At 37.5% G+C, this 144,179-nt stretch overlaps 3 protein-coding genes and 1 pseudogene across 4 annotated transcripts in view; all 4 read right to left on the reverse strand.

The window, feature by feature from the left end:
* Nucleotides 1–1,092: 1,092 nt before the first annotated feature.
* Nucleotides 1,093–2,017, reverse strand: LOC121491275 (ferritin light chain-like). The gene has a single exon (XM_041756036.1). The coding sequence runs from the start codon at nt 1,807–1,809 to the stop codon at nt 1,282–1,284; it is 528 nt and encodes a 175-aa protein (XP_041611970.1). The 5' UTR covers nt 1,810–2,017; the 3' UTR covers nt 1,093–1,281.
* A 14,152-nt stretch (nt 2,018–16,169) lies between these two features.
* On the reverse strand, nt 16,170–16,660 carry LOC121490834 (annotated as a pseudogene).
* A 7,071-nt stretch (nt 16,661–23,731) lies between these two features.
* On the reverse strand, nt 23,732–86,605 carry LOC121490833 (charged multivesicular body protein 3). Of its 2 annotated transcripts, XM_041754912.1 has the most exons (6): nt 86,423–86,605; nt 65,506–65,566; nt 42,356–42,535; nt 28,060–28,181; nt 25,394–25,508; nt 23,732–24,264 (listed from the first exon to the last, which is right to left on the reverse strand). In XM_041754912.1, the coding sequence occupies exons 1-6, from the start codon at nt 86,465–86,467 to the stop codon at nt 24,122–24,124; spliced, it is 666 nt and encodes a 221-aa protein (XP_041610846.1). In that variant the 5' UTR covers nt 86,468–86,605; the 3' UTR covers nt 23,732–24,121. The 2 variants fall into 2 exon arrangements, with proteins under 2 accessions (XP_041610846.1, XP_041610847.1); XM_041754913.1 differs by lacking the exon at nt 65,506–65,566.
* Nucleotides 86,606–130,238: 43,633 nt separating this feature from the next.
* The window catches only part of RNF103 (ring finger protein 103), a 17,827-nt gene continuing 3,886 nt past the window's right edge, over nt 130,239–144,179 (reverse strand). Inside the window, exons 3-4 of the mRNA XM_041754911.1 lie at nt 135,828–135,943; nt 130,239–132,254 (exon numbers count right to left, since the gene is read on the reverse strand). Coding sequence (XP_041610845.1) covers nt 130,679–132,254; nt 135,828–135,943 — 1,692 coding nt within the window. The 3' untranslated portion in view covers nt 130,239–130,678. The remainder of the gene's footprint in view (nt 132,255–135,827; nt 135,944–144,179) is intronic.

Consider the following 144,179-nt stretch of genomic DNA (forward strand, 5'->3'; position numbering starts at 1 on the left):
TTAAAAAGATTCATGGAAACTAATGAAAATGAAAATACAACTGTTCAAAATCTTTGGGATAAGCAAAAGCAGTTGTAAGAGGGAAAAACATTGCAATACAAGCCTCCCTCAAAAAGTTGGAATAAACTCAAATACACAAGCTAACCTTGCACCTAAAGGAATTGGAGAAAGAACAAGTAAAACCTACACCAAGCAAAAGAGAGATAATAAAGATTTGAGCAGAACTCAATGAAATAGAGACCAGAAGAACTGTTTGTAGAACAGATCAACAAAACCAAGAGTTGGTTCTTTGAAAGAATTAATAAGAGAGATAAACCCCTAGCCAGCCTTATTAAAGAGAAAAGACTCAAATTAATAAAATCACGAATGAAGGAGGAGAGATACCAATACCAAGGAAATACAAATGATTTTAAAAACTTATTATGAGCAGCTATATGCCAAAAAATTAGGCAATCTAGAAGAAATGGGTGAATTATGGAAACCACAAATTACCAATTTGGACAGGAAGAAATAGAAAACCTGAACAGACCAATAACCAGCGAGGAAATTGAAGCAGTCATCAAAAACCTCCCAAGACACAAAAGTCCAGGGCCAGATGGCTTCCCAAGGGGAATTCTACCAAACGTTTAAAGAAGAAAGCATACCTATTCTACTAAAGCTGTTCCAAGGGATAGAAAGGGACAGAATACTTCCAAACTCATTTTATAAGGCCAGCATCACCTTGATTCCAAAACCATACAAAGACTCCACCAAAAAGGAGAATTATAAATCAATATCCCTGATGAACATGGATGCAAAAATTCTCAACAAGATACTAGCCAATAGGAACCAACAGTACATTAAGAAGATTATTCACCATGATCAAGTGGGATTTATCCCCGGGATGCAAGGCTGGTTCAACACTCATAAAACAATCAACGTGATAGATCATATCAACAAGAGAAAAAACAAGAACCATATGATCCTCTCTATAGATGCAGAGAAAGCATTTGACAAAAATACAGCATCCATTCCTGATAAAAATTCTTCAGACTGTAGGGATAGAGGGAACATTCCTCAATATCTTAAAAGCCAATTATGAAAAGCCTACAGCGAATATCATTCTCTTTTTTTTTTTCTGCAAAAAGCTTTATTGTCTCCATTTGGTCCACGTTTTGGGAAAGGGCTCCAGAATGGTTAAAAAGCTGCCTAGTGGCTGCATGGGAAAAGGTTCAGGCACAAGCCCTGGCACCGGGGGGTTGCCAGAGGAGCCCCTCAAAGGCTGCTGGTCTCCAGAGGATCCTAGTCGTGCTTGAGAGTGAGCCTTTCGAAAAGATACTCGCCCAGCCCAGCCTGGGGGGTGGCCAGCCTGCGGAGGTTAGTCAGGTGGTCGCCCATCTTCTTGATGAGTTTGACCTCCTCATCTAGGAAGTGGTTCTCCAGGAAGTCACAGAGATGAGGATCCTCGCGAGCAGAACCCAGGGCATGCAGATCCAGAAGGGCCTGGTTCAGGCTCTTCTCCAGAAGCAGGGCGGCTTCCATGGCGTCCAGGGTCTTCCCCCACTCATCTTGGGACGGTTTCTGCACGTCCTGGAAGAGGGCGCGGCCGCCGCGCTGGTTTTGCATCTTCAAGAAACGCTCGGCGCCCTCGCGCTTCTCCTCAGCCAACTCGCGGAAGAAGTGGTCCACACCCTCCAGAGCCACATCGTCACGGTCGAAATAGAAGCCCAGAGAGAGGTAGGTGTAGGAGGCCCGCAGGTGCATGTTGACCAGGCGGTTGACGGCAGCCTCCACCTCGGTAGAATAATTCTGACGAATCTGGGAGCTCATGGTTGATCCTGGACAAGGAGTTAAATTCAAACTTGGGTGTTCGCTGCCGGTGGCAGAAGATGGCCAGGAAGATGGCTCCGAAGGTTGCGACTGGAAAAAAGGTTGGAGGGTGGCCGTTGGCTGGTAGAAGGGGCGTCCCTGGGTCTGTTCCGTCCAAACACTGTTGAAGCAAGAGACAGATCCGCAGGACCGCCGAAAGCACCGCCAAGTATCATTCTCAATAGGAAAAAACTGAGAGCCTTTTCCCTAAGGTCAGGAACACAGCAGGGATGTCCACTCTCACCACTGCTATTCAACATAGTACTAGAAGTCCTAGCCTCAGCAATCAGGCAACAAAAAGAAATAAAAGGCATTCAAAATGGCAAAGAAGTCAAACTCTCCGTCTTTGCAGATAACATGATACTGTACATAGAAAACACACAAAAAATAAAAATAAAAGAAAAAAAATAAAAGAAAACCCAAAAAACTCCACCCCCAAGATTGCTAGAACTCATACAGCAATTCGGCAATGTGGCAAGGTACAAAATCAATGCCCAGAAATCAGTGGGATTTCTATACACTAACAATAAGATTGAAGAAAGAGAAATTACAGAGTCAATCCCATTTACAATTGCACCCAAAAGCATAATATACCTAGGAATAAACTTAACCAAAGAGGTCAAGGATCCATACCCTAAAAACTACAGAACACTTCTGAAAGAAATTGAGGAAGACATAAAGAGATGGAAAAACATTCCATGCTCATGGATTGGAAGAATAAACATTGTGAAAATGTCTATGGTACCCAGGGCAATTTACACATTCAATGCAATCCCTATCAGAATACCATGGGCTTTCTTCACAGAGTTGAAACAAATAATCTTAAGATTTGTGTGGAATCAGAAAAGACCCCGAATAGCCAGAGGAATATTGAAAAGGAAAACCAATTCCAGGGGCATCACAATGCTGGATTTCAAGCTGTATTACAAAGCTGTGATCATCAAGACAGTATGGTACTGGCACAAAAATAGACACATAGATCAATGGAACAGAATAGAGAACCCAGAAATGGGCCCTCGCAGGAAAGAATATCCACTGGAAAAAGGAAAGTCTATGCATTCCCAGTGCTATGAATAGGTCTGTAATACTGTATGTCATGAAAATTTTATAGTGATTCTTTCATTAATGCATAGGCTAGGGTATGTGAAGCATTTGTATCAATTACACTAGGCTACCATAAAGCAATCATACTGACAAGCTACTGCTTATCAATGCATGAATTGTTATATATGAATTTCTTTTTCACATTATCTTTTCATTTTTTTATGTCTAAAGTTAGTGATATGTACATTTACAGTGTTTTCTATCATATATTGATGTAAGTATTGACAAATGATTCACCTATAAACAGTGACATAAACTTACAGTATTGATACAATATAGTACTGTAAGTGTATTTTCTCTTGATTTTTAAAAATATTTTCTCTGGCTTACTTTATTCTAAGAATATAGTATATAATACATATACAAAATATGTGTTAATTATTTAGGACTTCTAGTCAACAGTAAACTGTTAAGTTATGGAGAGTCAAAAGGTATATGCAGATTTTTGACTGCTTGGGAAGTAAGCACCCTTAACTTCTGTGTTGTACAGGATCAACTGTACTAGTAATATTTCTTTCTTGAATATTTAGTAGAAGCACTTCATTGGTGAAAATATGGGCTAGGAAGACTTAACTATGGATTAAATTTAACAGATTTAGGACCATTCAGGTTTCATATATTTTTACTGTTTTTTATTTTAGCTATTGGCTCATCATATATGGCTTTTATTGTTTTGAGGTACATTCCCCTTATACACACTTGGTTAAGAGTTTTTTGTCATAAATAGATGTTGAATTTTATCACATGCTTTTTCTGTATCTATTGACGTGATCATCTGATTTTTAACCTTCATTTTTAAAATATGTATCATGTTGATTTGCAGAGGTCGAACCATCCTTGTACCCTAAGGATAAATTCTATTGGATCATGGTATGATCATTTTAATGTTGCTGAATTCGGTTTGCTAATATTTTATTGAGATTTTTACATCTGTGTTCATCAGGAATATTGGCCTGTGATTTTCTGTGGGGTCCTGTGTGTTTTTGATATCAGTATAAAGATGGCCTTGTAAAATGAGTTTGGAAGTGTTCCTTCCTCTTCTGTTTTTTGGGGAAGAATTTAGAAAGAATAGTTATTAATTCTTCTTTGAATATTTGGTAGAATTCACCAGGCTTGGTCCTGGACTCTTTTTTTGTTGGGAGGTTTTTGATTACTAATTCTATGTCCTTATTAGTATTCAGGTTGTTTGGATTTCTTTATATCTATTTCTCCATGATTCAGTCTTGGTAGGTCGTGTGTTTCTAGGAACTTATCCATTTCTTCTAGGTTGTACAATTTGTTGGTGAATAGTTATAGTAGTTTCTTATGATCCTTTGTTGTAACATTTTCTCTTTAGGATTTTTATTTATTTGAGTCTTTTATTTGGTGAGTCTAGCTAAAGGTTTATCAATTTTGTCTTTTGAGAGAACCAGCTCTTAGTTTCATTGATTTTGTTCTATCATCTTTTTAGTCTCCATTTCATTGATTTCCACTCATTTTTGTTATTTCCTTTCTCCTGCTAACTTTGGGCTTTATTTGTCCCCTTTTCTAGTTCCTTAAGGTGATATAGGTTGTTTGAGATTTTTCTTGTTTCTTGATGTAGGCATTTTGGCCATGAACTTCTCTTTAGAACTGCTTTTGCTGCCTCCCATAAGTTCTAGTATGTTTTATTTCCATTTTCATTTGTCTCAGGATTTTTTGGGGATTTCTCTTTTGATTTATTCTTTGACCCACTGTTCATAGCATGTTGTTTAATCTCCACATATTTGTGTATTTTCTAGGTTTTTTTTCTTGCAATCAATTTCTAGTTTAATACCATTAACACTTGAAAAGAAGCTTATGATTTCAGTCATCTTAGATTTATTAAGCCTTATCTTATGGCCTGACATGATTTATTCTGGCAGATGTTTCATGTGCAATGAGAAGAATGTGTATTCTGTTGCTTTTGAGTAGAAAGTTTCTGGTATATATCTGCTACATTTTTCTGATCTAATATGTTGTTGAACCACCAGTGTGTTCCTTATTGATTTTTTCATCTGGATGATCTATCTATTGATGTATATTTCTAATTGGTGTAAGTTGGGTATTAAGGTCCCCTTCTACTATTTGTATTGCTGTTTGTTTCTCCCTTGAGATTTGTTAATATTTGCTTTATACATTTGGGTGCTCCTGTGTTGAGTGCATAAATACTTATGAATGTTTATCCTCTTGTTGGATTGACTCCTTTATCGATATGTAATGCCCTTTTTTGTCTTTACTAAATGTATGTTAATTTAATTTATGTTAATTATATGATTATTAATATATCTATGTGTGTGCTACATATAGATAAATTTAAAGGATAATATGACTATGTGGGGTTTATCCTAAGAGTGCAAGACTAGTTTAATGTGCATTAGCAGTGCATTAGCAGAAGCAAGAAAAACTATTGTCAGTAGATCAGAAAAGCTTTTGACAAAATTCAGCCTTTTTTGATAAAAAATCTCAGCAAACTAGAAATGATAAAGGGCATTTATTAAAACCTACAGCTAAAATGATACATAATGATAAAATATTTTATACTTTCTCCCAAGGGCAGGAATAAATCAGTTATGTTCTTATTCTAGCCATTTATACTCAATGTTATACTAGAGATCCTAACCAGTTGAATGAGGGAGAAGAAGATTTGTCTTTATTGTCTTTATATTCACAGATGGCATGACTGTATACACAAAAAAATCCAAAAGAAACTATAAACTACAATTAACTAATTTAGTAAGGTCACAATAACAATATATAAAAATCAGTTATATTTCTAAATATTAGCAATAAAGTTTAAAATGAAATTTTAAAATGACATAATAGCAGAAAAAGAAAAGTAAAACTCCTCAGAAGAAATTTAATGAGAGATATACAAGAATTTTACATTGAAAACTATAAGTATGACAAAAATTAGAGACTAAAAAAAAAATAGAGACTTACAGAGAAGGAAAAGCATACCATATGCCCCTGGGCTGAAAGACTCGATATTGTTCAGATGCCAGTTTCCCCCAATATTGTTAGAAGATAGCTCTTTCTGGTTCCCTCATGTTTCTGTATACATTGTGAGTGAGGCACTGACTTCCCTTTCTTTTAGACTATTTTCTCAAAGCTGTTTGATAGTTAACAGCCTTATAAGAGATACTGTATTCCTCTGGGGGAAAACTACCCATTATAAAATATTCGGATTCCCTAAGCTCAGAATCCCTTTCCTATAATGAACCTCTGTATATGGAGGTATCATCTGGCCCTCTTACATCACTGTAGGAACTGGAATTTGCACTACCAACAAAAATTGTGAAATTGAGTCTCAAATCCTTTACTAGCATCCATGAAAATGTGGCGGGCTAACTTGTTTGTACACAGGGTAAGATGCTTGTAGAATGCAGCTGAATAATTACACAGAAGGGAAATATAAAGTTTTAAAAGCATTTATTAGAAAACAAAAAGAACAATAAAAAACATTTAACTCAATAAACTAGAAAAATAAGGTACTCTCATAGTACACAAAAGGAAGAGATTAATAAAAACAGAAGTTAAGAAATCAAAATGATTGACAAAATTGAAGCTGAATATGAAAAACACTAGTAAAATAGACAAACTTTGGCAAGACTGATGAAAAAGTACAAGTGGACAATATTAAGAACGAAAATGAAAATATAACTACAAATATGGCAGAGATTTAAAAATCTTATGTGAATCATTGATTTGTTAATTTAAAACAAATGAAATAGTATTCTAGAAAATATATCAAAATTGATTCTGAAAATCTAGATAAATAGTATTAAAATAACTGAATTGATAATTAAAAATTTTGCCCAAAAGGCAGCAGGCATAGTTTTACAAAAGTGAGTTTGTACCAAGCTTAGAAAACAAATAATCCTTATTTTATGCAGGATAGAAGACAGAGAAGACTGCTTAGTGGATTTTATAAGGCTAGGGCACTTGATACCAAAATCTGACAGTAGTAAAAGAAAAGGAAATTACAGGCCAATATGACAATTATGGCAATTACATTGCCAAAAATCACTTACATTTGCCACAAATTATTGGCAAATTCAAATCTAGCATGTATAAAAAATGGTGTGTTACTACCAAAAAGAAGATTAAGGAATAAAGGTCTATTTTAATATCAAAATATTTAGATATTAATTCATATTTAACAGACGAAAGCAAAAATCCATGTGATCATGTCAAATATACAAAAAATAATTTAGCAAAGTTCAACATAGATTTATGTTTAATTGTAAAATTGAGTGGTATTCACAAATCTCTGTAACTAGCACCATTATCTATTTCCAAAATATTTCATCACCCGAAACAGAAACTCTGTACCCATTAAGCAATAACCCTTTTCTCCCCTACCTCCAGCCCTTGGTGGCCTTTAATCAATTTCTATCTGTGAATTGGTATATTTTAAATATAACTTATGAGTGAAATCATATAATATCTATGTTTTGTGTAGCTTCTTTTACTTCAGCATAATGCTTTTAAGATGAATCCACATTGTAACATGTTTCCAAACTTCATACTTTTGTATGGCTGAATAATATTCCATTGCATAACACATTTTCTTAATCTATTCACTTGATGGATACTAGAGTGTTTCCACCTTTTGGCTATTGTGAATAATGTTACTATGAACACTATGTACAAGTATCAGAGTCCCTATGATTATATTATATTATCCTTTGGAGAATATAATCTGAGAGTGGAATTTGAACCAAATGATAAGTATATATTTAACTTTTTGAGGCACTACCAAACTGTTTTCCACAGTGGCAGTACCATTTTACATTCCCACCAGCAATGCATGATGGTTCTAATTTATCCATGTCATCACCAACATGAGCTATTTTCCATTTTCTCCAAGTATAGCCATCTTCATAGGTGTAGTGTCCTCTCATGTTTAATTTGCTTCTTCCTAATGATGTTCAGTATCTTTTTGTGTGCATATTAGCCACTTGAATATCTTTGGAGAAATATCTACTTAAGTACTTTGCCCATTTTTTAACTTGGTTGTCTTGTTGTGGTTGAGTTATGAGTACTTTATGTATTCTGGATATTAAACCATTAACAGTTAAGGCATACAATTTGCACATATTTTCTCTCATTCTGTGGGTTGTCTTTTCACTCTCTTGCTAGTGTCTTTTGATGCAAAAAAGTTCTTAAATTTTCAATTTAAATGGTGAGTTACCTATTTTTTATTTTTTTGGCTGTGCTTTTGGTGTTATAGTTAGGAAAATATTGCCAAATTCAAGGTCATAAGATTTGCTCTTATGTTTTCTTCTAGGAGTTTTATAGTTTAACTCTTAAATTTAGGTTTGATCTATTTGGAGTAAAGTAGGGTTCAAAGTGCATTCTTTTGAATATGGATATTTCAGTTTTCTAGCACCATTTGATGAAGCGATTATTCTTTCCCCATTGAATGGTCTTGACACCCCCATTCAGAAAACAGGTGACCACAGATAAGAGGGTTTACTACTAAGCTTCCAGTCTATTCTATAATTCTATCCTTTTGCCAGTGGTGCACTGTTTTGATTCTTATTACTTTGTAGTAAGTATTAAAATCAAGAACCGTAAGTCCTCTAACTTTGTTGTTCTTTGTTTAGATTTTTAATTTTTTTTTTATTCAGGGTCCCTTTAAATTCCACATGGATGTTGACTTGGGTCTTTCCATCACTAAAAAGTAAAACCCATCTAGGTTTTGAAAGAGATTACACTGAAACTACATATACTGGTTTGAGTAGTATTGGCTTAACAATGTTAAGTGTTGTGATCATGAACATAAGATGTCTTTCAATTTACTGTTGTAGTCTTCTTTTTTTTTTAAGATTTTATTTGTTCACAAGAGACACAGAGAGAGAGGCAGAGACACAGGCAGAGGGAGAAGCAGGCTCCATGCAGGGAGCCCAACATGGGACTCGACCCCAAGTCTCCAGGATCACACCCTAGGCCAAAGGCAGTGCTAAACCACTGAGCCACCTGAACTGCCCTTACTGGTGTCTTCTTTTCCCTCAGCTTTATTGAAATCTACTTGAAATACTGTGTAAGATGTGCGAGTTGTTGATCTGATACATTTACATATTCCTAAGTGAGTACGTAGTGGTGTCTTTAATTTCTTTCAGCTCTGTTTTCTAGTTTTCAGTGTACAAGTCTTGTGCTTCCTTGGTTAAATTTATTCCTACATATTTTATTCTGTTTGTTGTTATTGAAAGTGGAATGGTTTTTGCAATTTTCTTTTTGGATCATTCCTTGCTGATGTATAGAAATGCAACTGATTTTTCTTTCAAACAATTTTTACATTTTGTATCCTACAACTTTGCTGAATTTATCAGCTCCTACAGTTGTGTGCCTGTGTGTAGAATATATATTTATTTTTAAAGATGTTATTTATTTATTTGACAATGAGAGCACAAGCAGGGGGAGTATCAGGCAGAGGGAGAAACAAACTCCTCGCAGAGCGGGGAGCCCAATGCGGGACTTAATCCCAGAACCCTGAGATCATGACCTGAGCCAAAGGCAGATTCTTAACCAACTGAACCACTCAGGTGCCCCTATGTGTAGAGTATTTAGAGTTTTCTACATATAAGATCATATGAGCAAAGATAATTTTACATCTTCCTTTTCAATCTGGATACCTTTGCTTTCTTTTCCTTACTTATTTGCTCTTGCTAGAACTTCAGGTTTCAAGTTGAATAAAAGTACTTCAAAGCAAGCACCTTTGTCTTCTGATTTTTAAAAATATTTTACTTTTTTTAAAATTTTTATTTATTTATGATAGTCACACTGAGAGAGAGAGAGAGAGAGAGAGGCAGAGACACAGGCAGAGGGAGAAGCAGGCTCCATGCACCGGGAGCCCGATGTGGGATTCGATCCCAGGTCTCCAGGATCACGCCCTGGGCCAAAGGCAGGCACTAAACCGCTGCGCCACCCAGGGATCCCTGTCTTCTGATTTTTTTTTCGCTTCCCTGCTCATGCTTTATATTAAAATAAATCCAAACAGCACTCCCTTTGCTCTTTTCCTTGCATTTTAAGATTTTAAAAATTATTTTATTTATTTATTAGAGAGAGATGGCAGGAGCAAGGGCAGAGGGAGAGGGAGAAGCAGACTGTCCTATTGAGCAGGGAGCCCAACATGGGGCTTAATTCCAGGACCCTGGGATCATAATCTGGGCTGAAGCCAGATGCTTAACCGACTGACCCACCTGGATGCCCCTTCCCTGCATTTTTAAACACGCTTTCTTACCTATTTCAGACAATTAGGAAGACTAGTTCCCTGAAGGATTAACTGTGGACTCCATCTTGCACTTAACTTTGTAATATCACAGTTTGATTTTTTTTCTCCCAGACTTGAGTTTCCCATCTTATCATCTTGATTTTCAGTGTTGGGTTAAACAACAATTTCTTTTTCTTTCTCTAGAACCTGAGACTGGGAAATTCTTTTAGTTTTTTCTCTAAAGGAAAAACTAAATTTGGCCACTTATTAAGTGTGCCATGTATGGAAGATGCCAAAGAAGTAACCTAGTTCAGATATTAAGATACTAGTTTAGATACTTAAGTGGGCTGAGTAAAATCATTAATAAGGGTTTTTAAAGTCCCTCATCACTTGTTTTATTTGCTTATGTTTGCTTTTGTTCCTTTTACTTTTGATGTCTGATTTAAAAAAAACCTCACCAAGACCTATGCCAAGTGGCTTACCACCTATGTTCTCTTTTAAACATGTTATGGCTTTATGGTTTCTGGTCTTACGTTCAAATCTTTAACCCATGTTGAGTTAATTTCTGTATGGTGTAATATAACAGTCCAGTTTGATTCGTTTTCTTATTGTCCAGTTTTCATGACAGCATTATTAAAGAAATTGTCCTTTCCCCATTGTATATTCTTGGCTTTTTTTGTGATCTTAAGAGGAAAGCTCTCTCTGGTTTTTTACTGTTGGGTATGATGTTAGCTGTATATTTTTCACACGTGCTCTTATCATGTTGAAGAAATTCCCTCCTACTCCTAGTTTATTTAAGTTCTCTGTTCTGAAAATGTGTTGGATTTTATACTATTGTCAAATGTCTTTTCTGTATCAATTGAGATGACCAGGTGGTTGTCTTCCTTCATTCTATTAGTATGGTGTACTATTTTAATTGATTTTCTTATGTTGAACCACCCTTGCATTCCTGGACTAAATTTCATATGGTCATGGTACATAATCTTTATAATATTACACTGGATTTAGTTTTCCTAGTATTTTGTAGAGGATTTTTACAACTATATCCATAAAGGATATTTGTAGTCTTCTTGTAGTATCTTTGTCTGGCTTTAGTATTGGGGTACTGCTGCCCTTAAAGAATGAGTTAAATAGTATTCCCTTCTATTCCATTTTTTTTGGGAGAGTTTGATGATTTGTGCCCATTCCTTTTTAAATATTTGGAAGAAATCACCAACGAAGCCATCTGATCCTACAGTGTTCTTTGTTGGGAGTTTGTTGTTGTTTGTATGTTTGTTTTTTGATTCTTGATTGTTGCCTTACTTGTTATTGGTCTATTAGATTTTCAGTTCCTCAGTTTTGGTACTTTGTGTCTTTCTGGGAATTTTCCCATTTACCTAGGTTTCCAACTAGTTAGCATGTAGCTGTTCGTATTATTTTCTTATAGTCTTTTTGTGTAAATTTGATAGTAATGCACTCTCTGATTTTAGTAATTTAAGTCTTTCTTACTCTCCTATTTCTCTTCCCTCTTATAGTCTAAAATTAATCTAAAGATTAATTTTGTTGATCTTTTTATAAAACCATCTTTTGGTTTTGTTGATTTTTCTCATTTTTCTGTTTCCAATTTTATTTCTACTGTAACCTTTTTATTTTCTTCTTTCTGCTAACTTTGGGTTTAGTTTGTTTTTCTTTTCCTAGTTCCTTAAGGTGATGGTTAGGTTACTGATTTGAGGTATTTTCTTTTTGTAACGTACACATTTACAGCTTAAACTCCCCTCTCACCACTATTTCTGCAGCAACTTCTATGTCTTGGCATGCTGTCTTTACATTTTCATTCATCTCAAGCTATTTTCTAATTTCCATTGTGAGTTTTTCCTTGACCCTTTAATTAATTTAAATTTTACTTATTTTAGAAATAGAATGTGAGCAGGGGAGGGCAGAGGGCGAGAGAGAGAAATTCAAGCTGAGCATGTGGAGTCCAATGCAAGGTTCAATCTTATGACCCTGAGATCATGACATAATCCATAACCAAGAGTCAGACACTCAACCAACTACCCCATCCAGGTACCCTTTTCCTTGACCATTTAATGTGTTAATTTCCCCATATTTGTGTTTTTCCAATTTTCCCCTTACTGATTTCCAGTTTCATTTCTTTGTGTTTTAAAAAAAAGATATTTAGTATGGTTTCATTCTTTTTTTACATTTCTTGAGACTTTGTAGCCTTACATGGTTTATCCTGGAGAATATTCCATTGAGAACAATATATATTTTTATGATTGTTGGGTATAGTATTCTGTATGTCTATTAGGTCTAACTGATATTTAGTGTTCACGTCCTCTACTTATTGACTGTATGCTTGACTGTTGTCATCATTACTGAAAGCTCTATTGTAGAATTATTTCTTCAATTCTGGCAAGCTTTGCTTCATATATCTCAGGGATCTACTGTTAGGTGCGTATATATAATCTATTTCAGTCTGATGATAATATAGGTACCCAATAGTGTGTAACAAATGAATACTATTCATATGGATTATCTTTTTCCCAATTTTTTTTTTACATTTGTACCGTTTAAGCCACTGAGGTTTTTTCCTTTTATTCCACTATAGTTAACATATAGTGTTATATTCATTTCAGGTGTACAATATAGTGACCCAACAATTCCATCCATCACCCAGTGCTCATCATGACAACTGTACTTCTCAATCTCCATCACCTATTTCACTCATCCCTCCACCCACCTCCCCTCTGTTAACCATTAATTCTCTATAGTCAAGAGTCTATTTCTTGGTTTGTCCCTTTTTATCCTTTGCTCATTATTTTATGTTTCTTAAGTTCCACTATGGTATTTGTCTTCCTCTTACTTATTTTACTTAGCATTATACCCTCTAGCTCCATCCATGTCATTGCAAATGGCAAGATTTTATTCTTTTTTATGACTGAATAACATTCTTGTGTGTGTGTATTACATCTTCTTTATCCATCCATCTTATTATAGATAGACACTTGGACTGCTTCCATAATTTTATATTGTAAATAATGCTGCTACAACCACAGGGGTGCATGTATCTTTTTGAATTAGTGTTTTTGCATTTTTTGGATAAATACCCAGTGGTGCAATTACTGGATCATAAGGCAGTCCTACTTTTTGAGGAACTTTCATACTGTTTTCTAGAGTGGCTACACCAGTTTGCATTTCCACCAACAGTACAAAGAGGGTTTCTTTTCCTCCACATCCTCATAACACTTGTTTCTTGTGTTTTTTATTTTAGCCATTCTGACAAGTATGTGTGATAACTCATTTTAGTTTTGATTTGCATTTGATTGAGCATCTTTTCATGCATCTGTTGGCCATCTGGATCTCTTCTTTGGAGAAATGTCTGTTCATGTCTTCCCATTTGTAATTGGACTTTTTTTTTTTTCCATCTTGAGTTATATAGCTCTTTATATGCTTTGGATACTAACCCTTTATTGGATATGTCATTTGCAAATATTTTCTCCCGTTCAGTATGTTGTCTTTTAGTTTTGTTGATTGTTTCCTTCATAAGGCAGAAGCTTTATGTTTATGTGCAGAAGCTTTTTATTTTTATGTAATCCCTATAGTTTAATTTTTGCTTTTATTTCCTCTGCCTCAGGAGATATATCTAGAAAAATGTTGCTATGTCCAATGTCAGAGAAATTACTGTCTGTACTCTCTTCTAGGATTTTTATGGTTTCACACTTAGTTCTTTAATCTATTTTTGTGCATGGTGAAAGAAAGTGGCCCAGTTTCATTGTTTTGCATGTAGCTGTCTGGTTTCCCCAACACCATTTGTTGAAGAGACTTTTTCCCTTTGGATATTCTTTTCTGCTTTGTCAAAGATTGACCATATAATTGTGGGTATATTTCTGGGCTTTCTCTGCAGCTCCATTGATCTACGTGTCTTTTTCTTTGTGCCAGTACCATACTGTTTTGATTACTGTAGCTTTGTAATATAACTTGATGTCTGGAATTGTAATACCTCCAGTTTTGCTTTGCTTTTTCAAAATTGCTTTGGCTATTCAGGGTCTTTTGTTGTTCCATATAAATTTTAGGATTTTGGGGGGCACCTGGGTGGCTCAGCGGTTGAGTGTCTGCCTCTGGTTCAGGGCATAACCCTAGAGTTCTGTAATCAAGTCCCACATCAGGATCCTCACAGTGAGCTTGCTTCTCCCTCTGCCTCTATCTTTGCCTCTCTCTCTGTGTCTCTCATGAATAAATAAAATCTTAAAAAAAAGTTTCTTTTTAGGATTTTTTGTTCTAGTTCTACTTCTGTGAAAAATGTTGGCATTTTGATAGAAATTGCTTTAAATCTGTAGATTGCTTTTGGTAGTGTAGATATTTTAACAGTATTTGTTCTTCCAACCCATGAGCATGGAATATCTTTCCATTTCTTTGTGTCTTCTTTCATCAGTTTTGTAGTTTTCAGAGTACAAGTCTTTTATCTCTTTGGTTAGGTTAACTCTTAAGTATCTTATTATTTTTGGTGCAATTGTAAATGGGCTTGTTTTCTTAATTTCTATTTCAGCTGCTTCCTTGATAGTGTATAGAAGTGCAACAGATTTTGTATGTTTATTGTATCCTGTAACCTTACTGAATTCATTTATCAGTTCTAGGGTTCTTTTGTGGAATTTTTAGGGTTTTCAATATAGAGTATCGTCATCTGCAAATAGCGTAAGTTTTACTTCTTCCTTACCAATTTGGATGCTTTTTATTTCTTTTTGTTGTCTGATTGCTGTGGCTAGGACTTCCAGCACTATGTTGAGTAAAAGTTGTGAGTGGACATCCTTAGGGTGAAAGCTGTTTTTTCCCACTGAGTATGATGTTCAGTGTGGGTTTTTCATATATGGTCTTTATTATGTAGAGGTATGCTCCCTCTAAATCTTCTTTGTTGAGGGCTTTTTATCAAGAATGGGTGTTGTACTCTTGACAAATATATTTTCCTGTATCTTTCAAGATGATCATATGGCTTTTATCCTTTCTCTTAATGATGTGATGTATCACATTGATTTGCAAATATTGAACCATCCTTGCGTCCCAGGAATAAATACCACTTGATCATATTGAATTTTTCTTTAATGTATCATTGCATTTGATTTGGTCATATTGAGAATTTTTGCATCCATGTTCATCAGGGATATTGCCCTTTAGTTCTCCTTTTTCTGTGGTGTCTTTAGCTGTTTTTGGTATCAGGGTGCTGCTCACCTCAGAATAAATTTGGAAATTTTCCTTCCTCTATTTTCTGGAATAGTTTGAGCAGAATAGGTATTAATTCTTCTTTAAATGTTTGGTAGAATTCACCTGTGAAGCTGTCTGGTGCTGGCCTTTTGTTTGTTGGGAATTTTGATTACTGATTCAATTTCATTGCTGGTAATTGATTTGTTCAAATTTTCTTTCTTTGGGAGGTTCTATGTTTGTGGGAGTTTATCCATTTCTTCAAGGTTGTCTAATTTGTTGGCAAATAGTTTTTCTTAAAATTCTCTTACAAGGGATCCCTGGGTGGCTCAGCAGTTTAGTGCCTGCCTTCGGCCCAGGGCATGAGCCTGGAGTCCTGGGATTCAGTCCCACTTCAGGCTCCCTGCATGGAGCCTGCTTTTCCCACTGCCTGTGTCTCTGCCTCTCTCTCTCTCTCTCTCTCTCTCTCTCTCTGTGTCTCATTAATAAATGATAAAATAAAATCTTTAAAAAATTCTTACAATTGTTTGTATTTCTGTAGTGTTATTTCTCCTCATTGGTGATTTTGCTCATTTGAGTTTCTCTCTCAGTGAGTCTGGCTAGAGGTTTATCATTTTGTTGATCTTTTCGAAGAACTAATTCCTGGTTTTATTGATCTATTGTTGGTTTTTTTTGTTTGCTTTAGTTTCTCTATCATTTATTTCTGCTCTAATCTTTGTTATTTCCTTTATTCTGCTGGTTTTGGGTGTAGTTTATTCTTTTTCCAGCTCCTTTAGGTGTAAAGTTAGGTTTTTTTTTTTTTTTGAAGGTTTCAAATATACTTTTCTTAAATCATGCCATATTTTAGTGGGTGCACAGTGCTTTCACTTGGCATCAATTATGAGTTGCTTTTGAAACATTCATTATTACACTAGCTGGGATTACTGATTCCTCCATTCCTTTGGGGTGACTCTGCCAACAGGGGACAGGTTCCATTCTACTCCAATTTGTGTTGCTGTATATGCCCATACAGCAATACAGAAAGTGGTTCCACTAGCTAATACAGCATTACCATATTTGTCATGGAAATCAGGTGCCTGTTTCTGGTGATTGCCTTGCCATTGTTTGTGGAATGCTTTGAACTCGGAGATGACTTAGAGCATTTCTGGCCACGGGAAACATCTGATCTGAAGCTGAAGGCATGGCCACGGGAAACATCTGATCTGAAGCTGAAGGCAGAATGGTGCAACTGCAGTTACTGCTGTGCTACAACTTTGTGCTAAGTACACTTGCCAAGAGCCCTGAAAAACCAAGTTGGGTTGTTTGAGCTTTTTCCTACTTCTTGAGGTAGGCCTCTATTGCTATAAACTTCCCTCTTAGAACCAATTTTGTGGGGCACCTGGGTGACTCGTTGAGCTCCTGCCTTTGTTCAGGTTGTGATCCTGGGGTCCTGTGATTGAGTCCCACATCAGTCTTCCCACAGGGAGCCTGCTTCTCCCTCTGCCTGTATCTCTGCCTCTCTCTGTCTCTCATGAACAAATAAAATCTTTAAAAAACAATTTTGCTGCATCCCAAAGGTTTTGGACCATTGTTTTAATTTTTGTTTCCATGTACTTTTTGATTTCTCCTTTGATTTCTTGATTGACCCATTCATTGTTTAGTAGTATGTTATTTAACCTCTATGTATTTGTAGTCTTCCCAGATTTTTTTGTGGTTGATTTCTAATTTCATAGCATTGTGGTCAGAAAAGATGCATGGTATGACTTTGAACTTTTTCAATTTGTTGACATTTGTTTTGTGGCCTAATACATGATCTGTTCTGGAAAATGTTCTGTGTGTACTTGAAAAGAATGTGCATTCTGCTTTTTTAGGGTAGAATGTTCAGAATATATGTGTTATATCCATCTGATTCAATGTGTCATTCAAAGTCACTGTTTCATGTTGTTTGAATGATCAATCCATCGGTGAAAGTGGGGTGTTCAGGTCCCTACTATTACTGTATTGCTATTGACTAGTCCCTTTATGTTTGTTATTAACTGTTTTATGTATTTGGGTGCTCCCACATTGGGTGCATATAGATTTACAATTATATCTTGTTGGATTGTTCTTTTTATTACATAGTGTCCTTTGTAATAGGCCTTGTTTTGACATGTTTTGTTAGAACACACTCTAAAATTAGTATAAAAGGTCTCACTCCCATTGTGCAAGCTATTATTTCTGTATTGCCTCTTGTCAGGCTGTTCATCTCTTCAAGGGCTGGGAGCCAACTGTCATTCACTTTCTCAGCTTGCCTAGGGCTGAGTTGGCTGACTTTTAAGGTTCCAGGTTCCAAGTCACACTGCTTGTACCAACTCACGGAATTCAGCCCCTCTGGTTTTCAAAGGCAGACGTTATGGGGCTCCCTAGTGCTTTCTCCGGTCTGTGACTGCATCTCGAACCACCATTTTCTATCCTTTCTAATCTTTCTGATGTAGCTTCTTCTGTCTTTAGTTGTCGAGTTAGTTCTGCTAGTCTTCAACTCACACTCTAGTTTATTGACGTAAATATGAGTGATAATATAGTTAGTTGTAAATGTGGGCCAAGTTGGCTTAGTGTCCTCCTATTCCAACATCCTTCTGGCACCCCCTCCATTTTTTACTTTCAACCTTTTGGGTCTTTGTATCTAAAATGAGTAAGTATATAGATGATTTTTAAAAATCTGTTCTCCCAATCTCTGCCTTTCAGTTGGAGTTTATTTATATTCAGTTACTCATAAAGGACTTACTTCTGTTTAGCTGTTTTCTGTATATGTAGGTCCAATTCTTTTTTTTCATATCTGAAACTTTGTACTGTACCATTTTTATTCTCTGTGTATTAGGTATATTCTTTGTAGTTACTTTTGTGACTATAGTTAACATAACAATTTATTTTGAATAATACCAATTAAATTTCAATAGTATCCCAAAACTCCACTCTGTATAACACTGTCCCTCTTTATATTGTTATTGTCACAGCTTACATCTCTATACATTATGTACTCATTAACATGGATTTATAATTATTTTGTATGTATTTGCCTTTAACTCATATGAAAAGGAAAAGTTACAAACCAAAATTATAATGCTTTTATTTTTCAATGAAGTTACCTTTACTGGTGATCTTTATTCATATGGCTTAAAGTTACTGTCTGTTATCTTTTCATTTAAACCTGAAAGCCTTCTGTTATCAGGGAATATCTTTTTTTTTTTAAGAATTCATTTATTCATGTGAGAGAGAGAGAGAGAGAGAAAGAGAGAGAGAGAGAGGTAGAGACACAGGCAGAGGGAGAAGCAAGCTCCACACAGGGAGCCCAATGTGGGACTCAATCCCAGGACCCTGGGATCACACCCCGGGACGAAGGCAGCGCTAAACCGCTGAGCCACCAGGGCTGCCCAGGAGTATCTTAATATCCTTCATTCTGGAAGGATAGTTTTGCTGGATATAGAATTCTTCATTGGCAGTTTTTCTTTTTCCCCTTTTAGAACCTTAAATAGGTCATCAAAGTGCCTCTTTCACAGTTTCTGATGAGAAAGTTGTTAATCTTATTGAGGCTCCCCTTATACGTGAGGAGTTGGTTCTTTTCTGCTTTCATTACTCATTGTCTCTACTGTTAAACAACTTGACTATATGTCTCAGTGTGGATTCCTTTATTTTATGGCTTGGAATTTGAGATTCTTGGATGTGTAGATCCATATATTTCAGATATGGAAGATTTTTTTAGCCATTATTCATTTATTTATTTAATTTAAAAGATTTTATTTATTCATGAGAGACACACACACACACAGAGAGAGAGAGAGAGAGTCAGAGATGCAGGCAGAGGGAAAAGCAGGCTCCATGCAGGGAGCCCGATGTGGGACTCAATCCCAGGTCTCCAGGATCACACCCTGGGCCGAAGGTGGCACTAAACCACTGAGCCACCAGGGCTGCCCTGCCATTATTCCTTTAAATATATTTTTTAAAGTTTTTATTTATTTATTCATGAAAGACATACAGAGAGAGGCAGAGACACAGGAAGAGGAAGAAGCAGGCTCCATGCAGGGAGCCCAATGTGGGACTCGATCCTGGGACTTCAGGATCATGACCTGAGCTGAAGGCTGACGCTCAAGCACTGAGCCACCCAGGCGTCCCCTGTTCTCTCTTTTATGCATATTTTGGTGACCTTGGTGGTCTTACAAGTCCTTTAGGCTGTTCACCTTTTTGTTCTTCAAACTGGATTTCAACTGTTCTATCTTCAAGTTCACCAATTCTTTTTGTGTACTCAAATCTGTTGAATCCCTCTTGTGTATTTTTGTACTTGTTATTGTACTCTTCAGGTCTAGAATTTTTTTTAATTTCTTTTTTATTTTTTTTAAAGTTTTTAAAAAAAATTTATTTATGATAGTCACACAGAGAGAGAGAGAGAGAGGCAGAGACATAGGCAGAGGGAGAAGCAGGCTCCATGCACCGGGAGCCCGACGTGGGATTCGATCCCGGGTCTCCAGAATCGCACCCTGGGCCAAAGGCAGGCGCTAAACTGCTGCGCCACCCAGGGATCCCAGGTCTAGAATTTCTATGTGGTTTCCTTTTTAATAATTTCTTCTAATTGATATTTTTGTTTTATTCATCATCTTACTCATTTATCTCCGAAGTGTATTTAAGGCAATTGGTTTAAAGTTTTCTTTTCTAGGAAGTGCAGTGTTTGGGGGGATGGTTTCTATTAATTTTTTTTTTTTGAAGGGACCATACTTTCCACTTTGTATGCTTTGATTTTTGTTGTTGAAAACTGGACATCTGAGTATTCCAGAATAATTCTGGAAATCATCATCTTTCCCTTCCCCAGGGTGTGCACTTCTTAATTGTTGAAGGTTTTGCTATGTTCAGCCAGTATTTTGACAGAGATCTCTTTGAATGCCAGAACCTTAAAAAAACAAACCAACAAAGACACCTGTTCCAGTCTTTCTGGATTGGCCCTGTGCTGGGACATTCTTATGACTTAGCTAGACTACTGACAATTCTGTCTCAGCCTTCAGCTCCTGTTTGTACCAAGCATATAGATCAGCTAGTGGTGAAAGTCTGGGGTCTTCTCAGATCTTTTCTGATATTTCTGGTACTTGGCATGCATGTGGCTACATGCATATCTACATATTTTTGAATGCCCTACTATCCCAAAGAAACCTTCTCCTTGGCTTTTCCTTCCAGTTTTAAGTAAGCTATTGTATGTCTCAAACTGTAATTTGTTGCCCCAGGTGGTTTCACTTTTTTTTTTTTTAAGATTGTATTTATTTATTCATGAGAGACATAGAGAGAAAGGCAGAGACAGGCAGAGGGAGAAGCAGGCTCCATGTAGGAAGCCCGATGCACAACTTGATCCCGGGACTCCAGGATCACGCCCTGAGCCAAAGGCAAATGCTTAACCACTGAGCCACCCAGGATTCCCTAAAGTGTTTCCTTAATCTGTTTTCAAGCAATGCCTGCTGCTTTTCCAACCTAAGTTATATGATAGATAAACCAGAGATGAGCACGTTGTATTAGGTCTTCAGGGTGGCCCACAGGTAAAGGGCAGACAGAAAAACAGGTTATTTGTGACTAAGTCTGCTCTGTTCCCCTGGATCTAGGGACCAGAGTCAGACACTGCAAGAGTGAGCTATCGTCAAGACTGCTGCCAAGTTGAGAGAGGGATTGGGCAAGGGCCAGTGAAAAAGCCACAAGGCTCTCTTACTGTTTTTAGGTTTCTTTTTTCTTAATAGTGTTCATGTGGCTGAGGTAAATTCTTCCTTTCCAGTTCTGACAAAGTTGGTTCTGACAGTTTCTGGTACTTTTTATAATGTTTCCCTGGAGTTATGGGTGTATGGAGCTGCCTACTCCACTATTTTGCTTATGTCACTCTATATTTTTTTAAAACTATAATTAAATGTAGAAGAGAAATTTGTTAGTTTAAAAAAAGGTATTTCTCTACTGTGGTTTAGATTTGCATTTCTGAAAAGGTTTCAGTGGCTAAGGAAATGTTTCTGGCATCTCAAAAGAAAACTTGGTCGAATAAATTTGGGGAAAAGTATATGAAAGGCTCTGAAACGTAAAGCAACCTGCTTTATGTTTATTTGAACCAAAAATTTCCCATTTATTTCACTTAGGAGCCTTTCCTACTGACAATATAAATTAGCATTTAAAGATCATCTGTGTCACTAGAGTAGGACAAGAAAAGTGGTCCTAGTTCTTCCGCTAGGGGTTAGATGTCAGGAGGAGGTGCAGGGACAGGCACTGCTAATACTATTTAGGAGTATTTATGAGTCATAACCTCTTCTCTCCAGGGGTTCTGAGACAGACGAGGAAATACATGACAAGGAGGCCTAAGGACATATTAGCTATACAGGTGGTTAAGTGCTCAGGAAGGCATGACAGACAACAGGGGAAGAGTGGGGACGGACAGGGAACGAGAGGTTACAACCTGTTTAGAGGGAAATGCTGGGTGATCATCACAAGTTGGATGATTTTTCGAGTAGGCTGTATTTCCAAACAAAGCAAAGCAAAACAAAACAAATGGATTGTTTTGGATGGATGGTGTGGGATGCTATTCTGAGTACACTTTACTTTTGTTTTTTGTTTTAGGACACTAACTAGATTCGGTCTGTATTGAGGTGGAGAGAGTGGTAGCTGGTGCAGCTAGTACTGCACCTAAGATGAGAGGCTAAGGATAGAGGAGAACTTTTACTGCAGGTATTTACACCATTATTTCCCTTCCCAGATTGTGGACCTTCCAGGGCCAGGACAGTATCTAACTTTCCCTGTTTCCAATGATGCCCAAAAGACTACTAAGGGAAAATGGACTATATGACATGATGATAAGTCAACAATACTCTTTCCTTAACCTGAAAACAGGAATGGAGCAACAGGACCACCACTTCAAACAATGAAAACAATCCAACCCTACATTTAGATAATTTTATTTGAATGGCTGAAAGAGTGGCTGTAAATATTCCATCTGTCCATCCACAGCCTATCCTGATCAAAATCATAGCAAGTTCGTTTATGGATATTGACAAATATTGACAAATGAATTCTAAAGTTTATATGGAGAGGCTAAAGACCCAGAATAGCCAACACAATACTGAAGAACAAAGTTGAAGGACTGATGCTAACTGACTTCAAGACTTATTATAAAGGTACAACAATTAAGACAGTGTGGTATTGGTGAAAGAAGAGGCAAACACATCAATGGAACGGAAATGAGAGCCTGAAACAGAGTCAAATAAATATAGTCAATCTTTTAAAAAGGAATAAAGATAATACAATGCAGCAAAGATAGTCTTTCCAGCAAATCATGCTAGAACTGGAGGTCCACGTGCAAAAAAAAATCTAGACATAGACCTAACACACTTCACAAGAATTAAACCAAAAAACAGATTAAAACCTAAATGTAAAACATAAAATTCCTAGAAGATAACAGAGAAATTTCTAGGTGACCATGGGTATAACCATGACTTAAGATCTAACAAAGATATGATCATGAAAGAAATTTTGGGGAAGCTGAACTTCATTAAAATAGAAAACTGCTCTGTGAAATGTGAAGGAATGAGAAGACAAGCCACAACTGTGAGAAAATATCCATAAAAGACACATCTGAGAAAGGACTGTTAGCAAAGCATGCAAAGAACTCTTCAAACTTAACAATAAGAAAATGAACAACCCAATTAAGAATAGGCAAAAGACCTAAACAAACACCTCACCAAAAAAGATATACATATGACAAAAACACATGAAAAATGTTCAGCATCATAAATCACTAGGGAATTGCAAATGAAAACAACACTGAGATACTACTCCATACATGTTAGGATGGTCAAAATTCAAAACACTGATAACTACTCATGAGGATGAGAGGGTCAGAAATTCCCAGTCATGGTTCCTGGGAATGCGATATGGTACAGCCACTTTGGAAGACAGTTTGGTAGTTTCTTAGAAAAGCAGACATAAGTCTTACCAGTAATCCAGGAACCGTGTTCCCTGGTATTTACCCAAATGAGCTGAACAATAATAAGAGTGGCAGCAGAGAAAAGCAATTAGAGAATGAGAGAGTCCTAATCTCCCAGGTGTCTGTCCTGGGTCCAGTTTGCATTGGGAAGGACGGGAAGGAAAAGTACATAAACACACCTGTCAGGGTATAATACAGCCATCCAGCCAACAGGACAGTTCTTGAGGATCCTTTTGATTAAACAGATGACAGAAAGCAGAGGTGTGGCTCCCCTCCCACACCTGTGAAGGCTGGGGAACAGTATCCTGGGAACAGATTCTTCTTGTGCTGAGCTTCCACATCCTGTATGACTCTATAGCACCTTCTCTCCTTCCAAGGTCAACATATAATTTGAGACTGCAAAAACCTTGAAAATTAAATGCACATGACAATCTACAATGAGACCAAGTGTTAAAGCAGAAATTTATTAAAATCCATTTTATATAGTGTTTTAGGGACAAAAAAATGTAGTCCTCAACATTCAGGTAATCAACTCTATCCTCAGAAGTGCCTTGGGAGAAAACAGATTCTTGCGCCCTTTCCTCCAAAAGATACTTCTGTTTATATTCCTGAAAATGATGCATTTATAACCCCACCTCTCAAGGACAATCCTGTTGAGATCCCAAAACCTCTGCAAAGAGTGAAGAGATACTAGCAGAGAACCTTCTCAGAATGCAGTGCCTCACTGAGAGGTGTAGTGCAAGAGATACATAAAATGGTGGTTGCTTCAGAGGAGTGTGTTTACTCTGGGTAGGCCGGCTGTGAAAGAGCCCGACAGCCCAGCAAGGCAGCTCCTAGCTGCGAAGTGTAGCCAGACGGGACTGCATGGCCTCCAGAGCCTCTTCCTCCTCCTCATCTTCCGATGCAGCCATCGCTCCTGAGGGTTCAGGCTCTGGAAGGGCGTCGGTCACTTTACTAGGTGCTTTGCCTAAGGCCCCTGAAAAGAAACAGCAAATAAATTAACCAAGTATTGTTTTTAAAAAGTGGTCCCTCAATCTCTCTGCCTTTCATACCTGGAAGAGTCCAACAAGAACAGAAAAGGGGTAATAAAACAAGCTGTGTGAGATTTTGCTATGATAAATATGCAAACACCAACTTGTCATGATACCAAGATTACAATAACTGAAGATTCTGATTTTAAGAATTTTGGTTCTGATACTCTTGGTCTAAATTCCTAAGCCCTATTAAAGATTTAATTTTTAAGATTTATGAAGATGTTAAATGTTTCTCAGTAAAACTAAATTGTTTCTAAACATTCACAAAATGTTTTCCTGGAGTAACTAGTCTTTCTCCCAACAGTTTTAAAACAAATAATTAAATAATTTTAAAACAAACAGATAAAAATTAAACGTCATAAATTTTTTTAGTAAACATAAAATCCAAAATCCAGAAGTAAAAATAAAGTTTAAAACCTCATTAACCACTGTTCAGAGATTACTATTTTTGTTTATTCCCTTTCCAGACTTTTTCTATAGACCTATTTTTTGCACAAGAGTATGTATTGCAGTAACGAGGCTTTTCTCACACACTATATTGTGAAAATCTTTCCATGTCAATGAATGTATTTCCATATTACCATAGCTATAAAGTATTCCATTAAAGCAGATACAACACAATTCAACTAATACTCTATTATTAGGCATTTAGCTTGTTTCAAATATTTCAGTATGATAAATAATGCTACTAAAGACATCCTTCAATTAAATTTTTCATCACATCCTTAAATACTAGAATAAATTCCCATAAATCAACCTGTTAGGTCCAGGGCCTTTGTCAGCTACTGCCAAATTGCTTTCAAGAAAGTCTATACCACTCTAAGCTCCCAACAGCACTGCTGGGAGAGCAGTGTTTCTCCTTACATTCTGAAGACTCTAGCAATTTTTAAAAATCTTGGTGTTTTAAAAAAGATGGTTATGGATATTGTGCTTACTTTTTAAGAACTATCTTGTATAATCTAAAAAATGTAGAAGAAAGAGGGTCCTAAAGAAAAAGCTACTAGCTAACTTAGTGAATGCAAGAATGACCACAGAAGGAGGGTAGAAAGAAGAAGAATCTCAGGGCCATACCTGCTGTGATTTCAAAGAGAATTTTGTCAATTTCCATTTCTGCTGCTTCTTCCATTTCTTCCTGATCATCCATGCTCTCAAAAGTGTCCTCCAACATTTCTTCTATGATGCCAGCCTAAACACAGAACAAATCACATCACTTCCCTCAGTTGGTAAATCTGTTCCCCACAGACTCCTCTGCGGGTCCAGTTCCACCCAAGCTCTAGAGTCTCCAGGTCCAGACCACCCTTCTGAGGGCTAACACTCAAGACAGATGGCCTCAAGAAACGCTGACGCTGTCCGTCCTCTCTGAAGAAAGGCAAAGGCCATAGGGAAACTGTTCTCCACATTCAGCACTAGGGCTGGAGGGGCACCTTTGTCAGCAGAGCCCCTGCTGACACTGTAAAGAGGGCACTTGGGGAACAATCTGCTGAAAATCAAGTGTGCTCTGAGCTGTCTTAGGAAGCATGTGCCCTAATGCTGCAAACAGAGTCTATGATTACAGGGCCTGAAACAGGATGAAAATGGAGTGGAGTCTTTGTGGACACTATGATAACAGGTACCAAGGGCAGAGTGGGGTTCCATGGAACCCTAAAAAGGCCTGAAGAGTACTTCAGCATGTCCAGGTTTCAGCTGCTGGTATAGGGCCAGTCCAGGGATTCTGGCAAGGCTCAATCAATTCACCAAAGACTGATCCTCCATTCCTGAGAGAATCACTAAAACAGCGTTTCTGCATGTAACGCCCTGACTCTACTGGAAGCCTGAAGCCAGCCACAGGCCTCCTTTGTCCCCAAGGGAGCATGGTGCCACCATGGAGCACAAATAAACTGTTTTCAAACATTGTCCAACACAAGCCAGACCCAAGGTCTTCCTTGTCAGGCAGTGTCCTCAGCTCCCAAGTAAGACCCCATGGATTGTTGTTTGGTTTTGAAGCAAAAGGTCCTAATAGCACCCTCCAATGACAGAAAGAGGCCCCTGGTATCCCTGAGTAGAACAGATGGGAAAGGACTGAGAGTCAAAAGGACAGTATGGATTCAGGCTTCTGAGAAGCTGCCAAAAAAGAAAAATCCTAATTGCTGTGCCACTTCATTTGCAAGAACTGAGCCCTTTGCTCTGTATCTTGATCCAGTGATTTAAGGAACAGGTCACTTGTGACAGCTCCAGCTCTGGTTCCCCCACACTTAGCAGCCACTACTCTCACTAACCATGCTGATGGTATCAAAGGTAAAGCAAGTCCACTCTCCTGCCTGCCTTTGCTGCCACACCACTCAAATGACTCTTAATGACACAAATCAGACTAATAACCATATTCTATATATTCTCAGATCCTTTCCTCCCAACCAAAATGAAAAATAAATTCAATTCACACAGGTGGAACCCTCTGACCCCAATGAATGGCAGTCATCTTAATGTTGGAGACTATTGTGGAAGAGGTTCAGTATGTGCTCAGTAAGTGGTTAAAAAGAGCCTACTGGAATCCTGACTCTAATAGCCTTCTATATCCTGGAGATGGGTTCACTCATTCATTTATGCACTTAATTTCATCAGCAACCATTCAACCAATGCCCACTCTGTGCCACACAACAGGTCAGGGCCTGCGAACAAATGGAGTATGACTAACGTCATGCCCTCAAGGAGCAGGGCCCTTACCAGAGGCTTCATTTTGTACTTGGGGATGCATCCTAGAATATATTCAGTAATTATTTATCATCTATTATATACAGGCCTTCCTCCAAATCTGTGTTACTTTCCGCATTCAGAAAGCATTGTGGAGAAGACCCCAGATTCTAAAAGGGGCTTCCCCCTCAGATCCTGGTGGCTACATAAGTTAGAATGAGCAGGCCTGAAGTCATTCCAAGAATTACCTTTTTATCTAGTTCTAGATGGACAGTCATCACAACTTGGGAAAAAAGACCCATGCACCACTTTTAAAGGACGCATACTTCTGACCCCATTGCCTCCTTCCTGCTACTGCCCAAGACTTCTGGTACCAAACACCTGTGTTGTAGGTTTTCTATGCTGTGGTTCCATCAATTTTTTCTGGTTCCTCCCTCCTGTGCCCAAGAGCCCCACATAGAACTCAAGTTCATAAATGAAACTCCCTAGGAAGAAGGAAGACAATTCCTATACACAAGCTAATACATAAGAATCTGAGGTGTACAATATTGGCTCTCAGATCACAAGTCTAAAGTATGAAACACGCCTGCATAAGGAACTTACATTCACAACTTCTGACGCAGCTCAGGCAGTAAGGTATGTGCTCCAACCCCAGATCTGTCACTTACTACCAAGGTCACTTAGGTAAATCACCTGGCAACTTGAACAATTTCCTCCTGTATAAAATGGGGTAAAAAAGAGCTCCCTCACAGAGTCCTGGGAGGACTCTATAGGACAAAACGTGTGGTATACCACTGGCTGGCAGGGGGCTCAGTAACAATGTTCTCCTGAGCCTTGCCCCTGGCTGAAGGCCACCATTAGAAGTCCTTTCTAGGCCCCAATCGTGGGACACTGGCAATCTGACCCAGCCTCTTGCCATGGTCAGCTTAGATGGTTTCAACCAGTGTTAAGAGCTGCTCCTCTGTCTTCAAAATCATTTCTGGCAACAGTGGTCAGTCTGCTCCTGCCCAGCCCTAGCCCTAGCCCTCTGCCATGTGCTAGGAATGAATGCAGGGTTGGCCACAGGTCACCTTCATCATCTCTTTGGAAAGTTCTCTCATGGTGGCCTGGATTTCTGGGATCTTCACAAGACTCTGCATGGCCTTCATCACTTCTGTGCTCTTCTGCAGGGAACCAGCCACTCGCAAAACCGCTGAGAGGGAAAAGTAACAGGATGGTTTAATAGAATGTGACGCAGGACTGGTATAAAGAGTAACAGTCATAAGCTATTCTAATAAAAGAGAACAGTAGTAGGTGGACTACCAAAGCTATTTATGAATCTGTAGACTACATTACTGTGCTAGTTGACCAAGAGACTGACTTTTCCAAATTATATATGACTTTAGCTACAACAGGTACATGTTCCTAGAGCACACACACACACCAGCTGGCTGACTTAGCAGCCTGAAGGTATGCATGTTATCTTTAGGGAGATGTCCACTAGGAATGACTGTGTCACACAAGACAAGTCACATGGCAGGAACAGCTCTAGACCTTGCCAGGCCATGCTGGAAAATATGCTTCAGGCTACCCAACTGGTACTCCCCATACAATAGCCTATGGATGGTGGCTATTCTGTGAGAGACTTGCCACTCCTCCTCAGGAAAATGAGAGAAGTCAGGAGAAGATACATAGTAAGTCTATGTGTCACTGTTCCTGGTGGTAACAGTTCCTTGCTAAGAAAAAATTTCTGCATTCTGATTATATACATATTATGTATTTTATCTAAGAAATCATGATAATAGCAAATGATCATCCCTCTGCTTTGCACCCCAGCCACACACACATCTTTAACATGTCAAAATAAAGATTTGGCACACTTCCAAATCTGTTTTGGAATTTCATGAGATTTAAAGTTCTGAGCTGCTCAACAAAACTGGTACTGAGCCCTTCTCTAGTACTGCAGTGCCTGGCTAAGCCAGGAGTCACTATGAATTTACCCCTGTCTGAACCCAGACTCTAGGCAGCTTCCACATCTAAGGAAAAACAAGAAGCAAGGAAGTAAGAATGACTAGGGAAATGCCTGTCTAACATATACACAGTTTTGTGATTTTTCCAAACGAGTAAGAAAGTGCTAGTTGCAGAGAATACTTCATTTCCCTTAAAATTGAAATGGGAAAGTAAAATATTGATCTAATCATTGAGATCAAATTTTTTGATTTAATATTAGATCAAAATATTGATCTAACTGATCAAAATATTTATGTTATTATAATTATAGCAGAAATATCAAGAATCTGTATGGTTGAAATAAATTATATTTGCCATTATGACACAAAAATGTTTTAAAATATTAAGGTTATTATTGATTATTGTAAAAGGTAAGTGATGGGAAGAAGGGCAAAAATAAAGCTAATTCCATACAGCTCTTTTTGAACTGTAGCATTTGATGTCTACACAGTATGTTTTATCCTAATTTACATCTTCAGTCTATACCAGAGTGTGCCTGAATGTGACATGTGTTCAATAAACTTTTTTGAGCTGAATTAGTAAAAACAAAAAGATGGGAGATGGAAAAAATGGTGTGACAAGTGTTAAATACTAAAACATCTGTACTTTGAAGAAGCCATAAACTTCTGATTGTTAAGAAAGGGAAGAGACACTATAGCAGAGAAAAGAGGAAGCAAAAATAAACTTAGAAATGAAACTAATTAAAAAAAATTCAATTTGATAACCAATCAGGACAAGGGTAAGTAGATTTTTAAAAGGCCAAAAATGAATGTATGTGCTACAGTGAAAACTCAAAATAAGGAAGATACACATACAGAGAAAAATAAAAGAGTAGATTTAGATTAAGATATACTTTCTATGTTCCATGAGAAAAGCATGTGAAGCAGATAAAAATTATTTTATAATAAAAATAGTCACCCCTCAAGAGAATGAGAAGACAAGTCATAAGCTGAAAGAAAATATTTGCACAAGACATATCTGAGAAAGGACTGTTCTCCAAAGTGTGCAAAGAACTCTTAATATCAACAGTCAGAAAATGAACAATCCAATTAAAAATGGGCAGAAGACCTAAACAGATACCTCACCAAAAAGATATACAGATGCCCCCCCACCCAAAAAATAAACCCCCACCAAAACCCATATGAAAAGATAATCAACATGTCATTTGGGAACTGCAAGTTAAAACAAGGAGATACATACTACTACACATGTATTAAAATTGTCAAAAATCCAGCACTGACAACACTCAATGCTGCCAAGGATGTGGAACAATAGGAACTCTACTTCACTGCTGGTGGGAAAGCAAAATGTAGACACTTTGGAAGACAACATGGCAGGTTTTTTTTTTTGTTTTTTTTTTAACAAAACTAGACGTATTATATTCTTACTATATTATCCAGGATTGTATTCATTGGTGTTTACTCAAATGAGCTGAAACATATGTCTACACAAAACCTATGGATTAGCAGCTTTCTTCATAATTGCCAAAATTTGGAAGCAACCAAAAGGTTGCTTGCAAGCGAACAATAATGGATAAAGTGTGATACATACAGACAATGAATATTCAGCACTAAAAAGAAATGAGCTCTCAAGCCATTAAAAAATTAAAAAAACTTACTTACCTGCATATTACTAAATGAAAGAAGCCAATCTAAACAGCTTACACACTGTATGATTCCAACCACATGACATTCTGGAGGAGGCAAAGCTATGGAGACCGTAAAAAGATGGGTGGTTGCCAGGGGTTAGGGAGCAGGAAGGGCTGAACAGGCAGAGCACAGAGGATTAGCAGCTACATATATTTCACAATAAAAAAAGAACCTCTGGGGTACCTGAGTGGCTCAGTCAGTCAAGCAGGGGGTGCCTGCTTAAGATTCTCCCTCTCCTCTCTGCCCCCACACCCCGCTCACATGTGCATACACACGCTTTCTCTCAAAAAAAAAATCTCCAAAAAGTTAATACAGAAAACATTAATAAGTTAGCATTTTAGCAACTAGCTGACATTTGAAATTAGAAAGCTCAAAGTCGCACAGAAGGAATCATGAAAATAAGCAGCATTTCCTAGTTGTAGCTCTTTCTACTGGCCCCTCCTCAGCCCAATACCAGGCCTTCCTGCTGCTCTTCCAGCGTCCCAGGCTGTGGGGCCAGCTGTGGGGCCTCTGCACATGATCCTCCCTCAATATGCAGTGCACAGCCCCACTAACAGCTCTCTGGAGTGGGGACCTCATGGATAGATTTCTCTTTTGTTTTGTTTTTTTTTTTTAAATGATATACTACATGAATTTGTATGTCATCCTTTCACAGGGATTAATGAATCTTTTCATTAAGGTTACCATTCTGGTAATACATGCTTGCCCAAGAGAGGACAAGATTTCTTTTTTATTTGAACTGGACTCACGATTTTACTCCCAGTGCCTAGCATGGTGCCTGACAAGGGGACACTCAAATATTTGTTGAAGAAAGCAACAAATGAACTCAGAAGACAAGGAAAACTATCACAACATTAAAATTTGACTTTAAAAAATGTTAAACATATTCATGTCTTTTTTTTTTAATGATTTTATTATTTTATTCATGAGAGAGACAGGCAGAGATATAGGCGGAGGGAGAAGCAGGCTCCATGCAGGGAGCCTTATGTGGGACTTGATCCCAGATCCCAGGATCACGCCCTGGGCCAAAGGCAGATGCTCAACCACTGAGCCCCCCAGGCATCCCCATATTCATGTCTTAATAGAAAACAATACTGAGGTGGTTAAAAAGACTCAAGTGCTTCTACATATAATGACATATTTAGATCAGAAATGTGTTTTTTCTTTTTTGTACTGACCATAAAAATTCCATAGTACTTCTTTATAGAAATAAATCCATTTCATATGGCAAAAGGAATGGGAGAGACATTCATAGACAGAAACTAGTTCTCCCCAAATTTTCATTTAGATATAGAATGACTATATATTGGTGACAATAACAGATCAAATGATCTCAGAAAAGAAACTAAAACCCAGAAATAAACATTAAAAACAACAACAAAAAAAGCATTTAAAACCCAGGAAGAAACATAAAAAATTGAAGAATTTAAAAGATTAGTCTTTTAGCATTTCATTGTAGAAATTTCCAACATACACAAAAATAGAAAAGTGTCATTTCACCAAATAGGAGATACACCTGGCAAGTAAGCACATGAAAAAATGTTCCTACTCATCAGCCACTAGGGGAATGCAAGTTAAAACCACAATCAGGTCCACACATACATCAGAATGGCCAAAAAAATAAAAAATAAATAAAAAAATAGTGACACTATCAAATGTGGAGGATGCAGAAAAACTGGACCACTCATACACTGGCATGTGGGAATTTAAAATGTACTGTTACTCTGGACAACAGTTTGACAGTTCCTTATATACAACCATAAAAACCAGCAATTGTTCTACTGGGCATCTATCTCAGAGAAGAGATGTACATTTTTGAAAGAACCTGTACACTTTTATAGCAGCTTTATTCAAAATAGCCAATAACTGTAAACAACCCACAAGTCCTCCAACAGGTCAAAGATTACACTGTGGTATATCCATACCATGGAATACTACTCAGCAATAAAAAAGAAATGACCTACTGATACATGCAAACCTTGGGTTAATTTCCAGAGAATTATACCGAGTAGAAAAAAGTCAATCCCCTAGGTTATATACTGTCTGATTCCATCCATATAATATCCCTGAAATGACAAAATTATAAAATGGAGAACAGCTTAGTGGTTGCCAGAGATAGGCAGGGAGGGAAATGCCAGAGATTAGGCAGGTAAATGTGGTTATAAAAGGACAACATGAGGGATCCTTGTAGAGATGGAAACTGGAAACATTCTTCAGCTTGACTATACCAATGCCAAAATCCTAGTTGGATATTCTATTATAATTTTGTAAGACATTAACATTCTGGGAAAATTGGCAAAGGGTACACAGAATCCCCATGTATTACTTCTCAAAACTGCATGCATATAAATCTACAATTATCTCAAAATAAAAACCTCAATTATAAACTCTGAGAATATAGGTAGGGACACGTGGGTGGCTCAGTAGGTTAAGCATCTGCCTTTGGCTCAGCATCCTGGGATCGAGCCCTGAGTTGGGCTCCCTGTACAGTGGGGAGTCTGCTTCTCCTTTTCCCTCTGCCCCTGTCTCCGTGCTTACTCACTCTCTCTCAAAAAAATAAAATCTTAAAAAAAAAAGAATATATAAAAATAAAGCAATAATATATTCCCATGCTTGCCTGTCAAAAAAGATATTATACACATAAAAATACAAGTTCTGCTATGAATATTACAATAACCAAAGACAGAAACAAAAGTAGCTAAATACAGCCCTCACTTCATAATCAGATGCAAAAACTAACATAGATATTCTGAAAAGAATTTGACACCAATAATGAAAGCACCAAAAGCATAAAACTCTACCTATCATAGGCTCTCATGGCAATTACAGTTAAATTTAAAAAACAGAAAAGTAAATTAAGGTTAAGTATCAAAAATGACAGCAACACCAAAATGCTGCAGCTCCTTGATATTGAGGGCCCAGGGGAACAAGACACTCACAAACTGGACTGACTTATTTTTAAAAGCCAATTCAAACATGGCAATCACAAAAAGAATGAATGCAATTTTGAGAAAATACAGAATCTTACAATATTTCACAATAATGACAAGTGTAAGCTCCAAGAGGTGATAAAAGACTCAAGCTTCAAAAGTATCTTTTTTTTTTTTAATTTAAAGATTTTATTTTTTCATGAGAGACAGAGAGAGAGAGAGAGAGAGAGAGAGAGAGAGAGAGAGAGGCAGAGACACAGGCAGAGGGAGAAGCAGGCTCCATGCAGGGAGCCTGATGTGGGACTCGATCCCAGGACTCCAGGATCACGCCCTGGGCCAAAGGCAAGTGCTAAACCACTGAGCCACTCAGGGATCCCCCAAAAGTAACTTTAAAGAGATAGCTATTTCTTCTTCACGTAGTTCAGAAAAAGAGTTAAATGATTTACAAGAGACATCCAACACATGGTAAGAAATAAAGAACATAAAGATAAAAATTAAAAGGAAAAGACGACAATAAACATTCTATAATATGGGGAACTCAACCAAAGGCCATAAAAGAGAATTAGTCATTAAAAATTATTGGAACCATGCACATTTGGGAAACTTGCAAAATTTAAAAGCATTTATTTACAATTCATATGCCACCACTTGAAAAAAAAATTGAAGCAGTTTATTACAAAGACGTAGTATTAACTGGTATGATAAAATAAACAGAAAAGCAGGGCACATGGGTGGCTCAGGTCATAATGCCGGGGTCCTAGGATTGAGCCCTGTGTCAGGCTCCCTGCTCAGTGGGGAGTCTCTTTCTCCCTCTCCTCCCCGACTGTGTTCTCTCTTGCCTTCTCTGTTATCTCTCTCTCTCAAGTAAATAAAATTTTTAAAAGAAAAAACAGAAAAACTAAAAAGGGGGAGTTGATTTTACAGATGTAGGACTAAGTTTCTCAACAATGACATGCTGAATGATTTGGGCTGGATAATTCTGCTATAGGTAGCTGTTTGATGCATTCGAAGTATTAGCAGCATCCCTGGCTTCTACCCACTACATGCCAGTAGCATTGTCCCCGCACCCCAGATGTGACAATCAAAAATGTCTCCAGACACTGCCAAATGTCCCCTGAAGGGCAAGACTGGCCTTTGATGGGGATCACTGACCTAGGCTGGTAGAGCCACTGCAACGGAGAATAAATTTAGCTTTAGCATCTCAAAAGCTGAGAAACAAAGGCTAACAGTGTTTTGAGACTCTGTCAGGACACACTCTGGTAGAAGCATATTATTTCACTGGCAAAGATTTTTTTCCAGCACTAGGTTTTAACAGAAATTTCATTTCCCAATTTTTACTGACCATAGAGTTACAGAAATAGTCTTCATCTAGCTATATCTTATCTATTAAAAAAGCAAGGAAAGGAATACTATGCAAATACAGCTCAGCAAAGGCATTTTTGTGGGAAGCAAAGCTAAGAGGGGTGAAAATGTGGCTTTCTGATGGATCCAGCTTTGCTACAAACAGGACCTTAAAATTCTAGGACAGCTATCTCATGTCATTCACTTAATGTCAATTGTATATTTTTGTACACTTACAGCTGAGTAAAACAGGTATTCATATCAACAATAATCAAAATTAAAGATTTTATTTGTTTGAGAGAAAACTAGAGTGAGAGAGAGAGAACAAACAGGGGCAAACGAGAAGCAGGGTACCCAATGAGCAGGGAGCTTGATGTGGGGCTCGATCCCAGGACCCCGGGGGTCAGAACCTGAGCTGAAGGCAGACGCTTCACTGACTGAGCCCCCCAGGCACCCCAACAATAACTAAAATTAAAAGGAAACAGACAATAAAATTGTTAGGGAGGTATGTTTTTCACCCTTTAAAAAATGTCTATTAATACTGTATTTTGTTTGTACAAAGGAAAAATATTTCATTTGAAAAAGACAATTTGCTCTACAGATTTTTGTGAAAGTTTTGAAGAAAAACATTTAAAACCACTGAATAAACACATGGACAATAAATAACAGATATTTATTTATTTTAGAAGACTATTATAGTTCAGCTAATCTTATGGAACCTGAATTTTAATCTTGTATATGCTAGATCATGTTAAACATTAAATGCCAAGTAAAGGGAAAAGTCTGTTTCTATGTGTTTAATTATGGCCTTGGACTTAAGACCTGGGTAACAAATGTATATGTATACATATATATTATTGTATTATTTATTATATATAATATATATCATTATGTTTATGTATAGAAGAACAGTATGTTATTATATATGTCACTTATATATAAAACAACACTATTAGACTAAACAAAGCAAACTGCCCAATATTCCAGATGGCACTGTAACAGTAATTACTGGTGGATAAGAGGGCTGAGGCCAAAACAAGGGAATTGGTGAACACTTTTTATTTTATGTATTTATGAAGTATTTTTTTTTGCAGTACGCCTGCATAACTTTTAAATTAAATATTTCTGATTCAACATCAGTTTAAATTTCACAAATATTATGTTTCACTTCAAAGATCCATACTTTGCAAACTTACTTTCAAGTTCTCCAATTAAAGCAAGGAAACAAACAAAACAAAGAAAGAACCTATAGAAGGAAATCAGAACAGGTCCCTAAGAGGGAATGCCCTAGCCAGACCCTCTCTTTTCATCGCCTTTTTTGCTCCTCTAGACACTCTGCCCTAACTACCCACAGGTTTAGAGCTCCCATCCAGTTTCTGCCTCCAGGACTCCACGATGGCTCAGCATCCAAGCATGGCCCATCTTTATTTTTACTGTGACAAAATATGCGCAACCATAAAATTTACCGTTTTAACCATTTTTAAGTGTCACATTCACAATGTGCAATCCTCACCATCTCCAGAACTTTTTTCATCTTCCCAAACTGAAATTCTGTCTCCATTAAACTGTCAACGTCCCATTTTCCCTCCTTCCAACCCTTGGCAACCACCATTGTATGTTCTGTCTCAATGGACATGACTTCTAGGTATCTCATGCAAGTGGCATCATATGTTATCTGTCTTTTGTGACAGGCCTATTACACTTAGCATAATGCCTTCAGGGTTCATCCAAATTGTAACCAAGTGTCAGCATTTTCTTCCTTTTTAACTTCAGGATGAATAATATTCCATTGTGTGTAAACACTACATTCTGTTTATCCATTCATCCTTCCATGGACACCTGGGTTACCTTTACCTTTTGTCTACTGTCAATAATGTGACAATGAATGTGGATGTACAAATACCTGTTTAGGACCCTGCTTTCAATTCTTTTGGGTACATACCCAGAGTTGGAATTTCTGGATCATACAGCAATTCTATGTCCTGCCCCACCTTCGAACCTCTCTCTTAATTTACTCCCCCAATTAAAACATACTCCTCATCTGTCTTATTCTGCATGGAGGTACTGTCAGAGAGCCATCACTTGGAAAGCATCTAATCATGGCAATATATTAATAGCTGACAAGGCTTAATGTATTACCTCTCCCAGAGACATCTGCATTTTAACCAAAGAACATCTTAAGGAAAATGACTTCATCAAATGTTAGCTTTTCAAAGCTGGAGCAGGCTGAGGGTGGAAGGGGGGCGGACATTGAGGGCAAGACCCTAATCTCTCAGGAACTCTCAGTACAGTAATTCTAATTTTCTCTTTTCTCATTTCAAAATGTAGACTCCTCCCTCCTGCTCTGTCCTTGATGCCACCCTCTGTTACCTTCTCCACTGTATTTATTATCTGCCAACAGGAATATCCTACTATAAACCCTCTCAACAACGCTTCCTGGGGGTTCCTCCCACCAGGCATTGTGCTTAGGTGCCAGGGAAGCAGGATGATCCTAGTGGAGTCAGAGATAGACCCAAATGGAATCTCCATTTTCTTTTTAGTCCTCTTCCTTCACCTGGGTTTCCAGTGTCTTTTAATGGCCCTGCATTCTTCCTATGCTCAAGGGCTTAGAGCATTTCCAGCTTATTTAATACCTTCACCATGTCCATTTACTCTGCATCCAGAATAGGTCTTGCTAGTGTCCTCTCCTCCAGCCCATCCCATTAGACTAAGCTACTCAGGTCCTGCCTGCAGTGACCACTCGGGTCCCCTGCCCACCATCCTGTGGTGCCATGCCCTCACTGCACTGCAGTCTGTGCTTGCAGTGGGCCGCGGCACTCTACTACCTACAAAATGTATTAAAACAGTCAGTTTAACTTAAAAAACCGACTCCAAATTACCTTTGGAGCATTACCCCTCATGCCTTCCCCTCCTTAATGTGCTCTTGTCAAATGGAATCAAGTGCTGTTTGCTGAACAACAGCCTGAAATACTTCACCAGTGACTTTGTACACCCTAACCAATCAACTGAGAGGACTCTGATTCTCCCCAAAGACTTTTCCTCTGAACTCCCCTTCCAGTCTATCTGCTCCATCACTACTGCCTATCTCGATCTCAGTTTGTCTCTGAAAACCCTTGCTCTCCTGACAGCTATAAAAACTCTTCTTCCCCTTCCTGCTCAGCCTCTCCAGCCATCCCTCCCCCTTGCACCCCAACCTCCTAGAACTTCCTTCAGTGTTTTAAGTGCCCAGTTCTTTTTGGCCCAGGGGCTTTCTGGCAGTCTGGTTGGAACTCCCCCACACTCCTCACCACCCACATCCTCCTTCAGGTATCATTAGTCCCTGGAAGGAGCCACCCCTGACTGCAGTTCCCTCTTACAGTCTCCTAGTGCCTATTTCTGTTTGCAGGACATCCACTTACTAAACTTATTATTAGGTATTTTTATTTTTATTCAATTTTTGTGATTATTTGTGTTTTCTACCCCATACCCTAGAGGACAATGACTACGCCTGTAATGATGACTATTTTATCCCCTGTATCCAGTAATATATTACCTGGCACATTACAGGGGCTTAAAAATGGATTTATTAAATGCATTATCATTTAGCTCTTTGTAGCTTAATCTATCCGCCTTTCCCTACTGGGGAAGGTCCTTATACAGCCTGCAATTGATCAGCCTCCCCACCCTATTTTCCCTCTCCCTTTCTTCCTTGAAAAAAGAGGAGAGATTTGGAAGAAGGGGGTGGTGGGAAGCAGCTCTGAGAAACAGTTCAAGGAACACTAGAATACTTCAGAGAGAAGACTATCAATATGAGGAGTAAACTGTGTTCATGAACAGGATGATTTAAGAAAAAAAAAAAAAAAGATCGGTGAACTCTTTTCTGTAAATTAAAATTAAGACAGCCAAAATAAAGAATTCAAGAGAAGAAATAGAAAATAAAGTTGAGGAAATTTCTCAGAAAGGAAAACGTAGTGTCACAATTTGATGACAGTGATCACAGCCAGAACCTACATATAAAGCACTCACCACGTGCCAGGCGTGAATAAGCCTCACACCTACCTGATGAGGAAGGTGCTGTTATGATTTTCAAAATGAAGAACAGGAAAAGTAAGAAAATTAAAGGATCAGTCTGGGAAATCTAAGAACCAAAATCTTCTGCTTCCAGAAAGAAACAGAAAATACAATGGAAATGAAATGATCCTATGAACACATGCAAGAACTAAGAGAGCAGGGAACAGAAGGGACAGGACCCCTGTCTTTTAGGAATCTGTGTGGAAATATTTACAGATGAACCTGTGTGTGAGGTCTTGGGTTCCCAGGGGGAGATGCAGGGAGGAGGTGGGGACAGTTGAGGTACTACCAGCTAGGATTTCTGTGCACAGGAATTCTAACATGTCCACTAAGTGCAGATGCCACCTGTACACTAGGTGACAAGGTCAGGCTTGCAGATAAGAACGTGGAAAGCAATTATTTGGAGGAACAAGGTTACATGAGGTTACCCGGGGGACAGAAAACAGAAAACAGCAGAGGATCTAGAATGGATCTGTGGAACACTTTGACATTTAAAGACCAAACAGGAGATATTTTACTTTTCAGTTGTGATAAAACCACAAATAATATATATTTATATAATATATAATATATATTTGAAACAAACAAAATATATTTTATTGTATAAAGGAAAATAAGCTTCTGACTTCTGTGCAGTACATATTAGGAGCTTTCATTCTGTTTGCTACCAAAAGAACATGTTACAGGAGAAGAGATTTTTTACACAGATGATCACCTGTGAGCTATAAGCGTTTGAAAAGGTTTTCAGGAGTCAGTTACATAGAAAGGAAAGGTGAACAGAAGACCATGATCAAGTACACTAGTTACCAAAGAAATGTTATTTATTATTAACAAGGAAACATTTCTCAAAAATTACAAAGTCTGACAAGGGCTGGTGAAAAGGTATGGAAAAAAGAACTCTCATCCACTGCTGGTGGGAATGTAAATTAGTAAAGCCTCTTTGGAAAGCAATTTTGCAACTGTACCAAAATTTAAACCCAGTTATTTTTAACCCAACAATCCCACTTCTGAGTATATAATTGTCCTAAAGAAACCTTAATGCATGTGTCAAAGTGAAAAGACATTTGCAGCAGCACAGTGAGTAATAGCAAAAAATTAAAAATAGCCTAAATGTCCATTAATGGGAGAAGAAAAAAATAAAATGTGATATATCCATCTGATGGAACACTATCTAGTAGTTAAAAAATATATCATCAGTATACTTCAAAAACACAATGATAAATGGAAAAAAGCAATGCAGAATGGTATATATAGTATAATACCATTTCTACAAATTTTAAGATTCATGAAAGTGGCTACCTGTGGGGAGGTTGAGAGAGAAGGGACTGGAACTGGGAAGGCATATTAAAGGAGCTTCAACTTCAGGTAAGATGAGATTATTTCTTCCTGGTACTCTATGGTACTCTGGCTTGTTCAAAGGCATGTATCTAAGTTATATGCCCAGTATTTTTTTTAAAAGATTTTATTTATTTATTCATGAGAGACACAGAGCGAGAGCGAGAGTGAGAGAGAGAGGCAGAGACACAGGCATAGGGAGAAGCAGGCTCCATGCAGGGAGCCTGATGTGGGACTCGATTCCAGGTCTCCAGGATCACAACCTAGGTCAAAGGTGGTGCTAAACCGCTGAGCCACCTGGGCTGCCCCTATATGCCCAGTATTTAAAGAGAGAGAGAGAGAGAGAGAGAAAGAGAGAGAGAGAGAGAGAGAGAGAGAGAGAGAATAATTACTTAGGGCTAAAATAACAGTTTTTAAAAGTTAAGAAGATGTGGTACCATTGGTCATTTAAAAAAAATTCTTCCCAATCCATTATTATCTTCAGTATCTGGAGAAAGAATCTGATACTAATATATTCATTATTAGGCATTTTTTAAAAAGATTTTATTTATTTATTTATAGAGACACAGAGAGAGAATGAGAGGCAGAGACACAGGCAGAGGGAGAAGCAGGTTCCATCCATGCAGGGAGCCCACGTGGGACTCGATCCAGGGTCTCCAGGATCACGCCCCGGGCTGCAGGCGGCGCAAACCGCTGAGCCACCGGGGATGCTCTATTAGGCATTTTTTTTTTTTTTTTTTGATGGTCACGTCCAAGGTTTTAATTGCGCTTCTGCTCTACAACATTGCTTGGGAGAACACAGAAGTCAGTAATGACAATGAATTGTTAAGGCAAGGCGCTATTAGGAAAAAATATAGTAACAAGAAAGGACTAGAAAAGGTAATGTAGTTTGGTTTTTTTTTTACATGAAACTGGATTAGAAGGAAAAAGGAATAAAGGATCTAGATCATCCAAATGCCACAGGAAAGAAAAATGCTTTTGGTTTTCCTCAAACATGGCAGATCAGAACTGCTTTCCTTCCAATTTCACAGGCACCGTTTCATGTTACTGATCTGCCAGTTGCCCATGTCCTGCTGGAGATATGTTCATTGCATAAAAATATATGCAAAAAGTAAAATGAACCATATCTAAATGTTACCACTGAACACAAAGGAATACCTTCAGAGCCAAATACAACCAAATAATGAAGTACTCATTTGGCACCAGCCTCTAAATTGAAACATACAAGTCTCCTAAGCTTTTGTGTGTGATGTATCATCAATGTCATATCTGACAGAGCACTGAAAATATTCTTTAGTGAAAAATTTTACTGTAATTTCTGAGTCAGTACTCAAGTCTAAATATCTGATAGTCACTTGCTGCCATTTTCAAGGAATGATACTTCTGAGGTAGGACTTCTTAATTTAACAGAAATTAAGTAAAAAAACAGAAACCACCTGGATGTCTCAAGCTATCACTGGCCTGGAGACAGATGCATGTGAAAAGTCACAACAGTATGATACTGGACAATAAAAGAAAACTAAATTATGTTTATTTTAAATATTGTAACATGTTTTTAGAAATTAAACAGATAGTTCACATGTGTGCTGAATACCCACTACACAGTCTTCCTAAGATGTAAGGAAGCATTAGGTAGAGAGCCAGGGATAAGGCAGGAAAGGAGATGGGGGAAAGCCAAAAACACACTTGGACTATTTTAACATTCTGCCTAGGGTGGTTCTGCACCTGGACAGAGGAAATGCTCTTCTTCCTCCTCCAACACACTTCACACATCTATGACTCAACTCTCAGGTCACTTTACAACACTGTTCACACGAGGGAAAATATTTTAAGTAAAGCAGATTGATATGCATATTTTGCCATTATTATAACAACACTGAGAAAAGAAAATGAATCATACAATGATAGTAATAATTATATTTTGCATTTGTGTAACACTCCAATGATAACAATATAAAGAATAAAAACCATAGCTGAGACTGTTTTTTCTATTCAAGGAAACCAGCTAGTACTGCTAACAACAGCAAGAGCATCAGCATTAAGAAGGAGGCTGTAAGTTAACTGCATCTTACCCAGCTGGTTCTTCATCCCCATGAGCACAGAGTTCATGTGAGCTTTGGAAGCATAGAGCTTGCTCACAGCCTTCCTTGACCTGATCATCTCCTTGGCTAGGACCACACAGACGTCCTTCTGACCCTTCTTGGCAGCATCTTTCACTGACCGTTTTACTTTTTCTTCTTCTCTTTGGATATCTAAATTTAGAACATAACACAAAACACCAAAAAATTAAAGGTAAACCAGAAGATGTATTGGCACTCAAATCTGTTCTGATGGTGATCTAAATATGTCTATTAAAATCAAAACAATGGGCAGCTGGCTGGCTCAGTCAGTGGAGCATGGGATCCTGTATCTCGGGGTTGTGAGTTAAAGCCTTATGTTGAGTGTAGAGATTACTTAAAAATAAAATATTAAAAAAAATTAAAATAACAGGAAAACAGAGAGGGAGGATGATATAAACAAAATCAAAACAACTACTGCAATGGGTTTCCATTATTTCCAAAAACAGTATTAAAGTAACTTAAAAGGGGCACCTGGGTGGCTCAATGAGTTAAGCATCTGCCTTCAGCTCAGGTCATGATCCTGGTTCTGGGCCCCCAAACAAGCCCCTTGCTCAGTGGGAGTCTGCTTCTTCCTCTCTCACTGCCCCTCCCCCTGCTCTTGCTCTCTCTCCCAAATAAATAAAATCTTAAAAAAAAATAACGTAAGAGTAAAAAGGTAAGTAAATCCTACTATAATATTAGGCAAAATTTCAAAACTGTTGAATTCCTAAGAATTATTCTGCCGTCAGCCTCCTGATCAACATTCACCTGTGGGCCTCCTTCACCCACCTCTCTCCTGGGCTTCTATTTCAACTGCTAGGATATGACTCGGCAGGGCGTGGGCCACTTCCTCCACAAGTGGGCGCCAAGTGTCTCTTGAAGATGCAGAACCAGTGCCCTCTTCCAGGAGGTGCAGAAGCTGCCCCAAGAGGAGTAGGGCAAAGCCCTGGACCCCACAGGAAACACCACGCTCCTGCAGAAAAAACTGAACCAGGCCCTTTGGTGTCTGCAAGCCTGGAGTTCTGAACAGGCAGACCTCTACTTCCTGGAGAACCACTTGTTAGATGAGGGGGTGAAACCCATCACCTGAATCATCTCCACAGGCTGGCCAGCCACCAGGCTGGGTGATGATCTCTTCAAGGGCTCACCTCTCAAGTAAAACTAAGAGCCTGCAGAGCCCGGTGGCCTTTGAGGGGCCCCTGTAACCCCCTCTGGTGTCTGGGCTTCTCTCTGAACCTCTTCCTGCAGCTACCAGGCAGCTTTTTAACCACTCTGGAGACCTTGCCTTGCCCAAGCCCTGGACCAAATGGAAACATTTTTCGTGGCAAAAACAAGAAATCTGAAACTCAAATCCATTAAACAAGAACTCCCCATTCCCTCCTCCCACCAGCCCCTGGTAACCATCATTCTACTTTTTCTGCCTTTATGAATGACTATTCTAGGTACCTTATATAAATAGAATAATAGAGTATTTGTTTTTTTGTGACTAGCTTATTTCACTTAGCATCCTTAAGATTCATCCATATTGTTGCATGTATCAGAATTACCTTTGTTTTTATAAATCTTTTTTTCAAATTTTAAAAAATTTTTTTTATTTATTCATAGAGACACACACACACACACACACAGAGAGGCAGAGACACAGGCAGAGGGAGAAGCAGGCTCCATGCAGGGAACCGACGTGGGACTCGATCCCAGGTCTCCAGGATCACACCCCGGGCTGCAGGTGCGCTAAACCGCTGCGCCACTGGGGCTGCCCTATCTTTCTTTTTAAAGCTGAATACTACTCCATTGCATCTATATACCAAATTTTGTTTATCCATTCATCCATCCACAGGCATTTGGGTTGCTTTTAACTCTGAGCTATCGTGACTAATGATGCTATGAACATAAGTGTACAAACATCTCTTGGAGGCCCTTTCAAATCTTTTGTGTACATACCTATATACATATTACCACAGACCGGGGGGCTTAAACCACATCAATTTATTTCTCACAGTTCTGGAGGCTTGAAGGTCTAAGATCAAGGTGCCAACAAACAACATGGTTCCTCCTGAGAGCCTATTTCCTGGTTTGTAGATAGATATTTCTTGCTGTATCCTCACATGGTCAAGAGATACAAACATTCCGTCCACAATATTCCGCCTCTGCCCAAATTTATGTCTTTCTCACTTGCAAAATGTATTCATTCCATCCCAACCACCTCAAAAGTGGTAACTTGTTTTAGCATCAACTTTAAATGTCTAAAATCCAAAGTCACATCTAAATATCACCTAAACCTTACACCTGAAACTAATATAACACTGTGTATCAACTATACTAAAAAAATTAAATAATTGATCAATAAACAGATATCTAAATCAGATATGGGTGAGACTCAAGGTATGATTGATCCTGAGGCAAAATTCCTCTCCAGCTAAGAACATGTGACAGGCATAGGATAGACATTTCTCAGTCCAAAAGGGAGAAATAGGAAAGAAGGAAGGAGTGACAGTCCCAAGCAATTCCAAAACATAGCAAGGGAAATTCCATGAGATCTTAAAAGATTTAAGAATAATCCTCTTTGACTCAATGCTCTGACTTCCAGACCCACTGAGGTGGCAACACCATCCCCATGTGTTGGTGGGGCACCACCATGCTGTGGTTTTCTGTGGAGCGCCCCTTACCCCAATCTGAAGCTCTATCAGCCTGGGGGATGGGTATCACACCCCCAGGGCTTTGCCCACAGTCCTTTATGGCTTTGGCTGGAGGCAGTTTCGATTACTAGAACCAAGATGCTAGCCCTGATGATCTCTGAGTCAGCTTTTTTTTTTTTTAAAGATTCTATTTATTTATTCATGAGAGACACAGAGAGAGACAGCCAGAGACACAGGCAGAGGGAGAAGCAGGCTCCATGAAGGGACCCTGATGTGGGACTCGATCCCAGGTCTCCAGGATCACGTCCTGAGCTGAAGACAGACGCTCAATCGCTGAGCCACTCAGGCGTCGCATCTGAGTCAGCTCTTGGAACATTTTTTCCTTTCCGTAAAAAATAGTGGAGGTTTGAAGGCTAATAGTTTGCTTTATAATTCTGTCCTACAGAATCTAAATCTGAAAGCCTTCCTTCGTTCTGACCTATATCCATCTCCTTCAGTTCAAATTGGCAGTGATCTTGCTGGGGTCACTGAAGAAGTCCGTGGTTAACACACATTTTAATCTCCTTACCAAATGGCTGATCAGCCATACCCGTGGTGTGTGCTTCCAGACAGGCTTTCTCATTTTCTCCAATATGTACGGACTGAGACTGAGACTATGCCAAATATTTAAGTTATGGTTCCTTTTTGTTTAACAATTTCTTCTTTGGAATAATAAATGAATTCAGTAACGTTGGGGGTACAACACACAGAAATTGGTTGCATTTTTATACATTAATAACAAAGTAGCAGAAAGAGAAATTAAGAAAACAATTCTATTTATAATTGCACCAAAAAGAATAAATACCTAGAAATAATCTTAACCAAGGAGGTGAAAGACCTGTACTCTGAAAACTATAAAACAAAGAAGATGCTACAAACAAATGAAAAGACATTCCATGCCTACAACCTGGAAGAATTAATATTGTTAAAATGTCTATACTATGCAAAGCAATCTACAAATTCATTGCAATCCTTAACAAAGGACCCACAGCATTCTTCACAGAAACTAAAACAAATAATACCAAAATTTCTATGCAACCACAAAAGATCTTGAATAGCCAAAGCAACTTTGAGAAAGAACAGAGCTGTAAGTATCAGAATCCCAGATTTCAAAACACTATGGTACTGGCACATACAAAAAAAGACATGTAGATCAACAGAACAGAATATAGAGCCCAGAAATAATCCCGTACTTACATAATCAATCTATGACAAAGGAAGCAAGAATATACAATGGGGAAAAGACACTAGTTTCAGTAAATGGTGCTGGAAAGTTGGACACCTACTTGCAAAAAAAATTAGACTACACCACTTTCTTACACTATAAACAAAATAAACTCAAAATGGATTAAAGACTTAAATGTGAGACCTGAAATCATACAACTCCTAGAAGAAAACACAGGCAGTAATTTCTTTGACACTGACCTTAGTAATGTCCTATCTAGAAAACTAGATAGGGCTCCTCATGCAAGGGAAACAAAAGCAAAAATATATTATTAGGACTACACCAAAATGAAAGCTTTTGCAAAGTGAAGGAAACCAACAAAAGGGCAACTTACTGAATGAGAGAAGATATCTGCAAATAAGATATCAAAATAGGGGTTAAATTCCAAAATATATAAAGAACTCACATAACTCAACACCAAAAAAAAAAAAAAAAAACTCAAGCAAACACAAACAAAAAACCACCCCAAACATCCTGATTAAAAAATGGGCAGAGGCACAGCAAATATCATTCTCAATGGGGAAGCACTGGGAGCCTTTCCCCTAAGATCAGGAACAAGACAGGGATGTCCACTCTCACCACTGCTGTTCAACATAGTTCTGGAAGTCCTCGCCTCAGCAATCAGACAACAAAAAGACATTAAAGGCATTCAAATTGGCAAAGAAGAAGTCAAACTCTCCCTCTTCACCGATGACATGATACTCTACATAGAAAACCCAAAAGCCTCCACCCCAAGATTGCTAGAACTCATACAGCAATTTGGTAGCGTGGCAGGATACAAAATCAATGCCCAGAAATCAATGGCATTTCTATACACTAACAATCAGACTGAAGAAAGAGAAATTAAGGAGTCAATCCCATTTACAATTGCACCCAAAAGCATAAGATACCTAGGAATAAACCTAACCAAAGAGGTAAAAGATCTATACCCTAAAAACTATAGAACACTTCTGAAAGAAATTGAGGAAGACCCAAAGAGATGGAAAAATATTCCATGCTCTTGGATTGGCAGAATTAATATTGTGAACATGTCAATGTTACCCAGGGCAATTTACACGTTTAATGCAATCCCTATCAAAATACCATGGACTTTCTTCAGAGAGTTAGAACAAATTATTTTAAGATTTGTGTGGAATCAGAAAAGACCCCGAATAGCCAGGGGAATTTTATTTTATTTTATTTTATTTTTTTAAATTTTTTATTATTATTATTTATTTATGATAGTCATACAGAGAGAGAGAGAGAGAGAGGCAGAGACACAGGCAGAGGAGAAGCAGGCTCCATGCACCGGGAGCCCGACGTGGGACTCGATCCCGGGTCTCCAGGATCGCGCCCTGGGCCAAAGGCAGGCGCCAAACCGCTGCGCCACCCAGGGATCCCGCCAGGGGAATTTTAAAAAAGAAAACCATAGCTGGGGGCATCACAATGCCAGATTTCAGGTTGTACTACAAAGCTGTGGTCATCAAGACAGTGTGGTACTGGCACAAAAACAGACACATAGATCAATGGAACAGAATAGAGAACCCGGAAGTGGACCCTGAAATGTATGGTCATCTAATATTCGATAAAGGAGGAAAGACTATCCATTGGAAGAAAGACAGTCTCTTCAATAAATGGTGCTGGGAAAATTGGACATCCACATGCAGAAGAATGAAACTGGACCACTCTCTTTCACCATACACAAAGATAAACTCAAAATGGATGAGAGATCTAAATGTGAGACAAGAGTCCATCAAAATCATAGAAGAGAATACAGGCAACACCCTCTTTGAACTCGGCCACAGTAACTTTTTGCAAGATACATACACGAAGGCAAAAGAAACAAAAGCAAAAATGAACTATTGGGACTTCATCAAGATAAGAAGCTTTTGCACAAAAAGGATACAGTCAACAAAACTAAAAGACAACCTACAGAATGGGAGAAGATATTTGCAAATGACATATCAGATAAAGGGCTAGTTTCCAAAATCTATAAAGAACTTATTAAACTCAACACCAAAGAAACAAAAAATCCAATCATGAAATGGGCAAAAGACATGAAGAGAAATCTCACAGAGGAAGACATGGACATGGCCAACATGCACATGAGAGAATGCTCTGCATCACTTGCCATCAGGGAAATACAAATCAAAACCACAATGAGATACCACCTCACACCAGTGAGAATGGGGAAAATTAACAAGGCAGGAAACAACAAATGTTGGAGAGGATGCGGAGAAAAGGGAAGCCTCTTACACTGTTGGTGGGAATGTGAACTGGTGCAGCCACTCTGGAAAACTGTGTGGAGGTTCCTCAAAGAGTTAAAAATAGACCTGCCCTACAACCCAGCAATTGCACTGTTGGGGATTTACCCCAAAGATTCAGATGCAATGAAACGTCGGGACACCTGCACCCCGATGTTTCTATCAGCAATAGCCACAATAGCCAAACTGTGGAAGGAGCCTCGGTGTCCATCGAAAGATGAATGGATAAAGAAGATGTGGTTTATGTATACAATGGAATATTACTCAGCAATTAGAAACGACAAATACCCACCATTTGCTTCAACGTGGATGGAACTGGAGGGTATTATGCTGAGTGAAATAAGTCAATCGGAGAAGGACAAACAGTGTATGTTCTCATTCATTTGGGGAATATGAATAATAGTGAAAGGGAATATAAAGGAAGGTAAAAGAAATGTTGGGAAATATCAGGAAGGGAGACAGAACATAAAGACTCCTAACTCGGGGAAATGAACTAGGGGTGGTGGAAGGGGAGGAGGGCGGGTGTTGGAGGGGAATGGGTGATGGGCACTGAGGTGGACACTTGACGGGATGAGCACTGGGTGTTTTTCTGTATGTTGGTAAATTGAACACCAATAAAAATTAATTTAAAAAAATGGGCAGAGGATCTGAAGAAATATTTCTCCAAAGACATAGCCAACAGACACATGAAAAGATGCTCAACATTACTAATCATCAGGGAAATGTAAATTAAAGCCACAATGAAATATCACTTTTCATGTGTTAGAATGGCTAGAATCAAAAAGATAAACAACACTTGTTGGCGAGGATGTGGAGAAAAGGGAATCCTCATGCACTGCTGGCAGGAATGTAAATTGGTGCAGCCCTTGTGAAAAATAGGATGGTGGTCCCTCAACTTAAAAACAGAAATACCATATGATCCAGTAATTCCACTACTGGATATTTACCTTAAGAATACAAAAAGACTAATTCAAGAAGATATATGCACCCCTGTATTGCAGCATTCTTTACAATAGCCAAGATTTGGAAGTAACCCAAGTGTCCACTGATAACATGAATGGATAAAGTTGGGGTATATACATACAATGGAATACTACTCAGCCATAAAAAGGAATGAAATCTTTTCATTTGTGACATGGATGAACCTAAAAGTTATTATGTTAAGTGAATTAAGTCAGACAGAAAAAGACAAATACTGTATTATTTCACTTATATATGGAATCTTAAAAATAAAACAAATGAACAAACAAAAAGCAGAAACAGATCCATATAGAACAAACTTATGATTGTCAAAGGGGTGGGGGAGTGGGAGGAGGGCCAAAAATTGGTGAAGGGGAATGGTATTAAATTTTTTTTACATTTTTATTTATTTATGATAGTCACAGAGAGAGAGAGAGAGAGAGAGAGAGAGAGGCAGAGACACAGGCAGAGGGAGAAGCAGGCTCCATGCACCAGGAGCCCGACGTGGGATTCGATCCCGGGTCTCCAGGATCACGCCCTGGGCCAAAGGCAGGCGCCAAACCGCTGTGCCACCCAGGGATCCCTTTTTTTTTTTATTTTTTATTTTTTTAATTTGGGGAATGGTATTAGATACAGGGTTCCAGTTATGGAATGAACGAACTTCCAGTTATGAAATGAATAAATCACTGGGGTAAAAGGGTACAGTGTAGGTTATTTTAATACTGTTTTATGGTAACAGATGGTAGTTACACTTGAGATGAAAATAGCATAATGTTAAGAGAAGTTGAAGCACTGAGTTGTATACTTGAAACCAATGTAACATTGTGTGTCAACTACAATAAAATAAAGGAAGAAAAGCAGCTCATTCTTCCTTTCTTCTCCTTCCATTTTACTATAAGCAGGAAGAACCAAGCCACCCATCTAATACTTTGTTTAGAAATCTCTTTAGCTAAATACACAATTTCATTGCTCGCAAATTCTCACTTCTACAAACACTAGACCCCAAACATAGTTCAGGCAAATTCTTTGCCATTTTATACACAAAGGTCTTTTCTCCATTGTCCAATAACATTTTCCCCATTTCTGTCTGAGACTTCATAAAAATGGCCTTTAACATCCTTATCTTTACCCAATATTATGTACATGGTTATTTAAGTGTTCTCTAACAAGGTGAAGGCTTTCTCTCCAGCTTCTTTCCCCTCTAAGCCCTCACCAGAATTGCCTTAATTAAAGGTCCATTCCTGGGATCCCTGGGTGGCGCAGCGGTTTGGCGCCTGCCTTTGGCCCAGGGCGCGATCCTGGAGACCTGGGATCGAATCCCATGTCAGGCATCCGGTGCATGGAGCCTGCTTCTCCCTCTGCCTGTGTCTCTGCCTCTCTCTCTCTGTGTGACTATCGTAGATAAATAAAAAATTTAAAAAAAAAAAAGGTCCATTCCTGGCAAAGTAAGCTTTTCTCAGCACGCAACTCAATACTTTCTAGCCTCTATTTATTACCCGGTTCTAAAGCTGCTTCCACATTTTTAGATGTTAGAGTAGCACCCCACTTCATGGTAAGAATATCTGTATTAGGTCAGGCTGCTATAACAGAAACACCATAGATTAGGTGAATAAACAATAGAATTTATTTCAAAATAAATTTTGGAGACTAAGAAGTCCAAGATGAAGGTGCTGGCCAATTCAGTTCCTGATAAGAGCCCTCTTTCTAGTTTGCAGATGGACCCCTTCTTGCTGTATGCTCACATGATGGATGGAGATTATCTTTCTTGTATTTCTTCTGATAAGGGCACTAATCCCATCCATAAGGGCTCCACCTTCATGGTCTAATTATTCCCAAATCCCCACCTCCTCCATACTATCACACTGGGGATTAGGACTTCAACATACGAATTTTGGGAGCAAAACAAACATGCAGTCCATAGTAATGATCAAAAGTAGAACTGTGGAATCACATGGTAATTCTATTTTTAACTTATTGAGGAACAGCCATACTATTTTCCATAGCTGTGTCATTTTACATTCCCACTGTGTCCACTGGTTTCAGTTTTTCTACATCCTTCCAACACTTACTATTTTCTGTTTTGTTTTGATTGATAGTAGCCATCCTAATGGGTCTGAGGTGTCATCTCATTGTGGTTTTGATGTGCATTTCCCTAGTGATTAGTAATTCTGAACATTTTTCATGTGTTTATTCACCCCTTGTATATTTTCTTTGGAGAAATATTCTAAAGACTTAAAGGTCTATTCAAGTCCTTTGTCCAATTTTGAATAGCATTTTTTTTAGTTGAGTTCTAAGATATCTATCAATCTATCTCCTGGATATTAATTCCTTATCAGATATGATTTGCAAATATTTTCTTCCATTTGGCAGGTTACCCTTTTACTCTATTTACTCTTTTCTATGTCTTTTGATTCATAAAACTTTTTAATTTTCATGAAATCTAATTTGTTATATATATATTTTTAATTTGTTATATTTTTGATGTTGCCTGTGGCTTTGAGGTTGTATCAAAGAAATCACTGCCAAGTCCAATGTCATGATGCTTTTTCCCTATGCTTTCTTCTAAGAGTTTTATAGTTTTAGGTTTTACATTTAGGTCTTTGACCCATTTTGAGTTAATTTTTTAATATGGTCTTAGGTAAGGGTCCAACCCCATTCTTTTGCATGTGGACATCCAGTTCTCCCAGCACCATCTGCTGAAAGGACTGTCTTTTCCCCATCAAATGGTCTTGGCACCCTTGTCAAAAATCATTTGGCCATATATGTAAGGATTTATTTCTAGGCTATTTCATTGGTCTTTATGACTGTCTGCATGTAGGAAGTACCCTGGTTTTATTTCTACAGCTTTGTAGTAAGTTTTGAAATGAGAGGGTTTGAGTCCTCCAACTTTGTTCTTTTTCAAAATTGTTTTAGCTCTTCCCTGAGATTCTATATGAATTTTAAAATGGAATTTTCTACTTCTGAAAAAAAAGTCATTGGGATTTCTATAGGGATTGCACTGAATCTGCAGATCAGATTGATACCTTAACAATATTAAATATTCTAATCCATGGACACAGAATGTCTTTCCATTTATTTATATCTTTTTTTCAGTAATAATGTTTTTATAGTTTTCACTGTACAAGTCTTTCACCTCTTTGGTTAAGTTAGTTCCTAAGGATTTCATCTTTTTTGTTGCTACCGTAAATAGAACTGTTTTCTTAATTTCCTTTTTAGACTGTTCAGTTAGCGTATAGAAACACAACTGATTTTTGTGTGTTTTATATCCTGCTAATTTGCTGAATGTATTTATTAGTTCTAACAAAACTGTGTTAGAACGAATAGGTTTGTTCGGTATCTTTAGGGTTTATACACATAAGATCATATTATCTACAAACAGATCATTTTACTTCTTCCTTTCTAATTTGTAAGTAAATTTTTTATAAAGATTTTATTTATTTATTCATGAGAGATAGAAAGATAGAGGCAGAGACATAGGTAAAGAGAGAAGCAGGATCCTCGAGGGGAACCCTAATGTGGGCCTCAATCCTGGGACTCTGGGACCATGCCCTGAGCTGAAGGCAGACACTCAACCACTGAGCCACCTAGGCATCCCTTCCTTTCTAATTTGGATGCCTTTTATTTCTTTTACTTAAGTGCTCTAGTTAGAGCTTCCAGTACTCTGTTGGGGAGAAGCAGCCAAAGGCAGAGATCCTTGTAACTGTACCTGACCATAAAGAAAAAGCTTTCTGTCTTTCACCACTGAGTGTGATGTCTGCTGTGGCTTTTTCATATATGACTTTTATTGCACTGAGGCAATATCCTTCTATTCCTAGTTAGCTGACTGTTAACACAAAAGGGTGTTAAATTCTGTCAAATGCTTTTCTGAATCAATTGAGATGATCATGTGTTTTTTTTCCTTAATTGTGTAGATATGATATATCACACTGGTTGATTTACATATATTGAACTATCCCTGCATTCCAGAAATCCCACTTGGTCATGGTGAATAATTCTTTTGAATTATATATATTTTTTAATGATTTCTGCATCAGTGTTCATAAGGGCTATTAGTCTGTACATAGTTCTCTATTCCTATAGTATCATCTAATATTGCCACCAACATAATAATGGCCTTATAAAACAACTAAGGAAGTGTTTTCTTCTCAATTTTTTAGAAAAGTTTGAGAAGATATGGGATTAGTTCTTTAAATATTTGGTAGGCAATAGCCAAACTGTGGAAGGAGCCTCGGTGTCCATCAAAAGAAGAATGGATAAAGAAGATGTGGTTTATGTATACAATGGAATATTACTCAAGCCATTAGAAATGACAAATTACTCAAGCCATTAGAAATGACAAAAAAAAAACACCATTTGCTTCAACGTGGGTGGAACTGGAGGGTATTATGCTGAGTGAAACCAGTCAATCGGAGAAGGACAAACATTGTATGTTCTCATTCATTTGGGGAATATAAATAATAGTGAAAGGGAATATAAGGGAAGGGAGAAGAAATGTGTGGGAAATATCAGAAAGGGAGACAGAACATAAAGACTCCTAACTCTGGGAAACAAACTAGGGGTGGTGGAAGGGGAGGTGGTGAATGGGTGACGGGGTGGGGGTGAATGGGTGACGGGCACTGAGGGGGGCACTTGATGAGCACTGGGTGTTATTCTGTATGTTGGTAAATTGAACACCAATAAAAAATAAATTTATTATAAAAAATAAATATTTGGTAGAAATCACCAGTGAATATATCAGGTCAAGGACTTTTCTTTGTCAGGAGATTTTTTTTTTTTACTACTGATTCAATCAAGTCTGTTCAGATTTGCTCTTTATGTTTTCAGTCTTGGTAGGTTTTGGAATTCTAGTAACTTGTCCATTTCAAAATGTGTTATCCAACTCACTGATGTGCAACTGTTTACAGTACCCTTATGATACATATTTTTAAATTTCTGTAGAATCTTAGTAATGCTCCTACTTTCATTTCCGATTTTAGGGACTTGAGTCCTCTCTCTCTCTTTTTCCTCCCTCCTTTCCAGTGTTCTCTCTTCTACTGATTTCTAATCAACCCTTGTAGTCAGAGAAGATTTTATATCTATATATATTTTTAATATGTAAACTATATATTGATTGAGACTTGATTTTTAGGCTAACGTGCTCCATTTTGAAGAATGAGCACTTGAGAAATGTGTATTCTGTTGTTGGGTATTCTGTAGAGGTCTATTAGATCTAGTTGACTTATTGTGTTGTTCAAGTACTCTTATTTCTTTATCTGCTGCCTGGCTGTTTTATTCACTTTTTAAGAGTATTTATTTATTTACAGAGAGAGCATGCATGTGAGGAGGGTGGGGGAGGGGGGTGGAGAGGGAAAGAGAGAATCTCAAGCAGACTCCACTCTGAGCCTAAAGCCCAACTTGAGGGCTCGATCTCATGACCCTGAGATCATAACCTGAGCCAAAATCAAGAGCTGGAGGCTTAAATGACTGAGCCATTTAGGTGCCCCTGGCTGTTATATTCACTCTTGCAAGTAGGTTAGTAAAGCCTCCAACTATTATTGTAGAATTATTTCCCTCTTTAATTTTGTCAATTTTTGTTTCACATATTTTGACAGTCTGTTTTTAGGTTCATAGATGTGTATAATTAATTGTTATATCCTCTTATTCTACTGAAACTCTTAGTAATATAGAATGTCTTTTTGAATCTTGTAATCTTGATTTAAAGTTTGTATTATAAGTATAGCAACCTCCACTCTCTTTTGGTTACCATTTCCATGGGATATCTTTTTCTGTCCTTTCACTCTCAATCTATTTCTACTTTTGGATCTAAAGCAAGCACCCTGTAGATAGCATAGAGTAGGATTATTTTTAAAATTCCATTTTGCCAAGCTCTTTCAAATGAAGAAGTAATCCATCTACATTTAGTTACTGATAAGGAGGTGCCTACTTCTGCCATTTTGCCATATTTTTCTGTAGGCCTTACAGCTTTACGTTTCCTGAATTAATGTCTTTTGTGTTTACTTTTTTTTCATAGTGAAACTTTTCAAATCCCATTTCATTAGCTTTTTTTGCATGATGTATAGCTATTTTCTTCGTGGCTACCATGGGAATTATAGTTATTATCCTAAAATTATAACACTAATTCAAAATTACATGAGCTTAACTTCAATAGAACATAAAAACTTTATTTCTAAATGGCTCTGTTCCCACCTCCATTCAGTTAATGATGTCACAAAAGTACATCTTTCTGTGAGTTCAAAAACATGGCCTAATATATTTTTTAAATGCCCAAGTCTCCTAAATCATGTAAAAAACAAAAAATGGAGGTATAAATTGAAGTTAAAAAAAATGCTAGGCTTTAGAATTGTCCATGTAGTTACTCTTAAGAGAGATTTATTTTTTCATATGGCTTCACATTACTATGATACATTAATTTCAATTAGAAGGACACCTGTAGCACTTCTTGCCAGTCTGGTCTAGTGGTAACAAACTCCCTCAGCTTTTATTTATCTAGGAATGCCTCGATTTCTCCCTTGTTTTGCTGGATATAGGATTCTCAGTTGATAGTTCTTCTTTTTGCATTTGAATATATCAACTTCAGCCTTCTGGCCCTCAACACTTCTGGTGAAGAAATTTCCTAAAAATCTTACTGAAGATCCTTTTCTATGGTAAGCCCTTTCTCACTGCTTTAAACATTAACTATCTAAAGTCTGATTATGATGCGCTTTGGCATGGGTCCTTTTGAGTATATACAATTTGGACTATGTGGAACTTCTTGGATGATTATATTCATGTCTTTCATAAAATCTGAGATGTTTCTGCCACTAGTTCTTTAAATCATCTCCCTGCTCCTTTCTCTGTTTTCCTCCTGGAACACCCACAGTGTGTATCCTAGTTTACCTTCATGGTGTCCTACACATGGTGTCCTCAATTTACTTCAATTTTTTTCCCTTCTTCTCAGCCTTCATAACTCCAATTGTACTATTTTCAAGTTTATGGATTCTCCTGCCTGCTCAAATCTGCTTTCAAGTTAACTCTGAATAAATTTTTCACTTCAGTTATTGTACTTTTCAGCAGCAGAATTTTTTGGTTTATTTTCATGTTTTCTATCTCTTTATTGATATTTCTACTTTATTCATGTGTCATTTTCTTGACTTACTTCCACATCTTACTTTGGCTCTTTGTGCATCTTTAAAACAGTTGTTTTAAAGTATCTGTTGAGTTAATAATCATCTGGTCTTTCTCAGGTACATTTTCTGTTCATTTGTTTTCTTTGGATGGGCCATATTTTCCTGTTTGTACATCATGTGATTTTGTTGTTGTTGCTGAAAATAAGTCATTTGAATCTTACACTTCTGGAAGTCAGATCCTCCCACTTCACCGGGGTTTGCTGTTTTTTTAATTTTTGTTGCTGTAGGGTATCTCTGTGATGGGGATCAACCTGCACTGTAAACTTGAAGTCTTCTCAGGTCTTTGCAGAGCTGCATCTCACCCTGGATGTGCACAGTGACTTTTTCTATTCTGCCATGTATGTGGTTACTTTTGAAGGTCTTAGCTCTTTTTTTTTTTTTTTTTAATGTCTTAGCTCTTGATAGTAAGAATATAAGATGGTACAGTGTTGTGGAAAACACTACGGTGTTTCCTCAAAAATTAAATATAGAATTACCATTTGACCCAGCAATTCTACTATAGGGTATAGGGTACAAAAAAACAAAAACAAAAATGAGAACAGGGATTCAAACAGATACTTACACACTCATGGCTATAACAGCATTATTCACAATAACCCAAAGGTAAAAACAACCCAAATATCCATTTAAGATGAATAAACAAAATGAGGCATGCATACAATGAAATACTGTTCAATCTTAAAACGGAAGTTAACTCTGATTCATGCTATATAACATGGATAAATGTTGAAAACATTATGATAAGTAAAATAAGCCAGGCACAAAGAGACAGATATTCTTTGATTCCACTTATACGAAGTACTTAGAATAGTCAATTATACACAGAGACAAAAAATAGAATAGTGGTTACCAGGGGATTTAGTGTCAGTTGTGGGGGGACAGAAAGTTATGATTTAATGGTACAGAGTTTCAGTATGGAAAAAGAAAAGTTTGGAGATGGAAAGTGGTAATGGTTGCACAGCAATGTGAATGTACTTAATGTCATTGAACTGTATATTTAAAACAGGTTCATTTTATGTTCTGTATACTTTACTATAAGAAGAAATCAATAAAACAGCAACAGGAAAAGTATAAGTCATTCATAAGTGTTTGTGTGTAAATACAAATACAGATCGACATATCTGAAAGGATGATTACCAAAATATCTTTGAGTGGTAGAATTTCAGGGTGATTTTAATTTTCTTATTTATACTTTTCTGTATCAATATGTATATTACTACTTCCCTATACACATGGGCGAGGAATGTAGAAACTAAACTATTTTCATTTGAGGAGAGGGGCAATATAAATTATCTAAATTCATTCTAATATTGCCTATCATGAGTGCTCTAAATGTGTTACACATAATTGAAAGCTAAAAATGTGGATTACTGCGAGTCCTCCATAAGAAGATGAGAACTACCTGTAGTTATACTTTGCTTTATTGAGGTTACTATTTTCTCTTTAAGCTTTTTAAGTATAGCATACACACAGAAAAGTATACATAACTGTAGAGCTAAATGAATTTTCACAAAGTAATAAACACATCCACTTAACCAAATCAAGAAACAAAGTATTACAAATGTCCTTTTATGTCTGCCTTAATTCACCATGCCCTCAAGGGTAACCAATATCCTGACTTCAAGATCATGAGTTAATTTTGCAGGTTGTAGCTTTTTACACTGATATTTCTTTAAAGAAAAAATCTATTCACCTTGACTGCTAATATAAAATCAAATGAAGATAACAAGTGTTTCTATGATAAATCTTCATATGCAAGTAATATTTAAAGCAATCACATTACTTCAAAGTCAGATTTTGTCTAAAGTACTCCCTCCCCCCTTTTTTAGTATCACCATGCCGTAAGGTATGGTAGTAAGCCATACTTTATGCCAGGTACTGTCCTAAACACTTTACATACATTAGCAGATTTAAATGTCACAATAAATCTATGAGATTCAAAGAATTTTAGTAGGGATAGATGACTGACAGCAAACACAGGGTTTAAACCTGGTAGTGTTGACTCCAAAACCCATGATCTTTTTCTGATGTTAGGGTACGTTAACTAATAAACTGCTACAAATGAGAAATAATAGGAAATAACAAGAAAGAGACAGGGTTTGAAAATCATTTAATAAGATAAATAAGCTATGTGCAATTGCAGGGTCGTAGGGCAGACATATTTTTAACTCTTTGAGGTACCTCCACACAGTTTTCCAGAGTGGCTGCACCAGTTCACATTTCCACCAACAGTGTAAGAGGCTTCCCTTTTCTCCAACATTTGTGGTTTCCTGCCTTGTTAATTTTCCCCATTCTCACTGGTGTGAGGTGGTATCTCACTGTGGTTTTGATTTGTATTTCCCTGATGGCAAGTGATGCAGAGCATTTTCTCATGTGCGTGTTGGCCATGTCTATGTCTTCCTCTGTGAAATTTCTGTTCATGTCTTTTGCCCATTTCATGATTGGATTTACCCCAAAGATACAGATACAATGAAACGCCGGGACACCTGCACCCCGATGTTTATAGCATCAATGTCCATGATAGCCAAATTGTGGAAGGAGCCTCGGTGTCTATCGAAAGATGAATGGATAACAAAGATGTGGTTTATGTATACAATGGAACATTACTCAGCCATTAGAAATGACAAATACCCACCACTGGCTTCGATGTGGATGGAACTGGAGGGTATTATGCTGAGTGAAATACCTCCATTGGAGAAGGACAAACATTATAAGGTCTCATTCATTTGGGGAATATAAAAAATAGTGAAAGGGAATAAAGGGGAAAGGAGAAAAAATAAGTGGAAATATCAGAAAGGGAGACAGAACATGAAAGACTCCTAACTCTGGGAAACGAACTAGGGGTGGTGGGCAGGGGGTGGGGGTGACTGGGTGGCAGGCACTGAGGTGGGCACTTGACGGGATGAGCACTGGGTGTTATTCTGTATGTTGACAAACTGAACACCAATAAAAAATAAATTTATTAAAAAAAAGATAAATAAGCTATGGATATAAGAAGGTATAAAATGAGCAAAAAATAAAGCAAAATAAAATAAAATGGGCAAAGCACAAAACAGGTATAAACAAGGCTTGTGAGACAGAAACTGCATTTACAAGGTTTCTAAAGATGACACTGGAATTATTTGTTCTGCTATATAGTTTACTTCTACTTATCATAAGCCTCACATTATTTTTTAAAAGATTTTATTTATTCATGAGAGAGACAGAGATGGAGGCGGGGGGATGCGGGGGGCAGAAACACAGGCAGAGGGAGAAGCAGGCTCCATGCAGGTAGCCCGACGTGGGACTCGATCCTGGGTCTCCAGAATCACACCCTGGGCCCCTGGGCTGAAGGCAGCGCTAAACCGCTGAGCCACCTGGGCTGCCCAAACCTCACATTATTATTTTTACTTAAAACAGTAAATGTTTAAAGGAAACTTTAAAAAGAAAAAATATTATACTTATGTACATACTTAGTATTTCCAGCATGCTTTCATGCCTCTGGGTAGGTCCCAGTTTGTATCTGGTATAATTTATCTTCAGCTTACAACTTCCTTTAACATTTCTGATACTATAGATATCCTGGCAAATTCTCTTTGCTTTTGTTTAAAAATCTTTATTTTACTTTCACTTTTGAACACCATTTTCATTGGATATAGAATTCTAGGATAATGTTGAGTTATTTTCTTTCTATCATCATATTAAAAATGTTTTGGTTTACACTGCTTCTGAAAAAAATTTTTAATCATCCTTATCATTTGTATTTAACATGTCATTTCTCAGACTGCTTTCTCTTCATTGTTAACTTTCAGTAATTTGAATATGATATACCTTGGTATGGTTTCTTTTTTTTTAATAATAAATTTATTTTTTATTGGTGTTCAATTTACCAACATACAGAATAACACCCAGTGCTCATACTGTCAAGTGCCCCCATCAGTGCCCGTCACCCATTCACCCTCACCCCCCCAACCCCCCTCCCCTTCCATCACCCCTAGTTCGTTTCCCAGAGTTAGGAGTCTTTATGTTCTGTCTCCCTTTCTGATATTTCCCAAACATTTCTTCTCCCTTCCCTTCTATTCCCTTTCACTGTTATTTATATTCCCCAAATGAATGAGAACATACAATGTTTGTCCTTCTCCGATTGACTTACTTCACTCAGCATAATACCTTCCAGTTCCATCCACGTTGAAGCAAATGGTGGGTATCTGTTGTTTCTAATGGCTGAGTAATATTCCATTGTATACATAAACCACATCTTCTTTATCCATTCATCGTTCGATGGACACCGAGGCTCCTTCCACAGTTTGGCTATTGTGGACATTGCTGCTAGAAACATTGGGGTGCAGGTGTCCCGGCGTTTCATTGCATCTGAATCTTTGAGGTAAATCCCCAACAGTGCAATTGCTGGGTTGTAGGGCAGGTCTATTTTTAACTCTTTGAGGAACCTCCACACAGTTTTCCAGAGTGGCTGCACCAGTTCACATTCCCACCAACAGTGTAAGAGGCTTCCCTTTTCTCCGCATCCTCTCCAACATTTGTGGTTTCCTGCCTTGTTAATTTTCCCCATTCTCACTGGTGTGAGGTGGTATCTCATTGTGGTTTTGATTTGTATTTCCCTGATGGCAAGTGATGCAGAGCATTTTCTCATGTGCGTGTTGGCCATGTCTATGTCTTCCTCTGTGAGATTTCTCTTCATGTCTTTTGCCCATTTCATGATTGGATTGTTTGTTTCTTTGGTGTTGAGTTTAAGAAGTTCTTTGCAGATCTTGGAAACTAGCCCTTTATCTGATACGTCATTGCAAGTATCTTCTCCCATTCTGTGGGTTGTCTTTTAGTTTTGTTGACTGTATCCTTTTTGTGCAAAAGCTTCTTATCTTGATGAAGTCCCAATAGTTCATTTTTGCTTTTGTTTCTTTTGCCTTCGTGGATGTATCTTGCAAGAAGTTACTGTGGCTGAGGTCAAAAAGGGTGTTGCCTGTGTTCTCCTCTAGGATTTTGATGGAATCTTGTCTCTCACATTTAGATCTTTCATCCATTTTGAATTTATCTTTGTGTATGGTGAAAGAGAGTGGTCTAGTTTCATTCTTCTGCATGTGGATGTCCAATTTTCCCAGCACCATTTATTGAAGAGACTGTCTTTCTTCCAATGGATAGTCTTTCCTCCTTTATCGAATATTAGTTGACCATAAGGTTCAGGGTCCACTTCTGGGTTCTCTATTCTGTTCCATTGACCTATGTGTCTGTTTTTGTGCCAGTACCACACTCTCTTGATGACCACAGCTTTGTAGTACAACCTGAAATCTGGCATTGTGATGCCCCCAGCTATGGTTTTCTTTTTTAAAATTCCCCTGGCTATTCGGGGTCTTTTCTGATTCCACACAAATCTTAAAATAATTTGTTCTAACTCTCTGAAGAAAGTCCATGGTATTTTGATAGGGATTGCATTAAACGTGTAAATTGCCCTGGGTAACATTGACATGTTCACAATATTAATTCTGCCAATCCATGAGCATGAAATATTTTTCCATCTCTTTGGGTCTTCCTCAATTTCTTTCAGAAGTGTTCTATAGTTTTTAGGGTATAGATCCTTTACCTCTTTGGTTAGGTTTATTCCTAGGTATCTTATGCTTTTGGGTGCAATTGTAAATGGCACTGACTCCTTAATTTCTCTTTCTTCAGTCTGATTGTTAGTGTATAGAAATGCCATTGATTTCTGGGCATTGATTTTGTATCCTGCCACGCTACCAAATTGCTGTATGAGTTCTAGCAATCTTGGGGTGGAGGCTTTTGGGTTTTCTATGTAGAGTATCATGTCATCGGTGAAGAGGGAGAGTTTGACTTCTTCTTTGCCAATTTGAATGCCTTTAATGTCTTTTTGTTGTCTGATTGCTGAGGCGAGGACTTCCAGTACTATGTTGAATAGCAGTGGTGAGAGTGGACATCCCTGTCTTGTTCCTGATCTTAGGGGAAAGGCTCCCAGTGCTTCCCCATTGAGAATGATATTTGCTGTGGGATTTTCATAGATGGCTTTTAAGATGTCGAGGAATGTTCCCTCTATCCCTACACTCTGAAGAGTTTTGATCAGGAATGGATGCTGTATTTTGTCAAATGCTTTCTCTGCATCTAATGAGAGGATCATATGGTTCTTGGTTTTTCTCTTGCTGATATGATGAATCACATTGATTGTTTTCACGAGTGTTGAACCAGCCTTGTGTCCCGGGGATAAATCCTACTTGGTCATGGTGAATAATTTTCTTAATGTACTATTGGATCCTATTGGCTAGTATCTTGTTGAGAATTTTTGCATCCATGTTAATCAGGGATATTGGTCTATAATTCTCCTTTTTGGTGGGGTCTTTGTCTTGTTTTGGTATGGTTTCATTTGTTTTATTCTCTTTGAAGCTCACTGAAGTCTATGGGTTTACAGTTTTCATCAACTATTATTTCATGTGATGTTTTCCAGACTTCTGTCCTTCTGAGACTCAAATGACACATGAGAACGCCTTATATGCTTCCACAGGTCACTGATGCTGTGTTCATATCCATTTTTTTATTTTTCTTCTGTATTATAGTTTAGATAGTTTGTACTACTCAATTACACTGATATTTTTATACTGTCTTATCTATGTGTTAAACTCATTCAGTGAAGTGTTCATTCTGTTTTATTTCTAAATTCAAGAAGTTTCACTTTATTCTCTTCTACATCTTCTATTTATCTCATTACATTCATGTTTTCCTTTAAATTATTCAATATATTTATAACAGTTATTTAAATCCTATATGCTTATTCAAACATTTCTTTTTTCTAGGTCTATTTATGTCACCTAATTTTTCTCCTCATTCTGAGTCATACTTTCTTGCTTCTTTCTAGTCATTTTTCATTGAATGTTGGACACTCTGAATGTTTCATTTCTGAGTATCTGAATTTTCTGGTCTTCCTTTAAAGAATGTTCAGTTTTAGTTTAACAGGCAGTCAAGCTGTCTGCAGATCAGCTTTCAAGAACTGTTTTTTAGGCTTTGCTGGCAAGGGCTTATGGTAGCTTTTAATCTAGGCCTACCTAGACTTAATATTAAAGGCATGATCTTTCTGGGTTCTCTACTGAATGTCCAAGATATTCAACAATGTCTCTTTCCTGTGTCTGATCAGAACTCTACCATCTCTTATTTCTATGTTAGCTTCAAGAACTATTTAGCTCATAGTGCCCTGTTATTTGTTCTGTCTCCAGCAATTGTTCTTTGCCTAACTTCTTGAAATCTAAGTTTGCACAGCTTAGTATTCAGCTAAACACAGTGTACCACTGTGTAGACATTTAGAGCTCTTTCTCTGGGTACTGCGCTTCTCTCTGATATTATGCTCCACAAATTCCAGTGACTACAGCCTCCCTGAACCCTCATCTCTGTCTCTTCAACCCCAAGACCACCATGCTCTGCTTAGAATCTCCTTCCATGCGCTATGATTCAGAAAGTTTTTCCAGGCTGAAAATTCAGGACCATATTAAGACTCTGTTTCCTTCCTAGTGATCAAAATCCTTCGCTATCAGTTGTCCAAGGTTTGAAAATCAGTGTCTCACAGATTTTGTCCATTTTTTTCTTTACTTATGATGGGAATGCAAGTGCAAGTTCAAAAACATTACTCCATCATGGCTGGGAACAGAATGCCCTCTCCAATTTCTTTCCTAAGGGAGTGATACTGAAATATCCTTATGGTATTAACATTTCTCTAATGAGAATGTTAAAAACCATAAAAGTATTAAACATTACTATCTCTGTGCAAGTCACCTTAATTTTAAGTTGTACTTTATAATACTTTATTTAGAAATATATTTTCCTGAATTTATAGTCATGCTAAGATAAATAGAATACTGAAAATGGAAATGCATTCCTTATTTACGTACAATTTATTTACTCTGAATTCCATAAAACATTTGTTTATAAGTAGGAATTTTTTTTTAAACAATGGCTTACAACACATCTGATTCTTTTACAATTCTGGTAGTCAGAAGTCTAAAATCAAAATGTTGAAAGGGCTGTTTACTGGAGTCTTCAAGGAATAATCAATTTTCTTGCCTTCTCTAGCTTCTAGGGAACTGCATTCCTTGGTTCATGGCCTCTTCTATCTTCAGAGGTCAAAGGACATTTCCCTAACATCTGGTTCCATGTCACATCTCCTTTTCTCTCACTTTTTCTCAACATATTATTTCCTTCTTATAAAGACCATGGTGATTACATTGAGCCCACCCAGACAACCTAAGATAATCTCCCCACCTGAAGATCTCTAATTTTTTAAAAAGATTTTATTTATTTATTCATGAAAGACACAGAGAGAGAGGCAGAGACATAGGCAGGGGGAGAAGTAGGCTCCCTATAGGAGGAGCCCAATGAGGGACTTGATCCCAAGACCTGGAGATCACGCTTAGAGCCGAAGGCAGACACTCAACCACGGAGCCACTCAGGTGTCCCAGAAGATCCCTAATTTAATCACACTTGCAAAGTCCCCTTTGCCACATAAGGTAACATATTCACCGATTCTCAAGATTAGAATGTGGACATATTTGGAAGGCCATTATTCTGCCCATCATAGTATGTGAGCATCTGCTATTTCCAACACTAACCTGATCTCCAGGAAATTAGAGATAAAAGAACACAGCCCTTCCCCCCCCTGGCCTAGCTGAATCTCAGGTCAGAGGAAAGGTTTAGTTCTTATAAAACATGTTTTTCTTACAATGATTAAAAAGCAAAATAATTAGGACAACTAAAATAACTAATATGAGAATAAACTATGTCTTACAATAGGTAGATGTAGTTTATTTTTATGAGCTAACACAAAATTACCAAGAGGGTAAGGAATAGGAGACATAAAATTATAATTTACCTCTTATTTGCCTGTCAACAACTCTCATTTCCTTTCTTATCTTCAATGACCATTCATTGACCTGGGAAAAATTTTAGAAAACAATTATAAGAAAAGCAACACTTCTAATTCACCAAATTTTAAAGAATTCTGTATTAATTCTAAATCATTTATTCTAGACAAAAAATAAATAAATAAATCCATTTTGAAACAAAAGTTTTAGGGCCAAATTCTATTTTTTTTTCATCTTTTTATTCACAGTACATAGAAGTCCCAATATCTTTAAAGATTCTTATCTGAAGGCAGGCCAGTAAGGACTACTTTATACAAGACCTCAGAGAGAGAGTTTAGGACCCTGCAGGTACATAAACATTTTCTAAGAGGTGCACGAGCATAGATAGTTATGTTTAAAAGTTGCAAATCTTTTGAAACCTATTTCAAAACCTGTTTTGCCTGTGTCAACAGTTCACCTTTTCCTTCCCCCTTTAAACAATAACGCTTTTTCATTTTACAAAAGACAGAAATTCCTCTGACCTATGTCTACTACTATGACATATTTCCCTCAGAGGCAAAAACTTCTAAAGCACTAAACACAGGGCCAAATGGAAATACTAATGTAGGTGTTGAGAAGGTGCTGATCAAATTTATATGCAACTAAAGTATCCTCTAATTCTTCAGTTTCAAAAGAAACTAAAAGAAAAGCTGATTATGTCATTAAAACTAAATTTACATTAAATCACTATATGCTTTGCCATATGACACAGAATTTCTCTCTTATCTGTGCCCACAGCCATGCAGTCTACAGGCTCTCTGCAGTTGGTACAGGTCTTTGGAAGCAGGAAGATGGTCACAGCTGCGGCACACTACAAATGGGGCAACAGCCTCATTAGGTGAATGGGTGATCCCTGGGGAAGATCCAACCATGCACACTGCAATACAAGCTACTGAAACCTGTTCTGCTTCTGGGAAAGGAGCTGGCATGGACTCCTGTGTCTGTATGAAGGGGGGTGGTCACAAGACATAGATTCACATTCAGTCCACCTCTAAGCCATGGCAGCCAGAGGTGGTTAGGCTTCCAAAAAGATTAAAGACATCTTTACTTGGTATCACTAGACACAGCTGGTACCTGACCCCCATCACTGCAAATAAAAAGTCTGCTTGTGATCACTACCAGAAATCCAACCAATAAGCCCATCATGAGGATCAAGGTTTACCTTTATAATTAACAATGGTTGTGGGATTTAAAATTAAAAATAATAAATAAAACTGAAATAGAATTAATACTGAACCTTGTAGCATTCATCCATGGGCAAATGAACTAAATGGCATTAAAAAAATCTATACAATTAAAAGAAAGTATACTTCTAATAAATTTCACTTTTTAATGATTTCCTTAAATCATTAACAAAATCTATTAAAAAATTTGTTTTGTAACAGCTGTAGTAATTCCAACCGGAAGAAATATTATAATACTTAAAATCATATTGATATCTAAAATTTTATCTTAAAAATTTTTGATATTAGGTTTATATACTTTTTTACGGTGAAGTTCAAATAACATAAAAACAGCCATTTCAAAATATACAATTCAGTGACATGAAGTGCCTTCACCATTTGTGCAATCATCAACTCTCTCTAGTCTCAAAATCTTATTAACATATCAGAAGAACACATTATATTCTAAATAATCTCTCCCTATGTTCCCCCTTTCCCATTCCCTGGCAACCATTAATTTACTTTATCTCTTTTGATCTGCTTATTTTTACTATTTCATATAAAAGGGATCATACAAAATGTGGTCCTTGTGTCTGGATTCTTTCACTTAGTAAGGTGTTTTGGGGATTCATCCATGTTATAGCATGTATCAATACTTCAGTCCTTTTCATTGCTGAATAATATTCGTTGTATGTATACACCACAACTTGTTCATTCATACATCCACTGACGGACTTCTGGGTTGTTTCCATATTTTAGTTACTGTGAATACTGCTGCTATGAACATTTGTATGCAAGTATTTATCTGAATTCTTATTTTTGATTCTTTAGAATATATATCCAGGAGTAGAACTGCTGGGTCATATGGCAATTCTATGTTTATCTTTTTGAAGAACTCCAAAACTATTTCACAAAGAAGTTTCCCCATTTTACATTCCCTCCAGCAATGTTCAAGGGTTATTTCTCCACATTCTTGTCAATACTTGTTATCCTCCAATTTTTTTTTATTATAGCCAATCTGCTGGACCAACTGAAGCAGTATCTCATATTTGATTTGCATTTCCTTAAATATCAATGAAGTTAAATATCTTTTCATGTACTTGTTGGTCACTGGAACATACTCTTTGGAGACATGTCTATCCATTTTTAAGTTAAGTTGTCTTTTGTTGCTGGCTGTGTGATTTCTTTATATATTCTGATACATCATTTACAAATATATTGTCCCAGTCTATAGGTCATCTTTTCACTTCCTTGATAATGTCCTTTGATGCACAAAAGCTTCAATTTTGATGATTTTCAACTTACCTACTGTTTTGGTAACTGTGCTTCTGGTGTCATTGCTAAGAATTCATGGCCAGATAGGTGGTCAAAGATTTATCCCTATGTTTTTATCTAAAAGTTTCATGGTTTAGTAAGAGTTTTATTTCAAGTTAACTTCTGTATATGGAATGATGTAGGGGTCCAACTTCATTCCTCTACAAGTGAATATCCATTTGTCCCAACACTATTTGTTGAAAAGACTATCCTTCCACCATTAAAGCATCTTACTAGCACCCTTACAGAAAATCAACTGGCCATATATGTATGGTTTACTTCCGAACACAATTCTATTCCATTGGTCTATATATCTATCCTTATGCCAATACCACGCTGTTAACATTATCACCACTTCATAGTAATTTTTGAAATCAGGAACTGTGAGTCCTCCAAATTTATTTTTCTTTTTCAGGATTCTTTTGGCTATAGCCTGTTATATTCCATATGAAGTTGAGGGCCAACTTCTCCTTTTGGAATTCTGAGAAGCATTGTACTGAATCTGCAGATTGCTTTGGGTGATACTAGCATAGTATTACGTTTCACAAACCATGAATTCGAAATTTCTTCCAGCAATACTTTGTAGTCTTCAGTGTACAAAATGATTTGCTTCCTTGATTAAATTCAGTCCTCAGTATTTTGTTCTTCTAGACACCTTTGTAAATGATTTTTTTCTTTATTTCCTTTTTAGATTTTTCATTGCAGGTGTAAAAACCACAACTATTTTATTCTTGTCTTAAAATTTGTCAATTTGCTGAATTCACTTAGAAGTATTTTGTACATGAGGATTCTTTGGAGTTTTCTATATATGGAATCATGCCATCTGTAAAGATTTGGTTTTACTTCTTCCTTTTCAGTGTGGATATCGTTTCTTTTTCTTGCCCAAGTGCTCTGCCTAGAACTTCTAGTACAATGTTGAATAGTGGGATCCCTGGGTGGCGCAGCGGTTTGGCGCCTGCCTTTGGCCCAGGGCGCGATCCTGGAGACCCGGGATCGAATCCCACGTCGGGCTCCCGGTGCATGGAGCCTGCTTCTCCCTCTGCCTGTGTCTCTGCCTCTCTCTCTCTCTCTCTCTCTCTCTCTGTGACTATCATAAAAAAAATAAAAAAAATAAAAAATTTAAAAAAAAAAAAAAAACAATGTTGAATAGTAGTGGCAAATGCAGGTATCTTTGCCTTGTTCCTGATCTCAGGAAAAAAAGCTTTCAGTCTCTCAATTTACTATAAAATTTGCTAGTCTTTCATAAATGCCCTTTATCATGTTAAGAAAGTTCCCTTTTATTCCTAGTTTGCTGAGTGTTTTTATCACAAAAGTATGTATGTATTTTGTTCCAAATTTAATAGAATGATAGTTAAATTACTTCAAGCATTATTTTTTTTTAATTTATTAATGATAGTCACACACACACACACACACACACACACACACACACAGAGAGAGAGAGAGGCAGAGACACAGGCAGAGGGAGAAGCAGGCTCCATGCACCGGGAGCCCGACGTGGGATTCGATCCCGGGTCTCCATGATCGCGCCCTGGGCCAAAGGCAGGCGCTAAACCGCTGCGCCACCCAGGGATCCCTACTTCAAGCATTAAAGTACTACATTAGGAGAAATCCATATGGTGAAAATAGAATGGAAGTAAATGGTCTTTCTCCTTTCAAAAAGGAAGGGAGTAATGAAAAATGTCTGACTATGAAAAAGTATGTGTGCTTGTATGTTTTAAGTGAATATTGATGGGTATCAAACTATGATACTTTTAAAAGTGATGTAATAATTTTACAACAATATGCCAAAAATTACATCCTGTGCAACTCAAAATTATGATAAAAAACTAAGTGTTGATTTATAACTCTTCAAAAGGGTACACAAGTAGTCAAAATTATTTTTGGAGATATATGAAGAAATTTGAAGACACTTTTATAATATAACCAGAACTTTCAGAACCAGCAGGAAAGGAAACCCAAAACTCATACATACATTCAAATGTTTACTGAGCGTCTGCTCAATGTGCTAGTGATACAGCAGGAAACAAGGACTCCACCTTATGAATACACATTCTAATGAGGAAACACAGACAATTAGCAAACAAGTAAATACTGTCACAAAATAAGTGCTAGGGAGAAAAGGAAGTAAGGAAACTAGGATAGAGCAGTGGGAAGGGGGAGGTTTACTATTTCTTACAGGGTGATGGAAGAAAACTCAAGGTGACTTTTGAGCAAAGACTTCAAAAAATTTGCAAGGGAACCATGTGGCTATTCACTATGGTGGTGGCAGAGGAGAGGGACCTGTAACATTTTACTCAGCGTAAAAACAACCACTAAGGGACCTAGGCAAAAGACTCCAAGAGAGGAGTACAAAAATAAATTTGGTTAAATAATTTTTGTTTGAAGCAGTAACACTGATGGGTAAAGCTATCTGATTCAGGTTTATAGAAAAAAAATATTGGGGTGCCTGGGTGACTCCATCAGTTAAGCATCCAACTCTGGATTTCAGTTCAGGTCATGATCTCAGGGTTTTGATATTGAGCCCTGTGTCCGGCTCCACAATGAGCATGGAGCTTGCTTAATACTCTTTCTCTCTCCCTCTGCCACCTCCCCCTTTCTTAAAAAAAGGGGGGGGGGAATATTTATCATCTATTATGTTAAAGCAATGAGTTTTATAAGGCAGCAAGTTACTCCTAACCCTATTTATTATAAAGCTAAACATAAATTTTAGATTTTTATTCTCATGGGTCAAAATACTGATTAGCTCCTATAATTTCTGCTCTCAACTATTAATCCCTGAGGATCCAATCAACTGGAAGCAATGCACCCATGAGGAGTACAAACCTATAGCAGTTACTAGAACTCCAGGAACCACATATAAGATAATTTGAATTGTGAAATTTCAAACCTTAAAATGAAGCAGAATGAACCAGTGCAGTGATTTTCAAACTTGTTTTTAGTAACAGAATCTTTCTAATAAAACTAATATGGAACTCCACAAATACAAGAAGTATTATGCCAATACACACCATGTAGGATCAGACTGGAAATTTTTACTACTATAAAGTAAATAAGTGAGAATAGTTTATCTGTCTTGGTGAAAGATAAAACTTGAAATTAGTTGTTAGTGTCACACCAATCTTAGCAACTAATTTACTTCCGTATTTTTGTTTACATATCCAGTATTGAGAAAACTGTAGTTCAAAATGATAAGAAGCAGCTATTTAACAGTTTGTCTTTCAACTTAAGGTAATCCACTGCTGAAGTAAATCCAGAAGCTCAAAATAAAGTAATCAAAAACTGGTTGTTTCAGGGCGCCAAAGTGGCACAGCTGATTAAGCATCCAACTCTTAGTTTCAGCAGGTCAGGTTGTGATCTCAGGGTCGTGAGACTGAGCCCTACATTTCTCTCTCCTTCTCCTTCTGCCCCTCTCCACCATGTGCATGCACACTCTCTTTCACTCTAAAATAAATAAATAAATCTAAAAAAAAATCCCTGGTTATTTCAGTTTCTCATTACACTGCTTAACTGTTCATATTACTTAAGAAGTACTCAGTCTAATACATTAGATGGCAATGGTGAAATGGCTTTTGTAAAAATGCACTGTTGCACTGTTTGTAGTAGCAAAAGAATAGAAATTACCTAACATATCAATAGAACACTAAACATAGAGAATATCCATAAACTGACATTTTGTTCTAATTAGGAAAAAAAAAAAAGCAACAAAATGAGGACTACCTAAGGAATTAATTCTCAAAATATAAATGAAAATAGGAATGTAAAGGGCATTTACAATATGACATATATGTTAAAGAGAGAGAGGGGGAGAGGAGAAAGAAAAGGAAGAAGGAATGGGAAAGGGAAGGCAAAGCAAAGAGAGAGGTGGAGAAAGGAAAAGACAGAGATATTTATATGTTCATATATTATAGAATATGAATGGGAGAATCCATAAGAAATTAGGCTGATTTCAAGAATGGAAACTAAGTAATTCACAAACAAGAGTGAAAGGAGATTTAGTTTTTACTCAACATAAAGATGCATTTTGCTGCCCTTTGAATTTTATAATATGTGCAAGTATAACTCATTTCAAAATTAAAAAAAAAAATTAAGACAGAGGGACACCTGGGTGGCTCAGCAGTTGAGCATCTGCCTTTGGCTCAGGGCATGATCCTGGAGTTCTGGAATTGAGTCCCCTGGAATTGAGAGGGAGTCCCCTTCTCCCTCTGCCTGTGGCTGTGTCTCTCTCTCTGTGTTTCTCATGAATAAATAAATCTTTAAAAAAATTAATACATAAAATAATAAATAAGAAAAAGTATCGGGTCCTGGATTGGAAGAATACTGTTAAAGGGATCCCTGGGTGGCACAGCGGTTTAGCGCCTGCCTTTGGCCCAGGGCGCGATCCTGGAGACCCGGGATTGAATCCCACGTCGTGCTCCCGGTGCATGGAGCCTGCTTCTCCCTCTGCCTATGTCTTTGCCTCTCTCTCTCTCTCTCTCTCTCTGTGTGAGACTATCATTAAAAAAAAAAAAAAAATACTGTTAAAATATCCATACTACCCAAAGCAATCTACAAATTCAATGCAATCCCTATCAAAATACCAACATCGTTTTTCACAGAAGAACAACTAATATTAAGATCTGTATGTAACCACAAAAGACCCTGAATAGCCAAAACAAACTTGAGAAAGAAGAAAGCTCAAGGTAACATAATCCCAGATTTCAAGATATACCACAAAGCTATAGTAACAAAACAATATGGCACTGGTAGAAAAATAGACACATAAATCAGTGGAACAGAAGTGAGAGGCCAAAAATGAACCCATGCATATATGGTCAGTTAATCTATGACAAAGGAGGCAAGAATATACAGTGGAGAAAAGACAATCTCTTCAATAAATGGTGCTGGGAAAACTAGACAGCTACATGCCAAAGAATGAAACTGAACTACTTCTTCACACCAACCACAAAAATAAATCTCAAATAGATTAAAGACCTAAATGTGAGACCTGAAACCATAAAACTCCTAAAAGAAAATTTTAGGCACTAATCTCTTGAACATCATTTACAGCAATATTTTTCTTGTGCAAGAGAAACAAAAGCAAAAATTAATTAGGATGATATTGAACTAGAAAACTATTGTACAATGAAGGAAACTATCAATAAGATGCAAAGGCACCCAAATGAATGGGAGAAAATATTTGCAAGTGATATATCCAATAAGAGTTAATATTCAAAATATATAATGAACTCACATAACACCAGAAAAACAAATAATCTGATTAACAAATGGGCAGAAGACTTAAATAGACATTTTTCTAAAGAAGACATACAGATGGCCAAAAGATGCTCAACATGACTAATCATGAAGGAAACACAAATCAAAACCACAATGAGGTATCACTTCACACTAATCTGAAAGGCTAACGTCACAAAGATAAGAAACACGTGTTGGTGAGGATGTGGAGTAAAGGAAGTCTTCAGGCATTCTGGTAGGAATGTAAACTGGTGCAACTGCTATGGAAAACAGTATGGAGGCTCCTCAAAAAATTAAAAACAGAACTAACATACAACCCAGTAATTCTACATCTGGATATTTACACAAAGAAAATGAAAACCCTAATTCAGAGATTTATACATCCCATGTTTTATTCAGCATTCTTTACAATAGCAAAGATAAGGAAGCAACCCAAGTGTCCATCCATAAACAAACGAATAAAGATGACATATGTATATACACAATGGAATATTACTTAGCTGTAAAGAGGAATGAAATCCTGTCATTTGTGACAACATAGATGGACCTAGACAGTATTCTGCTAAATGAAATAACTCAAAGAAAAACAAACATCACATCATTTCATTTATATATTGAACGTAAAAAACAACAGTGAAGAAAGAAACAGACTCATAAATATGGAGTACTGGTAGTTGCCAAAAGGAATAGGAGTAGGGGGATGGGCAAAATGGGTGGCATAAACTTCCAGTTATAAAATAATTAAGTTATGGGAATGAAAAGTTCAACATAAAGAATTCAGTCAATAATACTGTAAGACATTTATCACAGATATTCATAATGTATATGATCATTGGATCTCTATCTTGTATATCTAAAACTAATTTAATATTGTATATCAACTACATTTCAATTAAAAATTTAAAATGTGGGGCACCTGGGTGGCTCAGTTACTTACGTATCTGCTTTCAGCTCAGGTCATGATCCCAGAGTCCTGGGATCGAGCCCCATGTCAGGCTCCTGGCTCAGTGAGGAGTCTGCCTCTCCTTCTCCCTCTGCCCTTCCCCCACTGTTTGTGCTGGCTGGCTCTCTCTCAAATAAATACAATCTTTACAAAAATTTATAAATATTCTACTTTATGAATTTTTGAAAACCCAGTTTATAAGTGCTTTAAATTATCTTTGTTTGGAAAAAATACTTTTAAATTCTATCTCATAATATTAGGAACACTCATTGAATCTCTTTTTTTGTAAATTGTTTTGGATACCACACTCCTTTCTCTGTTATGCAATCACCCAAAACTTTAAAAGTTAAACCCAAATTTTTGTTTCATAAGTGACATTTAACCAGTTTCTTCTAACATAAAAAGTTTTTGAAAAAACTAGAATGTATGACAAATGATAACTGAAGACTAAACATCAATCTGTCTTCATTACAGGGAAAAATAGCAATTGATAAATAACCTACATTTATTTTCAAACCAGAGCAAAATAGTCACAAGTTTTTTACTTAGTGAAAAATAGATTTTCATCTCTCAAAAAGACATCAGTGTCATAAGTCATACATTTAACTGTAAGGACCAATATACAGCACATATAGGGTAGCAACAGGAAAACAACACCAAGAAAGAAAATTGTGCAAATGGCTGCAAAATGGAGAAGGATATACACTTGTTGAGAAAATAAAAATTTAAACAAAAATACTTTAATATAAAATACTTTAAATAATAGGGCTAGGGGTGCTCTGGATGGCTCAGTTAAGTGTCCAACTCTTAATTCTGGATAAGGTCATGATCTCAGACATGGAGCCTGCCTAAGAGTCTCTCTCTCCCTGTGTCCTTCTCCCCTTGCTAGTATGCATTCTCTATTTTAAAAAAAAAAAAAAAAAAGATTTTTTAGAAAATAAATGAGTCTAATTTAATGGGAAATTTTCAAGAATTCGAGAATTCCATCTCTGTCTAGATAGAGAAAGCTGGGAAGACTCTCAATAAGACAAAGCTGGATGAACTACAAAATAACTTTTCCTGAACCTGTCAAAAATAGGTTACAAAGCAACAAAGTAGCATGAAATGAAAAAAAAGACTCACTTCCAAGCTAAATTAGCCCTGCATGAGGTGGCAGACACCTTAGAACCAATTAAGGAAAATTCAGTTAAAATATTTAATAAATTGATGAAGTCCAAGCATGGGTTAGTTGACAGCACAGAACCTCAGGAGCCACAGGCACAATGGTAGTTCACATCCACTTTCAGTCTTTTTTTTTTTTAATTTTTATTTATTTATGATAGTCACAGAGAGAGAGAGAGAGGCAGAGACACAGGCAGAGGGAGAAGCAGGCTCCATACACCGGGAGCCTGATGTGGGACTCGATCCCGGGTCTCCAGGATCGCGCCCTGGGCCAAAGGCAAGCGCCAAACCACTGCGCCACCCAGGGATCCCCTCCACTTTCAGTCTTAATTGAAAGTGGGAGAAAAATTTTGAAACACATACAAAGAATGTCTTCACTGGCTCATCAAACACAGCTGAGGAAAGAATCAACACACCTGAAGTCAGTAAAAGTTACCCAAACTAAAAAATAAAGGATAAAATAAAACAAAATATGCAAGAGCTATAAGTGATAACAAGTGGTCTAACATTTGTGTAGCTGGTATTCCAGCAGGAGCTGAGAGAAAAAACATAAGTGCTTAAAGAAAGAAAGAATGGCTGAAAAATTTCCAAAAATAATGAAAAATATCAAACCACAGATCTAAGAAGCTTAAGAGAATTCAATATCAAAAACAAAAAAATAGAATGTAACGTGACACCACACACCTAAACACATATTCAAAATATTGAAAATCAGGGGTGCCTGAGTGGCTCAGTTAGTTAAGTCTCCAACTCTTTCTGCTCAGGTCATGATCTCAGCGTTGTGAGACTAAGCCCCACATCAAGCTTTGCGCACTCAGCCAGGAGTCTGCTTGAGATTCTCTTTCTCCCTCTGCCTTTGCCCCACCACACTTGCCCCTGCCCACGCATGTATGCTCTCTCCCACTCTTTAAAATAAGTCTTTAAGGGGATCCCTGGGTGGCTCAGCGGTCTAGCGCCTGCCTTCGGCCCAGGGCATGATTCTGGAGTCCCAGGATCAAATCTCGCACCAGGCTCCCTGCACGGAGCCTGCTTCTCCCTCTGCTTGTGTCTCTGCTTCTCTGTGTGTGTGTGTCTCTCATGAATTAATAAATAAGATCTTTAAAAAAATAAATAAATTTTAAAAATAAAATAAAATAAGTCTTTAAAAAAATAAAATTGGGACGCCTGGGTGGCTCAGCAGGTGAGCGTCTGCCTTCCGTTCAGGGTGTGATCCCGCGATCCTGGGATTGAGTCCTGCACCAGGATCCCCGAGGGACACAAGAAACAATATTTTTAAAAATATTTAAATAATAATAATAATAAATAAAATAAAATAAAATAAAATAAAATAAAATAAAATAAAATAAAATGCTGAGAATCAGAGTCCAGGGACACAAGCCACTAAAACACAGACTTAATAAGATTACAAAATGCTTCCAGTACCCCACATCTTCCCACTACACCAACAGAGTTCCAGGATAATAATGAATTAGAGCTAAAAGAGAAGCAAAGTCAATTTTATCCTTTTTAGATAAAGGAGTTTTTATGGATGTCCAAGATAACAAAGGAGATAAAAACAAAGGACACTAGAATATCTTTAAGCCTATGGCACCTATAGCTACAGCAAACATTAACAAAGCCAAACTCCTAGACTGATTAACATAAAATCTCATACTGAAGACCAATTTACCTCAGTTCCTATTACCTCATATATTATGTCCAGTTTTTAACATAAAATTACACAGCATTCTAAAAAGCAAGAAAAAGCACAGTCTGAAGAAACAAAGCAAGCATGAGGATTAGATGTGACACAGAGACTAACAGTTTGTGGCTATGAAAAAAAAAAGTAGGTATTATTCAAGAAAAGATGGATAATGAAGGCAAATACAGGGATGGAAACACAAAGAATCAAAAGGAAATGCTAGAAAGATAAAACATAACATCATAACAGAAATGAAGAATACCTTTGATAGGTTCATCAGTAGATAGGACATAGCCAAGGAATGAATCAATGAATTTGAACCATGATAGAAACTTCCTAAATTGAAATTTAAAAAGAAAAAAATGAAAATGAAGAGAAAAGAATGTCTAAGAACTGTGGGACGATTTCAAAAGATGTAATACATAATTGGAATACATGAAGGAGATAAAAGAGGAAATGAAACAGGAAAAAATACCTGAAATATTGATGGTTGAGAACTTTCCAAAATTAGTGACAGACACCAAACAAAGATCCAGGGGGCAAAGACAGAAACTAGAATAGCAGTCCAAACAATGACAACTAGTGATATCATATTCAAACCGTACAACACCAAAGCAGAGAGAAAATCCTGGAGGAAGACAGAAAAAAACAAACAAACAAACAAATACTTTACCTATAGGAGAACAGGATTAGAATTACAAGACTTCTTGTTAAAGACCACCCAAGCACAAAGAGAATGGAGATATTTAAAGTATTGAGGGGATCCCTGGGTGGCTCAGCTGTTTGGTGCCTGCCTTTGGCCCAGGGTGTGATCCTGGAGTCCTGGGATCGAGTCCCACATCAGGCTCCTTGCATGAAGCCTGCTTCTCCCTCTGCCTGTGTCCCTGCCTCTCTCTCTCTCTCTGTCTTTCATGAATAACTGAATAAAATCTTAAAAAAAATTGAAGTATTGAAAAAAATCACCAACCTAGAATTTTAAAGATACGTAATTGATATGCAAAAAATGAGATAAAATGAATCATGTAAAATGCTTAATTAAAACCATACAAGGATGGGATCCCTGGGTGGCGCAGCGGTTTGGCGCCTGCCTTTGGCCCAGGGCGCGATCCTGGAGACCCGGGATCGAATCCCACATCAGGCTCCCGGCGCATGGAGCCTGCTTCTCCCTCCGCCTGTGTCTCTGCCTCTCTCTTTCTCTCTGTATGACTATCATAAATAAAGATTAAAAAAAAAAAAAAAAGGCTTTAAAAAAAAAAAAATAAAATAAAACCATACAAGGCAAAAAAAAAAATTTTTAAGATGGGAGAAAGTAACAAGTAAATATAGTAGAAACCAGTTCCAACACTGTAGATGTTGATGCAGCTATATCAATTGTCATTTTAAATGTAAATTGTCTAAATAAAACAACTAAAAGACAGTGTGCCAGAGCTGAGTGGGAGAAGATTAAAAGCAAGATCCAACTATATGTTGCCTACCAAAAACCCATTTCAATACAAAGACTAAGATTAAAGGTTAAGGCATGTAGAGATATACCATGAAAACACTAATCAAAAACAAGCTGTGAAAAAAACAAAAAACAAACAAAAACAAACAAACAAACAAAAAACAAGTTGTGGGTACCTAGGAGGCTCAGTCAGTTAAGCGTCTGCCTTCAGCTCAGGTCATAACCTCAGGATCCTGAGAGTGATGCCCACTTCAGGCTCCTTGTTCAGCAGGGAGTTTGCTTCTCCCACTTCCCCCACCTGTCATTCCCTCTCTCTTTCTGTCTCAGATAAACAGAATCTTTAAAAAATTAAAACAAGCAGTACTCCTACCTCCAATATATTAAAAATTAATATGAGTCAAAGACCTAGGTATGGGAGCTAAATCTATAAATTCTTAGAAAGTATCAGATTTAGCAATGGATAATTAAAAATGTCCCAAGAGCATGAACAAAAACAGAAAAATACATTAACTGAACTTCATCAAAATTAAAAACAACTGGGATGTCTGAGTGTCTCAGCTGGTTAAGCCTCCACTCTAGGTTTCAGCTCAGGTCATGATGTCAGGGTCCTGAGATTTAACCCTGTGTTGGGCTCTGTGCTCAGTAGGGAGTCTGCATCTCTGCCTTTCCCTCTGCCTCTCCCCTCACTCATGCTCTCTCAAGTCTTCAAAAAACAAAATAAATAAAAAACAAATGTGTAAAAGATATTATCAAGAAAGTACAACTATAACTTATTAAATAGGAGAAAATATTTGCAAATCATGTATTAGTAAGAGCTTACTATACATAACTCCTACAACTCTATAACAAACAGCTCAATTAAAAATTGTGCAAAGGACATAGACATTTCTCCAAAGAAGATACACAAACATCTAACACGCACATGAAAAGATATTCCACTTCACTGGTCATTAAAGAAATGCATATCAAAACCATGAGTTACCACTTCACACCCAGGGGATAGGCTATCCAAAAAAACAAAACAAAACAAAACAAAAAAAACCCCAAAACCTTGTTGGCAAGTATGTAGAGAAACAGGAACTCTTGCATGTTGCTGGTGAGAATGTAAAATGGTGAAGCCATTGTAAAAATAAAAAAAAATTAAAAAAAGTTTTGGAGTTTCTCAAAAAGGTAAATAAAGAATTACCATATGACCCAACAATTCTACCCTTAGGTATATAATACCCTCCAAAATTGAAAATAGGTACTCAAACACTTAAGAAAGAAATGGTAACAGTTCTCAAAATAAAATCTTCAAGAAAACATGAGGGATTAGTTCTTAATTCTAAGAGACCAGCATTATTCTAACACCAAACCGAGATGAAGACATTACAAGAGAGGAAAACTACAAAGTAGTATCTCTCATGAACACAGAGGCAAAAACCCTCTACAAAATGCTAGCAAACCAAATGGAAAAATATATTAAAATAATTATAAACCATGACTGAGTGGGATTTAATGCAAAGCTGGTTTAAGATTCAACTGACCACTGTAATCCACCATATCAGTAAGCTAAATAAGAAAAATCATATGAATTGGCACAGAAAATTTGACAAGACCCAAAACCAACTCACAATAAAAACTCTAAGCAAATCTGAATAAAGGGAAACTCCTTCAATTTAATAACTTAAAAAAATCTGCAACTCCCGGGGCACCAAGGTGGTGCAACTGATTGAGCGTCCAACTCTTGATTTCAGCTAAGGTCATGATCTCAGGGTCATGAGATCAAGCCCTGAGTTGGGCTGCACCCTCAGTGTAGAATCTGCTTGAGATTCTCCTTCCCTCTGCCCCTTCTGCTAATGCTCATGCTCGCGCTCTCTCTCTAATAAGTCTTAAAAAAAAAACAAAAAAACTCTGCAATCCCAACTACTCCTAACATCATAATTAATGGTAGGAAATTAAAAGCTTTCACCTTAAAGGTTGGAACAAAGCAAGAATATCTCTCTTTATCCTGTTAATATATAAAAATGGACTGTTTTCCAATATACCAGTAATAACTGGAACCTGAAATTAGGTGGGGGGGGGGAACCTTTACAATACCACCAAACAAACCAAAAAACACGTAAGTATAAATCAAACAAATATGCATAGGCTCTACTGAAAAACTGTAAAACATTGATGAAAGAAACCAAAGACATAAATAAATGGACAGTCCATAGTCACAGTCCATTTTCATGGATTGGAAGACTCAACAGTAACACATCAATTCTTCTCAACTTCTGTGATTCCAGGTCTCAGGATGGGGATATACTAATCACACTGCTATAGACAGAATGTTTATGCCCCCTCCTCCAAATTCCTATATTAAAACCTAATCCCCCAGTGTGATAGTATTTGAATGTGGGGCCTTAGGAAGTGATTGGGACATGGGTACAGAGCTCTCCTGAATGAGTTTAGTGACTTTACAAAAGAGACCCAAGAAAGCTTGATTCATCCTTCTGCCATGTGAGAACACAGTGAAAAGACAACCATCTATAATTAGGAATTAGGTCCTCACCAGACACTGAATCTGTGGTTAACCTTGATCTTACACTTCTTATCCTCCAGGACTGTGAGAAATGAATTTCTATTGCGTTACAGCTACCTAGTCTAGTATTTTGTTACAGCAGCCAGAGCAAGCTAAAACAGGTATATAGAGAAAGCTAAGTTCCCTTCTGACTCTTGACCCTCAGCCACCTACCTAGCACCTCTCTCTAAAGGCAATCTCTATAAACTAGGATTTTGTGTATCCTTCAAGATTTCAACCATACATAAAACTAGAAATTCATCAAAAGGAACAAATAAAACTGAACTTAGGTCAAAATGTACCTTTTGTGATCACTGTCAGATGGTTATACAAAAGAGAAAGGCTATACTTTAAATGTGTAACTGTTCCCTCATCATCTCCACTTTTGTATTTGATAAGCACATTACTCTTACTAAGGGAGTTCAACATTATGCTGACTCAGTGAATAATAAAGAGAAACATGACCCTTGCTCTCAAGAAGCTTACAATTTTGCTGAGGGGACAAGGTAGAGAAATATATTCTCCCAGGATAACCTTTTCTTTAATGTCTTCCCTCATCTCCTGAATTCTGTCCAAAAATTGAACTCTGTGTTTCCTTCCCCTCCACCATCAGTATCCCATCAAGCCTGCTCTTTTCCTGAATTCTCTCATTTTCAATTCATGGTACCAAACCGAGGAGAATGATGGGGTTGACTAAAGGTAAGATTAAACAGAAACCTAAGAATCAGCTTTGCACTCTTATTCCACACCCAGTAGATCAGCAAATTCTGGCCATATCTCCTAAATATTTCTAAAATTCATCCAACCCTTTCTATACCTGTATTTCCATTATTAGTTAAGACCAGGGATCCCTGGGTGGCACAGCAGTTTAGCGCCTGCCTTTGGCCCAGGGTGTGATCCTGGAGACCCGGGATCGAATCCCACATCAGGCTCCCGGTGCGTGGAGCCTGCTTCTCCCTCTGCCTGTGTCTCTGCCCCTCTCTCTCTCTCTCTCTCTCTCTCTCTCTCTGTGACTATCATAAAAAAAAAAAAAAAAAAAAAAAAGACCAGCATCATCTCTCACTGGGCCACCAACTGGCCTCCATACCTAATTCTCTTCCTTACAATTCTTGCTCCAAACCACTATTCTGAATGCTCCCATCCTTAGTAGGCCTGGCACACAGGCCTTTGTTAATCTACCCTGTATCTACCCTCTGCAATTTTATATCTGACACTGCCATCACATACCCCTGTATCCCACCTAGATTTCATAATATTTCATCCTCTAACCACACTTTAGTTTTTTCTGGTACCTCCAATCTATGCTCCATGCATTTTACTTTGCACATGCATTTTACTTTGCTTGGGATATCCCCTCTTCTCTAATTCTACAACAAATCACCCAGCTGACTAATGCCTCTTGCAACAAGATCTAAATAGCCTCCTTGACCAGGTCTTCTTCCCCACTCTGAACAGTTAATCATTCCCTCCACTGTGACATCAAAGACCTTGTATATACTTATATCACTGCCCTTATTTACTCTAAAATATAGGTATTTATTCACATGCTAATCGCCCCCAGTAAACTAAGTATTCTTTGATGTTGTCATCCAGTGTCTTATTTTTGAAAACCTGGTGTCCAACCCAATACACACTACAATATCTCAAATGTTTATTGTATGAACCAAGTAAATGAAGTTTTTTATCTCCACCTCCGCGTCTCATTTTCTTTTTTCTGATAGAAACGCACAAACATAAGGCATCATTTAATCTGAGTCATATGATTTAGGAATTGTGATGCCATGATTGTACTACTCCGAAGGCTAAATCAGTGAAATCCCTAAGTAAAGACAGCACAATTTTCAATTTTCCAGCGGTACCTCAAGTCCAACAGAAGAATCTCTTTCCAGCACAATCTCATGTTCTCTTCATTCCCATCACAACACAGTCACAGCTTTCTAAGTAAATTACAAGACTCCTTCATTCTTAATAGGCCAATCTACTCTTCACTTGGGCACTTTAAGGTAGAACAAGTTTCAGCACTAAAATGTCTCCATCAATGGATCAGAGATGCCTGGGGGCAAGGACATTAGTCTGTAAAGCTCTTAAATAACTATGTTTCCCTGAAGAATCCCTTGAAACACTGTTTATCTTAGGGCCTTTTGGCTTTAGGAATATTTGACTTTATTCTGACCATTATTCAATTTACCATATTCATTCATATTCAACATTATTTAGCACCTACTCTGTACTTCATACTCTTACTATGTGTGGGAACACCACGCAAAATGTATCTTACTTGCCTGACTTGTGACCATGGCTCAAATGTGGCACAGCTGCACCGGGCCCTTGCTCATCCTGTGCTTGGGACCACGACACACATGCCCTCTTCTTCCAGCCCCAACGTGGAAGGCATACTATAAATTTACCCTAACTCAAGAGTTGCCCAGCTGAGATTATAGCATTTTGTCAATTGTCTCCTTCCTTCTCTCTTCTCCTCTGCCAATGTTATCTTTTGTTTTAACTTCCTTTACTTAGCTTAACTTCTTTTATAAAGCTAAACATTTTCTTCCTTCTTTCTCTTAAAAAAATGCCAAACTAAAAGACTAAAATGTCTGATATTATGTGTCTTATTCATACATGTCTCCTAATACTTTTTTTTCCTCTATAGAGCTGCTGACACACAGATAAAGTATTTCTCATTCCTGCCTTATTGGCACTTTTCGGAACTACAAACTCAATACCAAATCATTGTGGAAGGTGATAAAACACTTTCTTTGGTCATAAATCACGTTGTAAAGAGAACTTGGTAGAAGTTAAACCTAAGGCAAACAGAAACACTGTCTGACAAATTAGAACAAGATACAATCAAAACTCAAAGGTTAGCCTGAAGTACTATGAGGAGGAACTCGAAGAAAATCGTGGGCAGGATATCTCCAGCACCAATTAAACTCAATAATCTAAGGGGCGTCTGGGTCGCTCAGTGGTCGAGTGTCTGCCTTTGGCTCAGGGTGTGACCCCAGGGTCCAGGAACCAAGTCCCACATCAGGCTCCTTAAGAGGAATCTGCCTCTCCCTCTGCCTGTCTCTCTCCCTCTCTGTGTCTCTCATGAATAAATAAATCGAATCTTAAAAAAAAAAAAAAGTGAATAATCCAATACTAAAGATCCCACTAAAGAGTCAAGAACCAAATTACAGGAAGATGAATGGAAAACATGACAGTAAAGGGCTAAATCATTTCTGAATACCTCGGTCTGGGAGTAATAACTCCAACCTCTGAGCTCCTATAACTGTTTATCATAGTACCCAATCCAGACTTGTTCTTGCAATGCTTATCTTACTTGCTAGATGATACACTCCTTGGCTGTTTATTTCATCTTTATGATATCCCACTGGTAGGCATATATTTTTAAAAGATGTATTTATTTCAGAGAGAGAGAGCGCGCGCCCAAGCATCAGGGTGGGGGAGTAGGAGAGGGAGAGAAATCCAAGCAGAGAGAAACCCAAGGCGACTCTGAGTTAAGTGCAGAGTCCTGTACAAGGCTCAATTTCATTACCCATGAAATCACCACCTGAGCCGAAACCAAGTCCCAACTGGATGTGTCAACCCAGGTGCCCCCTGCCAGGCATATTTTAAAGATCAATCTCATGCACTAACCCTAAAGTTTTCTGGTATTGATTCACTTTCCTAGGTAGGCCACCCTACTGGAAGAGTATTCTGACATCATGTTCTTAGCAATTATATTTATCATTTAAAAGTTACACAAGTAACACATACATGAGAGACCAGTTTAAGTAGGAATAAGCCTGTTTTCCCAGAATCATCTCTTATTTCATAAATGGCAAAGCTAAGGTCAAACACTGAAAGAAAATAATCTCTAGGGCAGCCCCAGTGGCCCAGTGGTTTAGTGCCTGCCTTTGGCCCAGGGCGTGATCCTGGAGACCTGGGACGGAGTCCCACGTCCGGCTTCCAGCGTGGAACCTGCTTCTCCCTCTGCCTGTGTCTCTGCCTTTCTCTCTCTCTCTCTCAATCTCTGTCGTGAATAAATAAAATCTTAAAAAAAAAAAAAAGAATCTCTAACATCAAAAATACACTTCTACAATAACAAGCATCTTTGAACACATATACACCACAGCATCTATATAATGCTCTACAGCTTACAAAGTAACCACACACTCTTACCTCATTTAAGCTCCACAATTTTTATTTTACCAGAGAGCAAAACTGAGTAAGTTGCCTACAGAAACTTTTATAGACCATGTACTGTCCTAGGATCTATGATTAACAAATATGACCAACATCAACACACAAAGTATGTGTCAGCAACCTCATGATGTAGGACATTGGCTTTTTAAAAAAAACCAAAAAAACATGCCTGCAAAAACTGAACAGGGGAGATCATTTATTAAATGAAGAATTTCAGGGCTGTCTTTCTTTTCTTTATGGATAAATTTGTACTGCGTGTTGTAAAGCTGTGCTTCTCAAACGTTAATGTTCACACACCTCACTGAAGATCTTGTTAGAATTCAAATTATGATTAGAAAGGTCTTGGGTAGGGCCTCAGATTTCTAACAAGCTCCCAGGTGATGCTGAGGAGGCTGGTCTGCACTGGGGTGTCCAGGTTGTAGAATACATAAATTAACCCTAATTAGCACCACTAGCCAAAACTTCACAGTCTGTCATCTTCCATGACACCGAAGTGAAACTATTATCATTCCTATTTGACAAGACGTGAACTTTCCCTAGATCACGATGTTGGGGCTATGGGGAACCAGGATTCAAACTCAGAAAGACTGACTCTGCAGGGCACGCTTAACCGCTACACACTGTCCCGTGATCTCAGGTAACAGGCCGATTCAAGATTCGAAACCAGGTCCAGAGTTCTCCTCGGTTCCACTCCCACGAGTCGGGTCCGTACTACAATTAATGTCTGCAGTCGGCATCCTGTCGCAGGACAGGCTAAGAGGAAACAGAGCCTCCCACTCCACTCCACACAGCGCAACCGAGGGGAGCGGCGGCGGCGGTCGCGGGGCTCCCGGGGACCACTCTCCGGGCAGCGGCAGGTCCCCGCGAAGGTCCGGAGACTGGCGTTAGGGGCGGGGCGTCAGCCAGGGAAAGGTTCCGGGCGGGACGTACCAAGGCGCGCGGGGGACGGCTTCCCGGGGGCCAGGACCGCCGGGCTACCTCCGCGCCCACTGCCGGGGCTGAGAAACGCTTTATCTGGCCTTCGGCCCCCTTACGGAGTTCTGACGTAGCAGGGCTCTCTTCAGCCACAGCCGCCTCCTTAGAGATTCCGCCTGCGGCCCCTCGGCCGAGTGGAAGGCCCCGGAAACGGGAGCCGGCTGGGAGAGCGCGGCCAGTTGCTTACGAACTCCTCCACACCCCACACGAACCCCCCGACTCTTTCGCCGTCGCCCTTACCAGCTCTTTGGGCGGCTTCTCCTGGGTTTTCCCAAACAGCCCCATGGCGAACTGAACTCGTCTGGCCCCCGCCGGCTTTCCGTTCCCTGCTCCCAGGCAGGTCACGGGCAGCCGCCAGGGCGGGGCAGGGGAAAGCTGAGGAGCCCCGACTCCCGGGGAAGGGAGCGGCCGCAGTGAAGACGGTGCGCATGCGTCCGGCGCCTGCGCAGAAGCGGGGTTGGGCGGGGCTTGGTCGGAAAGGTGGTGGCCGTAGCGCATCTTTTTGCGGGGGATTTTATAGAGCGTTACGAGGAATTGGGCGTGTTTTAGTGAGGCGTGGAAGCGATTCCTTTGGAAGATACGAATTTATCAGCTACACGTGGTGATTAGAGCTGCCCCTGATACTTCTCCTAAACCTGTACGTTGCACAGAAATCGGTATCTCCACCTAGACCACGTCCATTCGCACCACTTCCCCCAACGGCGTGTTTCCCGCAGGCGCGTCACAAGCAGCGAGCCAGAAATGCCCCTTTCTTCCTCCCACCAGACCTACTCCTTCCCTCTGTTGTCGCCACCGTCACCTAATCATTCTAACCTGGGCATCATCTTCTCCTTTCCTCTTACCACGTTCAACCACAGCAACTTTTCAACGCATTTGAACTCCAGCCCGCTTTGCGCCCCAGGTGTCACGGTGTTCAGGCCGTCATCATTTTCAACGTGGATGATTCCCACCTGGCATGTGTGTGTGTGTGTGTGTGTGTGTGGTCCTATGCGCCACATGGATCATGACCTTGATCAAATTCCCAAAGGTGTCCGTGATTATAAAGGACCAGAGGCATTTTAGCCGGGCAGTGACCCATAGTAGGTATTTGATAAATATTGTTGACTAATTGGAAGTTCAGTGTCCAATTATATGAAACATTGCTGCCTTATAGTATAGTTTGAACCTACGCAGCGAGCTGATGGCTGCTGTCATTTCATTACGGCAAAAGAGACCAGTCATTTAGTGTCACAACCCCATACTCCCATCTCTTGTGGGGATGTAAAATGGTACAATGACTTTGAAAAAGTTTTGGAAATTTCTTAAAATGCGAAACATAACTTAACTTAATGCCATTCCACTGCCAGCTAGTCATCCAAGAGGGGGAAAAGCGTATGTCTTTACAAAGACTCCTACATGGATGTTCATAGCACCTTTATTTGTAATAGCCGAGAACTGGAAATAATCCAGATGTCCATCAAAAGATGAATGGATAAATCAATTGTGATAGATCCATGCAAAGGCATACTACTCAGAAAAAAAAAAAAAAGACAAGCTATTGGTATATGGAACAACATGGATGAATCTCAAAATAATTATTCTGAAAGAAGCCAGGAAAAAAGAAAAGTACATACTCTGTATGATTGGATTTATATAGCATTCTAAAAAATGTGAGCTAGTCTATAGTGACAGTAGCTCAGTGGTTGCTAGGGCACGTTGGGCTAGTTTAGGAAGAGGCAGGAAGGAGGGGTTACAGAGACACATGAGGAAGGTTTTGGGGGTGATGGATAGTCTCTTGGTTTTGGTGGTTACACAGATGTGTACAAAGTCAAAACAAATGGATACTTTAAATTTGTGCAGTTTATGTGAATTATACTTCAATAGAGTTCTTTTAAAAATAGCAGTACAGGTTCATTGTAATAAGTAAAATCCCATTCTTACTTCCTCAGGGGAAAGGGTCTCAAAGGACCTTATAATTAAATTATTATAATTATAGTTCGTGTGAATTGCTTGAGATCTTCACCTTTGGAGAGAATATGCTTTTATATATTTTTACTTAGTTGGGATCATATTATACATACTGTTTTGGCAATCTCCTTTTTAAAGAATTTTACATAGATCTTCATTGATGTTAATATTTATAGCTAAGGGATTCTGTGGCAGGAATGCACGAAATTTTTTAAATCATTTCGCTGTTGAGGTCAAATGGTTTCCAATTTTTCCCTATTATATAATGAATATAGATGCAGTTTAAGTTTTTAAAATACTGCCAAATTTCTCTATATAGGTTTAACAGATTTGAACTACCAACAGTGTATGAGGGCATTCTATTCCCTAAATCCTAACAATGAATACTATCAATATTTTGCAATTTTACCAATTTGAGGGTGTAAAATATTTTTCTTAACATTCATTTCTATGATTATGTCTAGATGAGCATCTTTTTGTATATTTCTTGAAGTACTTATGTGAATTATTACTTAAATTTCTTAGGTAAATTACCTCTTTGAATCCTTTACCTGTTTTCCACTGAATTGCTTTCCTTCTTTCCTTTCCTCCTTTTTTTAAATGTGAAGGAACTCTTTGAAAATGAGAAATCTGTGGAAATGTTTTTTAAAAGTTTTCTTCACCATATCCCTCATCTTCTTTTTCTTTCTTTTTGAATGGTATTAAACAATCCATAAAATTAAGTGAATTACTACAAATGTGCAAAATTCTGATGATAAGAACATAGTGATTAGTGAATCCTCCCTCTAGGTGATATATAAATGAGCCTTGGAGGGTGAGCCAGCAGAGATAGGAGTATCCAGTACAAAAGTACAAAAGAAACAGCATGTGTCTAATAACTTTCCCAGTTTCTAGGTGTGCTTTTGGGCCACAGGCACTTCAGTTCCTAAAGCTGCACTTCTTTTAAAATTGGTTATCAAGGGGAGAGAGGCCAAAGAGAGTGTGGATTGGGCATGTGACATCTAACTGAAATACAGAGCCCATGAGTATTGACAGAGACCTCCCTATAAGCACATCAATGCAGTTTTCCTCAGTGACTGAAAGGGCAGTGTTCATTTTCCACATATTTTCCAGGCTCCATCCTCAGAGCAACATATACTCTATTTATGTCCTGATATTGTTTTGCCACTAGACAAAACTGTGACTGTGGCTATAGCTTGTCCTTCATACATGGACCTCAGGAAACATGCACCAGATCCTCCACCTGCTAAGACTCACATCTGAGGGGGTGGGAAGAACTAAGTGAGCAGGCATTCTAGCTCTTAGCTCCTGCCAAACACAGCAAGTGTTTAACAGGATCACACTCCCTTACCATATGTTCACAAAGACGTTTATTCACACACAATTTCAAAGGTTTATTTGCATTCTCCTGATCCCTGAAAAATATTATAAATAGATGCATACCCTTCACTTGAAAGGTACTGCAATGCCTGATGCTTTAAATATTTCCCTGAATTTGAAATGAAAAATAGAAGGTCTATTTTTCCTTCATTCTCCAGTTTGTCCTTGCTCATTTCTGTAATATTTCCCATATTAGGGATCATTGTAGCTCACAACTGCTCCCCATTCACCAGGTAGACTGTTAGATGAAATTCTTTGAGCAAGAAAATCACAACCCAATTCCTAACAGAAATTTTGGCCTAATAAAACTAAGATACACTTTGTTGTATACAACAGATGGACTCTGAAAATGTTAGATATAAACAGACCTTTGGAAAACTGAATTCCCTCTCATGCCTTACATAATAATTTGGGGATGGATTTATCTGAATTTCTGACTAATCAGATCTCAGAGGCTCCTAGCCACAGCTTATGACTTGCAAGTAGGCAGAGAAAGACCTGGAGTCATCTGCCCATTTCCAGGCATTCCACCACCAACCTTATGATTACCTGTACTGGTTTCCAAGGGCTGTTATAACAAAGTACAACAAACCAGGTGATTTAAAACAACTGATATTTATTCTCCCACTGTTCTGAAGATTGGAAATCCAAAATCAAGATGTCTGCAGAGCTATGCTTCCTCTGAGACTGTAGGTAGAATCTTTCCTTTTCCTAGGTTCTGCTGAGGGCAAACAATCATTGGCATCCCTTGGCTTGCAGCTGCCTTACTCCAATCTCTGATTCAGTAATTACATAGTGTTTGTATTAGTCAGCTTGTGCTGCCACAACAAAATATCATAAATTGGATTGCTTAAACAACAGAAGTTTATTTTCTCACAGTTCTGGAGGCTGGAAGTCCAAGATAAGGGCCAGCAGAGTCAGGTCCTAGAAAGAGTTCTTCCCTGGTTTGAAGTTCTTGCTGCATCTTCACATAGTAAATAGAGCAAGTTCTGGTGTCTCTTTCTCTTACCAGGGTACTGATCCCATCATGAGGTTCCCACCCTCATAATCTCATCTAAACCTAATTATCTCCCAAAGGTTCCATCTACAAATACTAACACGTTGGGGGTCCATATGTATTTTGGGGGTGGTACAATCAGTAAATAGCAATGTTCCCTAGTGTCTCTCTTCCTCTTTTATAAGCACACCAGTCACATTAAGGGCCACCTTAATCCACCATGACCTTGTCCTAACTAATTATGTAAAAAATGATCCTATTTCTGAATAAGGTCACATTCTGAGGTACTGGGGGTTAGGACTTCAACATATCTTTTTAAAGGGTATCACTTAACCTACAACAATTCTCATTTATACACGGGTCCTCCACTTTAGAGACTAAAAGTAATAGAGGGTGGAAGGATACTGATTAGCTGAAGCCTTTCAAAATAAACAGACTTCTATCCTCCACGAGTGGCCCCTAAGTAGGGGCAGTTTCCACTCGAAAGAGATAAGTAGATTTGAGGTCTGACTCTAGCTTGAAGGATGTACTTTCCTTGGGAAATCACAGTAATCACTAGAGCCACCACATACTGCCCTCTAAAGCACCATTTCCACCATTCCAACTCTCATGGGATATTCACATGCCTTTTCTTATTTCTGCACAGCATAGCAGAGACAAAGCCTGAACTTTGACAAACCCAGCTGGAACATTTAAGCAATACTTTACTAAAGTTGCCAAAAATAGTAGATCATAATTGGAAGAATAGCATATGACTCACACATTCAACGTGATGTTAGACTGAATATTCTGAAAAATTCACTACAAACACATAGAGTCTTGGTAAAACATAACCAGAGCTATTTTATGTTCATGGTTGATCTAAAACAAAATAAGAGAAATTAGTAATATCTACCAATAATAGAAACTTAGAGACTTGTTTGTGTTTTTAAAAAATTATATATAATTTATAGGTGGTACAGTGCACAGGTTTTAAGTGTATGATCTGATGAGTTTTTACATATATTTATACCTGTAAAACCACTATGTAGATCAACATTTAAAACATTTCTGAATCTTAGAAGGCTCTATCATGCCTATTTCCAGTCAATACCAACCAAAGATAATCATTATTCTGACTTGTATCTCCATAGATCAGTTTTATCTCTTCTTTAATAACACATAAGTGATATCAAACAGTATGCTGGTTTTAATGATTGGGCAGAGGAAGAGGAGGCAAGGTTTTTAAAGTCTAGGAAAATGGTGAAGCAAAATTGAGACCCCTCTGAAGAAAAGAGCCTTGAAGACTTCACCCTCAGTGAAAGAACAGCCTAGGGAGAAAAATCTATCTGCTAACAAAGAGAGTTAAGAAGGAAAGGTTTGTTTCAGGCCACATATCTAGTGAAAAAATAAAATTAGAAGGCTTCTTTAAGAAACCGTAATTATAAGGCTGCCTTCCTGTGGGTTTAAATTTGTACTCCTTCCTTTGTGTTGCAAATCCCAAACCTAGATATTAAATTAAACTGTTCCTAATTTAAATTGTTGAGAACTTCATGGGGACCTGAGGTGTGTGTGTTTGCGGGGGGTGGGGGGTGAAGGGGGTGGGAACCAAGCTGTTAACTTGTAATTGTATACTCTGCTAAAATATCATTCCAAAATGAGAGCAAATAAAGACGTCTTCAGGAATAAAAATGACTAAAAATAGATTTAAAATCCACAAACCGACAGATCAACACTAAACAAAATTATAAAGAATGTGCTTTACAAATAATAGTGATGATCTTAAAAGAAGACCTTAGATACAAGAAGAAATGATAAACAATAATTTAGTGACTACATGGTCAATCTGAAGAGAGTTGACTGAATAAATGATAAAAGTATTGAATTTGGGGAGATTAAAAGGGTAAAACTAAGACATTCCACAACAGTAATATGAAAAAATGGGTAGGAAGCCATTGAAATTAAAATGATCACAGGAATCACACATCTTCCCTGTTTCTCCACAGCAGTGGGGTACTGAAAACAAGATATGCTCTAATATTCTTTGAGAAGAAGTAAAGATATCAAATAATTTTAGATATTGAGTACATTTGTTAGAATTTTAAGGATATCACTAAAATAAAAGCAGTACTTCCAAAATAGTAGAGGGAAAATGGAATTAAGAATATTAATCTAGGGGCACCTGGGTGGCTCAGTTGGTTAAGCTCTGAGTTTGGCTCAGGTCATGATTTCTGGGGTCCTGGGATGGTCCTGTGTTGGGCTCCCTGTTCACCAGAAAGTCTGCTTCTTTCTGATGCTCTGCCCTTCCCCCTACTTGTGCTCTCTCTGTCTCGGGTAAACTAAAATCTTTTTAAATAAATACAGTAGAAAAAGAGACAGAAAGGCCAGGGAAAGTAGGAGGCACAAAAAACAATGATAGTAATAAAGATACATCAGTATTCATAATGAAATGTACTAAACTCACTAGTGAAAAGAGATTCCAGAGTAGGTTCTTTTATATTTAGTTTTAAGCTACTTAAAAGGAACATAACTACAACATAAGACACAAAAAAATTGGAAGAAAGATCTGGACAAACATAGGTACCAGGAAATTATTAACCAAAACAAAGCTGTTATAGCTATGTTATTCCCAGACAAAATAGATTTTATGGCAAAATAACTTTTTATGGTAAAGAAGTCTATAACGTTCAAATTTCAATCTACCAGGAGACTAATCATATAGTCTAAAAAGAAAAAAAGAAACAAGAGCTGACAATTTCAAAGAGAAATACATAAATCCATCATCATAGGGGGGAAATTTGAATTTTTCTTTCAATAATTGATAGGTCAAGAAGACAAATATTTAATAAAGACAGAGAAGACATGAAAACAAGACATGAAGTTAAGACATGAAAATATTTAATCTAATTGTCATATTTTTGTATACAACAGAATAAGTTATTGTATATCAAAGTTTTGCCAAAATTGACTATGTACTAAAATACAAGTGAAGAAAGTATTTTGATACATCCATTATATTACCACATTTCAATTGGGTTAAAAAGCAATGACAAAAAAAGAAAAATTATTTTTGAAATGTGAAAACATTTTTCCAAGTAGCTCATAAATCAAATAATCAAATAATCTTAATGGAAATTGGGGAGCCTAGACTCCCACTACACTCGATAGTCACAAGGCAACCCTCCCCCTCCCCACGGGGGTGGTGTTAAAGGAGATCTAGTAGACTCAGTGATACTAACACCACCCCTATTATAGTGTCAGTGGAGAGCTAGAACCCTCATCTCTATCTAGCATTAAAGAGGAACTCCTCTCAGGGTCCTAGGTGGCTCAGATGGAAGAGCATGTAACTCCTGATATCAGGGTTGTGAGTTCAAGCCCCATGTGGGGTGTAGAAATTACTTAAATAAATAAAAATTTAAAAAAGAAAAATGAACTTCTAAAAAAAAAGAAAGAGCAACTCCTCTCACATCTCAGTGAAGGCTAAGTAGGGAACTTGCGCTTCTACCTTCACCTGTAAGTAATGAGGTGGTACCTCCACTTTTCCTACCAAAGCACTGTCAGAAAAAAAACCCAGCAGAAATAAGTTTAAATAAGATGCACAATCTTAGAACAGAACATGAAATGTCCAGGTTCCAAATGAAAATCTCTCATCATACCAAGAACCAGGAAGATCTCAAACTAAATGAAAAAATATATTCAATATATGCTTTACTAAGTTGAACAGTGTCTCCCAAAATTCATGTCCCCTGGAATGTTACTTTATTTGAAAATAGGGTCTTTAAACAAATTAAGTTGAGATCATATGGGCTTAAGGTGGGTCTTAAATCCAATAAAACTGGAGTCCTTATAAGAAGAGGGAAATTTGGACACAGACACATAGTAGAGAAAACCATGTGAAGACAGAAATAGAGATTGGAATGAAGGGGAAATGAAGGCATTTTCAGTTGAAGGAAAATGAGGAGAATGTGTCACCAGAAAACTACCTTAAAAGACAAGATAGTATTTTTTAAAAAGATTTTATTTATTTCAGAGAGAGAGAGTACAAGTGAGCACATGAGGGAGGTGGAGGTGGGGACGGTAGAGGGGCAGAGGGAGAGGGAGAAGCTGACTCCCCATCAAGCAGGGAGCCTGAGGCAGGGCTGGACATAGGGCTGGACATGAGGCTGGATCCCAGGACCCTGGGATCATGACCTGAGCTGACGGCAGACGCTTAATGGACTGAGCCACCCAGGTGTCCCAAGAAAAGATATTTTCTAAACAGAAAGGAAACAATAAAAGAAGGAATCCAGGAACACAAGGGAGCAAAAAAGAATAGACTAGGCAAAAATATGGATTAAATAAAATGTGCTTTTGCTCTCCTTTCGAATTTTCTAAACTGTGTTCAATGATTGAAGCAAAGATTATAACATTGCCTAATGCGATTCTAAATATAGATAGAGGAAATACATAAGATAATTATATTATAAATGGGGGAAGGAAAAGAGACCTAAAGAGAGATAAGGTTTCTATGCTTCATTGAACTGGTGAAAAGATGATACTGGTAGGCTGTGATAAGTTATTTATGTATAATGTAATACCTAGAGCAACTACTAAAAAGCTATACAAAAGAAGTACACTAAAAAATACCATAGAGATATTGGCTATTAGGGAAATTAAAATCAAAACCACAATGAGATCACTTCACACACACCCAGATGGCAACAATAAAAAAGATAAAAGTAAGTGTTACTGAGGATACAAAGAACTGGAACTCTCATATACTAATAGTGGGGAATGTATAATGTGCAGTAACGTTTGGAAAGCATGTTTGGCAGTTCCTCAAGGAACTAAATATGATTCAGGAATTCCCCTGTAGGTACATACATCAATCGAAAATATATGTCCACAGAAGAACTTGAACATAGATACTCATAGGCAGGGCATATTCATAGAAGTCATAAGTAGTCAAAAAGTTGACTGAACTTCTAAAAAAAAGAAAGAGCAACTCCTCTCACATCTCAGTGAAGGCTAAGTAGGGAACTTGCGCTTCTACCTTCACCTGTAAGTAATGAGGTGGTACCTCCACTTTTCCTACCAAAGCACTGTCAGAAAAAAAACCCAGCAGAAATAAGTTTAAATAAGATGCACAATCTTAGAACAGAACATGAAATGTCCAGGTTCCAAATGAAAATCTCTCATCATACCAAGAACCAGGAAGATCTCAAACTAAATGAAAAAATATATTCAATATATGCTTTACTAAGTTGAACAGTGTCTCCCAAAATTCATGTCCCCTGGAATGTTACTTTATTTGAAAATAGGGTCTTTAAACAAATTAAGTTGAGATCATATGGGCTTAAGGTGGGTCTTAAATCCAATAAAACTGGAGTCCTTATAAGAAGAGGGAAATTTGGACACAGACACATAGTAGAGAAAACCATGTGAAGACAGAAATAGAGATTGGAATGAAGGGGAAATGAAGGCATTTTCAGTTGAAGGAAAATGAGGAGAATGTGTCACCAGAAAACTACCTTAAAAGACAAGATAGTATTTTTTAAAAAGATTTTATTTATTTCAGAGAGAGAGAGTACAAGTGAGCACATGAGGGAGGTGGAGGTGGGGACGGTAGAGGGGCAGAGGGAGAGGGAGAAGCTGACTCCCCATCAAGCAGGGAGCCTGAGGCAGGGCTGGACATAGGGCTGGACATGAGGCTGGATCCCAGGACCCTGGGATCATGACCTGAGCTGACGGCAGACGCTTAATGGACTGAGCCACCCAGGTGTCCCAAGAAAAGATATTTTCTAAACAGAAAGGAAACAATAAAAGAAGGAATCCAGGAACACAAGGGAGCAAAAAAGAATAGACTAGGCAAAAATATGGATTAAATAAAATGTGCTTTTGCTCTCCTTTCGAATTTTCTAAACTGTGTTCAATGATTGAAGCAAAGATTATAACATTGCCTAATGCGATTCTAAATATAGATAGAGGAAATACATAAGATAATTATATTATAAATGGGGGAAGGAAAAGAGACCTAAAGAGAGATAAGGTTTCTATGCTTCATTGAACTGGTGAAAAGATGATACTGGTAGGCTGTGATAAGTTATTTATGTATAATGTAATACCTAGAGCAACTACTAAAAAGCTATACAAAGAAGTACACTAAAAAATACCATAGAGATATTGGCTATTAGGGAAATTAAAATCAAAACCACAATGAGATCACTTCACACACACCCAGATGGCAACAATAAAAAAGATAAAAAGTAAGTGTTACTGAGGATACAAAGAACTGGAACTCTCATATACTAATAGTGGGAATGTAAAATGATGCAGTAACTTTGGAAAGCAGTTTGGCAGTTCCTCAAGGAACTAAATATGATTCAGGAATTCCCCTGTAGGTACATACATCAAAACGAAAATATATGTCCACAGAAGAACTTGTACATAGATACTCATAGCAGCATTATTCATAATAGTCAAAAAGTAGAATTAACCCAAATGTCTATTGACTGATAAATGAATACATAAAATATATTATCCATGTAATCAAATACCATTTGGTCATAAAAAGAAATGAAATATTGATTCATGCTACAATGTGGATGAAAAATTGAAAACACTATGCCAAGCCAAAGAAACCAAATCCAAAGAACACATAATTTTGTATAAAACAGGCAAATCCATAGTGAGAGAACATAAATTAATAGTTTCCGGGCGGGAGATTGGAAAAATGCAGAATGGAATGTCATTGCTAATAAGTATGGGCTTTCTTTTGGAGGTGATGAAAATGTTCTGGAACTATATAGTGGTGATGGTTGCACAACTTTGTGAATGTACTAAAAGTCAATGAATTGTGAATATGGAGGTGAAAAGTACAGCATAAGAAATATAGCCAATAATATTGTAATAATGTTGTATGGAGACAAATGATAACTACACTTATTGTGATGAGCATTAAGTACTGCATAGAATTGTCAAATCACTATGTGATATCCCTAAAACTAATATAATGTTGTATGTCAACTGCACTTCAATTATTAAATATTTTTAAATGAATGAATCATATGGTATGTGAATTATATCTAAATAAAGAAGTTTTTGGGCAGCCCAAATGGCTCAGTGGTTTAGCGCCGCCTTTAGCCCAGGGTGCGATCCTGGAGATCTGGGATTGAGTGCCACGTTGGGCTCCCTGCATGGAGCCTGCTTCTCTCTCTGTCTGTGTCTCTGCCTCTCTCTCTCTGTGTCTCTCATGAATAAATAGGTAAAATCTTTAAAAATAAATAAATTTTAAAAAAAGTTTTTAAAAACTACAGATATATCAAAATGGCATTCTAAAAATATTCAAGTAATTCATAGGAAGAGAGGAAAAGAAACAGAGAATAAACAGAAAATAAAATATAAACAGACTTAGTCTGAACATATCAATAATTATATTAAATGTAAACAGCCCAAATACAATTAAAAGGGATTGATAGAAAGGATTAAAAATATAATACAACTATACATTATGTACAATAAGCTTACTTCAAATATAATGATATAGGCAGGATGAAAGTAAAAGAATAGGAAAAGTGATATCATGTAAACATTAATCAAAGGAAAGCAGGAGTGACTTAATTATCAGATTATTTATACATAAGAGCAAAGAAATTCACCAGAAAAAATATGTACACTATACCATGATACAATGTCAATCCACCAAGAAGACATGGCAATCTTAAATGTGTATATATCAACAGCAGAAGGGAAAATAATGAGAAATAAAAATTGATAGAACTGAAATAAAGAAACAGACAAATACATAGTTACAGTTTGAGATTTCAATACCACTCTCTCAATAACTGATAGAACAGGGGCACCCAGGTGGCTCAGTGGTTGAGGGTCTGCCTTAGGCTCAGGTCATGACTTGGGGTCCTGGGATCAAGTCCTGCAATAAAAGAAATCTGCTTCTCCCTCTGCCTATGTCTCTGCCTCTCTTTCTGTCTCTCATGAATAAATAAATAAATAAAATAACTGATAGAACAACTAAGAAAATCAACAAAGATATAGAAGAATATCATCAATCAACAGGAGAGAATCTAAATGACATTTATAGAACGCTCAACAAATACTCACTCTTTTCAAGTGCCTACAAAACATATATCAAGGGAGACCAGGGATCCCTGGGTGGCTCAGCAGTTTAATGCCTGCCTTTGGCCCAGGGCGTGATCCTGAAGTCCTGGAATCGAGTCCCATATCAGGCTCCCTGCATAGAGCCTGTTTCTCCCTCTGCCTGTGTCTCTGCCTCTCTCTCTTTCTCTCCCTATGTGTCTCTCATGAATAAATAAATAAAATATTTTTTTTAAAAAGGGAGACCATAAAAAAAAAAAAAAAAAAAAAAAGGGAGACCATATTATGGGCCATAAAATAAACCTCAAGAAATTTAAAATAAGTTAAATCATACCAAGCATATTCTCTAACCACAGTGGAATCAAACTAGAAATCAATAACAGAAAAATCCTCCAAACACTTTGAAACTAAACAGCAACTTATAAATAATTAATAGATCAAAGAGAAAGTTTCAAGAGAAATAAAGAATGCATTGAACTTAATGAAAATGAAAATGCAACATATCAATGTAGGACACAGCTAAATTAATATCAGAAAGAAAATTTATTGCATTAAATGTACCATTAGAAAAGTAGGAAAGTTCTATTATATTTTTTCTCAGTTGCTTTTTTATTTTTTAAACTTAATCCAGAGATTTTAAAAAATCATTAAAGGAACATACAGTTTTTAAAATATTCAACACAATTCTTAAATAGAAAGCTTTTCCATAACATTGGGTAAAAGAGATTTTCAAGTACTACTCTTTTTTATAATGCATGGTATTAATATATTATACAGCCCGATAAGGTATTTACTTTAACAGCCAACAATATATAACATATATGTACACTTGCTTTGTCTTTTATGCTATTTTTATTCATTTAAAGGCAGGAATAATATGTTCTGAAAAGAAAAATCCTCAGTAGCATCTACCACACTAAAAAAGATTAGAGGATTCTTAACAAATGAGTGTGAGTTTTTGCCAAAGTCATGTGGTAATAATAATAATAATAAACCAGAATCAATACTTAAAAATGAATAGTCTCCCTTGTAAAAATGTATATATTTTTTGTCTTATTTTATTTTTTCCTCTCTTCCCCTATGGTCCTCTGTTTTGTTTCTTAAATTCCACATATGAGTGAGATCATATGATAACTGTCTTTCCCTGATTGACTTATTTCGATTAGCATAATACCCTCTAGTTCCATCCATGTTGTTCCAAATGATAAGATTTCACTTTTCTGATGGCTGAGTAGTATTCAATTGCGCATATATATATGTATACACACACACATATATCTAAATCTATCTATCTATCTATCTATCTATCTATCTATCTATCTATCATCTATCTGTATCACATCTTTATCCGTTCATCTGTCAACAGACATCTGGGCTTTCCATAGTTTGGCTATTGCAGACATGGCTGCTATAAACATTGGAGTGCAGGTGCCCCTCGGATCAAAACATTTACTTCTTTGGGGGAAATACCTAGTAGTACAATTGCTGGGTTGTAGGGCAGCTCTATTTTTAACTTTTTGAGGAACCTCCATACTGTTTTCCAGAGTGGCTTCACCAGCTTGCATTCCCACCTACAGTGTAAAAGAGTTCCCTTTTCTCCGCATCCTTGCCAACAACTGTCATTTCCTGACTTGTTAATTTTAGCCATTCTGACTGGTGTGAGGTGGTATCTCATTGTGGTTTTGATTTGTATTTTCCTGATGCTGACTAATTTTCAGCATCTACCACAGGAGAAAAATGTTCCTGATGTTGAGCATTTTAAAAAAAGATTTTGTTTATTCATGAGAGACAGGCAGAAACATAGAAGGAGAGGTAGGCTCCCTTCAGGAAGCCTGATGCAGGACTCAATCCCAAGACCCTGGGATCACGACCAGAGGCAAAGGCAGACGCTCAACCACTGAGCCACCCAGGTGCCCCTGATACTGAGCATTCTTTCATGTGTCTGTTGACCATTTGTGTGTCTTCTTTAGAGAAATGTCTGTTCATGTCTGCTGCCCATTTCCTGATTGGATTATTTGTTCTTTGGGTTTTGAGGTTGATAAGTTCTTTATAGGTTTTGAGTTTGATAAGTTCTTTACAAATTTTGGATACTAGCCTTTTTATTCTGTTAAGACATTTGCACATATCTTCTCCCATTCTGTTGATATTCTTTTGGTTTTGTTGACTGTTTCCTTTGCTGTGCAAAAGCTTTTTATCTTGATGATAAATAGCTCATTTTTGCCCTTGTTTCTCTCACCTTTGAAGCCATGTCTAGCCAGGACATGGCTTCTTGCTGCAGCTCAGGTGATAGAGGTTGCTGCCTGTATTCTCCTCTAGGATTTTGATGGATTCCTGTCTCACATTTAGGTCTTTTGTCCATTTTGAGTCTATTTTTGTAGGTGTAATAAAATGGTCCAGCTTCATTCTTCTGCATGTGCCTGTCCAATTTTCCCAACATCATTTGTTGAAGAGACTTTTTTCCATTGCATTGTTGAAGATCCATTCTGGGTTCTCTATTCTGTTCCATTGATCTATGTGTCTGTTTTGTGCCAGTACCATACGGACTTGATGATTATAGCTTTGTAATAGAGCTTGAGGTCCAGTTTTGGTTTTCTTTTTCAACAGTCCTTTGGCTAGTCAGGATCTTTCCTGTTCCATACAAATTTTAGGATTATTTTTTTAAGCTCTGTGAAAAAAGCTGATGGTATTTTGATACAGATTGCATTGAATGTATAGATTGCTCCAGGTAGCATAGATTTAACACTATTTTTCTTCCAATCCATGAACATGGAACCTTTTTTTTTCCATTTCTCTGTGTCTTCCTCAATTTCCTTCATGAGTGTTCTATAGTTTTCTGAGTACAGATCCTTTACCTCTTTGACTAGGCTTATTCCTAACTATCTTACAGTTTTTGGTGCAGTTGTAAATGGGATGAACTCCTTAATTTCTTTCTTCTGTCTCATTGTTAGTATATAGAAATGCAATTGTTTTCTGTGCATTGATTTTATATCCTGCCATTTTGCTGAATTCCTGTATGAATTCTGGTAATTTTGGGGTGGAGTCTCAGAGTATTATCTTGTCTGTAAAAAGTGAGAGTTTGACTTCTTTACTGATTTGGATGCCTTTTATTTCTTTTTTTTAACTTATTGCTGAGGCTAGGACTTCCAGTGCTATGTTGAATGACAGTGGGTATCCCTGCCATGTTCCTGATTTTAGGGGAAAAGCTCTCAGTTTTTCCCCATTGAGAATGATACTCGCTGTGGGCTTTTCGTATATGGCTTTTATTATATTCAGGTATGTTCCCTCTATCCTTACACTGTGAAGAGTTTTAATCAAGAAAGGATGCTATACTTTGTCAAATGATTTTTCTACATCTGCTGAGAGGATCATATGGTTCCTGTCCTTTATTATATTAATGTAGTATGTCACACTGATTGATTTGTGAATGTTGAACCACCTTTGCAGCCCAGGAATAAATCCCATTTGGTCCTGGTGAATAATCCTTTTAATGTACTGTTGGATCCTATTGGCTAGTATCTTGGTGAGAACTTTTGCATCCATGTTCATCGGGGATTTGAGTCTGTAATTCTCCTTTTTGGCAGGGTCTTTGTCTGGGTTGGGGATCAAGGTAATTCTGGCCTCATAGAAAGAGTTTGAAAGTTTTCCTTCCATTTCTATTTTTTGAAACAATTTCAGAAGAATAGGTATTAATTCTTCTTTAAATGCTTGGTAGAATTCCCTGGGAAGCCATTCAACCCTGGATTCTTGTTTATTGGGGAGATTTTTGATTACTGTTTCAGTTTCCTCCTGGTTATAGGTCTGTTCAGATTTTCTGTTTCTTCCTGTTTGAGATTCGGTAGTTTATATGTCTCTAGGAATGCATCCATTTCTTCTGGACTGCCTGATTTGTTGACGTATAGTTGTTCATAACATGTTCTTATAATTGTTTATATTTTCTTGGTGTTGGTTGTGATCTCTCTTCTTTCATTCATGATTTTACTAATTTGGGATCCTTTCTCCCTTCCTTTTGATAAGGCTGGCTAGGGGTTTATCGATCTTGTTCTTTCAAAGACCAGATCTTACTTTTGTTGATCTGTTCTACTGTTCTTTTGGTTTCTATTTCATTGATTTCTGCTCTCATCTTTATGAATTATCTTCTCCTGCTGGGTTTAAGCTTAATTGGCGGTTCTATCTCCAGCTCCTTTACATGTAAGTTTAGGTTGTGTATTTGAGACCTTTCTTGTTTCTCAAGAAAGGTTTGCATTACTATATACTTCCCTCTTAGGACCGCCTTTGCTGCATCCCAAGGATTTTGAACAGTTCTGTTTTCATTTACATTTGTTTCCATGAATTTTTTTTCATTTTTTAAAATAAATTAATTTTTTATTGGTGTTTAATTTACCAACATACAGAATAACACCCAGTGCTCATCCCATCAAGTGCCCCCCTCAGTGCCCGTCACCCATTCACCCCCACTCTCCTCCCCTTCCACCACCCCTAGTTCGTTTCCCAGAGTTAGGAGTCTTTTTCTTCTCCCTTCCCTTATATTCCCTTTCACTGTTATTTATATTCCCCAAATGAATGAGAACATACACTTTGTCCTTCTCCGATTGACTTACTTCACTCAGCATAATACCCTCCAGTTCCATCCACGTTGAAGCAAATGGTGGGTATTTGTCGTTTCTAATGGCTGAGTAATATTCCATTGTATACATAAACCACATCTTCTTTATCCATTCATCTTTCAATGGACACCGAGGCTCCTTCCACAGTTTGGCTATTGTGGACATTGCTGCTAGAAACATCGGGGTGCAGGTGTCCCAGCGTTTCATTGCATCTGAATCTTTGAGGTAAATCCCCAACAGTGCAATTGCTGGGTCGTAGGGCAGGTCTATTTTTAACTCTTTGAGGAACCTCCACACAGTTTTCCAGAGTGGCTGCACCAGTTCACATTCCCACCAACAGTGTAAGAGGGTTCCCCTTTCTCCACATCCTCTCCAACATTTGTGGTTTCCTGCCTTGTTAATTTTGCTCATTCTCACTGGTGTGAGGTGGTATCTCATTGTGGTTTTGATTTGTATTTCCCTGATAGCAAGTGATGCAGAGCATTTTCTCATGTGCATGTTGGCCATGTCTATGTCTTCCTCTGTGAGATTTCTCTTCATGTCTTTTGCCCATTTCATGATTGGATTGTTTGTTTCTTTGGTGTTGAGTTTAATAAGTTCTTTATAGATCTTGGATACTAGGCCTTTATCTGATACGTCATTTGCAAATATCTTCTCCCATTCTGTAGGTTGTCTTTTAGTTTTGTTGACTGTATCCTTTGCTGTGCAAAAGCTTCTTATCTTGATGAAGTCCCAATAGTTCATTTTTGCTTTTGTTTCTTTTGCCTTCATGGATGTATCTTGCAAGAAGTTACTGTGGCCAAGTTCAAAAAGGGTGTTGCCTGTGTTCTCCTCTAGGATTTTGATGGAATCTTGTCTCACATTTAGATCTTTCATCTATTTTGAATTTATCTTTGTGTATGGTGCAAGAGAGTGGTCTAGTTTCATTCTTCTGCATGTGGATGTCCAATTTTCCCAGCACCATTTATAAATTTTAAAAATTCTCCTTTAATTTCCTGGTTGACCCATTCGTTCTTTAACAGGATGCTCTTTAGGCCTCCATGTATTTGAGTTCTTCCCAAATTTCCTCTTGTGATTGAGTTCCAGTTTCAAAGCATTGTGGTCTGAAAATATGCAGGTAATGATCCCAATCTTTTGGTACTGGTTGAGCCCTGATTTGTGACCCAGCATGTTATCTATTCTGAAGAATGTTCCATGTGCTCTTTAGAAAAATGTGTGTTCTGTTGCTTTAGGATGGAATGCTCTGAATATATCTGTGAAGTCTATCTGGTTCAGTATGTCATTCAAAGCCCTTGTTTCCTTAGATGATTTGCCCATTGCAAATGAGTTGGATGTTAAAGTCTCCTACTATTATCGCATTATTACCAATGTGTTTAATTTTATTATTAATTGGTTTATATAATTGGCTGCTCCCATGTTAGGGCATAAATATTTACAATTGTTATATCTTGTTGGATAGATCCTTTAATTATGATATAGTGGACTTCTTCATCTTTTATTACAGTCTGGTTTAAAATCTAATTTGTCTGGTATAAGGACTGCCACTTCAGCTTCCTTTTGGTGTCCATTTGCATGATACATGGTTTTCCACCCCCTCACTTCAAATATGGAGATGTCTTTGAGTCTAAAATGGCTCTCTTAAAGACATCAATAGATCTTGCTATTTTTAAAAATATTTTATTTATTTATTCATGAGAGACACACAGAGAGAGGCAGAGACATAGGCAGAGGAAGGAGCAGGCTCCCTGTGGGGAACCTGATGAAGGACTTGATCCCAGGACCTTGGGATCATGGCCTGAGCCAAAGGCAGATGCTCAACCACTGAGCCACCCAGGCATCCCAGGTCTTGCTTTTCTATCCAATCTGATACCCAGTGTCTTTTGATTGGGTCATTTAGCCCATTTAAGAGTAATTACTGAAAGATATGAATTTACTGCCATTGTATTATCTGTAAAGTCACTGTTTCTATATATTGTGCCTGTTCCATCTGGTCTTACTTTTGGACTCTCTTTGCTTAAAGGATCTCTTTTAATATTTCTAGCAGAGCTGGTTTAGTGATCACAAATTCTTTTAGTTTCTGTTTGTTCTGGATGATGTTTTATCTCTCTTTCTATTTTGAATGACATCCTAAATGGATAAAGTATTCTTGACTGCATATTTTTCTCATTTAGCACCCTGAATAGATGATGCCAGTCTTTCCTGACCCTCCAGGTCTCTGTGGACGAGTCTGCTGCCAGTGTAATGTTTCTACGCTTGTAGGTTATGGGCCTCTTTTCCTGAGCTGCTCTCAGGATTTTCTCTCTATCTCTGAGATTTGCAAGTTTCACTATTATATGTTGAGGTGTTGATCTATTTTTAATTATTTTATTATTTTGAGGGGGTTCTCTGTGCCTCCTGGACTTGAATGCCTGTTTCCTTCTTCAGACTATGGAAGTTATCCACAATAATTTGCTCCAATATACCTTCTGTTCCCCTTTTTCCTCCTCTTCTGATCCCGATATTCTTCTAATATTGTTTTGCCTTATGGTATCACTGATCTCTCAAATTCTCCCCTCATAATCCAGTAGTTATTTATCTCTCTTTTTCTCAGCTTCTTTATTCTCCATCATTTTGTCTTCTATATTACTAATTCTCTCTTCTGCCTCATTTATTCTGGCAGTTAGAGCCTCCATTTTTATTGCGTCTTATTAATAGCCTTTTTTTATTTTGACTTGATTAGATTTTAGTTCTTTTATTTCTCCAGAATGAATTCTCTTGTGTCTTCTATGCTTTTTTCAAGCCCAGCTAGTATCTTTAAAGTCGTTATTCTGTATTCTAGTTCTGACATCTTGCTTATGTCTTTACTGATTAGGTCCCTGGCAGTCAGTACTGCCTCTTGTTCTCTTTTTTGAGGTGAGTTTTTCCATCTTGTCATTTTATCCAGAGGAGAATAGATGAATGAGAAAACAAAATACTACAATGGCAACAATGACCCCAGAGAAATATACACTAAACAAATCAGAAAAGACAGAAGGAAAATTTTAGATCAGTAATCTAAGTGTTGGCCGTGAGAACATAAAAAAAGAGAGCAAAGTAAACCTAAGGCAGAAGAAAGGATAAAATAAATATAAAAGTAGAAATCAACGAAACTTAAAATAGAAAAGCAATAGAGAAAATTAATGGAACAAAGAGCCGTTTCTTTAAAAATACAAACAAAATGGACAGACCTCTAGAAGAAAAGACATAAGAATAAAAGAGAATACGAAAGACCAATATCAAGAATGAAGCAAAATATCACTACAGACCTTGCAGACACAAAAGAGCTAATAAGAGATGAAATGAACCAATTTCCTAAAAGACAAAAGCTACCACACTCACTCTATGAAATGGGAATGTGATATTATTGATAATAATATGATAGGTAGTATGATAGATAATATTCAATTAGGGGGAATTGACTCATAATTTAAAACCAATTAGCATTGATTTTGTATCCTACCACACTGCCCAGAAGTCAGTGGCATTTCTATACACTAACAATGAGACTGAAGAAAGAGAAATTAAGGAGTCAATCCCATTTACAATTGCACCCAAAAGCATAAGATACCTAGGAATAAATCTAACCAAAGAGGTAAAGGATCTATACCCTAAAAACTACAGAACACTTCTGAATGAAATTGAGGAAGACACAAAAAGATGGAAAAATATTCCATGCTCATGGAATGGAAGAATTAATATTGTGAAAATGTCAATGCTACCCAGGGCAATTTACACATTTAATGCAATCCCTATCAAAATACCATGGACTTTCTTCAGAGAGTTGGAACAAATACATCTTAGGATTTGTGTGGAATTAGAAAAGACTCGGAATAGCCAGGGGAACATTAAAAAAGAAAACCATAGCTGGGGGCATCACAATGCCAGATTTCAGGTTGTACTACACAGCTGTGGTCATCAAGACAGTGTGGTACTGGCACAAAAACAGACACATAGATCAATGGAACAGAATAGAGAATCCAGAAGTGGACCCTCAACTTCATGGTCAACTAATATTCAACAAAGGAGGAAAGACTATCCACTGGAAAAAAGACAGTCTCTTCAATAAATGGTGCTGGGAAAATTGGACATCCACATGCAGAAGAATGAAACTGGACCATTCTCTTACACCATACACAAAGATAAACTCAAAATGGATGAAAGATCTAAATGTGAGACAAGATTCCATCAAAATCCTAGAAGACAACACAGGCAACACCCTTTTTGAACTTGGCCACAGCAACTTCTTGCAAGATACATCCATGAAGGCAAGAGAAACAAAAGCAAAAATGAATTACTGGGATTTCATCAAGATAAGAATCTTTTGCGCAGCAAAAGAAACCGTCAACAAAACTAAAAGACAACCCACAGAATGGGAGAAGATATTTGCAAATGACCTATCAGATAAAGGCCTAGTATCCAAGATCTATAAAGAACTTATTAAACTCAACACCAAAGAAACAATCCAATTATGAAATGGGCAAAAGACATGAAGAGAAATCTCACAGAGGAAGACATAGACATGGCCAACAAGCACAACGAGAAAATGCTCCCATCACTGACCATCAGGGAAATACAAATCAAAACCACAATGAGATACCACCTCACACCAGTGAGAATGGGGAAAATTAACAAGGCAGGAAACAACAAATGTTGGAGAGGATGAGGAGAAAGGGGAACCCTCTTGCACTGTTGGTGGGAATGTGAACTGGTGCAGCCACTCTGGAAAACTGTGTGGAGGTTCCTCAGAGTTAAAAATAGATTTCACCTAGGACCAAGCAATTGCACTGCCGGAGATTTTACCCCAAAGATGCAGTGAAATGCCGGGACACCTGCACCCCGATGTTTCTAGCAGCAATGTCCACAATAGCCAAACTGTGGAAGGAGCCTCGGTGTCCATCGAAAGATGAATGGATAAAGAAGCTGTGGTTTATGTATACAATGGAATATTACTCAGCCATTAGAAATGACAAATACAGGATCCTTGGGTGGCGCAGCGGTTTAGCGCCTGCCTTTGGCCCAGGGCGCGATCCTGGAGACCCGGGATTGAATCCCACGTCGGGCCCCGGTGCATGGAGCCTGCTTCTCCCTCTGTCTGTGTCTCTGCCTCTCTCTCTCTCTGTGACTATCATAAATGAATAAAAAAAAAAATTAAAAAAGAAAGAAATGACCAATACCCACCATTTGCTTCGATGTGGATGGAACTGGAGGGTATTATGCTGAGTGAAGTAAGTCAATCGGAAAAGGACAAACATTATATGGTCTCATTCATTTGGGAAATATAAAAAATAGTGAAAGGGAATAAAGGGGAAAGGAGAGAAAATGAGTGGGAAATATCAGAAAGGGAGACAGAACATGAGAGACTCCTAACTCTGGGAAACGAACAAGGGGTGGTGGAAGGGGAGGTGGGTGGGGGTGGGGTGACTGGGTGACAGGCACTGAGGGGGGCACTTGATGGGATGAGCACTGGGTGTTATGCTGTATATTGGCAAATTGAACTCCAAATTAAAAAAATTACCAAATACAAAAGTACTATGTAAAAAGATTTTACATGTAAATCTATCAAAAATCTTTCTACACAGATTTTTCCCAGAAAAGAAATCTCCAAGCTCATATAATTATTTTTTTAAGCTCAGATAATTAAACTGGAGAATTCTATCAAATGTTTAAAGAATAATTAATGCAGACATTGATGTATATATATATAACGAACAAACTGATGGTTGCCAAGGGGCAGCAAAATGAATGAAGGAGAGTGGGAGGTTCAGGCTTCCAGTTATAGAATGAATAATTCATGAGCATGAAAGATACAGTATATGAAATACAGTCAGTGGTATTGTAATAGTGATGTAAGGCAACAGATGGTGGCTACACTGGTGGTGAGCATAAAATAGTGAATAGAGTTGTGGGATCACTGTGTTGTATGTCTGAAACTAATGTAACATTGTGTGTCATCTATACTTCAATTTAAAAAAGGAAACAGGGATCCCTGGGTGGCTCAGCGGTTTTGGCACCTGCCTTCCGCCCAGGGCATGATCCTGGAGTCCCGGGATGGAGTCCCACGTTGGGTTCCTTGCATGGAGTCTGCTTCTCTCTCTGCCTGTGTGTCTGCCTCTGTCTCTCTCTGTGTGTGTCTCTCATGAATGAATGAATAAAATCTTTAAAAAATTTTTAAAAAGAAACAAAAAAAGAGAGAAAGAAAGAACAATTAACCCCAACTATACAAAATCTCTCCTGGAAAATAGAAGAGGAGCAAATATCCAATTCATTTATGCAGATAGTATTACCCTAATACCAAAAATAGACCAAAGAAAAAACAGTATAAAATAAGAAAATTACAGACCAATATGCCTCATGAATATAGGCATAAAAATTCCTAACAAAATATAGTAAAGAGAATTCAGTAATATATAAAAAGAATTGGGAGGAGGGGCAAGATGGCGGAAGAGTAGGGTCCCCAAGTCACCTGTCCCCAACAAATTACCTAGATAACCTTCAAATCATCCTGAAAATCTACGAAATCGGCCTGAGATTTAGAGAGAGACCAGCTGGAATGCTACAGTGAGAAGAGTTCGCGCTTCTATCAGGTAGGAAGACGGGGAAAAAGAAATAAAGAAACAAAAGGCCTCCAAGGGGGAGGGGCCCCGCGAGGAGTCGGGCTGAGGCCGGGGCGAGTGTCCCCAGGACAGGAGAGCCCCGTCCCGGAGGAGCAGGAGCTGCACCGACCTTCCCCGCGGAAAGGGGCTCGCAGGGAGGTGGAGCAGGACCCAGGAGGGCAGGGATGCCCTCGGGCTCCCTGGGACACTAACAGGCACCTGCGCCCCGGGAGAGTGCGCCGAGCTCCCTAAGGGCTGCAGCGCGCGGCGGGACTCGCAGGGGCTCGGGCGGCGGCTCCGCGGAGGGGGCTGCGGGGCGGGAGCGCGAATCCAACAGCGCAGGCCCCGGGGCACAGGGCGCCGGGACACAGCCCAGGATCCGGCCTACCCCGGGACAGGCAGAGGCCGGGAGGGCCCAGGACAGCGAGGACGCTCCTGCCCCGAGCTGAGCAGATCAGCGGCCCCGCCCCGGAGCCTCCAGGCCCTGCAGACGGAGAGCCCCGAAGCTACTGCGGGAGCTGAATCCAGGGTCCCAGAGCTGCCCCCGCCACTGTGGCTTCCTCCTGGGGCCTCATGGGGTAAACACCCCCCACTGAGCCCTGCACCAGGCAGGGGCAGAGCAGCTCCCCCAAGTGCTAACACCTGAGAATCAGCACAGCAGGCCCCTCCCCCAGAAGACCAGCTGGAAGGACAAGTTCCAGGGGGAAGTCAAGGGACTTAAAGTATACAGAATCAGAAGATACTCCCCCGTGTTTTTGTTTTTTTTTGTTTTGTTTTGTGTTTTTTTCTTTCTTTTTGATTTCTAATTGCCTCCCCCACCCCCCTTTTTTTCACCTTTCTTTTTCTTTCTCTTTTTCTTCTCTTTTTTTCCTTTTTTTCTTCTTTCTCTTTTTTCTTTTTCTCTTTTCTTTCCTTCTCTCTCTCTCTTTTTCTCCTTTTCCCAATACAACTTGTTTTTGGCCACTCTGCACTGAGCAAAATGACTAGAAGGAAAACCTCACCTCAAAAGAAAGAATCAGAAACAGCCCACTCTCCCACAGAGTTACAAAATATGGATTACAATTCAATGTCAGAAAGCCAATTCAGAAGCACTATATGCAGCTACTGGCGGCTCTAGAAAAAAGCATAAGGGACTCAAGGGACTTCATGACTGCAGAATTTAGATCCAATCAGGCAGAAATTAAAAATCAATTAAATGAGATGCAATCCAAGCTAGAAGTCCTAACGACGCGGCTTAATGAGGTGGAAGAACGAGTGAGTGACATAGAAGACAAGTTGAGGGCAAAGAGGGAAACTGAAGAAAAAAGAGACAATTAAGAGACCATGAAGACAGATTAAGGGAAATAAACGACAGACTGAGGAAGAAAAACCTACGTTTAATTGGGGTTCCCGAGGGCGCCGAAAGGGACAGAGGGCCAGAATATGTATTTGAACAAATCCTAGCTGAAAACTTTCCGAATCTGGGAAGGGAAACAGGCATTCAGATCCAGGAAATAGAGAGATCCCCCCCTAAAATCAATAAAAACCGTTCAACACCTCGACATTTAATAGTGAAGCTTGCAAATTCCAAAGATAAGGAGAAGATCCTTAAAGCAGCAAGAGAAAAAAAGTCCCTGACTTTTATGGGGAGGAATATTAGGGTAACAGCAGACCTCTCCACAGAGACCTGGCAGGCCAGAAAGGACTGGCAGGATATATTCAGGGTCCTAAATGAAAAGAACATGCAACCAAGAATACTTTATCCAGCAAGGCTCTCATTCAAAATGGAAGGAGAGATAAAGAGCTTCCAAGACAGGCAGGAACTGAAAGAATATGTGACCTCCAAACCAGCTCTGCAAGAAATTTTAAGGGGGACTCTTAAAATTCCCCTTTAAGAAGAAGTGCAGTGGAACAATCCACAAAAACAAGGACTGAATAGATATGATGACACTAAACTCATATCTGTCAATAGTAACTCTGAACGTGAACGGGCTTAATGACCCCATCAAAAGGCGCAGGGTTTCAGACTGGATAAAAAAGCAGGACCCATCTATTTGCTGTCTACAAGAGACTCATTTTAGACAGAAGGACACCTACAACCTGAAAATAAAAGGTTGGAGAACCATTTACCATTCAAATGGCCCTCAAAAGAAAGCAGGGGTAGCCATCCTCATATCAGATAAATTAAAATTTACCCCGAAGACTATAGTGAGAGATGAAGAGGGACACTATATAATACTCAAAGGATCTATCCAACAAGAGGACTTAACAATCCTCAATATATATGCCCCGAATGTGGGAGCTGCCAAATATTTAAACCAATTAATAACACCAAACTGAAGAAATACTTAGATAACAATACACTTATACTTGGTGACTTCAATCTAGCTCTTTCTACCCTGGATAGGTCTTCTAAACACAACATCTCCAAAGAAACGAGAGCTTTAAATGATACACTGGACCAGATGGATTTCACAGATATCTACAGAACTTTACATCCAAACTCAACTGAATACACATTCTTCTCAAGTGCACATGGAACTTTCTCCAGAATAGACCACATACTGGGTCACAAATTGGGTCTGAACCGATACCAAAAGATCGGGATAGTCCCCTGTATATTCTCAGGCCATAATGCCTTGAAATTAGAACTTAATCACAACAAGAAGTTTGGAAGGACCACAAACACGTGGAGGTTAAGGACCATCCTGCTAAAAGATGAAAAGGTCAACCAGGATATTAAGGAATAATTAAAAAGATTCATGGAAACTAATGAAGATACAACCGTTCAAAATCTTTGGGATGCAGCAAAAGCAGTCCTGAGGGGGAAATTCATAGCAATACAAGAATCCATTCAAAAACTGGAAAGAACTCAAATACAAAAGCTTACCTTACACATAAAGGAGCTAGAGAAAAAGCAGCAAATGGACCCCACGCCCAGCAGAAGAAGAGAGTTAATTAAAATTCGAGCAGAACTAAATGAAATCGAGACCAAAAGAACTGTGGAACAGATCAACAGAACCAGGAGTTGGTTCTTTTTTTTTTTTTTTTGGTTCTTTGAAAGAATTAATAAGATAGATAAACCATTAGCCAACCTTATTAAAAAGAAGAGAGAGAAGACTCAAATTAATAAAATCATGAATGAGAAAGGAGAGATCACTACCAACACCAAGGAAATACAAACGATTTTAAAAACATATTATGAACAGCTCTACGCCAATAAATTAGGCAATCTAGAAGAAATGGATGCATTCCTGGAAAGCCACAAACTACCAAAACTGGAGCAGGAAGAAATAGAAAACCTGAACAGGCCAATAACCAGGGAGGAAATTGAAGCAGTCATCAAAAACCTCCCAAGACACAAGAGTCCAGGGCCAGATGGCTTCCCAGGGGAATTCTATCAAACGTTTAAAGAAGAAATCATACCTATTCTACTAAAGCTGTTTGGAAAGATAGAAAGAGATGGAGTACTTCCAAATTCGTTCTGTGAGGCCAGCATCACCTTAATTCCAAAACCAGACAAAGACCCCACCAAAAAGGAGAATTACAGACCAATATCCCTGATGGACATGGATGCAAAAATTCTCAACAAGATACTAGCCAATAGGATCCAACAACACATTAAGAAAATTATTCACCATGACCAAGTAGGATTTATCCCCGGGACACAAGGCTGGTTCAACACTCGTAAAACAATCAATGTGATTCATCATATCAGCAAGAGAAAAACCAAGAACCATATGATCCTCTCATTAGATGCAGAGAAAGCATTTGACAAAATACAGCATTCATTCCTGATCAAAACACTTCAGGGTGTTGGGATAGAGGGAACATTCCTCGACATCTTAAAAGCCATCTACAAAAATCCCACAGCAAATATCATTCTCAATGGGGAAGCACTGGGAGCCTTTCCCCTAAGATCAGGAACAAGACAGGGATGTCCACTCTCACCACTGCTATTCAACATAGTACTGGAAGTCCTCGCCTCAGCAATCAGACAACAAAAAGACATTAAAGGCATTCAAATTGGCAAAGAAGAAGTCAAACTCTCCCTCTTCGCCAATGACATGATACTCTACATAGAAAACCCAAAACCTCCACCCCAAGATTTCTAGAACTCATACAGCAATTTGGTAGCGTGGCAGAATACAAAATCAATGCCCAGATATCAATGGCATTTCTATACACTAACAATGAGACTAAAGAAAGAGAAATTAAGGAGTCAATCCCATTTACAATTGCACCCAAAAGCATAAGATACCTAGGAATAAACCTAACCAAAGAGGTAAAGGATCTATACCCTAAAAAGTATAGAACATTTCTGAAAGAAATTGAGGAAGACACAAAGAGATGGAAAAATATTCCATGCTCATGGATTGGCAGAATTAATATTGTGAACATGTCAATGTTACCCAGGGCAATTTACACGTTTAATGCAATCCCTATCAAAATACCATGGACTTTCTTCAGAGAGTTAGAACAAATTATTTTAAGATTTGTGTGGAATCAGAAAAGACCCCGAATAGCCAGGGGAATTTTAAAAAAGAAAACCATAGCTGGGGGCATCACACTGCCAGATTTCAGGTTATACTACAAAGCTGTGGTCATCAAGACAGTGTGGTACTGGCACAAAAACAGACACATAGATCAATGGAACAGAATAGAGAACCCGGAAGTGGACCCTGAAATGTATGGTCAACTAATATTCGATAAAGGAGGAATGACTATCCATTGGAAGAAAGACAGTCTCTTCAATAAATGGTGTTGGGAAAATTGGACATCCACATGCAGAAGAATGAAACTGGACCACTCTCTTGCACCATACACAAAGATAAACTCAAAATGGATGAGAGATCTAAATGTGAGACAAGATTCCATCAAAATCCTAGAGGAGAACACAGGCAACACCCTTTTTGAACTTGGCCACAGTAACTTCTTGCAAGATACATCCACGAAGGCAAAAGAAACAAAAGCAAAAATGAACTATTGGGACTTCATAAAGATAAGAAGCTTTTGCACAAAAAGGATACAGTCAACAAAACTAAAAGACAACCTACAGAATGGGAGAGGGTATTTGCAAATGACATATCAGATAAAGGGCTAGTTTCCAAGATCTGCAAAGAACTTCTTAAACTCAACACCAAAGAAACAAACAATCCAATCATGAAATGGGCAAAAGACATGAAGAGAAATCTCACAGAGGAAGACATAGACATGGCCAACATGCACATGAGAAAATGCTCTGCATCACTTGCCATCAGGAAAATACAAATCAAAACCACAATGAGATACCACCTCACACCAGTGAGAATGAGCAAAATTAACAAGGCAGGAAACCACAATTGTTGGAGAGGATGCGGAGAAAAGGGAACCCTCTTGCACTGTTGGTGGGAATGTGAACTGGTGCAGCCACTCTGGAAAACTGTGTGGAGGTTCCTCAAAGAGTTAAAAATAGACCTGCCCTACAACCCAGCAATTGCACTGTTGGGGATTTACTCCAAAGATTCAGATGCAATGAAACGCCGGGACACCTGCACCCCGATGTTTCTAGAAGCAATGTCCACAATAGCCAAACTGTGGAAGGAGCCTCGGTGTCCATCGAAAGATGAATGGATAAAGAAGATGTGGTTTATGTATACAATGGAATATTACTCAGCCATTAGAAACGACAAATACCCACCATTTGCTTCAACGTGGGTGGAACTGGAGGGTATTATGCTGAGTGAAGTAAGTCAATTGGAGAAGGACAAACAGTGTATGTCCTCATTCATTTGGGGAATATAAATAATAGTGAAAGGGAATATAAAGGAAGGGAGAAGAAATGTGTGGGAAATATCAGGAAGGGAGACAGAACATAAAGACTCCTAACTCTGGGAAACGAACTAGAGGTGGTGGAAGGGGAGGAGGGCGGGGGGTGGGGGGGAATGGGTGACGGGCACTGAGGAGGACACTTGACGGGATGAGCACTGGGTGTTATTCTGTATGTTGGTAAATTGAACACCAATAAAAATTAATTTATTAAAAAAAAAGAATTGAGCACCATGACCAAGTGGGGTTTATTTCAAGGATGGGGGGCTGGCTCAATATTTGAAAATTAATCAGTTTAATCCAACATAACAGGTTAAATAAGGAAAGTCACATGGTCATATTACTCAATGCAGAAAATTTTTTTGACAAAGTTCAATACCAATTTGTGATTTAATAAATAAAGTCTCAAAAAATAGTAACAAGGGAAGTTTCTCAACTTGATAAAAATCATCTACAAAAATACCTGGAGCTAACATTAAATTTATTTACTTTTTAAAAGATTTTATTCATTTATTTGAGAGAGATAGAGAGAGCATGAGGAGAAGGAGGGGTAAAGCGAGAGAGACAGAAGACTCCCTGCTGAGCATAGAGCCTGATGTGGGGCTGGATCTCCGGACCCTGAGATCACTACCTGAGCCAAAGTCAGATGCTTAACCAACTGAGCCACCCAGCTGCCCCACAAACATTAAATTTAATGGTGAGAGACTGAATACTTTCCCCTAAGATTGTGATACCACTTTCACCACTCTTACTCAACTTAGTGTTGAAAGTTTTAGCCACTGCAATAAGATATAAAACAATAGAAATAAGAGACATACAATACAGAAAGGAAGAAATTAAACTGTTATTTACAGATGACATAATTGTTTATGTAGAAATTTCAAGAAATCTACCAATACTTCCTAAGAACTAAAAGTGATTTCAGCAAGGTCACAGAATAAACACAAATGTATAAAATATTTCATATATTTCTATATACTAGCAATGAACATGTGAACACCAAAATTAAAAACACAATGCCATTTACAATCACTCAAAAAATGAAATACTTAGGTATAAATCTAACAAAACATGTATAGGACTTGCATGCTGAAAATTACATAACAGTGACAGAATCATGAAAGAATAAAAGATCTCAATAAAAAGGAGACACATATAATGTTTATATATTGGAAACACAAATAGTAAAGATATCAGTGCTCTCTACATAAATATACAGTCTTAACACAATTCTAGCTTTTAAAAAAGCTAACTACAAAAATATATTCTATTTGCAATCAACAATTAAAAAATAAAATTTGTTGGCCATATCAACTTCCTACTAGATATGTCTTCTGGGGCAAGGTAAACAAAAGCAAAAATAAACTGTTTGGATTGCATCAAAATAAAAACCTACACAGCAAAGGAAACAACAAAACCAAAAGGCAACCTACAGAATGGGAGAGATATTTGCAAGTGATTTATCTGATAAAGGGTTAGTACCCAAAATATATAAAGTTATGAAACTCAACACCTACAAAGCGAATAATCCAGTTTAAAAATGGGCAGAAGACAGGGCAGCCCCGGTGGTGCAGCGGTTTAGCGCCGCCTACAGCCCAGGGCGTGATCCTGGAGACCCTGGATGGAGTCCCACATCGGGCTCCCTGCATGGAGCCTGCTTCTCCCTCTGCCTGTATCTCTGCCTCTCTCTCTCTCTCTCTCTCTCTCTCTCTCTCTCTCTCTCTCTCTGCATCTCTATGAATAAATAAATAAAATATTTTTAAAAAATGGGCAGAAGACATGAGTAGACATTTTTCCAAAGAAGACATAAAATAACCAACAGACACATGAAAAGATGTTCAACATCACTCATCACCAGGGAAATACATATCAAAACTGCAATGAAATATCACCTCATACCTGTCAGAATGGCTAAAGTCAACAACACAAGAAAACAGGTGTTGATGAGGGTGTGGAGAAAGGAGAACACTCCTGCACTATTTGGTGGGAATGGAAATTGGTGCAGCCACTTTGGAAAACAGTGTGGCATTTCCTTGAGAATTTAAAAACAGAACTACCCTACAATCCAGTAATTGCACTATTAGGTATTTACCCAAAGAATACAAAAACACTGATTCAAGGAGATACATGCCCCCCCCCAATGTTTATAGCAGCATTACCTACAATAGCTATATTATGGAAAGAGCCTAAATGTCCACTGATTGATGAATGGATAAAGAAGAAGCCATATGGAATATTACTCAGCCATAAAAAAGAATGAAATCTTGCCATTCGTAATAACGTGGATGGAGCAAGAGAGCAAGAGAGTATTATGTTAAATGAAATAAGGCATTCAGAGAAAGACAAATACCATATAATTTCATTCACATGTGGAATTTAAGAAAAACAAAAAAGCATAGGGGAAAAAGAGAAAAGCAAACCAACTCTTAACTATAGAGAGCATACTGATGGTTACTAGAGGGGAGGTCGGTGGAGGGGATATGTTAAATAGGTGATGGGGATTAAGGAGTGCACTTGTGATGAGCACTAGGTGTATGTAAGTGTAGAATCACTAAATTGTATACCTAAAACTAATATTATACTGTATGTTAACTATGTTTACAATGCTTACAATGTCTAAAAAAAAAATCAATCAATTAAGAACAAATTGAATGAAAATATAGAAGACCCCTATACAGACAACTACAAAACACTGCTGATAGATATTAAAGAAGATCTAAAAAAAAATTGAGATAAATAAATAAATCACATTCACCAAATGGAACTCAATATTGCAAAGATGTCAATTCATTGCTAAGGTGATCTATAGATTTAATGCAATCCCAAAACCTAGAAGTTTTTTTTTTTGCAGTGAATTTTGATAAGGTAATTTGAAAATTTTATGTGGAAATGCAAAATACTAAAATTGGAAGATTTATGCCATCTGAAATCAACAGTGTTATAAAATTCTAATAACTGAAGTGGTGTGGTGTTGGTCTGAAATTATAATATAGACTACTGGAACAGAATAGAGAACTCTGTAGCAGAACCATATATGGACTGTCATCTGGTTTGTTTTATTTTTTTTAAAGATTTTATTGATTTATTCATGAGACACACACAGAGAGAGGCAGGGACATAGGCAGAGGGAGAAGCCGACTCCATGCAGGAAGCCTGATGCAGGACTCGGTCCTGGTACTCCGGGATCATGCCCTGAGCCAAAGGCAGACGTCCCTGTCACCTGGTTTAAAACAAATACCACTACAATTCAATGGGGAAAATGATACTCTTTCCATTAAATCCTATAAGGTGGGGATCCCTGCGTGGCGCAGTGGTTTGGCGCCTGCCTTTGGCCTAGGGCGCGATCCTGGAGACCCGGGATCGAGTCCCACATCGGGCTCCCGGTGCACGGAGCCTGCTTCTGCCTCTGCCTCTCTCTCTCTCTCTCTCTCTCTCTCTCTCTCTCTCTCTCTCTGTTACTATCATAAATAAATAAAAATTAAAAAAAAAATCCTATAAGGTGAATTTAGATATCCATAAGATTTTTAAAAAGAACCTCGGTGTCCATCAAAAGATGAATGGATAAAGAAGATGTGGTTTATGTATACAATGGAATATTACTCAGCCATTAGAAACGACAAATACCCACCATTTGCTTCAACGTGGATGGAACTGGAGGGTATTATGCTGAGTGAAGTAAGTCAATCGGAGAAGGACAAACAGTGTATGTTCTCATTCATTTGGGGAATATAAATAATAGTGAGAGGGTATATAAGGGAAGGGAGAAGAAATGTGTGGGAAATATCAGAAAGGGAGACAGAACATAAAGACTCCTAACTCTGGGAAATGAACTAGGGGTGGTGGAAGGGGTGGAGGGCGGGGGGGTGGGGGTGACTGGGTGACGGGCACTGAGGGGGACACTTGACAGGATGAGCACTGGGTGTTATTCTGTATGTTGGTAAATTGAACACCAATAAAAAATTAATTTATTAAAAAAAGAACTTTGATCTCTACCTCACACCACACGCAAAAATTCATTTGAGATAAAGCATAGACTAAAATATGATAGGTAAAAAAGCAAATCTTCTAGAACAAAACATAGGAAAATACCTTCATGACTTTGGGGTAGGCAAAGATGACTTAAACAGAACACAAATTTTAAACAGCTATTTTTAAAAAAATCATTGACTTGGACTTCTTTAATGTTAAGAACTTGTATTTATCAAAAAATGAGGGGGAAAAGGGAAGCCAAAAACTGTTCCATATTTTCAAAATAAAAACACTCATATCTAGTATATATAAAGGATTCTTACATATTAATAGACCCACCTCAATTTTTAAATGACCAAAATACTTGAATAGACACTTCACAAGAGAGAATCTTCAAGTTGCTATTGAGAATATGAAAAGATAATCCATTTCATGATTCATCAGAGAGATAAAAATTAAAACCACAAATAGGGACGCCTGGGTGGTTCAGGGGTTGAACATCTTCCTTTGGCTCAGGACGTGATCCCAGAATCCCAGGATCGAGTCCCACATCAGGCTCCCTGCATGGAGCCTGCTTCTCCCTCTATGTCTCTGCCTCTTTCTCTGTGTCTCTCATGAATCAATGAATAAAATCTTAAAAAAATAAAACCACAATTAAATACTACTACAACCCCATAAGAATGGTTAATATTAAAAGCACTGACAATATCAAGTGCTGAAAAAAATATAGGGACTCATATACTGCTGGTTAGTGTATATATTGGTACAACTAGGTTGGAAAATTCTTTAGCAATAGCTACTAAAGCTAAAAAAATATTATATATACATATACAAACACACATATATACATATATATGTATACATACATTAATTTATGATACAATTCCATCCCTTATTATATATTCAATATAAGTATTTATGTCCTTTGAAAGACATATATGATAATATTCAAATGAACTTTATTCATAATGGCAAAAACTGGAAACAAATATCCAACAGCAATCCAATGAATATATAAATTGATGTATTCATATAATATACTAATTAACACAGCAATACAAAAGATGAACTGTACATACATACAACATCGTGGTGAATCTCAGTGGAACTGCTCACTGTGCTTTGCCTAAATTTGAGCTCTGTGTACTGCAGTCAAGAAATTGCCCTATGCAGAGAGCTGGGTAATCATGGGATTATCCTGTTAGTTTCTCTCCTCTCAGAAATCTCAGCCTTATATTGCCTGCTGTCTACTTCCTGAACACATTGCTCCTATATTTGTGTCTGGATTGATTGTCATGGCAAGAAGACCAGTTCAGTACCAGTGACTCCATCATGGTCAGAAGTAAAAATCCTGAATTATTTTAAGAAGTAGTAGGAACTGCACTTAGGAAAACTGGTTAAGAGAGGAACACTGATGGGACACCTGGGTGGCTCAGCGGTTGAGCACCTGCTCCTGGCTCAGGGTGTGATCCTTGGTCTCGGGATCGAGTCCCACATCAGGCTCCCTGTATGGAGCCTGCTTCTCCCTCTGCCTGTGTTTCTGCCTTTCTCTCTCTGTGTCTTTCATGAATAAATAAAATCTTAAAAAAAAAAGAGAGGAACACTGACTAGGTAACTTTAGGAGCCTTTATTCATGTTGGAACTATAGACATAAGTTATTTAGGTGAAAGTTTGATCAGCAAATTTTGGATATGATGTGATTGAGATACTGTCATAGTTAAAGATTAATCTGCTATAAAAGAGAGACCTCAAAATGCAACGACTTAAATTAAATGGAAGTTTGTTTCATGGAAGAGTCTAGTAATATTCATAGCCAGGTAGCTCTGTTTGAGGTCATTCAAGGACCCAGGCTGGTGAGGCATCTTTATGCACTTATTTCACCTAACTTCCAAGGTTGCTTCAGTTATCATCATATCTGGCAGGTTAGAAATAGAGACGAGAAAGTGATAACACTTATACTTGATGTTTTAAGTCAAGATCCAGAAGTGGCAAGTATCACTTTTGCTTACGCTGTATTGTCAAGAATTAGTCACATTGGTCACAACCCCAAGATCAAGACCTGAGCTGAGACCAAGAATTGGATGCCTAACTGAGCCACCTAGGTGCCCCAGTGATTAAACATTTCTGATGGAAAAAGAAATGGTTAAAAAAAAAAAATCTTCTTCCCAAAAGGAAAGCCAAAGACTGAGAGAAAATATCTTCAATACATATATTTGACAAAGGACTTAGAATATATGAAGAATGCCTATAATTCAATGAAAAAAAAAAACAAATAGCAATCCAATAGAAAAATGGACAAAAGATTTCAGAAAAGAGGTAATTCAAATGGCCAGTAAACATAAGAAAAAGGTTTCAGCCTCATTAGTTGTTGGAGAAATGCAAATTAAAACCATAAAGAAATATCTCTAATCAGAAACGAAAAAAATTATAGCATCAAATTTTAGCAAGAGTATAGAACAACTGGGACTCTCATATACTGCTGGGGAGAATATAAATTGATACAACTACTTTAGAAAACTGTCAGTGTCTACCAAAGCTGAACATAGGCATACTAACTCAGGAATTCTACCCTCACCAAAAATGTGAACCAAAGTCACATACAAGAATGTTCATAGCAGTACTATTTGCAATCATCAGAAATGAAATAAGCTAAATATCTATTATGATAGAATGGATACATTGTAGTATGTTCAGATGATATAACACTAGGCAGTAATGAAAATAAAGTACTGCTATACATAAGAGATGAACCTCACAAATACAATTTTAAGTGAAAGGAACTACACACAAAATACAACATACTATTGGAGTCCATTTATTTTTTAAGATTGTATTTAATTGCTATAGAAAGAGAGAAAGAAAGAAAGAGAGAGCAGGGGGAGTGGCAGGCAGAGGGAGAAGAAGAAGCAGGCTCCCTGTGGAGCAGGGAGCCCAATGTGGGGCTCGATCCCAGGACCCTGGGATCATGAACTGAGCCAAAGGCAGATATGCTTAACAGACTGAGCCACCTAGGTACCCCAGGATTCCATTTACATAATATTCCAAAATAAGCCCCCAGGATTTAAGAAGTTGTAGAGATTAATTTGGGGAAGGATGATGGAAGTAGTGACAAGGAGGGAACCAGGAGAGGTTTCTGGGATGTGACAGTTGCTCTGTTTCTCGATCTGGATGATGAATTATGAGTGTTGAGTTTGTGAGAAATTTATAACCTGCACATTTAATATTTATATACTTTTATGGAGATGTAGTGCCTTTCAGTTAAAACTTTAACTAAATGGAAAAAAGAATGTATTTTCCCTGGATGACTGGAAGTGGTTAAAGGAATAGATGGTGAAGGTACTGTCCATTTGCTCCATCCTTCTCTTGTCCTACTCCTCCCCTTTTTAGCCAGTCAATAGTGTTATGAGGCATCAAATGCCTTTTCTGATTCCTACCTATGGTTCACATATAGGAATATTATTTCAGAAAACACTAGTCCTGCACTCAAACTATGTACTAATTCTCAGATAAATAAGCATCTTATAGCTAGCATCACATTCTCCTGGACCTTAGTCCAACCTGTTTGAACAAATTCTAGGTCTCTGATTACCAGATTCTAAATAAAATGCATGTATTTTCCCAGAACAGGTAAATTGCATATATTCCTCCTTAGTGTTAAAGGAATATAACTGAATGAACTAGAATTACTATAGTCTTTTTTTAGCTCTCAGAAAAACTCTGAAATAAAGGGTACTTTCTCCAATTTCTGAATCAGTCTGGTATATATCATGCTTTTTACCTAGAGGTACAAGTTACCTCTCAATCTGTCCTTGGTCATGAAAATGTAGCAATCTGTGTAGACCTGCCCTGATTCAGTAACAGCAGAGAATATGCTCAGCAGAAGCAGAAGAAAGCTGATCTCATGTCCCTGTTTTGGAGATAATTCAAGGTAACCAGATGAGTTGGTTGCTGAACTCATGAGGTTGATTTAATATTTTGTAGTTCACAGGCTTCTCTCTAAATAAAAATCCTGGTGAAATATGTGCTATTTTGATGAATAAATGTAGATATCATAATATATTTCAGAGTGATTAGGTTATATTAGAATTAGCTATTTAAACAGATAAACTCCTGATTTCATTCTCCTACCCATGGTGATGTGGATGTATCCAAATCAGGGCATTCAGCACCTGCTATTGTTATATTGCCAGGTAACTGTCATGCTTTTTTGTGGATCCTGGCAGGTGGACTGTTTATAAATTTCTGCAAATGTAGTATGCCTTTTGTTAGATTATGACTGTGCCAACTTATTCCTAACAGGGATATCAACCTAAATTAAGGCAGAAGATTAGACAAAATGGCCTTTACATTTGCTTCTGACACTCAGATTCTATTATTTTAAACAGGAAAACTGTTAAGAACAACATTCTTTTCCTTTTTTTCCTTCTCACCAAACAAGATAAAGTGCTTTTAAAGCAAAGTAAAGCAATATACATCAAGACTGGTCACAGTCCACCATGTTCAATACTAACAAATTGAATAATACGGCTTTAAAAGCCCAAAATATTGCTGTGTTTGGCAAAGGGGCCTCTTACCCAAGCCTCAGGCAACAAAGCTAGAAGTCAGCATTTTGTTCCAGAAACCTACTGTTTTATCCACCTGACTCAGGAATTAAGTGAAACTAAATGGGGAGCATTTAAACAATAAAAAAAAAAAAAAGCAGCCCTGAAAATACCAGAATTCTAATTTGTTTTGTTGGTTTGAAACCCAACTACTTTGTTTTTATGAAAGGACTTCATAAAACCCTAAATAAGTTACCCATGTGGAAATGTCACCACACACTGCTTTATCAACAAATAGATAATGGTCGCAAAGTACATTCCCAAATGAGAAGAGCTCACAGAATTTTACCAACTACAGTAACAATAACTAAATATACATTGTACATGAACGTCATCTTTCTATTTTACAACTGACAGAATGTTATGGATAATTGGTGAGAGTGTCGGGAGTTAACCTTTTAAGGGAGGCAAGCAAAAAGGTTTCTGTCTTTCCCACTCCATCTTCCTAAATGGGTTTTCCAGGAAACAAAAATTTTCAGTTTGTTGAAATGTTTTAAAGTTTCAAAGCATTTTAAAATTTAACTTTAAAAACTACTTTGAATATAATAAAGTGAATTTTCCTGACTTCTTGTGCAAATGATACTGGTAAAATGTTTTTCTGGACGACACAGAATCATTGTCAGCAAGATAGCGATACTCTCTCAGGAAATTGACACCCTACTGACCAGCCACGAACTACTGTTCTGTGCTTAGGTCGTTTTTTTTTTCTTAATTTACTTTTACCTCTTATGGTCAAACTACTGGAATTATGACTTCTTTGCCTGCTCTGCCTCTAACAGGCTCCACTTCCTACTTCAAAGTCTCTGTATGTGTAGCTTCTATCCTAATAGACTGGGACGCTAAATCACCAAGCTCATTCAAGTTTTATGTAAAGTAAGAACAAATTCTGAGTAAGCATCTGCATGACTCTTCATTCAGTAGATACTTAAAAGAAAAAACTAGTGTCCATTAATAGATATATGGATAAATTTGTGGTATATCTATCACCATATTTGTACGTGTATATACCACGTATATATACAATGAAATATTATTCAGCCACAAGAAACAAGGAAATCTTGCCATTAGTGACAACATGGATGGATCTTGAGGGCATTATGCTAAGTGAACTTAGTCAAAGACAATAATTGTGTATCACTTATGTGGAATCTACAAAAAAAAAAAAAAAAAAGCCAAGATCATAGAAACAGAAAGTAGGATGGTGGTTACTAGGGACTGGAGGGTGGGAGAAATGCAGAGATGCTTGTCAGAGTACAAACTTCCAGTTAGAAGATGAGTAAATTTTGGGGATCTAGTGCACAGCATTGTGATTATAGTTAAAAATATTGTATTTATCTACTTGAAAGTTGCTAAGAGAGTAGATCTTAAATGTTATTACAAATAATTATATGATGTGATGGAGGTGTTTTGCTAATGCTACCATAGTCATCATACTGCAATATATAAATCTATCAAGTCGGCACATTGCACACCTCAAACTTACACAATGTTATATGTCAATTTTATCTCAATGAAGTTGGAAAAAATAAATTAACAAACAAACAAAACAGTACCTGAACTCTGATATCTGTTTGGGTACCTCTCTACTTTTAAGCTTATTTTTGTTCTTATTAGATAAATATGCTATAAATTCAGTTAGCTATTGTCAATACTAGGAGTATGTCTTAAAACAGACTATAAATAATATTCAAGAACTGTTTAGTATATAAAGAACCATTATCCTGTCATCACATAAACTAAGAGAACTTGATAGTAACAAGTGTTCAACTTAGCATCATCATAAAGGATAATGTAATTTTAACAAAGACTATTCCTATTGTCTTTTCCACGAATGTACTTATTTCTAAGTGAAAATATGGTAGAAAGAGCCTGAAAAAGATAGAATCTTATCCAGAGGTTATAAAGAAGCCACCACCAATATTGACTGGCTGATGTAATCTTTTTTAAAAAAATATTTAAATATCTTTATGTGGAGCAAACACACTGTTGCCCCCACCACTCCTACTCAAACTATTTCACTGGGCCCTAAAGACATTCAAATTTGACACTCTGTCCTAGTCACATCCTTATCTTGGTTGTCCTGAGTTTTGATCACCTATTAAGTGGGGATTCCTTCTGTTCTATCCATTGTAGAGGGATATGAAGAAGTAAAATGATCTATTACATACAAAACAATAAAAACTTTGGGTGAGAAAATGGTACAAAAAATTAAGCAAAGAGATTGCCTAAATAGGTCACTAATCAGTATACTTTAATTTTAGCAACAAGAATGATTAAAACACAAATGATTCAAAATGTCATTTTAACAATTAAACTTCCATTTTTTTCTTCTCTAAATTTTAATCAAGTCCAATAGCAAAAGAGGACCCAACACTTTACCTCTACTACCTTTTGTCCCTTGGGTAGTTTTAAGGAATAATAAAATGGCCAAGAGGAAAAAATGTGGGAGCAAGGAGAAAGATTACACGAATAATCTTCCAGGCTCCCAAATAATCTGAAGAAGAGATGAAAAGAAATACATGACCACACACAAAAATAAATAAGATTTGTGTCTTAGAGCAGGCCATAAATTTTGATGCCTTTGTCAGTACTAATGGGTACTAAAAATAGAATTCTTAAAAATCTTTCCTACCTAAACTAGATGGGTGGTAAAAAGTTTGGTAAATGACACAATTAAAACAGATTTTAAAAATTCAAGCCAATAATTACTGTATGTCAACTCTGGGTCTAATATTTTAAGGATATAACAAATTAGAGCATTACTCCTGTCCTCAGGGATCTATCTTATCCTTAAAGACTTAACACAAAAACATGAAAGAAGACAGTAGAAAAACTTTTGAGAACACAATCATGTATCCTATTCTTACAGTTAACCAGAATTCAGTAACTACAAACCAGAATTCAGTAACTACAAATCCCACATATTTGGAATCTTTAGTTCATTAAATTCAATAGGTTGCTCTATGAATTCAATCTTTCTTTTTAAACAGTTGAAGTTTAGAATCTGTCAACCTTGAATATTTCCTTCAATTCTCCACCTCCAGGAAAATCTGACAAATCATTATTTGCTATGCTTAACAATTAAGGGATGAGTCAAGCTTCCCTGGAGATCTGAGCCTCTGGCAATTATTTCCTCCCCAACTTCATTGTATTGTTTTTATTGTCATGTCTAATGTTAGAAATGTATATCTATTTTATGCCCTGCACTGCGGATATTTAGATGACTAGTGCACAGGTGCTACCTTAAAGTAGTTCACCCAAAAGAGGCACATTTAATACAACACAGCTAAGTATGACCGACCTGTGCAAGGTATCAGTGGAATATAAGCAGGGCATGTATCAAGAAAGGGCAAGGTGTCACTAAGATTAGAAGGGCACATATCAATCTGCTCCACTGTTGGTGATACTAAATTTGATCACTTGAGAAAGATGACAGCTGCCTGAGCTTTCACTGTAAAGATACTTTTGTCTCTTTATAAGCCTGGTATGGAAGGAAAAGATGGATAGAGGGGTAGAATTTCTGGATGAAATGGGATCTAGCCAGACAAATCAGAGAATGGGTGAGAACACTAGGCAGAGGGGAAAGCAAATCACCAAAATTAGAAAAACTAGAGCATGGGCCTGGAGAGACAAGCAGTCCAGAGTGTGATGATGTGTCTAATAACTCCTCCAGGAAGATTATGAAGAGCCTTGAATGCTGGTTTTAAAGAGATTGGTTTATCTTCTAGGGAAGTAGTCTCCAAAGTGCCCTGGGATGCTAGAGAAATTTGGTCGGTCTTCAAATGTCTATACTTTTGTGTACATTTCATAATGGAACAGTATTTTATGTCTATGGTTCATTAACTGAAATCAGGACCCTAAGAGAAGGACTGGGGGTAGGGGAGACAATGAAAAGCTGTTTTACTTACTAAGTATTGAAAAGCACCCAGGAGAAGCTGTTGAGCAGGTGGCTGAATATAAAATTGAAGATCTGAAGAAGGGCCTTTGCCTGGACATGTCGACTGGGGACATCCACTGAAAACATGAAAGACCAGTGGACCAATGGAAGAACTTTGGGAAACACTAACATTTACAATAACATGATTACTTTTCTTCAAAAAAAAAAAAAAAATTAAGAGCACAGGAGCAGTGTTTGCATTTTTATTTATAAATTTAAAGAGCTCCCAAATATTATAATAGTCGGTCCTTAATATTTTCATTCATGTATGAAAATGAGGCTCAGTCTACCACAAAGGGGGAAAAAAGGTTTCTGCTAGCAACCCAGCAGTAATTCAGAACAAGAAAACTATTTTGTTACCATTTTGGAGGGGCAGTCAAGAAAAGATTTTAAAAGTGTACCATGAAACTTAGATCTGATCACAGTGCTGGGCCAGGGGAAATACAGTTAGCCTGGAACACCTTGTGTCCCAAAGCAAGTGCTTCAAGATCGAAAGGGACATATCAATCGCACAGAAAAGCTGGCCGAGAGGAGCTCCCACTTACCAAATTTGGGATGATTCAGACATCAAAAAGAATAATTAATTTTAATACATTGAATATAAAAAGAAACTAAGTCCAATAATATTCAAAGTATGCAAGAAAGAAAAATGGAAAAATAGCTTTCTTCACACACAAAAAAGTGCCAGCTTAAAAATATAGAATGAAGGATACAATTCGAAAAATCTCCATGTTATGGGGTGCCTGGGTGGCTCAGTAGGTTGAGCATCCAACTCTTGGTTTCAGTTCAGGTCATGATCTCAGGGTTGTGGGATTGAGCCCTGAGTCAGGCTCTGTGCTATGGGAGTCTGCTTGAGATTCTCTTTCCCTCTCCTTCTGTCCCTACCTCCCCATGCTCAGTCTCTAAAGTAAATATAAAAAAAAAAAAGAAAAAGAAAAAGAAAAAAAAAAGAAAATCCCCTCGATACAACTATTTAACAACTAATTTAGACTAATAATCATCAGTGGATGTTAAAACCATTGGGTTACTCACATCACACTGAATGTTACCTATACTGGAATTAAAATTTTTAAAAAACTGGATATGCACATAGCATCACAGGTTCCCTCTTAAGTGAAAAAGTATCTTAGAGTGGAAAAAAAATCTTACAGTGAAAAAATATTTACTTTAACCAAATTTAGCTTCACTAATGATGGGTCAAACTGATACAAAGTGACTTATTTAGGTCATACATATGGGAGGTACCTATCATCCAGGCATATTGTTTAATTTGAATCTAATAATGAGGAAACAGACAAATCCAGAATGTGGAACATTCTATAAGCCAACTAGCTTGTACTCTTCAAAAACTTATCAGGAAAGACTTAAAGAACAGGGAACTGCTCTAGAGAAAGGGATGAAATGAAGAAGGCCAAACCTAATACATGAACCTTGCCTGAGGTTCATAATAGAACAAAAACATATAAAGACATAAAGGACATATTGGCAGCAAGTAGAAAGTAGGGATTGTATATTAAATATTACTGAATCAATGTTGATAAATTTCTTGGGTAAGATAATGGTATTGTGGTTATGTAAAAAGAAGTTCTTGTTCTTAGAAGATACATGGTGATATATTCAGCGGCATGGAGATGACTAAATTTTATTTCCAAAGGGATCAGGAATAAACAAAAAACAACCAGAGAAAAAGAAAGAAAAAAGATAAATATACACATAGAGAAGATAAAGCAAAGGTAACAAAATACAAACATCTGGTGAATTAGGAAATAGATGTTCATTGTACTGTTTTCATTTTTTCTGTAGTTTTGTAATTGTTCAAAATAAAAGCCAGGAAAAAACATAAGTAATCAATGTGTGGCTAATATGCTGACTGATTTTACTTAGATGAATATACTACTCATAGATGACTTAATACTTAAAAAAAAAAAAAAAAAAAAAAAAAGCCCGCCATGAAATTCCTTCCCATCAAAGCTGACCAAACTACGAGACTAACACCACCTCTGGCTAGTATCAGCAACATAATTTATCTTTTTGTTTTCCCTCATTAGCCAAGGAACACATTTGACTTACCTGTGAAATTAACAAGCCAGCAAAACACCTATAGCATTCAGCCACCTCATCAAAAACAATTTAATATTGGGAAAGCTGTAATCTTCTGGTTTTAAAATAATTTATTTAATAGGTCTGTTTTAATTTCATGTCTCAGAGCATACATTATTTAACCAAGAGGTGCTGGACACAGATTGTAAAAAGGGAGGAAACATTTAGGATAAGAAACTGCCTCAATTCCATTAGAATTTGATCCTACCTTGTAAAGTCTTGCTAGGATAAATTTCTATCATACTTCTTTTGTGCTTACAAAAAACATTAACTTCTGAATTTCCAATGTTGTAAATAAAAATTTTTACAATTAAGTATGCATTCAATTGACACACAAGGCAACCAAGTAATTGTCATCAACATTAGCATAATGTGTATTTCCTGTCACTGCACTAACATTAAACTAAACTTCAAACCACAAAAACATTGTGACTAACATTAAAAAGGCAAGCTGTAAGATACTCAAAGCTTATAAAGGACAAATTGCACATGGTTAAGATGGGACATCATTTGACAAGGGCTGGTGTTGTGCATATGGCTGCTTTTTTTTATAGGAAGGCCACCGGCAAACAGGGCAACAGTGTCGGCCCCCAGCCAACCACATCACAATGCAATTCTGATGGAACACATGACCACAAGGCAACCCCATTAGCAAACATCCATTTTCAAAATTCTCTAGGCAAACAACACATTCAGTACAGTGCAGCATATCAGCAGGCCAAGTTAACCAATCAGGTTCCATATCTTCATTAGCATTATATGATCCATATGACCTTCCCTTTCTTTCATATGGGCTGGTCTGACAATATTTATTGGCACATGAACAAGCCTCAGCATCACAGTGACTTGCTCTTCCTGGAGAATTGTGAACTACACTTTGTTTATCTTCAAATACTTCCTTTTCACTGCTAAAAATGTCTGTGCTCTCGCTGTCTGAGTCATTTTCAATATCTTGAGAACCTTCCAACATTTCCTCTTCAGACTGGACTCCAAGACATTTAAATCGCCACATTGGCAAATTTTTTATGTAATCAGTTGGTATCAGAGGGTGAAGCCAAAGGTCAGGGAAAGCTAATCGCTCCAAGAATAAGTCAGGGTCTTCGTCCCAATCAGATTCTACAGGAAAGTTCTGAAAAGAAGCAATCGGGTGGAAGAGGTAGCTGGTGTACCAGTCCCACAGACTTGATAACCATTCTAAGTTATTGGCATTGACTTCATCATTGTTGTTGTTGCGCCGCCTCTTCTTCTCAAAGTAATCAATTAGTAAACCGTGTCCAAGATACGTACTGAGAAACAGGGCTGGGTGTGAAGAATAAAACATCCAGTCTGCCCTTACCCATGAAGCCAGTGTGGTTGTATTGGAATATCGCAACAATTTTAAGCTATATTCATAAAAACTATCTAAGTAAGGGAGCTGTAAAAAGCCCAACACAGGTAGCCAGGAAATAATTAATAGAGAATTATATGTCCCTAAAGTGCTTATGAGAACCACAAATCGCTTTATGGTTGCTCCTTGTGTGATAAATAAGTCCATCCAAGCCATAAGATTAACTAGAACCAAGCTCAAAACAAACAGATCATTTACTTCAGGTTGCAATGAGCGCAAAAATGAATCCATGGCCTGAAGGGATATAAATTCACCTGTGTGGTTTCCATATCTGTAAATTCCTTCAGGAGTTCTAAGAATATATGATGGCATGTTATATACACCAATATCTGTCATATAACTCTTGTTGTCCCAATTTTCCACATTAACAAAAATAAACTCAACTCTTCCAGTAAACTTTATACTTAGTGCAGAGAAGAAAGCTGGGGGTTGGTCAAGGTTTGCAAATAGGTATATTTTTACCCAATATTGATCACTTTTATTCCATTCTTCTTTCAAATGTTCAGCATCATAAATGGTTTTGATCCGAGAAGCTGCATGAGCAGTTATCCACTTAAAAATGTGCTCTACTTCAATTTTGTGTCCACTATACTCTTTAAGCATGACTTTCCCTTTAGAAGTGCTAGTTTGTGGGACAGACATAATGAGTGTGGATCGTATCCAGCCTCTTCTCCTGCAGTATCTGTAAGAGAGTAAACCATAAGTAAAAGCCAGGCTGGCAGATGAACTAGTTTGCTCATCTTCACTGTTGCACAATTTGTTTCCCCCTAACAAATTTCTTTGGCACTGAAAGATACTCTGCCCAAAACCAAATAACCTCCAAATAATCAAAAGTGGTATCAATACCTGGCAGTTGTACAAGAACGAAAGCAAGCTCTCTTTTTGTAGCTTTGTTTCCTCTCTATTTCTGGTTTGTTTTTTATAGAAGAGTTTAGTCAAGGGAATCAACAAATACTTTAGCATCTATTATATAGCTACTACTTCATTATGTGCTTATAAGATCCAAAAGAAAATAGGAAAATAATTCCTGCTCGAAAGGAATTTAAAATCCTATTAAGGAAAAAAAATCCCAGAAGTATAAAATCATATATATTCAATTACTAATGTAAAAGAAGTTCAAAAAAAGGGAATATCACAGAGTTTGAGCTAGTGAAGATTTCATGAAAGGTTTAGGAAATGAATGAGGTCTTGAAGGTGGTTAGATTCAGATGGCCAAAGAAGAGAGAACAGATTATCCCACATGCAAGTCCCTGACTTGAACTCAAGTTCCTTGAGTGTAAGAGCCATGCTATACCCATTTATTAACTCAAGCATCACAGGTTCTGTTACAAAGTAATACATAAAAAAGTTCACCTAAGAAAGATCAAGTCCCATGCTTTTTATATTCTCTCGTCTCTTTAATGAAGATCATGAAGAGGAGTATTTAATACAGATGAAACAAAGTAAGTTTTCAGATTAAGAAGAGATTCATGGGCTGCCCCAGTGGCTCAGCAGTTTAGCCCCACCTTCAGCCCAGGGTGTGATCCTGGAGACAGGGGATCAAGTCTCACATCAGGCTCCCTGCATGGAGCCTGCTTCTACCTCTGCCTGTGTCTCTGCCTCTCTCTCTCTCTCTCTCTCTCTGTGTCTCTCATGAATAAATAAATAAAATCTTAAAAAAAAATTAAAGAAGAGATTCAGTTAGAGGATGAGTAAGTATAGAAGAATTTAACTAAAATTAAATCATCTGCTTATATTTATCCAGTGTGGTCATCACTCCAATCCTTTTGGAAATGGACAAATTCTTGCTATACTATTTGCGACATCACTCTCCCCCTAAAAACTAGATAAGAAATGAAAGGAAATACTGAAAAATAAAGACTGTTGTATGACAGTGGAGAAATGTTAAGTGCATTTTCCTTTTTTAACTAAAAAGTATTTTTTTCCCAAAAACTTACCATGCAGAGTTTTCTGGTATGTAAATTTATCTCAATAAAGATGAAAAAAAGAAAATCTACCATTGAAGGTACATTTTGTTCATTATAGATTTGTAAATGTATGGTAATAAAGGTTCAACTTATTTTCCTATTAAAAATATTTATTTATTATTTTTTAATTATTTTTTTTTATTTTTGATAGTCATACAGAGAGAGAGAGAGGCAGAGACACAGGCAGAGGGAGAAGCAGGCTCCATGCACCGGGAGCCCGACGTGGGATTCGATCCCGGGTCTCCAGGATCGCGCCCTGGGCCAAAGGCAGGCGCCAAACCGCTGCGCCACCCAGGGATCCCCTATTAAAAATATTTATGTATATGTCCTAAGTGTTATCCTTTACTTAGTAAACACAGATTACATCTGTGTGTGTGTCTATATATTTATTTTTTTATTTTAAATAATCTCTACACACAATGTGGGGCTCGAACTCACAATCCCAGGGATCAAGAGTCGCATGCACCCCTGACTGAGCCAGCCAGGTGCCCCAGCATGAATTATATTTTATTTAAATAAGCACACTACACATTTATATGATCAGACTGAAAGTCTCAACGTATGTCATATGATTTTATAACGATAATAAAATAAGTTGTATCTCAGAAATTTTGAGCTATAACTTCAGATATATGAAGATAGCATGTTATGTCATAAAGACAAGGTTAGTAATGACTCTGAGATACTATCTGGGTGACTCAGAATCACAGACCACGATTCAGCTTCTTGTTGAGTTGATTCACATAACAGGATAGATTCCATTAATATCAATATTGCCCTAAGTGGTTTGAGAATTATGAATTCCTATAAAGAAAATATCTTTTATCCTTTAACACTGTGTTCATATAATGCAAAGTAGTAATTCATCGAATTTTTACCCTCTGCTCCCCAAAGCAACAAGTTAAATAAATTGCTTTATTTACATCTTAAATATCTTTAAGTAGCTTTAATTTTTAAATTTCATATGATACTTGTGATGACATATTTCTACTCTCGGTCATTCTTTTTATCTTCATCAGAGAATACTGGCTTCTGAGTTATGACATAAATTAAACGCCAATCTTTCTGACAGAAGACCTACTGTGTAAAACAGGCAAAGAAGGACTTAGTGCATACATTTCTTCATGTACGAAAACAAATGTATTATGTGCTTTCTTTTCAGAGTTAAGTGATAGCTTTAACTTTCTAGACTGAATACCATGAAAATAACTCTAGTTCTTAAACTAAACCTGCCAAGATTCTTAGAGAATTTGAAGACTAAAAATGATAGAAAATATGGTTAGTGAGTTTGTTACTCAAGTTTATGTGACATGTGGTACTTAAAAAGAAACCTTAGTATTTCTGTTTATATAATGTGGTTTCTTCAGAGATCATTGGTCTCCTTGGCCTTTCAGGCCTGCTCTCCAATCTCCCCTTCACTTCTCCCTTCTCTGCTTATTCCACTGGCCCTCTACCCATTTACTCTCACCAAAGGCCCTCCTGACCCATTTGCCACTCAGCTCCTGCAATTCCAATGTGGAGCTGCTCTTTACTATCCCCCATTTCTCCAACCCTCCAAAGACATACCCCACCTTGTTTTCTACTTTCTCAAAGAAAAGAAAAAAAAAATAGACCTAACAGAGGGCTTTTTAGCCTTTTAAGCTATATTGCTTTCTTGAGGGAATGACAGAAATTACAGCCAGGCAAGCTGAGTATACTTGCAGGGAAAAATTATAACTGCTGCCCAGCACAGTCAGGTGGCGCCCAGAGGTGGTGGGACATTCTTAGGGGAGCTAACAAAGTCAGGAAAGTACTGCTGTACAATGAGACCAACACATCTGAGGAGGCTGCCCTGAGGCCATCCTAGAGAAGGAACTCCAGTAAAGAAAGCAATACAAACACTCGGTTTAGGGAAAAGGACATTTCTAGGGGTAATAATAGGGCAGATAGAAATAAGTGTCTGCGTGCAAAGTGGAGGTCAGAATTATGACAAAAGATTTCAATCAGCACAAGCTATAAATGTGCCGAAGTCTTTTGGGAAGAAAACTGAAACCAAACTGACTGAAGGCATACTCTTAAGAGTCACTCCCACTAGAAAGAATACAGAAGAATGACATAAAGAAAGACATTTCAGAAAGAAAGTAAAAAACTGCCAGTTTATCAAAAACTATTGATCAAGCACCTGGGTAACAGTGTGCTAAACATTATAATTAGCTTTCAGTTCGAATAGGCTTCTTATATCATTGTCTTCATTAATTAAGACAATTCTGGTCAGATCTCAGATTCTAAGAATTGCCTAATCAACTCACCTGGGGTCACTGGAACAATTAAAAGTGCCTGTACGTATTCCAAATCTTGACACCTTTTTCACCATTTTCTCCCAGTGGATTTTACCAACCAAGGGACTTCTGTCATTTGCTATGACCTATTTGTCCAGAAAGAAAAACAGAAACTTTAATTACCTAAAATGAACTTAAACCAACCATTTATTATCTATAATATATCTTTACCTTTTGCAAAAAGATTCTGTTCCTGGTTATATCATCATTGCAATTCTCGTAGAAGGAACAAATGTCCAACTGAAAAGGCTTAAAACACTGAATACAGTGCATTAACCTTCCACACTCTGTGGCAGTAGAGGGAATCAAAACAATATTAAGAAGCTAGCCACATTCTCCAACCTGTAGCCTATTCTCTAGAAATAAGTTACACAGGAAGAAAATGGCCTTTGGAGGCATTTCTCTGCTCTAAAAATTTAAAACAATAATCCAAATATAGCTTACTAGAAATTATCACATGTGGGTTCAATGAGTACAAATTTCACTTTTTTGAAGTATAATTATGGAGCCAAGAGTCAAACATATGTTTTCTATTAAACTATACTTTGACTAAACCAATACTACTTCTATGGCTTTTTCTTAACAATCATGAAAAGGTTCTAATGTATAAAAAGAATTACCATAATGAATTCTATGCTCTTGAACTTCTTCAAATTTGCAAACAGCTTTCAAACACAATTAAGATTGAGAAAAGTAAAAGATTTTTTTAAAAAGAAAAAAAAAACTGAAAGTTAACCTTCAAAATGTATAATGGTTTCTTAGCTTTTCTAATTGTTAACACCTTTTCCTTTTATTCCCTAATCTTCCTGCTTTGAATGAGGCAGGACTTTGACAGACATAGGAGTAAAAAACAAAATTATATGTTAAAAACAAAAACACAAAAACAACTAAATGGGAATGTAAAGGAAAGCCAAAATGTCTGAAGTCTTCATGAAACCATCTGTTTGATTTATTTTAAACCCAGGGTATATAGGCCAAGTTTATTTTAACAAATGCTATGTAACTGATGTTATCTAATTCAAAATTACAACACAATACTCTGGGGTCCTTTCTGGGAGGAAGGGACATTTTCATGTTCACAAAGCCTCCAGGAAGTGAAATCCCAGGTGTGTGTGTGAAATGAGTGCCAAGATATACTCCCTGGGAAACACAGGAATGGTATAGCTACCTCACTGTGGCCTCTCTGCTGGGAAGCCTAACAAATTTCAAGGGCAGCAGAAAGAGAGCACATAGTGGTGACAAGTAACTTAAACTTCACTTTATAGGCACACAGATCACTGTCCACTAATCTCTGCTGTATACCATTGCTACTATCATATCATCCCCACATCTACAAAGACATATATGCTATATGTAACATTTTGTAATGACTCTGATGCTTCGTAAATACACAAACACATACACAATTTAGGGCATTAAACAAATGGTTTTGATGTGCTTCTTAGTGAAAATAGGTGGCCTTATTGAGGGAGACACAAGTTATTAATTTTTTTGACGAGTTATTATTTAAATGCTTAGATGACTGAGGTAAAAAGAGGATAATCTGAGGACATGAAAGCTCTTTCTGAGGAGGTTCATGCCAGTTACATTACCCATTAAGTCCCTAACTCATTTTTCCACAGTCCAAAAGGGCTAGATATATTTTAGCTGAATAGTCAGGAAGAAAAAGAAGGGCAGATATTTCTTTTCTTTTTTTTCCCTACTACTCAAGAGTCAATATTCTATTTCTTTCCATCAAGTAATCAAAGAAATCTTGAACTTATTTTTCAGGTTACTGAGAAAGATTAAGAAGTTTCTGTCCAATCATACCACCATACTCCCTACTTCTTCTAAAGAACTCTTAAAGAACTTCCTTTTCACTTCCATTTCCTGATCAAGGCTGCAAATAACCCAAACATTTCAGGTCAGTATTTATAACAACATTGCATCAAGGGGTTAAGATGCTGCTTTATTCAATGGAATAAGTATGGCCCTAAGTCTAGGAGCATCTTTCAGGGAAGATCCTGACCATTGTACAGGTATTTTTCAGACTTACAAAAGCTCCAATGCTAGGAAAGGAAACAGGAATGAGAGGGGTTGTTGGCAGACACTGCGGTGGTTACAGCACAGACAATACAAGTTTGTGATCAGAATGGGAACATCTGAGCAGGTACATGACAATGTTTAACCCTAGGGCTTTTTTTATTCAGCAAGCTGTTCCCTCACCTGCTTTTGAAGAGTTTAATGATCCCTAACACAGAGAGCCATGCAAAAACAAAAACTCCCCTAGGCATTAATTGCATGAAAGCATTTTATTTGACTCGAAAGTTATATTTATATAATTAGGAACAGCTCTGTTCAATGCCCTATATAGTTAGATCATTCAACTAAAGGTTTAACATAAACTTTGTAGAGGCTGAATTAAACCACCACTAAACATTTTAATATTTTCACAAAATAACACATCTGGCTGGTCACATGGTACAATCAAATACTCTAACCTATTACTACTGGGTCACACCATTAAGAATTCCCAACTTACAGCTCATATCCAAAAGTATGCACGATGATTCTGAGTGGCACTCACACTGCTCATCTTATTAAAAGCAGAGACATATTCCTCAGCAGTTCAAGAAGGATGTTGTGTTCTCTGTGGGGAGTATTTTCAGAGACTAGAAAAAAACTAGATCAAAGTACAGCCTGAATTCCAAGTCTGGAACAGAGTTGGCAGCATAGGCTGGAAGTGAAGGAATCTTTCCCTCCTCCTTCCCAGGGTATCTGCCTCTCTAACTGGCATTCCTACACTTGTTCACCATTGCATTTCCTACAGCTAGTATAGTGCCTAACTCATTTGGGTGCTCATTAAATATTTATGTTGAACTAAATTATTTCAGCTTTTTACAGCTTAGTAACTTCATTCTTTTACTTCTGACTAAACATGTTCTCGAAAGCCACCAACTTTTTGGTATCTGTTATAAGCCCCTTCCCTAGCAACCTGTCATCTGGAATATTTTCTGGACAAACATTAGCATAAATAGTACCTTGCTACGCAACTGCATATCAATGTTCTTGATCCCAGTCAGACATAAGGACTTTCAACTCAATGAGTTTAAAAATATACTTTTCTCCAGGAAAAAACTACCACAATTTTCCTACATTCCATTTCACTAATAGAGTTCTTTAGGATTTCTCAAGATGCTAGCACCATCATGGACCATGTAACTCAACTGAAAGATACTTATAAACTAAGATTTTTACTGGTCTACATATTTTAGTAAACCAAACTAAGCTGTCTTATGGCACAGGCTATAGGTTATTTATCTTTGTGCCCTCAATTCTAATCACAAGGTTCAGCTGGCACACATTAGATTTCAATAAATATTTGTTAGATGGTTAGATGAATGTATAAAACCAGTGGTTTGCTGGTAGATGTTTAACAACTAGCTCTCCAAAATAAAAAGGAAATTCTGATTTCTATTACTTGCTGATTTCCTAGGTATAAATACTCCCATATGGCTGATTTCAAGTTACCAGCATGTTATCTCTAAACATGGGAGTTGGGAAGGGATGTTAACAATCACCCTTCATGAAACAGTATGAGCTGCCTCCACCACACCATGTACACAACTGTGTTGGACAGTGTGTGATATTAAATCCCATATTTTCTGAAGTCAACCTTGTGTAGTCTAGTTAATCTTACAAAGAAAAACTGTAAAACAAAAAACAAACAAAAAAAGAAAAACTGGACCTCAGGTTATTGTTTATTCCCTTCCTTTTAAGTGTACACTGGTACAAGAAAAAAACGTGTATTTCTGCCTAATTTTTAGAGGTGAATTTTATTACTAACCAGAACATCTGCCATATAAGTTTAGGCTAAATTAAATAACAAAACTCCATAGAACAGGAGTGCTGGGTTATGATATTTTCTGCATCTCAATATTTCATTATTTATGGGGAGTTTCTACTTTCAAAATCATAGACCAACTTAAATAAATATATGCAAATTATATAAAATCATTAAAAGTGAGGACAAGTGATTGACAGAAACAAAATTCAGTGGTATTTAATTATTTCTTTGGTATCCCTAATAGCTTTCTTTATGAGTAAGCAGAAATAAAAGTTTTTCATCAGTACAAAATAAACGATAAAGTAGCTTGCCATGTACTTCACTTTTATAATAGTGTCAAGAAAGGAATGAACAGGTTAAAATCTCCCTGAACAAAAGTATTGTCTAGAACAAAGGTAAATAAATTTGAAGACAGCTATTAACATTTTTTTAGCCAAACAGGAAATATAACAACAATATTTCAGTAAATATTGACCCAAAGCTTTACTTTAAATCACATGATGCTTTTTCACTGCTACCTCAATTCCAGTGATGTTAAATTTCTTACGATGGGGATAAAGCCAGTTGGGAACAAATACCACAGTCCTTCTTTGAACAAGGTGAAAAAAGGGAAATAGAAATGCTAAGATAAGGATAAACCCATAAAACCCACGGAGCATGGTAGCTTTCCACTGCAGAAGCCTAGCCACTGTTCCATCTACCTCTCTAAGAGTTTTCTGAAGAGAAAAAAAAAAGTGTCTTCAATTTATGCTACTCAGAAGACTGGGTGGTGCTAAGATCAAAGAATCCACAACACTGAAAGATAACTAATGAAAGATATGAACTGAGGTTAAGAACAAACAGGAAAACTTAAATTTGTTAGAACTATTAGGAAAAGAAAGAGGACTCAGTTGTTCCATGAGTTACATAGTATATTGATGATAAAGATGTCCCATATGTGTTGCTGCCTGGAAAACTAAAATTAGTTCTTTTTACCTCATATTATAGAGAATACAGGATAGACATGGAAAAGCTTGACATGCAATGGAGCATCCTAATACTCTGGTTCAATGTAAGGTTAATTCATGAGCATCAATATATCTTAAAACATTTGAGGAGAGAAAGATATAAAGACCATTAATATCCATCATACAGAAAGTAAAAGTGTGAGTTGCCCAGAAGATAGAAATCATAAGTAATATAGGATGAACTAAATAAATTATACAGATTCACTTTTCTCACGTAGTGTCATCATTCCACATGCAATGTCACCAAAAAAGATAAATCAACCTAGATTACCAATCCATTCCAGAAAAATAATGAGCTGACCATGTGATGGAATAGCTAAGTCATATACCCAGTTATTAAAGTCACACTTTCCCTAAATAAGTAAATCTAGACATCCTTTCAAGGACATCACATAAGAAGTCTAAAGTGCTAATTATCAGTCAGATGCCATCTAACTACATTTTTTCTCAATAAATACAAAAGAAAACCATAATTCATAATTTCTCCCAGAAAAATGCGAGAAAAAGACCTCTGATATGCTAAATATTTCTTACACAGGAAGCCTAAAATAAAGGCAATCTGAAGAGGATTGAACTGGCTGGGATCTATGTGCACTCAAAAATTAAAAAAAAAAAAAAAGAGCAAACTAAAATTAGCTTCTTCTAAAATAAATAGAAAAGAATAATTACTAAAAACACGATTTTTAAAGTTACATTTCACAAGAGATTAGATAAGTATGACCTGAACTGAAACAATAATGATGAGCAACTGAGAGAATACTTATTTTCTAACAGACATTTCAGACATTTTCAATTTAAAAACAAAAAAACAATAGTTTTCTTTTAAGAGCTTAAACCAATGTCTGTGCTGATTAGGTTAGCTGGTGACTTCAGAATGCCTGAAGACATAGTTTCAATCTCAATCTTCTCAGTTGTCCTGGCAAGAGACTGTTCTAACCCAAGCCAGCCATCTGACATATGTAAGCCACTGGCCCCAAGGGACACAAGCCAGACACTGGTGATCAGTGCAAGTCCTGAAAGTCACTGGAAAATTAAGTGTATGTCCTATTACCAAAACACATGGAAAACTATATAAATATATTCTATTTTTCTTAGGAGTCATTTTTTAACTACTAATATCTTGTGAGGCTTAAAATATTTTCAGAGGAAAATAATTTAATGATTAAAATTTATGTTTACATTCACTATCATTCATTATTTGTTCTTCATTTCATTCAAGCGTCACCTTATCAGAGAATTTTTTTGCCACTCTGTCTCCTTACCTTACTTTTCTTCTTAGCATTTTCCACTAATTTGATGCTATATTAAATATTTACTTATTTATTGCCTACCTCTCCCAACTGGAAAGTTGAGAGCAAGGACTTAGCCTTGTGTATGTTCCTGGTATACTTCCAAAACCTGGCATACAACTAACTGCTAAATAAACTATTTGAATTTTGTCACATTATTAACAGAGTTTAATCCATGTTTATCTTTATTTTTTTTTTTAAGATTTTATTTATTTGAGAGAGAGTGCATTTGCATGAGTGGAGGAAGGGGCAGAGGAGGAGAGGGAGAGAGAATCCGAAGCAGGCTCTACATTCAGTGGGGATACAGGGCTTGATCCCACAACTGTGAGATCATGAGCTAAACTGAAACCAAGAGTTGGAGGCTTATCCGACTAAGCCACCCAGGACCCCCATGCTTATCTTTTTTTTTTTTTTTAAGATTTTATTTATTTGATTGAGAGACAGGGCACACGCATGAGCAGGAGGAGGGGGAGATGGAGAGGGAGAAGGAGACTCTCCCCACTGAGCAGGGAGCTGGATGTACGGCTCCATCCCAGAACCCTGAGATCTTGACTTGAGCCAAAGGCAGACACTTAACCAACCGAGCCACCCAGGCACTTCTATCTTTAATAGAACATTAAAGAGGAGTAGATCATTTACAAGCAAGAATATACATTAAGTAGTGGACCAGAATGTATTCATTGTTTATAGGTAGAATCCTATATACCAAAAAAATTTCTAGACTTTTGACATGGCTTTTCCAAGTTTCGAAGGTATTCAGTATCTATTTATTATTCATCTCTATGGGATCATTCAATGTATGGACAAATATTTAGAGAACACAGGTACATGGGACAGACTATTCAACTCAACCTCAGTAAATAAAACTAAAATTATCAAAACCAATCAGTCTTTCTTGATCAGACCATAAGATATAAGTATCTGGGAAAAGAAATGGAATAACTATTTACTTATAAGTTAAAGTTTTGGGATCCCTGGGTGGCGCAGCGGTTTGGCGCCGGCCTTTGGCCCAGGGCGCGATCCTGGAGACCTGGGATCAAATCCCACATCGGGCTCCCGGTGAATGGTGCCTGCTTCTCCCTCTGCCTGTGTCTCTGCCTCTCTCTCTTTCTCTCTCTGTGACCATCATAAATAAATAAAAATTAAAAAAAAAATAAGTTAAAGTTTTAGAGATACTAGTTTATTTCTCAATATCAATTAATTCACAGAGAAATAAACTAGAATTTGATGATAACATATAGACTAACATAACATAACACATAACCTCCCAGATTCTCCTTTTGCTGAATTTAAAAACTATAGAATTAGATTATTTGGCAGGTAAAAGGTCAAACACAATAGAAAGACTGCATGTAAAGGAAGTCATGAATAGCTAATGTAATCACCTGAAGAATTCCTAAACCTCAACTCTTTAGCCCCATGCACAACAGTATTATTCCAACCTTTTTAGATGTATATATTTTATTTGTGGCCAAGTACAACAAAAAAATCTGTCTATCCACAATTATTGCAAATCTATGACAGGATCAGATCTGCATGTAAGGTCTCTGAACTCTTAGATTTTTCTACTATATTTTGATGTCATTGTTCTCAGTAAGAAATATGAAGAAGATATTTTGATTTTTTATACTCCAGGTCAAACTTAGCCAACCCCAGTGTGGAATGATAACAGTACTGGACAAGAAATCTGGGGTCCTGGGACTGGATACTGATTCAATAATCATAATTTTAGCCAAAATCATGCTGTTAGTTTACTTGATATTTTAAGTGGTCTTCTGTTTTTAAAAATTTAAATAACTTTAGCTTGCCCTAAATAATATTTATGAAATTACATGTTCAATAAAATATTGACTTTTCTAATTTGCATTAAAATTCATAAATGATAATATGTGCCCACTCATTTACTATGAGTGGTACATGAACCACACTTTGGGAAGCATAAAAGACTAAGTTTTAGACCCTTCGTAACTCTACAACTTTAACATGCTAATTAAATTTCACACTTTCGATATCACAAGGGCTAGGGTTTAAAATGATCATTTCATCCAATTTTGTAAGCAAAGCAACGAGCACTTCCCACCATTCCCCACAGTATCTCTTCCCCTATAGTCACAAAGTTGGCTATTAGCCTAATAGAAGGATTCTCTTACTTTTACTTCACGGTTCTTCATTTAGATACAAAAACCATTTGGATCACTGA

Source organism: Vulpes lagopus, chromosome 5, assembly GCF_018345385.1.
Source record: "Vulpes lagopus strain Blue_001 chromosome 5, ASM1834538v1, whole genome shotgun sequence".
NCBI lineage: Eukaryota > Metazoa > Chordata > Mammalia > Carnivora > Canidae > Vulpes > Vulpes lagopus.

What these genes read in the sequence shown, in the direction of transcription:
- LOC121491275 (XM_041756036.1), bottom strand. Translation starts at nt 1,809, where the DNA reads ATGAGCTCCCAGATTCGTCAGAATTATTCTACCGAGGTGGAGGCTGCC.
- LOC121490833 (XM_041754912.1), bottom strand. Translation starts at nt 86,467, where the DNA reads ATGGGGCTGTTTGGGAAAACCCAGGAGAAGCCGCCCAAAGAGCTG. An exon ending in AGAAGCCGCCCAAAGAGCTG is followed by an intron (nt 65,567 to 86,422) that starts GTAAGGGCGACG and finishes AATTTTTCCCAG; the next exon opens with GTCAATGAATGGTCATTGAA. An exon ending in TGTTGACAGGCAAATAAGAG is followed by an intron (nt 42,536 to 65,505) that starts GTAAATTATAAT and finishes TTCTAAATTTAG; the next exon opens with ATATCCAAAGAGAAGAAGAA.